General features: G+C 38.9%; 3 protein-coding genes and 1 long non-coding RNA gene across 10 annotated transcripts; all 4 read right to left on the bottom strand.

Moving 5' to 3' along the window:
• Positions 1-37558: 37558 nt before the first annotated feature.
• On the bottom strand, positions 37559-70430 carry LOC102915703 (phospholipid scramblase 1-like). 4 transcript variants are annotated; one of them, XM_016005481.3, is made up of 7 exons: positions 70313-70430; positions 46397-46620; positions 45992-46034; positions 43214-43434; positions 41683-41844; positions 40095-40256; positions 37559-37737 (listed from the first exon to the last, which is right to left on the bottom strand). In XM_016005481.3, exons 2-7 carry the CDS (start codon positions 46448-46450, stop codon positions 37699-37701), a joined length of 681 nt encoding a protein of 226 aa, XP_015860967.1. In that variant the 5' UTR covers positions 46451-46620; positions 70313-70430; the 3' UTR covers positions 37559-37698. The 4 variants fall into 4 exon arrangements, with proteins under 4 accessions (XP_015860967.1, XP_042137367.1, XP_076432939.1 ...); XM_042281433.2 differs by lacking the exon at positions 43214-43434; XM_076576824.1 differs by lacking the exons at positions 43214-43434; positions 45992-46034; positions 70313-70430 and having other exon boundaries at positions 46397-46592.
• Positions 70431-78118: 7688 nt separating this feature from the next.
• LOC143274302 (uncharacterized) lies at positions 78119-82776 on the bottom strand. Its single transcript, XR_013052882.1, has 3 exons — positions 80855-82776; positions 79559-79693; positions 78119-78391 (listed from the first exon to the last, which is right to left on the bottom strand). It is a non-coding gene; the product is annotated as an uncharacterized LOC143274302 (long non-coding RNA).
• Positions 82777-84078: 1302 nt separating this feature from the next.
• LOC102914470 (phospholipid scramblase 2) lies at positions 84079-108314 on the bottom strand. 4 transcript variants are annotated; one of them, XM_076576822.1, is made up of 9 exons: positions 108252-108314; positions 107055-107139; positions 99098-99178; positions 95383-95615; positions 93262-93304; positions 91327-91547; positions 91049-91210; positions 86738-86899; positions 84079-84359 (listed from the first exon to the last, which is right to left on the bottom strand). In XM_076576822.1, exons 3-9 carry the CDS (start codon positions 99168-99170, stop codon positions 84330-84332), a joined length of 924 nt encoding a protein of 307 aa, XP_076432937.1. In that variant the 5' UTR covers positions 99171-99178; positions 107055-107139; positions 108252-108314; the 3' UTR covers positions 84079-84329. The 4 variants fall into 4 exon arrangements, with proteins under 4 accessions (XP_076432937.1, XP_006987009.1, XP_042137365.1 ...); XM_006986947.4 differs by lacking the exon at positions 108252-108314 and adding an exon at positions 107373-107525; XM_042281431.2 differs by lacking the exons at positions 99098-99178; positions 108252-108314 and adding an exon at positions 107373-107525.
• Positions 108315-112237: 3923 nt separating this feature from the next.
• On the bottom strand, positions 112238-135670 carry LOC102914150 (phospholipid scramblase 1). The gene is made up of 9 exons (XM_006986946.4): positions 133629-135670; positions 126632-126657; positions 125108-125188; positions 121983-122248; positions 120285-120327; positions 118647-118867; positions 118369-118530; positions 113438-113599; positions 112238-112464 (listed from the first exon to the last, which is right to left on the bottom strand). The coding sequence occupies exons 2-9, from the start codon at positions 126642-126644 to the stop codon at positions 112408-112410; spliced, it is 1005 nt and encodes a 334-aa protein (XP_006987008.1). The 5' UTR covers positions 126645-126657; positions 133629-135670; the 3' UTR covers positions 112238-112407.
• Between the last annotated feature and the right edge of the window lie 8509 nt (positions 135671-144179).

Raw genomic sequence — 144179 nt, 5'->3', positions numbered from 1 at the left:
AAAAGCAAGAGAATAGAATTCATAAAGAAGACTGAATGGGTCCTTCCTCACATTGTACGACAAAAGCCAATTTCTGGAGCCCTCACATTCTATACTGATGCAAATAAATCAGGGAAAGCAGGATATAAATCAGGAGACTTAAGTAAAGTGGTGCAAAGTCCATATAGCTCTGTACAAAAGGCAGAACTGTATGCCATTCTTATGGTACTGATGGACTTCACAGAACCCCTCAATATAGTCACTGACTCTCAATATGCAGAGAGAGTTGTTTTACATATTGAAACTGCTGAATTTATTCCTGATAATACAGAATTAACTTCATTATTCATACAATTGCAGTAAATCATCAGAAAAAGGGAACATCCTATATATATATAACACATATCAGATCCCATACAGGTCTGCCAGGACCTTTAGCACAAGGTAATGATGAGATTGATCAGTTACTAATAGGTAATGTGCTAGAAGCTTCAGAATGTCATAAGAAACACCATGTAAATAGCAAAGGTTTGAAGAAGGATTTCTCCATCACTTGGCAACAGGCTAAGGATATTGTGAAAAAAATGTCCTACTTGTTCCATCTATAACCAAACTCCATTACCTGCAGGGAGTAATCCAAAAGGTATACAAAGAAATGAAATTTGGCAGATGGATGTGTTTCATTTTGCAGAATTTGGAAGATTAAAGTATGTACATCATACCATTGACACCTATTCAGGATTTCAATGGGCAACTCCTATGAGTTCTGAAAAGGCTGATTTTGTGATTACACACCTATTAGAAGTTATGGCCATCATGGGAATACCTGTACAAATTAAGACATACAATGCCCCAGCATATGTCTCCAATAAAATGAGACAGTTCTTTGCTTATTACAATATAAAGCATGTTACAGGTATACCACACAATCCCACAGGCCAAGCAGTCATAGAGAGATCCAATCGAACTTTAAAGGACATGCTAAATAAACAGCAACAGGTAACAATGACTCCTAAAAATAGACTGCATAGTGCTTTATTAACCTTGAATTTTCTCAATGCTAATGAGAAAGGAACAACAGATGCGGAGAGACATTGGACGACAGACAAAACTCCTGAGCTAAACCAACCAGCTTATTTCAAGGATGTGCTGATCTCAGAATGGAAACCTGGATATGTTCTACTTTGGGGAAGGGGTTTTGCCTTTGTTTCTGCAGGAGAAGAAAAGCTGTGGATACCAACACAATTAATAAAAAATTGATTTGAACAAGAAAAACCCCTTGATGAAGAGAAGTAAAAGATCATCCACCAATGTGACATCTCTACAAGTTGTAAGAAAAATTTAACAATCAAAGGGTGGGATAGGGTTCTGTTTTTGTCTTTCCAGGATAATGGAAATACCCATCTTCCAAAACTCATAAGGCCTTGGATATCTGGATGTTTACAGCAGAAAGGAAGAATCTATTGGTACCAATCTACACATGGTAAAATCTCACTGTCTAACATCTTTCTCTCTATCAATCTAGAAAAGTTGTGGTTCCAATTCAATTATAGCCAATCTGGCTTTGGAGATGGAATTGGCTCACTCCTTCTCTAAACCCAAGCATATTGCTAAAAGAAAAGTTTGAGAGATTCTTCAGTATCGTATCAGAAGAGCCCTCTGGTGTGAGACAGAAGGAAACCAATAAAAAGGGACCATTGTCTTCTAAATTCTAATTCTCTCCATGCTTACTCTTGATTTCTCAGAATCCTTTCTTACATGCTATGTCCTCTTTAAATCCAAACCTCCCATTTTTGATAACAAATAAGTTTTTCCAATAGCAATCTCAGAAGTCTCCAGAAGGAAGATGGGGCCCCAACAACAACAACTCTACCCAATCCAGAATGATGCCATGGTAATCATCATCATACTACACTTCTTGCCAGAATTTCAAACAATCTTACCCATTACTCTAAAACTTGCTGCAGAACCTACAGTTAGTCTAACTGAGATTTAACTCTCTGAGCTTTCTCACAGTACCCAACAGAGATGACATCAGCCCCTAAACGGCAGGAAGCAATTCTAAGAAAATGACGCCCCTTCTCCCTTAGGTTTCATAATTCTCAGGGTTATGGATGACAGTTATAGGGTTGGGGGTAGAAGAAAATATTAACTCAGTATTGTAAAAAAAAGAGGGGGGAGAAGAAATGGAACGGATAGGTATAAGATATGATGGTAAATCATTGTATATACTAGTAAACAAACTTAGTAAAATAGCAACCTTAGATAATTTGCACTGTAATTTGTACTGTTATAGATTCTTATATGTTGATACAAATGTAAACTATTTTTATACTCCTGTTTAAGATAATTCGTATATTGATACAAATACAGAACTATATTTGTTATAATGTACATATACTTCTACTCTTATTTGAAACATTTTTATATTGATACAAATGTAAATTTATATCTGTCATACTTTATATATGTTCTACTTCTGTTTAGGATATTCGGTATATTGATATATATTTAAGATTATTGTCATATTGCATATTGCACTATATATTCCTACCTCTGTTATAAATATCTTGTGTATTGTCACAATTTTGAAGTCATCGTTCTTCACCATACATTTGCTTATAGACTGTTTACCTTATTTATGTGAAGCCTTAGTCCTTAGGTTATTTCGGTAGATAAGATTTATAGATTTATAGTCGCCTATGCCTGTCATCTCTATAGTTACATTAGTTAGGTTATCCAGATTTACAGATACATAGGTCAGATGGGCAGGTAATCTTCAAACACTTCATAGACCTAGAGAATATGGCATTAAATAACTTAGAATTCTGTTGACGTGAGACACAATTGCTCCTGGCTGCACCAATTGATCCCGAGAGAATGTTGGGCTTCTAAGACATTTCCATTTGGAAGTTTGTCTTTTTGGCACAAAATGGCCTACTGGGCAAAGAACTGCCCTTTCCTTGATAGCTGACAGTACAAATGCAATGCTGTCCTTTCTGGACAAGCGGGACACAAGGAAAGCGACCACTGTACTCTGCCACGACGGGGTAAGATGGTCTTTCAGAAATCTTGCTTCTGAAAATGGTCTGTCAGATACTTTAGGCCTGTAGCCAATTAGAATGCACCAACAATGCTGAGAAACATTAGGTGACTGTCCAGGCTGCCAGCTGTCTTGGTCTACTCTTGCAAGATTCCTGAAAGTTGCTTGCATCCATCTGCCATTTCTCAGGTACCATTATGTTCCTTCTCAGGTCTTTGATGGGATTGAAGACTAGCAGTTATAGTTACAACTTAGTATATATAATATCTTAGATAGAACATATTAAGTATTAGATTCAGGTTCTTTAGGATAGGACACCTTTGAATGATCTTTATAACATGCCGTTTACCTATACTCTATACTTCTCTGGATTTTAGTATGTGTTTCTTGCTTGATATTGTTTGCATTGGTTGTAGTTACATCTTATCTAGGTCATTATCCCTCATTATTTCTGGACAATATTTGATAACCATTCCTTTGTATATAGTCTTGTATTAGTTTAGAACCTTCTTATTTAGACAAAAAAGGGGGAGATGTAATAGGTAGCCATTCCAGCTTGGATCTGGAAGTTCCAACCCCCATTGAGACTCTGGCAACTGTCACGCCTACGAGGCGGGGCAAGGGGAGGCACCCGGGGACCCAAGAGCTGGATGGGCCAGAGCTTTCTCTGTGCGCTCTAGGGGCCGGGACGCTGAACGGTGAAGGTGTATTGTGCAGAGCTCCGGAGAACACCACTGGACTGCGTTACATCTTCCCCAGATCCTGCGACCTACCCATTACTTAATTTGTGAGTTATGCCATTAAATAAATATCCTTTTAACTACGTGGAGTGGCCAAAATAATTTCTCCAATAAACATAGAGGAGAATTGAGAGAACAGGAAGGCGGAGGGAGACATTGCCAGCCGCCGCCATGACAAGCAGCATGTGACGATGCTGGTAAGCTACGAGCCACGTGGCAAGGTATAGATTTATGGAAATGGATTAATTTAAGATATAAGAACAATTAGCAAGAAGTCTGGCATGGCCATACAGTTTGTAAGCAATATAAGTCTCTGTTTTTACTTGGTTGGGCCTGATCAGCTGTGGGACTGGTGGGTGAGAGTGATTGTCCTGACTGTGGGCCAGGCAGGAAAACTCTAGCTACACCTTCCTCTGGTCCAGGGATAAGTATCTATGGCTAAAAGGCCAATGTGTGCAAATACTACAGCTGCAGCTACATGTTTATAGCCTGATACTGCTCACCTACATGGACCTCATATGGAGACTAGCTAATTTCTCCCTGTGCTGTACATAATACATAAGCTTAGGTTCTGAGATGCTGTGGTAGTTGATACCACTCCATCAGAATGCTCACATCCCTCCTGACTTCAGTTTTCTGTATATGTGTCTATCTAGACACAGAGCCCTTTCTTCATTTCCTTAATACCTTGGCCAGGTTTCCAGAGCCAAGCTCTGCAGGTCACAGCACAATACTTCAAGGCAAAAAGGACCATCACTCCAGGCCATCAGAGAAGAGGCCTTTGTGTAAACAAAGGTTTTGCTATGTATACTTTTAGATTGTTTCCTTGACTCTCAAGAATAAAGAAAACAATTAGAAGTCCAGGGAGATTTAGTGTAAAGGCAAGTTAATGAGAGCAGTGGGTGATAGGGCTGAACTGCTGGACTGCGCAGATCCATAGAGATAGTGACATCTATCTGGAGATGACTGATGAGATAAAAAGAAGCAAGACACCTACCTCAGATGCAGCTTGAGGAAGATTTCCACAATCCAAATCAGCTAAGGCTCTTCCAGGCAGAGGAGAATGAAAGCCAAGTTCTCATTATCTATGCATGAGATGCCTAGCCAGTGGGATTCTTCAGTCCAACGAGCGTGGCTCTCACTGCATTAGTAACAGGACCATAGGGAGGCACAGTGTGTCTCCTGTGGACTTAACGCTCCATGAAGAAGTTGTCAGGTACTCATGGATGAGACAAAGATGTTTAAGGAGGGTTTCATATGGAGCTGTTGTACAGTCACCACGTTTACAGAGTCCCTGTCAGTTCTAGTCATTTCCTTTATTGAAGTGTTGAGGTTTGTTATGGTTTGTCTCTGAAACTCACTTTAAAACTTGTTTTGAAAGCATGGACTCCAATGTAGCCACATATGGAGTTGGGGCCCTGAATAGTGAATGGGTTATAAGGCTCTAACCTCATCAATGGGTTGCTTGATTGATCAGTTTACAGCTTAGGAACTATTAGGAGGTGGGGACAGGTTGGAGAAAGTAGGTCTTAAGTAGATTTTTCTTGCTTATTTTTTCACAGCAGTAGAAACCTGGTTTCCACAGGGTTGGAAACAATTTCTTCCTTACTCCTGTAATACCAATTGTTTTGATATCCCACAAACCACAAATGTTTCAAATGGCTTCAAGAACAGTTGATTATGGTGATATTTTATTTGTGCTGAAATGTGATTTTATTTGTATGTTAATAAATAAAGTTGCCTGGGGGTCAGAGCTAATAGCAAGCCATAGCAGAAGCTGGGCGGTGGTGACACAAATCTTTAATCCAGATCACATGACAGACAGAAATCTGTGTGTTCAAGGATACAGCCAGCATGGAGACACATGCCTTTAATCTCAATACCAACCATAGAAGACCTGGAGGTCTGTATAGACAGGCAGTGACGAGGAGGTCATGTGGTTGGGTTTACAACCAATGAGAAGACAGAACAGAAAGTCAATAAAAAGACAGATACATAGGAAGTAGGCCTCTTGCTGAGGGGAAGGACAACAGTGGCAGGAAGGGTGAGAAGGCTGTTTTAAGTCTCAGCTCTTACTACTGCTCTGACCTATTGGGCTTTTAACTCTGCATTTGCGTCTGTGTTTCTTATTTAATAATAAGACTGTTGCATCTACAGTGGATCGTTTCCAGAAGGTTTTAATCTGCTACCCAAATCTCTAAGAAGAATCACTATCTAGGGCAACTGAAGTCTAACAAAAGGTGTCCTTTAAACCATTAGATGTGAAAGTCAAATATTACTCCTTGGTGCATAGACTGCAGAATGTAAGTTGTATAAGGAAGCAAGAAAAACATTAACATTATGATATCTCTCCATCTGCGCTCTTCAGTAACAATGAGAATTGTCAATTGGTGGTAACATTTTCAAAGAAGTCTTTCTTCTGAGCAATAGATTACAATAGTCAATATATGCAAATCTTTGCATTAAATAGATGTGCTCTCATCCAGGCTTTGTTGTTCCTTTAGGCAGCATAGGCTCATTAGATAGATTATAATTTTTGAAGTCTTGAGGTTTGCTATGGTTTATCTCTGTCACTTATTTTCAAACCTGTGTTGAAAGCTTAAACCCCAATGTAGCAAGTGTGCAGAGTTGGGGCCCTGAGTGGTAATCAGGTTATGAGGGTTCTAACCTCATCAATGAGTTATTGGTGGATCAGTTCATAGCTTAGGAACTATTAGGATGAGGGTCCTTGAGTGAGGTTGGGTTAAGATGGTGGGATAAGTCCTAGGATTTTTCATACTAGAAATGATCATTGGTTTACAGATCAGTTGCAGATGATGCATTAGTCCCATATCATTTAGTCTTTGTGTTTCTGGGACAAAATGCTTGGCATAAGCATTAAGGGGGTAAGACAGCTCCAGCTGAAGCTAAAACAAAGCAAAAAGGGGGGTGGTATAGATGTAGCATCAGACACCCTACAGCAATCCTAGTGTGTACAAGACTAAAGCAGGGAGACCCTGGGCCAAGGCTAACCTGTGTGCTTTGGAGATCCTATCTCCAAAGAGGGAGGAGGGAGAATATGGTCAGACAAAACTGACCCACAACATCAAGGATGGCCATTAAACAGTAGAAGTTTAAGAGTAAAGGAAGGAGGACAAGACAGGAGGTCAGAGGCTGTGTATTGTCACATTAAATCATGTTCTGAGTATGGCTTGCTGGAGTCACTCACATGGATGTAGCCACAGTCTGTCTCAGTCCCCTTACATATCTGTCACAGGCTCATATTCTGTCTCTACATATCCAGTCAAGTGGGCATAGCTACATAGTCCATCTTTGTGCCATCAATTGTTTGAGCACAGGTACAATCTGTCTACATGGCCTCATATTTTTTTCTCTGGCCACTTGAGTTGGTGCTCTCTAAGGAGGACCAAACCTTTTCAGTGTTCACTTTCTGTGTTGATTTTTGTGGGTTCTGCCCCACAACAGAGCATGTGATTTTGGGTTAGGTGGCCAGTTTTATTACTCCAGATGTCTTTCGGTCTCTAGGTACTGTAAAGATGGAGAGAGCTCCTAGCATGCTTTATAGTTGTGTAGCTTATACTCTACGACCTTTAAGCACTTGCTACTGTTCATCCTTTTTCTGGTGAGTCAGTGAGTCACACACCAGTCTATGGCTCACACCAGATGTCCAACACATGGGACACTGCACAGTTCTGACTCAGTCTCCCCCTCTAGCTAGAGATATTCTTCTGGCTAGGTCTCAGTGTATAGTTCCCTGATATTTATCCTATTTGCCCAGAATGGGCTATGAGGGGAAGGGCCTTTACCTCTGGAGCCTACTGGACACCAACAAAGCAGAGGGGTCTGTTAATAATAGCTTCTTGCCACTGCTCTAGTAGAGTGATGAAAGAGACAATTTTTGTTAAAGCTACATGGCGCAGGAATTCTAGGATTCCCGTCTGGTTGGACTGTAGACCTGGTCAATAGTATATTCAATATTGACAGTGTTTTTAAATCTTTGTTCTGTATTATACTTACTCCCCCACACACATATCTCTCTCCAGCTCAACTCCTCTTTCTAAAGTGCCCTTTCTTTCTTTTCATCTTTGTTGTTTTTATGCCATCCTAGGTGCCAATGTATCTGCAAGACATTCTTGTATACTATGTAAGTGACATATTTAAAAATAAAATGAAGAAAAGCCTAGAAAATAATCATGTAGCTACTGTCCAACAGCTACATTTGCTGTCAGCTAGGTAATTGTAAGTGATTATTGTCAAATGCTATTGGAGAGATTTATGGTAATGGTTGCTTACTTTATCTCACAGTAAGACATTAATTTAGTAAGTTACTTACTCTCTTTTTAGTTAGAACATTAACTAAATCACATTGGGAAAATAAAACCTAGAAGCAGAATCTAATTGGAAACATTGTTTAAGACAAGGAAGCATTCCTGTATCTATTTAGGGTTTCATTATACTTCAGCTTGGTGGGGAGTTTCTTGAAACTCACCTGAAGTGCTGGCAGTTCCAGCTAAAATTCATATTTACCAAAGACACAAGTGGAAGGACGATCATGGAATTTTACTGCTTTCATTTCAATAAACAATGCGTAAAAATTTTTGCTAATTTCAGGGATCCACGAATATAAAAGCCAGTCAAGCTTGTATTCAAATACGCAGGAACCTAGCGGGGGAAGAGAAACACAATTAAACCAATCACAATGCTTCCAGGAAATAGGACATTTAAAAAAAATTGCACAAAAGACTGTGAAAACAGGGTGAGAGAGTAATGTACTCTTCCTAGATGGAGCATAGAGTCTTCAGTGTCATCTCAGCTCTCCCAGACATGGTACTCTAAAGATGATTTTTACATGAGTCAAATCATCTATTAAATAAACTGTGGGAAGTCGCATTGATTCCTGGGATTTGCTCAAGCTGAAGGAGCAGCCATCTAGACAACTACAAAGGGACCTGGAACTCCAGGAGGAGAGTCCTGGGAAGAGAGCAGTTGAGCAGCAAATGAACACACTAGAACTGTTCCACCCAGGAGAGAGAAGAGTGAAGTTGGAAGGGGAAGCTCCTTCACCAAAAATGAAAACAAATGGATCAGGACAAAGAGTGCCTAGGAGCAAGCTTGCTTATTGATTAGGAGAGACTGTACCATAGAAGTTAAAAATAGACTTTGCTGAGAGACGTTGAGGAACTTTTCTAGAAGCAGAAATACTTAAATAATCTTTTTGGTTCAGTGGAAACTAAAAGTGGAATATTTTCTGTTCAAATATCATTAACTTTTCAGGGAGGTAACAGCAGCTGTAATCCAGCGTTCAGGCCCTGTAAAGAACTGAAGGTCCAGGAAGTCAGTCTTGACTTCCCTTTGGGAATATTGCCATTTGCATAATAGCAGCTGAAATCTTTCTCATTTGGTCTAGAATGGTAAACTACAAGCTTTGAGATATGCAGGTCTAAATCACAAATGTGTCAATTATTGCTGGGCAATGGACAAATTCTAAAATTTTCCATTTTCTCTTTGAAATGTGGCCATGCAAGTTAAAGTTTCCATGTAAATTCCATTTTACATAGGAATTCACATGTATGTTTTCTTCTGATGAAGATGCAAATTAATAAAGAATTACATTTTTAAGTATATAGAATATAGAGATTCTAAATGTTGATTTAGTTGAAGGTATCCACATACACATACATGCATACAGTCACATAGACACATGCATACACACATTTAACTTCATGGGTTACTGAGTGACCAGTAACACAGAAGCTTCACCATTAAATGAATTGTTTTAAGATTAGTTGTCTTAAATATTACAATAAAGTTATCTGTGCTGAGATTGCTTTCCATTTAGGACTGAGAATACAGTGCTCAACTGTTATAAAGTCTCTATTTAAAATGTATACTTTTTGGTATTTCACCATTCCTTTTTAATATTCATAAATAATAATTTACACAGTACTTTTATATCTTAAAAGAATGTGATTTACATTTTCATTCTTTCTTTTTTAAATTTATTTTTATTTAAACTTTTTGAGACAATATATTTGGATCATATTCTTTCCCCTCCCCCAGCTCCTCCCAAATCTGACAGAAAATCAGTCTCCTTCACTAGAGTGTCACTGGGAATATCAACCACACTAAAGGACAAGCCCCATGCCCAGGAGTGATTGGCCAACACAAGATAGACTCTGTGTATTTTTGTTATACCTTTCCCCCTTTCTTTCTTTGGAGAACAGCAAAAGTGCTGGTCCTTGATACGGTGCCCCTTGTCTGGGTGGCCTGAGAACCTCATCGACTGTCTCCAAGAACTGGGACTGGCATTCTCCCACATTATTAAAAAAATAGTATTTGGTTTTAAGGGGCTTTCTTCTAAGTAGATCAAAGTTTCCTATTATAAAATTGAGATACTCGTGTACATTGAATGACACAGTATTGAATGATCAATGGGTCATGGGAGAATTCAGAAGGAAAATCCAATAATTATTATAGGTGAATGTACATGAAATGTAATGTACCAGAACCATCGTGATCCTGTAACAATGATTGCCACAGGGAACTGTAGAGGTATTAATTTATAAATGTATGCATATTTTAAAATATCAGAGTGATATCAAGTAGGTGGTTCCTTGATTTACTTCAAGATCTCAGAAAAGCAAGAATAACTCAAAACACAAAACAATATGAAGAATAGAGACAAAAAGAATATATAAGAATAAAATAATTTCTTCAAAAAATAAACATGATTGATAAACCTAGCCAAACTAACAAAATAAAAGATAGGATTCAAATTAATACAACTAGAGATAAAAAGTACATGTAATAGCAGATTCTAGCAAATTCCAGAGGGTTATTAAGGCATACTTTAACAATCTCCATTCCAATAAATTGGAAAAAATCCAGAAGAACTGGATATATTTCTTGGCACATAGGACTTATTAAATTAAGCCAAGAAGTTGTAAATAATTTTAAAAGATATATAACATACAAACAGATTGAAGCAGAAATAAAAAAAAAATGTTAAACTAAAGAGCTCAGGCCAGTTGGAGTCTCTGCTGAATTGTATCAGGCCTTTAAAGGACTAACACAATTGCTTCTGAGATGATTCTTGAAAATTTCAAGGAGACAGTGCTACAAAATCCATTCCATAAGGCAGTATTACCCTGATACCAAAGTTAGATAAGGATGCAGCACAAAAGTATTCATAGGGCAATCTCCCAGATGAACATAGATGCAAAATTTCTCAACAATCCAGGGCAGGGAGAAGAGGATTCATCATGACCAATTTGGTTTCATTCCAGGGATGCAAGGGCATTTTAGTATATACAAATGAAAAAATGTAATATTTTTTCAACAAACAGACTGGAGGTCAGAAAACAAAGGATCGTCTAAGGTGAAGAAAAGGTATTTGACAAAGTTTAATATTTCTTCATGATAAAAAAAATCCCTGAGCAAATTAGGGTAGAAGAAATACGGCCGGGCAGTGGTGGCGCACGCCTTTAATCCCAGCACTCGGGAGGCAGAGCCAGGCGGATCTCTGTGAGTTCGAGGCCAGCCTGGGCTACCAAGTGAGCTCCAGGAAAGGCGCAAAGCTACGCAGAGAAACCCTGTCTCGAAAAACCAAAAAAAAAAAAAAAAAAAAAAAAAAGAAGAAGAAATACAAATCAACACAATAAAGGCTGTATCAAACACACTTACAGCCAACATTATATTAAGTGTGAAAAACAATCAAAATATTTCCACTAAATTAAGGAAGAAGCCAAGGGTATACATTTTCTCCACTCTTACTCAACATAGTGTTCAAGTTTTATCAGCTAGAGCAACAGAATGAAAGAAAGAGAGATGTTAACAGGGAATAAAGAACTTATGTTATCCCTATCTGAAGACAGCATAGCCCTATGTATGGGACCCTAAAAACCTGAAGCTGATAAACATTTTCAGCAAACTGGCAGGATATCATTATCATCACTATCGTCGACAACAAATCAGTAACTTTCACATAACAAACAGGCTGAGAAGTAAATTAGGGAGACAATCTCACCCACAAGAGCTTGAAAACACCTTGAGTAACCACAACCAAGGAAGCACAAAAATTTCTACAGTGGAAATTTTAAAAGACTGAAGAAAATATGAGGAAAGTAGAATATAAGTATTCTGCTTGTGGATTGGCAGAATTAATTTAATGAAAATTACTATATTAGCCAAAATGATCTACAGATGTAGGACAGTCTCCATATAAAGTTCATTGACATTCTTTCCTGAACTAGGCAAATGCTAAGATCATATGGAAACACAAAAGACCCCAAACAAACAAAGCTGTCTTCATCAAAAAGAACAAGGCAGTATCATGACACCTCATCTCAACTTGTACACAAAGCTTTAGTAACAAAAATTGCATATTGTTGGCAGGAATACAGAGGGCCTAGAAATAAAGACACAGCCACAGCCACTTGATTTTTGACAAAGATGTAAAGAAAATATACATTGGAAGATAAAGACAGCTTCTTCCTACCTAGAACAATGAAGAAAGAGATCTATTCCTCATCTTCCATAAAAGTCCATTCAAAATAGATCAAAGACCTTGACATAAGCTGTGAATCTCTGAAACTGCTAGAGGAAGAGTATGGGAGATGTTTCAAGCTATAAACACAGGCAAGAACTTTCTGAAAATGATCCCAATAGCTCAGGAAGTTAAACCAAAAATTGACAAAAAGCACTATATGAGATTTAAAAGTTTCTGCTCAGCAGAGGACGAGACAGTGTAAGGAGGAGAAAATATTTGCTAGCTATATATATGATAGAGAGCATTAACAACTGGAATATATAAAAAACTCAAAATGCTAAATACTAGAAAAGCAAATAGCCAATTGCATAAATGTGAACCACAAATGAACAATAAACAAATGAAAAATGTTCAATACCCTTAACCATGGAGGAATGCATAATAGAACTGCACTTGATATCCCATTTCACTTGCTGTAATGGCTATCAGGCAACTGCCCAGGCCCCAAACCAGGGTTATGGGTTGGCCCACCCCATCTGTGATCTGCTGGGGCACATGAAGGAGCTGATCCTGCAGAACCAAAGCTGCAGATCTCCACAACACAGGGCAACAGCAGGATAAGCAAGAGGAGCTCCAGTGAGGGCCCAGAATCAATAGTGTAGTAGAAAACAGAGGCCTCGAACCAGACCAGTGTTTATCTGCAATGAACACTTGCAAATAAAGATATATGGAAAAAAGGGTTGAGTGTGTGGCTCATTGTGTCACACTACAGCTTCCATGATGATATTTTTTCCTTTTCTTTTTTCTCTTAAATTTTATGGGGGGGGGAGCATTGCAAGGTCAGAGAGTGTATGCAGAGTGATGGGAAATATGTGGGATCGAGATACCTGATGTGAAAGACACAAAGAATAAATAAAAAGAAAGTTTAAAAGTAAGAAAGAAAACAAATGGCAACAGATAACAGTAAGGGTGTAGGGAATATATATATATATATATATGTGTGTGTGTGTGTGTGTGTGTGTGTGTGTGTATGTGTGTGTGTGTATATATATATTCCACTGGTGGGAATGCAAACCAATTAGTCCCTGTGGAAATCAGGAAGGAGGTTCATAGAACTACCGTACTATGCCATTGCAACCTGTGACCCAACTATACCACTCATGTACATACATGAGTGGTAAGGACTCTGAGTCAACATGTCAGAGATGCTTACACATACATGTGGATTGTAACACTCTTCATAACAGCCAAGTTATGGAATCTGCTTCACTGTCAACAGATGAACCAACAAAGAAAATGTGGCACATGTATGCTCTAGGTTTTTTAATCAGATATGAAGAAGAATGAAATTAGGTTGTTTTCAGAAAAATGGATTCAATTGTAGATATCATATTATGTGAAATAATGAACACTCAGAATGATAAATATCAGATATCTTCTCTCATTTGTGGACACTAGATTTTATACAAATTCACAAAATCATAAATACACATGCATATATGTATAAATACACACAGTTATATATAAATAATATACATATATATAATTTATAGGGGAGCAGAAGTAAGCCTGTGAGAAGAAAGACTTGTGGGAACAGGAAAGGGGGGAGGTGAAGGAGGTAAATATATGAAAAGAGCCCATGATGCACTTGAATGAGTGCCTTCATGCACGGCATCGCTGTGGCAATGATTGTATACTAGTTAACGCCCCAGAGAGGAGTAAAAACATGTCCCACTGCGGCGCTAAAGCTGCTGAGCGCCAGTGACTACTGTCGATTGCCTTTGTTGGCAGTGGTTCTTTTTTGTTTTGTTTCATTTTGTTTGTTGTTGTTGTTTTGTTTTGTCTCAATACTCTGGATCCATGTATCCTCATCTGTATTTGCAAAAGCTGCTGTGAGTGCAATAACAGTCTCGACTGAGCCTGATTCCAGAATTCAAATAGACTTTTGAAGATACTAGGAGAGTGTGTAAAATCTTTGCATAGGAGTAGAGGGAAAGTAATTGTGATCACAGGGTAGCCGGTGAGAGAGGGCGGCCGAGATGGGGAGCACACTATTTTGCAGGAGCTAAAATCAGGAGCTTGAGTCCAGTTACCAACTAGACATATAGGAGTTGTTCCAGCTTTGAGTGAACATTTACATTGTTTCCTTGTTCCTTTGGTGGCACAGTCATCGCGTATAAGAAGATTTGGATGCCTTCAAGGTATTGAAAGATCTGTGGGCTGTTGCCTCTTCTGCTCTAGCTAACAAGCAGCTCTGTGAATGAAACCTTCTGGGTGAGCTAGTCCCAGCCTGTCAGTGGACTGCAGACACACGAAGGAGCCAGAACTGGGCAGCAGAATCTTGAGTTGAATATAATAACTAATTACCAAATTAATGTGGTTTATTTTTGAGAAAGTACTATACTAACAATTATAGTGAAATAAAACTTAAAATATATTTAAGGAACATACTTTAAATTCTTAATAAAGATAAATAAAACTCCATGCCAGTAATCACCAACATGCTACTTCTGACTGATTCTTAGGGCCACAGTTCAAGATATGTATAGTCCTAGAATGAAAATTTAAAAAAAAATGCAACTAAGTTTTTTTGATAGTACAAATGGGCACAACTGTCAGATAGATCTCTCAGGTTTGTGCTATAATTATTGTATTTATAAAACCTTAAAAACAGAATTCTGAGAATCAGACCTTCAAGGCTCCAACTTCCAAGGAAATGAGAATGACTGTCTTACTACTCTTAAACATCAAAATAACAATATTAGGTGTAATGGTCCTTAAGGAACAGCCATAATTCACATATACACATACTTTCATAGCATATCCTAATTTAGAAAATTGGGGGAAAGAGAAAAGTTATATTGTTCCTGTCCTAAAAAATATCTAACATTAATATCTGGTTTCAAATTCTTCCTATCCACGGTCACTTGATATTTTTACATTTTTACATTTTGTTATTGTCGCTGCAGGATAAAATAGCCCAAAGGCTCAATCCATTAAAATTCTTTGAATACACTTATTAGGAGTCTTTGTAAGTATGCTTTAATCTGTCTAACACACTATTTTAGAAATGTCCCGGAGCTGGAGAGATAGTCCAGAAACCGAGAACATTGGTTGCCCTTTCAGGGAACTAGAGTTCGAGTCCCAGTATCAACATGGCGCCTCACAAACATTTGTTAACTCCAGTTTCAGGGCATCTGACACCCTCTTTTGACCTCCATAGGCATCAGGCACACACACTGTGCACATGCATACAAGCAGGCAAAATATTCATGGGCATAAAATAAATCTAAATAAATTTTTTTAAAACCTGGTTTAAGTACAAAAATCCAAGCATGGATAGGAGAGGAGGTCATAAAGTCCTGCTTCTAGCTAAGAAATTATTCACAATTGACAGTTTCTGGGAGAGGGAAAGTCAGTTTTCTTCAAGGTTGTGACCTTTTAGAGGCTATCTATGATCCAGTAAGTGGTTTTGAAAAGGAACACATGAAATTGGGAGGGAATAGTGGTGGAGGCTTAGGGAAGAAATTGGGAGGAAGAGGAAAAGGGAGGACTTGATCAAAACACATTATAAGAATATATGAAATGTTCAAAAATAAAAAAAAAATTCCTCTTTAACAACTGCTATCCACAGACAATGCTAGTAGAGGTATGGCCTTTAGAAGGTGATTAGCATATGAGCCTTGACCTTAGTCCCCCTCCAATCGGATGGAGATGGACTCTAAAAATCACCCCCAGTGGACTGACTTAACTTGTCCTTCCTACCCTTTCTGTCATTGTGAAGACCTTGTACTTATTCACTCCAGAGGACATAGTTTTCATGATGCTGCCAGAGAAGTAAACACTGGGCTTCCACTAGAAACTGCCCACTCACTCTGATCTTGCACTTAAAAAAAAAAAAAAAAAAACAGACTCATCACCTTCATCTGTGAACTGTTTGTAAGCGTCTGTCCAGTCAGGACACAGAAATCTCAACATCAGCTAACACAGGAAACGTAAGAAGCATGAGCATGTGATTGTGAGAGGAAAGCATTGTGAAGTTACAAAGAAAAAAATATCAAAGGGTTCAACAAACGAGGGGAGGGGGAGAAAGGAAGAAGGGGAGGGTGAAGGGGGCAGGGCGGAAAGAAAGAGGAGGGCAGACAGAAAGTGGATAATGTGATACTATAAAGGTGGACATTCAGACTTTCCGGAGAGAGTGTGGTAGCATCTGCCAATGATAGAGAAGCTGCCTGAATCACATTCATCTGCACTTGGCAGGAAGACAACACATCTCTGCAATGCAGGCGAACCCTTCTTGAGAGTGGGACTCATTTAGACTTCAGTTTCCACTGTGGGTATGATGCCACACCATATGAGAAGGACTAGAGAAAATCATCCTTTCATGTAAGTGTTGTAGAGATTGTGAGGAATCTGCAGAGACACCAGTAAAGAGGAAGTTCCTCTTGTCCCTGCATCATGGCTGACAAGCTGCGTAGGTTATGGGAGATCCACTCCCACTTTTAGCCCAGGGTACTCTTTAGGAGGGAAAAGTGAGAAATATTTAGATAGAATAATAGAGGGGAGAGAAACAAATACACAGGATACCTTGGAAGGACCCGGATCCTTACCCACTAGCACCTGCTGTCTCTTCTAAAGGTTTTTTTTTTTTACTCTTTTTATTTTATTTTATTTTATTTTATTTTATTTTACAATACTATTCAGTTCTACATAATAGCCACAGATTCCCTTGTTCTCTCCCTTCCTGCCCCCTCCCCTTCCCCCCAGCAGACCTCCCATTCCTACCTCCTCCAGATCAAGGTCTCCCCCGAGGACTGGGATCGACCTGATAGACTCAGTCCAGGCAGGTCCAGTCCCCTCCTCCCAGACCGAGCCAAGCGTCCCTGCATAAGTCCCAGGTTTCAAACAGCTAACTCATGCAACGAGCCTAGGACCTGGTACCACTGCCTAGATGCCTCCAAGGACTGAGGAATCTGGATGCAGACATCCATGGCTAGGCCCCTGGTGGAGCGCTGGGAGTCTAATTAGTGAGAAAGAGGAGGGTTTATATGAGCGAGAGTTGTTGAAACCAAGGTTGGATAAAGCACAGGGCCAAATGGCCAAATGAATGAAAACACATGAACTATGAACCAAAGGCTGAGGGGCCCCCAACTGGATCAGGCCCTCTGAATAGGTGAGACAGTCGATTGGCTTGATCTGTTTGGGAGGCATCTAAAAGGTTTTTTTAAAGGAATGCCACGGGGTAGGGCAAAAGACACCCCCCCCCTTGCTAGATCAAAGCATACCATACATCTAAGTGCAGACTCTTCCAAATACCTGGTAACCATGCATATGGTCAAGCAATCCTCTAATGCAGCCCTGCTGGGTAAAGCAAGCTCAGATCTCACTAGGAAACCTTTGTGGGCCTCCACAGTAGGTGTTTGAGGATTTTCACTGGAGTTCTTCCCTAGTGCTACATCCAGCCTGTAGAGCACCTACCAGCCCATGCAAACCTCCTGACATGGCCAATGTACTTCCCAGATCATTCCTTCCTCATGTCAATCTTCTAGCTGCCCCAACCTGTGCTCATGAAGTTTATTTTCCATTACTCTCCCTGCATGAACACATGGTTAACAACACCCCAGCCACATGCCTGCCACAGTCTATGGCATACTTCTATTAAAAGATGGTCTCCTCTCCTCTGCTTTTCTCTCCTCCTCTCCTCTCATCCCTCTTGTCTTCTTTCCATCACTCTCCTGTTCCCTTTTTGTTGGTGTGCTGTACTCTTTGCTATCCTTTTCTTTATAGCTTCATGATACTTTCCTATTGCAATCTCATGGTTCTTCATAATATCTTTTCTATTTTAGATGACATTGAGATTTCTTGTCCTGACTGCACAGATGTTGGCTCAACAGTTTATAAGATGAAGTAAAACTTCCATCCACACAGAGATATTCCAGAAGAAAAACACTTCAAGGACATGGTGAACTTCAGGTGCTTCTAAGGAACAATGTTGGGATAAAAACAAAGCCTCTGACAAGCAGCAGCAGCCAGCCTAGCCAGAGTTTCTGCAGATGCTAGGTGATGCAAGAATACTAACAAAGAAAGGAGGCCACTGCAAATCGTCCTAACAGTACAGGGAATTCCACCTTTCAAGGCATTTGACAATGCTTATTCTCATTTCTTGAAATCAAGTATCTTTTTAAATGAAAAGAATCAGATAAAGAAAAATTAGAAAATAATTTAAAAGGAATAAAGCAAAGTTTTCTAAGTGCACAGGTGTGTGATGACTCAGCCCTAACAGGCTTGAGGGCCATCAGGCCCAAACCAGTAATAAGATACTCCCTGAGAGCCAACCTGGGTCTGCCTAAGCAACAGCAGCTGAGACATGATCTGAGATGACCTGGACCAATGAGAGGCAGCCATGTCACACCAGCAGATGCATATTCATCAGACCTTCCACCGGGGTGGGGTGGAGGGTATATAAGGCTTGCCTCTTCCTGAATAAACTGAGCTTGTTGTTTTGACATTCTCCCAGAGTCTGTGTCATTGACTCTGTGCCTACTAGGCCCCTCTACCCAAAGGGAACAGCACAGGACCCCAACACACACAGGTAATCGAATAAAAAATGTATACATATGCCTTTAAATGCTTATTATGAGATGTGAAAAAGATTAAAAACCATGATAAAATTTCCATATAATATCCCAGAAAGAGATGTAGAAGAAAGAAATAGTAAAGGAATCACTGAAATTCATGCTGAACAACAACAACAAAAAGTAGAAAATAAATTAAATAAGAACCAATTATCTCTAAGAAACAATAAAATCCATTAAAGCACAAATTCTAGGAATAATAAAGGGTGATTGTTATGTAACTTTAAAATTTATGAACAACAAATGCACCAACAATGTTATACATAAAAACAACAATGTATGTTGAAGTCATTTGTAAATGCAAATTATAAAAAAATGCTTACAAGCCAGGCACTAGTGACACATGCCTTTAATCCCAGCACTCAGGATCCAGGCGGATCTCTGTGAGTGTGAGGCCAGCCTGGTCTACATAGCAAGATCCAGGACAGGCACCAAAGTTACACAGTGAAACCCTGTCTGGAAAAACCAAAAAAAAAAAAAAAAAAAAAAAATACTTACAACTTACATAGAAAACCTCTTATTCTTATCTTTTAAAGGGTCTAGTTTAACACTAAAATCCAGCACACACACACACACACACACACACACATCAAACACAAACACACACTCTTTTGCATACATGCACAAATACACACATGCATACTCATATACTCATCTATATACAGTTACACATATGCACACACACATGCCTACTCATATACATACACACATTCATGCAACCCCCCACATATGCACACTGGCACACACAAATACTTACACACATCTAAACATATACCAGGCATTTGCAAATGTGTATACATTTTAAATACATACATGCATGATAGCATTTGATTTACTTGGCAATTAGTTTTTATATTCAACTGTATATGTAGTTACCTGTGATCATACTATACAGCTGTAGCATTCTTTTAAGTAAATCCATAGTGTTAAATTATATGGCAATGTCATTATTTAACCCTGTAGTTACATATGTTAAGCCTGCATCAGAATAGCCTGTGGGTTTGATCAAGCACAGATTGCCAAAACTCACCACTGGATCTTCTGACTCAGTTGGTCTGTGGTGGGACTTCATGTTTAGGTTTTAGCTCCATGCTTGTGGTTCCTTAAAGTATTAGTAATTACTGTTATTTTTCTGTTTTGGTTTCTTGTGACTACTGTTTACCTCTCTTCCAACTTTTGTGAATCCAAATCTATGTATTTCAAGTGTTTTCTTCGCTTACACTTCAGACCAAGACCACCAAGACAATTGCAGGCTGGGCTCTTTGATTCTCTCAAAATGGTGAGCATATGCAAAGTTCATACACTCCTCATTGTAGGAATACAGTGATGTTTTCTGTTATAAATGTTCAAACCATTTTAGCACAATGAAATGAAAAAGATACATTCTTTTATAACAAACTTAAATTAGAAAAAACATGTACATTAAATGGATTCATAAATGCCTACTATAATCATAGAACCCTAATGTATATGAAAGGCCATCAATGTTTTTTATTTTGATTTATTAAAGTTTCATCTTCATGAAAAATACTTCTTATGTTAAGGTAACAGAAAGATTAAGAGCTGAATTATGAATGACAATTTCTCAGGCTTGGGAATAAAATTGAACTATCTTAACAGTTACCTGTATTCTGTTCCTACTATCAGATTTATAGAATAATCCAGAATTGTTGCTTTTCTAAAATACCTGTATTTGAAGAACTTACATGGGAAACTTACTTCAGGAGCCAGACCTAGGTATCATATCTGAAGGGCAGATATGCTGTCTTTAGGAGTCATCTTAGAGTTTGGATCTTTCTCCTTCCTCATTCACCTTCATTTTGTAACTACCTCTAACCATGTAAGGAATTTCTAGATTTTCTCATAAATTTTTCAAAACTTAGTTTCTCTCAAACACATACACTAATCAGTTTTGACCTAACTACAGAAAAACATTTTGCACATTGAAGAATGAGTATTTCAGTGTATTTAGGTACATGCCTTCCACATCAAAGTTCTGGTGTACTATTAACTGATTTACCTGTTAAGAAAAAGAGGTACCGTGAAGTAATCAGACTAAATTTAAAGAGAATATCAGCACAAAGAAATGGTCACCCACATTTACGATGTTTAAAGTAAATGGTCAATAAGTAATTTGTGTAAGTTTTGTCCCATATCCTTTACAGCATAATAGTCTAAAATAAAACTTTAACAGTTTACCGTATAAATAGACAAATGCAAAATTGTTAGTTTTTCAAAGTTTTATGTTTTAATCTGTTTCTAATATACTCAATGTGAGGGACAACAAATATTTACTAACCATATTTTAGTTAAATGTTATTAGAAATTATTTTGAACTTTGAATAAAAGTGTTTATTGCATAATTTGAAGGGATCAGCTTTTATCAAATTAAAAAGGATTTTTTGGATACACATTCATATTTTAGAAGGGAAAAGATTTCTTTGGCCCACAGTTTTGGAGGTTTCCAACCTTGGTCCATGTTCTTGCGTCTGTGGAGAGGCAAGTACAACCTAGCAGAGTGTGCTTGGTAGAATAAAGCCACTCACCTCAGGGTCAAAAACAAATGAGGAAACAAATGAGTGACTAAGTCTCCTAGTGCCTTGGAAGATGTACCCACAATGGCCTACAGCTCCCACAAGATTCCATCCTCTAAAGGTCCCACCCCTTCCCAAAAGTACCATAGGCTGGGGACATTTCAGGTCCAACTTAGAGAAGTATTATGAATAAAACTGCTGGCAACATTCATGGGCACATTTTTAGGAGGACATGTTTTTGCTAATTTGATTGTTCTAGGAGCAGATAGTTAAAATTTATATTCAATTATGACAAATGAACCATAATCTATTGAGGATATAAACAACTCCTTCCAGAAGGAAGATTTCATTTTTCAGTATTATAAATAAGATCTGGCCAGTGATTACAGACATCACGATTATCTAAGTTAATTATTGATGGTATCTCAGGAAGTTAATATTAATAGCATAAACAGCAGTTCAATCTCATACAACCTGCTGCAGAATAAGACAGTTTCCTAATATCAGTGTCCATCTTTCAGATTTGCATACTAGGCTTCTAATATCCAAGTATGAAAGCAGTATGAAACAGAAATAGCATTTCTAGAGTTAACTTGAGTACATTCTCAAAATCTAGATTTGCAAATAAAAAAATCATAATATTTTAAGTAAATTTCAGTACCTCTATGAAAATGAAAGTTTAAAGTCAAATAAAATATAAAATATTTTGTTAGAGCTCTAATGATTTAGTATTCTGAAAAGAACTAATTTATATTATCACATACCAAATAAGTTCCAAAATACGTTATTACGCCACAACCAAATGTTCCAATTCAAATGGACAGATGGGTGCTGTCCTGGGTACCCACCTCCATTGCATTGTGGGTTGTAGATTATAATTTTAAAAAAACATAATATACATTATGTGAATGCTCTAGAGGGAGATAGATTGAATTGTTTTAAATATTTAGTTTTAAATTTTAACACTACTGAAATAACAGGACTGGAGTTAGGAATAAGTGTAAAAATTTTATTTTCTCTTTATGGTATATCACCTAGGTTCTATTTAAAAATTGTTTTCTGTGGACATATTTATGTTTTACACTTGTATTCTGTACTTGAACTAAAGCCAAAAATGAATCTTAGGACTACAACATGCCCCAGTTAACCCCATCATTACCAGTTAAGTGAATCTTTATCAATATTCCCATGTGACTACTTCAATCTCCATTAATAAAATTGTTTTTCTGTTTCAGAATTATTAAAAAATAGATGAACTCTTTTTCCTCTGTAATCATAAAGGACAGACAGGCTGGCATTTTGCCTAAACAAGGACCAGATGAAACATTTAAAATATTGCTATGGTAAATATTAACCTCCAGTGCCCTTATTCCCATGAATTTATAGCTAATCTCCATGCCAACAAGATGCACTATTGACCCTGACTTAAGATTAATCCTTCTTTGTTTTCTTTGTCTTGTTCAGAATTAGACTGAAGAAATAAACACACAAACCCAGCTTCGAGCTCAACATTTCTGGAGATGATTCTAGCAGTGTCTACGAATATGCTCAAGTTATTACAAAATCTACACTCATCATTTTGGAGACAAATATTGTATGATCAACTCTTATGCATGTTCAAAAATGCAATCAAATAAATATCTAAAAGACAATCATGATTTAAAAAATTACCCCCAAAAGAAATAAACTTGTAAGCTGTAGAATTACTTGGATGCTTACATTACATTATACCTATATTTAAAGTTTTTGCAGAAATGAAAAATGATACTTTCCAAGCGGCCATTTTCTTTTTCACTCTCTCAAGCCATATAAGTGGGTTCTATATTCTCCGTACTCCCATAAGCACTTGGATTGCCTGTATTTGAAGTTTTAATCACCATTGTGGTATAAGTCATAGCTCATAATTTGGACTCATTTTTATGATGACTGGTGCTCTTGAATGTTGTTTCTTATGCCATTGATTGTCTGTACATCTTTGGCTAAGCTCTGCTCAAATGCTTTACCTATTTTTTATTTATGTTGTGCTGTTTTTTTACTGAATTGTCAGGCTTTTCATATATTATAGATAACATGTCCTTATGTGATTTCTAAACATTTTCTCCAATTATTTGCATTGTCTTCTTGCTAGATGACTTGCATTAGAGTACTCGTTTCTAATTTTAATGTAGTAAACCTACTTGTTTGATGTTGTTACTACTGCTGCTTGAGTTTTATGTGTTGTTCATAAGAAACCATCCCCTAATCCAGGATTAATATTTTATTCTTTTTATGTTTAGGAATGTTCCTTATATTCCTGATCTCTCTAAGGCCTTTATCATGAAGGGGTGTTGAATTTTGTCAAAGGCTTTTTCAGCATCTAATGAGATGATCATGGGGTTTTTTCTTTCAGTTTGTTTATATGATGTATCACATGACAGATTTTTGTATGTTGAACCATCCTTGCATCCCTGGGATGAAACCTACTTGGTCGTGATGGATAATTTTTTTGATGTGTTCTTGGATTCGGTTTGCCAATATTTTGTTGAGTATTTTTGCATCAATGTTCATAAGGGTGATTGGTCTGTAATTCTCTTTCTTTGTTGCATCTTTGTGTGGTTTGGGTATCAGAGTAATTGTAGCCTCATAAAAAAGAGTTTGGTAATGTTCCTTCTGTTTCTATTGCGTGGAACAATTTGAAGAGTATTGGAATTAGTTCTTTTTTGAAAGTCTGGTAGAATTCTGCACTGAAATCATCTGGTCCTGGGCTTTTTTTGGTTGTGAGACTTTTGATGACTGTTTCTATTTCTTTAGGGGTTATTGGTCTATTTAAATGGTTTATCTGGTCTTGATTTAATTTTGGTATGTGGTATCTATCCAGAGAATTGTCCATTTCTTCCAGATTTTCCAATTTTGTAGAGTACAAGTTTTTGAAGTATGACCTGATGATTCTCTGGATTTCCTCATTGTCTCTTGTTATGTCTCCCTTTTCATTTCTGATTTTGTTAATTTGGGTGCTCTCTCTTTGCCTTTTGGTTAATTTGGCTAGGGGTTCTCCCATTGTGCTGTAAGCCTGTATTTAAGACCTCCTCCCTCCTTCAATAAACGGCATTTGGCATAAAAAAATAAAAATAAAAATAAATAAATAAAATAAAAAAGAAAGTAGTTCAGTGGAAACTTTTAAAAAGCATAACAAGATGGAGTAGTGGGAAACATTGAAAATTGTATACCATATAAAAATGGTATCTCCCTATCCTACATTTAGAAAAAAAAATCAACTAAAAGACAACAAACACTATTGCCTGGAGACATGGCTCTGTAGTTAAGAGCATTGTAGCTCTTGCAGAAGACCAAGTTTGATTCTCAGCACCCACATGGCAGCTTAAAACTTTCTGTACCCCACTTCCATGGGATCGAGTGACCTCTTCCAGCCTCTGCAGGCACCAGGCACACATGTTGAGCACATACATACATGTAGGCAAAATACTCATACACATAAAATAAATAAATATTTAATAACAAAAATACTATTTTTTACCTCCATTTTGTAAGCTTCCATCAATAAACTCTTTAGTCTGAGGGCAAGAGACAACATGTTACAGTAAAATATGTAGAGTAAGATAAACATGTAATACAGTAAAACAAAAACAGGCTGAGTTTAAAATATTCAAATTTAATGTCAGCCTGAGTTATAGAGCAATACCTAATCTTTAAAAATCAAAACTCTTGGGCTGACAAGATGGCTCAGCAGGTAAAAGTACCTATCACCAAGCCCAATGACCCGAGTTCCATCCTAGGACACATGGTGGAAAGAACAGATTCCCAAAATCTGTCCTCTGATCTTCATATGCACACCATATGCACAACAATAGGGTTCATGCATGAGCACACACACATAAAATGTAATACAATTTAAAAAAAAACAAAACCTCAGCAATATTTTTAAAGTTTAAGTAATTCACTTTCTTTTAAAAGTAAGCTTGCATTTTTTCAGCCATAATTACATAAAAAGTAGTTTAGGATTCTAAATTGATAGGCTTAAATCATAAGTTTTAAGATATTAAAATACTTATACCTACCATATGGAAAAATGTATTATGTTTTCAACTGGATTATCTGCAATATACAAAAATAAATATCTGAAAACAAAATATTTATGGTAAGTATACTCTCAGATAAATCTCTACACAAAAACTTGATGTTTTAAAATCAAAATAACATCTTATCTCTTTATTATAAAAAGGATAAATTATAATCATTATATTTCTATTGATCTTCATGTAAGCGACTCATGTATGTGAGGTCTGTGTATTAACAATTTGACTTTTGTTTGTTTGTTTGTTTTGAGACAGGGTTTATGTGTGTAGTTTTGGTGCCTGTCCTGGATCTTGCTCTGTAGACCATGATGCTGGCCTGGAACTCACAGTGATCCCCCTGGCTCTCCCTCCCAAGTACAGGGATTAAAGGCATACACCACCACTGCCCAGCTAGTTTGACTTTTTTTTTAAACATATTTTATGTTGACTGATGTTTTGCCATGGGTGTTGAGTCCCTGGAACTGAAGTTACAGACAGTTGTGAGCTGCCATGTGGATGCTGGGACTTGAACCTGGGACCTCTGGAAGAGCAGTCAGTGCTCTTTAACCGCTGAGCCAGCCCCCAGTTTGACTTTTTAAGCTGTTCTGTGAGCTCCACTTTCCTGTATATTTTTAATGTGTAAAGCTTTGTAATTTCTTAGAGAATTTCATACATGCATACAGTATATTTAGAGCATATTCATCCCGTCGCTCCATACACCTCCCAAATAGAGACTCCACATCCTCCTCCAAACTTTCCACTTTTTTAAAAAAACCACTTATTTCTTTTTTCCCTTTCATTTTCTTTTCTTTCCTTTTCTCTCTATGTAGCCCTGACTGTCCTGGAACTTTGCCTCCACAGTGCTGGGATTAAAGATGTATACTATGAAAAAAAATTATTCTTACATCTTACTACTGCTATTAGAGTTTCAGTTCTTTGGCTTTTGCGTTTGATCCATTTTAAAAGAATGTCTGTCTATGGTGTGATGCAATCAACCAACTTGACTCCATGTGTAAATGCCCAGTTGTTTCAAAAAAATTGTTGATGACATTTTTTCTCCCCTTGACTTTTTTCCCCTGAATTCTTTAGGAAATCAACTGTTAATAATGTAAACTATATCTTTCACTGATCTGTATGTCTATTTTATGTCAATTCCAGACTATCTTAGTATAATTTTTGAAATGGAAAGGTCTTAGTCCTTTAAATTAAGCTTTTAAAAAAGATTGCATTGTGAGCTAACTTTAAAAAATTTAGTGAAAGAAAGTCTCAATTGAAAATACATGATTATTGCTTCCAAGTTCATCTTTCCAAATAGCTTCTGGTTGCAGGAACTAAGTGTCATGTACAGAATTGCCTTTCCTTGTGGTTTCACTAACACCCAACATTTAACTGGGGTGGCTTACATGTTCAGAGGTTTAGTCCATTATTATCATACTGCAACATGGTGGTGTGCATGCAGACATGATGCTAGAGAAGGACCCGAGAGTCCTACATCTTGACTTGCAGGCAGCAGGAAATGGTCTAAAAAAATGGGCATGGCTTGAGCATATATGAGACCTCAAAGCCTACCTCCACAGTGACACACCTTCTCCAACAAGGCCATACCTATTGCAACAAAGCCATACTTCCTAATAGTGTCCCTCTCTATGAGCTTATGGGCGCCAACTACATTCAAACTACCACATTTTACTCCCTGGCCCACATAAGCTTGTAACAATATCATATTGCAAAACACATTTAGTCCAACTTCAAAAGTCCCCATAGTCTATCACAGTCTCAAGAATGTTTTAAAGTTCGAATTCTCTTCTGAGATTCATGTAATCTCTTAAATGTAATGACCTATAAAATCAAAATCAAAAGCAGATTGCATACTTATGACATACAATGGCACAAGATATACATAACCATTTCAAAATATAGGGAAAGGAGTATAGCAAGGATATACAGGACCAAAGCAATACCTAAAACCAGCTAGGCAAACTTCAAATTCCAAACTCTGAATCTCCACGTCTGATGTGAAAACACTCTTCAGATCACCAACTACTTTTAGCTTTGTTGATTGCAACGCACTCCTATCTCTTGAGCTGGTTCTACTCCCTGTTAGCAGCTTTCCTTTGTAGGTATCCCATGGCTCTAGCATCTCCAGCATCTTGGGGTCTCCAAGGCAATCCAAGCTTCACCTTCAAAACTTCATGCAATGGCTTTTTTAGGCCTCCATTCATGGATACTCCTGACACATGCATGGCCTCAACAGCTTTCCTTAGTCACAGAAGAAAGTTCCATAACACCTTTCTTCTATCCTTGACTCCAAAGCCAGAACTTCATGGCTGAAGGTGATAAGTTCTGCTGCTTGCTGCGTCTGGAACACTGCCCCCTCATTCAATTACATCTTGACCAGCTTTCTTTTTAGCATAATTTCCTTCACTGACTAAGCTTCACTGTCCTGGAACTTGCTCTGTAGACCAGACTGGCCCCACACTCAGAAGTCCACCAATCTCAGCCTTCTGGGTGCTGGCATCAAAGACATATACCACCATACCTGGCTCTAAGCTTTTCTTTAATTTCTTTTCAAATATTGAAAAGTTAGCTGGGTGGGATCTTGCCCTGAAGTCACAACTCCCTTTATTCCATTTCTCAATCTGTTTATCTCCTTGAACACAGGACTTAGCTTCACTCCACTTCGTTATGCTCCTTTTCTCCTCAAATTGTACATGTTGTATTTTTACTTTCTCAGTTTGCTCCTTTTCATTAAAAACTTCATTAGACTGAATACCTGTAACCCATACAACAGAATCTATATAAGGCTGCCTTGAGATTTCCTTAGCCAATGGAACTGATCCAAAACTCTTCACTTTTAGCCTCAGGCAAACTTTTTGGAAAAGAGTAAATAGAGGTCACATTCTTCACTAAAATATCAAAGAAAGATTTCTAAACAATACACTAAGATTCTTCTCCTCTGAATCCTCATGACCCAGGTCCCCATAGTTCATCAGCACCATGATCTTCCATGCTTTTACTTGTATGGCCCATTGAGCAGCACTCAATAAATGCATTCAACTGCTTTTCTACTCCACATCTGCCCCCCCCCAAGGTCCACATTCCTTCCAACAAAAGCATGGTCAGACCTATCACAGCAATACCCCACTTCTGGTACCAGCTTCTGTCTTAGTTTGGTTTTCTGTTCCTGTGAAAAGACACAATGACCACAGTCACTTTTATAAAGGAAAACATTTAATTGGGGGTGGCTTACATTTTCAAAAGTTTAGTCCATTATCATTATGATGTGACATGATGATGTGCAGACAGACATGGTTCAGAAGAAGAAGCTGAGAGTCCTACATCTTGACCTGCAGGAAAGAAATGGTCAGAAACACTGGCCATAGTTTGAGCATATATGAGACGTGAAATCCCCCATAGTGACACACTTCCTCCAACAAGGCCATTCCTATTGCAACAAAGCCTCACCTCCTAGTACTACCACTAGCTATGAGCTTATGAGGGCCAATTACATTTAAACCACTACAATCTTTAAGACATTAAATCAGCTCCTCCAGAACCTCAATTACAAGCTTGGTTTGTTATAATTTTCCAAATACCTATTCCCACCTAACCCAGAAGCACAATGATGGGCTTGTGACCTGCACAGCAACAGGACAGAGCTGCAGACAATGACAACTGGGTGATGTTTTGTAAACTAGCCATTTCAAAGCAGAGTTTAATCAACTGGGTGATGTTGCATGGACTGTCATTCCAAAGCAGAGTTCATTTGCCTGGCTTGGTGTTAGGAGATATCACTTGCTTGGGAAAACAGACCAATTGACAGAATTCAGGTTTTTTTCTTCCAAAAGTTGACTCTGTGAGGTCTACTTAATCTACCATTCTGGAATACAAGGAACAATAAATAACAAGAGTGATGAAAATCAATACTTCTTCTTAAGGGTGTGATTGCTTCAGTGACTTCATCTACATCTGTCACAAGACAGAGCAATGCCTTTCAATATTCAGTATAGCTCTAAATCTTCCTTTTCTTGATTTACACAGATTTTCAAATTTTCAAAACCAAAATGACAAGTACTGACTACATGAACACCATGTATGGTAAAACTGGAGCATCATTTTCATGGATATGCACCTACCTGCCAATTCTACAGTCTAAAGAGGATCCAATAAATCTTTCATCTACTGTTTTACAATGTAACTTATACAACTTTAGGCAAAAAAAAAAACTCATTCACAGTACAAAACTCATTAGTGTTCATTACCTTTCCTGTGCCTTAAATTATTTGCTACCATGGTGCAATTGATTCCTGTTGAAAACTCAATATGCCATGGGTTATACACTTTATAATTATAGTGTGTTAAGAAGAAAATCACTTAGTGTAGTGATATATTGTGTACCCTAATAAACTTTGCATGAAGATCAGAGGATAGAACAAGCCACTAGATTAAACATAGAGACCAGGCAGTGGTGGCACACATTTTTAATCCTAGCACTAAGGACTAAGTTCAAAGCCACCCTGGACTACATGAGATTGACTCAGTCTAGGAGAGAAAACAAAGCAAGACATTTGTGGCACATACTTTTAATCCCAATACTGGGAAGCATACATGCCTTTAATCACAAGAAGTGATGGCTGGGTAGAGAAAGGTCTATAAGGTATGAGGAGACAGGAACCAGAGGCTTTTCAGCAGAAGTGTCCCTTTCAGCTAGAGGCTTTTTCAGCCTTTTCAGCTGAGAAAGCTCATTCAGCTAGAGGCCTATCTGCTGAGGCTTTTTTTCAGGCTGAGAGGTCCTAGAGGTAAGAGGTGGCTTGTTCATTTGTCTCTCTGATCTTTCGGCATTTATCCCAATATCTGGTACTGGATTTTTTTATTAAAAGACCATTTAACATTTGAGTTACAACTTAGTAGATGTAAAGCAAAGGACAACCAGGCTACAATCCAGATCCCTAGAGAAACTAGTAACAAGGAAGACACTAAGAGAGATGCATGGATTGTCCTGAGAAGGGGAAATAGAGGAGATCTTCTGGGTAAATTGGAGGGAGGTCTAATAGGGGAAATGGGAACATGAGGGATAGGGATAGTCCAGTTGGGGGAGGGATCTAGAGGGAGAGCAAAGAGGGAGATGTCTTGATAGAGGGGGCCAGTATGGGGTTGGGGAGAGGCCTGGTGCTCGTGAAGCTCCTGAGGGTCCACAGGGATGACACCAGCTAAAACTCCTGGCGGGTGTGGAGAGGGTGTCTGAACTGACCTTCTGTGGTTAGATTGGTGACTAAACATTGTCATCATAGAATCTTCCTCCAGTGACTGATGGGAACAGATGCAGAGATCCATAGCCAAGCACTGGGCCAAGCTCCCCTAATCCAGTTGAAGAGAGAAAAGAGGGATTGTATGAGCAAGGAGGGTCAAGACCATGATGGAGAAACACACAGAGACAGCTGGCCTAAGCTCCTGGAAGCTCATAGACTCTAAACCAACTGCTAGGGAGCCTGCACGGGACTGACCTAGGCCTTCTGCATGTGGGTGACAGTTTTGTAGCTTGGTCTGTTTTGGGGGCCCCTAGCAGTGGGACCAAGATCTATCCCTAGCTCATGAGCTGACTTTTTGGAACCTGTTCCCTATGGTGGGATGCCACACTTTGCCTTGTTGCAGCAGGGAGGAGCTTGGTCCTGCCTCAACTTAATATGTCATGCTTTGTTGACTCCCATGGGAGGCCTTATCCTATCTAAGGAATAGATGCGAGAAGGGTAGGAAGGAGATGGGGGGAGAGAGCAGGAGGAGAAGAGGGAGGGAAACTGTGGTTGGTATGTAAAATAAACAAAAATAAATAAGTAAAATTAAAAAAAAAAGAAGAAAATCACTAAAATGAGAACATGTTTCTATATGCACATATATCAACACATGGAAGCAAGAGAAAGTTGTTCTCACACCAACTGTTCATTGGTGTGTGTGTGTGTGTGTGTGTGTGTGTGTGTGTGTGTGTGTGTATTATGTGTGACATATGTACTTGTTATTGTGGTATGCATATATATGTGTGCATGTGGATGTGAGTGCACACATGTGTGAGTACGCATGTGGGGACCAGCAGTGAGCATAGGTGTCTTTCCTCAATCACTATTATTTTTTTCAGAATGTGAGCTCTACTTGAAATTGAAGATCACCAATTCATCCAGGCTAGTTTGCCAATGAACTCCAGAATTGAGCTGTCTTCAGATACCCTGCCGATTTTTACTCCTGTAGCAGGAATCTTAAAAGTTCTTATTAATAAAATCAAACCCGAGGCCAGTTATTGGGGTCAATGCTGGTAGATCAGAGAGACAGAACAAGCCACAGCTATCTCACCTTGCCAATTCCTCAGCTGGTCCTGTTTCCTCAGACTGGAAGCTTCTCTGTCCTCATCCCAATGGCTCTCAGCTGAACTGCTGCTTAAAAGCCTGAATGCTTAACCAGCCACATGCTTAAGCAGCCAAAATGCCTCTAGTTTCTGGTCCTCAAGCCTTATATACCTTTCTGCTTTCTACCACCACTCCCTAGGATTAAAGGCTTGCTTCCTGGGATTAAAGGCGTGAGTCACCATGCCTGGCTATTTCCAATGTGGCCTTGAACTCACAGAGATCCCAGATGGATTTCTGCCTCTGGAAGGCTAGGATTAAAGGCGTGTGCTATCACTGCCTAACTAGTGGCTTTTCTGTTCTCTGACCCCAGATAAGTTTATTAAGGTACACAATATTTTGGGGAACACAATACCACCACATACTCCCTCAGAGTTATAAGTGTGAGGAAGAATTTGTGGCTATTTATGTGGTTGTTGGGATCTGAACTCAGGCCCTCATTCTGAGAAAGCAAGTACTTTACCAACTAAGTAATATCTCCAGTGCTAATAAAAATATGAAAAAATGTATTATCTAGTTACCTATGTGTGTGCACTCTTGTGTCACAGTGCAATGTGAAACTCAGATAATGTTCAAAGTTCTCTTCTTCCACTATGTGTGTCCTTAGGATTGAAATCAGGTCATTAGCTTTGGCAGCAGATAACTTTTTTTTCAAGACAAGGCTTCTCTGTGTAGCTTTGTGCCTTTCCTGGAACTCACTCTGTAGCCCAGGTTGGCCTCGAACTCACAGAGATCCACCTGTCTCTGCCTCCCGAGTGCTGAAATTAAAGGCATGCACCACCACCACACACCCAGAAGAAGATAACTTTATTTGCAGTGTCATCTCACTGGACACCCCCCCCCAAAAAAAAAAAAAAAAACCAAAGCTTTTTCAAGGAAAGTAGGATAGAGATCAGGAATGGAGGTAGATTACCAAGAAGATTTTCTGCCCATAATGATCATTTATCATGCATAGGTCCCATATGGGTTAATTCAAAGTTTTTGGAAAACTAACAAATCCAATATTTGTTAAGTAAATTATTTTTAAAAGAATTTCAGATGTCATTTATATAAGTGTTACATAGATGTATGTTACATAATACTTGGATAAGTCTTATGTTTAAACTACATAATGAATATTAATAACTTTGCATATGTGTCAGATTATGTATGTGGATATGGACACATGTATATATACACACAGAGATAAATGAGAAATCAAACAGGATTTGGCAGGAATTGCTTGAGAATTCAGGTCTATCTGTCATCATGAATGGAGCTTGAGCCAGTGAGCTCAGCTCATGCAAATCCTTTGGGAAGAGTCATTTTTCTGTTGTTGTGAGCTAGTAACGTATGGCAACTGAGACTCCCTTTTCTCTGTTTATGAAATCCACATATGGCTGAAACTCTGGGTGAACAGAAAATATGGTTTTCTAATTGAGGAAAGTTATAACTGCTCATAGTCACCAGCAAATATACTTCCATTATAGACAGCCATTGGTTTCTCTTTCCAGGCATCATGTTCTTATTCCATGCAATGAGCATTCAGGAGGTAGGGAAGAAAGGGTCCGGAGCTGAAGGGCATCCCTGACTGCATAGTTTGAGTCCACTCTGCCTGTTTTTAATCAAAAATAGGCCTTTAAATCACTTAGAAAACCCTCCTCATGAAAATTATGCATTCTAGAAATTTTAGAAAGAGCATAAAGAGCATAAAGCTTGCCTAAAATATAGGTTGGGCCCATGCTCTCTCTGGTCATTTTTCACTCTCACATAATTCACAAAAGTCCCTTTGTCTGTTGCATCCCACGTCCTTGAGAGTGCCGGTATCACTCTGTAATATATTCTGCCTGGCCCTGATGCTACAATTTATGTGTCTCATCTGAAATCATTAAATGGAGATCACAAAATCAGGGGGCTAAGATTCTAGAATACATTCATAAAATGTGTACCTTGGGTGCATGTCATAGTTCATCAAGGAAAAGTGTTTTGTTCTGTAAGCCTGACAACCTCAAATTGATCCTTCCAATTCAATAGGGAAGGAGAAGATTGCCCTCCAGATGGACACCCCAGCATGTGTGTATTCACCCCTCACAGCCCTGAAGCAGAGAAAATGCTTTTATGTAAGACAGAAAAGACAGAAGAGATGACCCACACTTGGCCTTTGATCTTACATCAAAACAATATATTGACAAATATTTATTTCAAATAATCTATATATGCCCTTAAAAGCTACTCTCCTGTTTTCATTGGCATTTAACTTAAGCAAACAGTAATTTCATATCCTCATGTAAAGGGGCCTGGATATTTTGAGAACTTATATTTGCAGTATGCATCAGTTTGCCTTGCAAATTTGAAAGATAAATTATTTCAGCGCTTGTGCTGTAAGTCCAGGTTCAAGTAGTAAGGAAACTACAAATCACTCAGGTATTGACCATGTCACAGAGACATTCTCAGCCAAGATGGACACAGGGTTCCTATCAAACCAACTAAAGTGCTTAGGATTAAGGTGAGGCTCTAGGGAACATTAGTAAAATGCTTTCTGATAAAGAAACCCCCAGAAAGGGAGTCCAGTCCATGGATAAAACAGGATCAAGGTAATGCTTAGGCATGCATGGGCACAATACATAAGAAGGCTTCATGCCAGTAGACACTTTGCTGAGAAGTGGGCCATGAATTGGACGCTTCTTGTACAGTAGGATGGTGAAAGCCTATGAGATTGTTGTGAGGGGCTATGCAGTTCTTCAGAAGGAACTCCTATAGTCTTAACAAGTGACTAGAAGGAGGCCTGAAAATTTAGTTCAATTGGTACAGTGTTTGCCCACTTGTAAACAGCCCTCAAATCATTTTTCAACACTGACTAAAGCTGGGTGTAGTAGCACATGCCTAGTATCATGGAAGTTAGGAGGAAGGAGTGGATGGATTGGAAGTTTAAGGTCATCTTTGACTACATAGGGAGATCAGACGATATGAAACCATGCTGAAAAACAAAAAAAGATCCATAGGGTCAACCCAGTTTTTTTTCAGAGGACATGAAACTTCTTTGTAAATGTCTTGGTTTCTGTTTTTGAAGTAGAAGGCACTTGGCCAGCATAAACTGCTCGAGTCTTCACAAAATCCTGGATTGCTCTCTGTATACAGTCTGACCTGCATAGTGATGGCAGCAAGGTGAAGCATCTATTTTAACCCTCTCCATCCTTGTTTGTGATGGTAAGCTAGCTTTCAAACTACAGTGTCAACTCCTGACAGAAATTCTGCCTTCCCACTTCCTTTGCACAGCAACTTACCTCAGTTTCAAAGTCTCCCCTGCACAGTGTAGATCCTGACTATTCACTGATGTGTATGTGAATGTTTTCACTATAACCTTGTGGTGGTTTGAAGGAGAATGGCCTTCACAGGCTCATATATTTGAATGTTTGTTTCTTAGTTGGTTGACTTAGAATGTTGACTGTTTAGGTCAGATTAGGAGGTATGGCCTTGTTGGAGAAAGTGTGGCCTTGTTGGAGGAGGTTTGTCACCAGGAGTGGGCACAGAGGTTTCAAAAGCCCAAGCAAGACCCAGTCTCACACTCTTTGTCTCCTGCTTGTGGATCAGGTGTAAGCTCTCAGGTACTGCTCCAGCACCATGCCTGCCTGTCACCATGCTCCCCTCCAAGACTGTCATGGGTTCACCCCCTGAAACTGTAAACAAGCCCTGGATTAAGTGTTTTCTTTTATAAGTTGCCTTGGTCATGGTGTCTCATCACAGCAATAGAGCAGTAATGAAGACAGACCTTGAATACTATCTGCTGTGGAATGTCATTCTGTATGCTGTGAACTTGTGTTGATAAAGAAAATGCTGATTGGCCAGTAGCCAGGCAGGATAAGCAGACAAGAAGAATTCTGGGAAAAGGAAGGCTGAGTCAGGAGTCACCAGCAAGACACAGAGGAAGCAAGATGTGAAGGCAGAACTGAGAAAAGGTACCAAGCCACATGGCTAAACATAGATAAGAATTATGGGTTAAGCTGGGCGGCAGTGGCGCACGCCTTTAATCCCAGCACTTGGGAGGCAAAGCCAGGCAGATCTCTGTGAGTTCATGGCCAGCCTGGTCTACAGAGAAAGTTCCAGAAAGGCACCGAAACTAGACAGAGAAAACCTGTCTCGAAAAACAACAACAACAACAAAAAAAAAAAAAAAAAACCAAAAACAAACAAAAAAAATTATGGGTTAAATTAAGTGTAAGAGCTAGTCAATAAAAAGCCTGAGATAATGACTAATGGCCAAGCAGTTATAGTTAATATAAGCTTCTGAGTGATTATATTATAAAAGGCTGAGAGATTTGTCCCAGCCGTGGGCCAGGCAGGACACAGGAAAACTTCCAGCTACAACTATCCTAATATTTTCTGCATGTATACCTGCCCACATCTTGAATACACTGATTTTGATGATTCTTGAGGTAGAATAACTTCACCATGTTAACACAACACAAGCAGGACACAGTGCTATTAGAAGGCAAGCTGTAGACCTCCAAGGTAGGCAAGTTTGTGAGCTGTTACTGGCGTATGTTTTGCTATACAAACATGGGCAGTGGGCTGCAGATGATCTTAACTGTATGGCAGAGGGTGGTCAGTCAGAGCTCTGTGGCTGGTTGCCTAAAGATAATTCTAGCCCCACCTTCATCTTTTTTTGTTCAAGCCCAGTGTTGTCTAGAGACCATCAGCCTGTACCAGATTTGTAGCTGAAGGTTTTCCTGTGTCCCACCTGGTGGCCAGTCAGACCCAAGCAAACACACAGAGACTTATATTACTTATAAACTGTATGGCTGTGGCAGGCTTCTTGCTATCTAGTTCTTATATCTTAAATTAACCCATTTCTATAAATCTATATCTTGCCACGTGGCTCATGGCTTGCCGGTATCCTTACATCTTGCTTCTCATGGCAGCGGTGGCGGCGGCTGGCAGCATCTCCTGACTCACCTTTCCATTTCCCAGAATTCTCCTCTCTGCTTATCCTGCCTATACTATACTTCCTGACTGGCTACCAGCCAATCAGCATTTTATTTATCAATCAATCATTGCAACACATTCACAGCATACAGAAAGACACCCCCAGCACAGATTTTACCCTCCCCCACTTCAAGGCCTTCACATTTTTAGGTGCTGGGGGTAAAGAATGGAAGTCAATGCAGCTACACAGGAAGCACTCTCTCCCCCACTCCCTCAAAAGGAATATTAGTGTCTTCCCAGTATTCAGAGTAAATTTGATGCAAATTTGAAGGCACAGAACAGAATTCCCATATCCAAAGTTTCCTTCATTGGCCTGAGCCATTTTTCTGTATTTTGAAATCACTGGTCTTCACAATGAAGCCCTTTTCTCATTATCTACTATGATTTTAAGTTTGGGAATTTGTTCATATTTCAGGGTATGCATTAGATTCTCACAGTCCTTACATAGACCTTAAAACCTTGATACCATTACTAGTTGAAAATTTCACTACTGGCAATTAAGTAAATTGAGACTCAAGGATCAACATATAGAGCTTGGAAGATACAAAGTCAGGTACAGGAACATTCCTCTGTGAGGTGTTTTTTATAGCAGGAACAGGAAAGTTTCTAACTCTTACATTTATTTTCCCAGAGAAAAAAGTCAATATCCACTACAATATATAAAAGCATATGTAAGCTAGTGAGCTAGGAAATAAACTATGATAACTTGAAAGACCAATCACATGACAGTGGAGTTATGTACATCCTAGTTTAATTCAAGGAGAGATGAGTGATTTCAATGAAAGAAATCACTATGTTGCCTTTTATTCTCAATCAGTGTTCCAGCTTCACATATTCTGAGGACTCGTTCATCAATTCATGAATATAATAGTGTTCATTTCTGATTTGGCCTGCTTTCAAAAAACATGAAGTCCTAGACAAGAAGAAAAGTAATAAGTCAGTTTTCAGCAATAAAAGTGAAATTTCAAATTAAGAAATTTCAAATTAAGAAAATTGAGGGCACTCAGGAGTGGGAGGCAGTCGAGTTTTGAGTTTGAAGCCACGATGGTCTACATGGTGAGACCTTTTCTCAAAGCTAAAACAAATAAGACACCAAAGAATAACCAAAGTATAAACCAAGCCAAAGGGAAAAAAAAGAATAACAAAGGAAAATGGTATATATATATATACTACAAATGAGATACTATACATTCATAAGAATGAAACTTTTTCATAAATAAAAAAAATGGATTAACCTGGAAGATAGTATGTTACATGAAATAAGCCAGAGAAGAAAATAAAACATAGCACACTCTCACATGCAGAGTATAAAAATGTTCAACTCATCATTCTAAACAAAGAGAGTAGAATTGTGTACAAATTGTAAACAGAGTAAATATAGAATGTATCCTAAGGATGGATGTTAGGTTGGGGGGAATAAGAGTTGTATCAAAGCTTCTAAATGTTCATTAATGGAGAATAAATCCTAGTGATACACACACAGCACTGTGACTGGAGGTATATCACTTCATTGCATATTCCAAAACTGCTAAAGAGTAGATTTTAAATGTTCATATTGCAAAATAAAGATAATCCTTGAGGTAATGGACATGTCAATTAGTTTGCTTTGATCACCTCACAACATATACTTCTATCAAGATACCATGTGAAACCCCATAAATACATACACATAATATTTGTCTGTTGAAGTAAGTAGAACTGTTGCAAGATTGAAGCTTTAATTAAGGAATTAATTATCACATATCTCAAATTTGCAAAGAATAACATGCTAAATTCTAGTGATTCCTAATCTGGTTTTATAATTACTAACATCTATGTTTGGCTAAACTATTATTTCATTTCCTAGATCTCTGTGACTTTACTCTCATTATTGAAGAGCAAATATTAAAATAATCTCACCTGGGTGTGGAAGCTCATACCTGAAATTTTAGCACTTTGGAGATTCAGGATAGAGGATTGCCATGATACAGAAGGATACTGGGTCTCAAGAAAAAAAATTAACTAAAAGGAAATATGAAATACCTCATGTCTTAGGGTTTCTACTGCTGTGATAAAACATCATGATCTAAAACAACTTGGAGGGGAATAGGTGTTATTTCAGCTTAGCATTTCATATCATATTCCATCAATGAGGAAAGTCAGAGCAGGAACTCAAATATACCAGGGACACATTAGCAGGAGCTAATGCATGAAAGAATACTGCTTACTGTCTTTCTTATTATGGCTTAGTCTGCCCTTTTATAGAACCCATACCACCATCTCAGGGGTGGCACTGTCCCCAGTGTTCTAGGCCCTCCCACATCAATCATCAATCAAGAAAAATGGGCTACAGACTTGACCAGAGGCAAATCTGAAGGAAGTATTTTCTCAGTTGAGTTTCCCTCTTCCAAGATGACTCTAGCCTGTGTCAGGTTGACATAAAATTAACCAGCATCCCATGATATGTTCCTTCAGAGATATATGGAATTCATTAAGCTTATTCATAGCAACAATACCATTGTTGCATAAAAAACAATAGTTTATTTTAGCATTATATGGCAAGTGTTAACATTTCCCTGAATGTCACTTGAGGGTTTGACTAATTTGATAAAAATGATCTGTCCCTGTAACCTTCAACTTTGATGATATGGGAGAATTTTCTGAATACTCAACAAACCTCTGGTTCTGAGCTTGGAACTTAGTATGGGAACTGAAAAAAATCTCAGGGCCACTGCTTTACCCTACATATTTCCTGTAACATGCTAGTTAGATCTAGAGATTTGACTGAATGTATAATGTTGGATGATTACACTTCATTTTATTAGATGAGTTAATCAAATGATATGTTTAGATAAAAATCTTTGTATCCACAACTTTTATTATATATAAGTATTAGTTCTTTGAAGTCTCAATTTAACTTTTTATTTTGAGTCAGAACCTCTCAACATACAACCTTTGTATCTTTGACTTTAATGACAGCATAGAATCTTTGGACAGAAAATGTGTCCCCTGTGAATCCAAACTGTAAGAAAGACCTGAGATCATCTCAGAGCTAGGGCTATACATCATTTCTTCTATAAAACCTGGGAATTAAGAATGTATTCCTCCTTTGTTTAGTTTTCTCTTTCCTATTTTTTTAGAATCTCATACATATATACAATAAAATATGATCATACCCACTTCCTATCTCCCTAACTAAGAAAGCAATCTTTAAGTAAGTAGTTTTCCATGTTATCTCCACATGGTTCTGGGGACTCCACCTGAAGTAATAATCACAAGGAACAGACTTACTATGAGGAAGCAAGCTCCAAGCATCACAGCCTTTATCTTTACATCAAGGTCTATCGGGAACTGGATCCCAAAATTGTCCACATCTGTCAGTAACTCCTTCAGAAAACCAGACCAGCGCTTGGAAATCCTACCAACCACAATTTTTTCATCAAGAGACTTGATCTGAATTGGAAACAAAAGTCAATGAACAAAAGGAGAGACTTAAAAAGTTCTAGAAAACTAATAATAAAACTACTTTCAGGGTTTAAATAAGAGAAAACAAACACTCCATTCAAATTATGCTCTCATGTAACTGAACATTGGAAGAGTTGCTACATAAAATAGGAATTTTGAGCATTATATATGAAAAGTTCACAATGTTTCCCCAGTGTTTTCACTTGTTTCCTGAAAGTAAATTGAATGTCAGCTTAAGTTTCATTAATCTTTCTGGAAATAGAAATAACTTTACACATATCTAGATACTTTCCCATATAGAACTACTTTTACACATACCAGTATATAAAGTCTATATAGGATTATTAAATGCCCTCACACATGCTCAGAACTTTATACACACATGCTTTGTAAGATCTCTTGTAGTGTTTCTGTATTACCTGTGTTTTCTAAAAACTGCCCATGTCTGTGATTAGATTTTAGGGTCATTGAAGGCAAGGCTTCATGTACAGATAACTGGATTCTAGGAGAGGAATGAAAACCTGCATGGTTACCAAGAGCAGTAAGCAATGGGACAGAGTGAACATGGAGACAGCCATTCATGGGCATGGAGAGAGGGTTCTAAAGGCTTATTAGAAAGTGGCAGCCCACTGGGCGGTGGTGGCGCACGCCTTTAATCCCAGCACTCAGGAGGCAGAGCCAGGTGGATCTCTGTGAGTTTGGAGGCCAGCCTGGTCTACAGAGTGAGAAAAAGAAAAGGAAAGAAAAGAAAAGGAAAGAAAAGAAAAAAGTAGTAGCCCTCATTAGCTTTAGAGTATTTTGGCCCCTTCTGTGGAAATGTAGGCCTAATTTTTCTTTTCAGATTTTCTGACTTTTGAAGAGAATCAGAGTCAAAATGACAAAAATTCCCTCAGCTTTAAAAATTCCTCCAGGGAGTAAACGTAGAAACACGTTTTTCAATGTACTAATTTAACAGGGAGATCCCAGTGAAGCATGATTGGACAGTAGGCACCATACCTGCACTACCTTTTTTCTTCTACCTCTTTTTCTTTTATGTATGTGGGTGTTTTGCTTGCATGTAAGTCTATGCAGCACATGCATGCAGTACCTGAGGATTGTTGTATCCTTAAACTATGAGTCCAGACAAACTCTTCTTCCTTCAGATTGTTTCTTAAAATTGTCAGGTATTAGTCATAGCAATGAGAAAAGTAGCCAATACAGAAATTATGCATATTTTTAAGATGGCTGTACCTTTTTCTTTTTTAACAGCATCAGCACGGATCTTTCATTGGACCAGAAAATATTTCTCTGATCATGATATTTCTCTTTTGAAATATTTGTACAAAGAGCTCCCTTTAATACAACTGTAGCTCATTGCAAAATATGTTCTATTTATAAGGAAAGGAAATCCAATAACTATGATCATATTTGTTACCTTAAAATCAATGTTTCCTCCAAGGCTGCATATGATACATGGACCGACAATTTTGAGAACATCCTGCTTCTTCTCATTTTGAACTGTAAACTTTGGAACACATGGGTGCCAGTTCTGAACAACGTAACCTATTGTCACACCAGGAGGAGCTTGGACTTCCATCTACAAATGAAAAAGAAAATTAGTAAATATGTTTATCATCATATTGTCTATTTGTGGCTTCATTTACTAAGAATGACACACAGTACTCCTATCTACAACACCCCTTAATTAGATCAATGTTATTCCTTTTCTTAATTCATGGAGGAGGCAACTGCACTAAAGAAAGATGAATTAACTTGCATCAGATTCCTCAGCTAATACAGAAAAGGGATGAATTGAAGGCTTGACAGGTGGCATGCTTCATTCATATCTCCATTTATTAAAACTGTCAAAATTATTATCAAATTCTTTTTCTTAAACTTGTTTATTAACAGTAGCTTATCTATATGGACAGAACTCTGACCACTGGTGAATTTTCAACTATGAATCCTGATATTGTATAAGGAAAGTAGGCTGAGCACTAGACTCATGGCCCTGCTATTTCTTTACTAGGAGACCATCATGATGCATTACTGTGCTTCTCTGTAAATGATCATTTCTGATGATCAAACCTCATGACCATGTTATACTGGTTCTCAATTATAGCACTGTCCTCATCAAACACACTTTTCCCAGATACTGCTTTGCATGTGAAATTATACCTAGTCTAAATGGTACGGAAAACAAAGTAATTCTTTATAAATAAAACTTTTTTCTCGAAATACAGTATGTATAGTATTGAACTTCAAATAACTTTTTTTGCTTGTTGTCTCTGTTTGAGCACAAGTTAGAGATATTATTTACAGAATCACTAGGGGATGCAGGCAGACATGGTTCTGGGCTAATGAAATCCAGGCAAAGGCTCCTTTCCCTATGAAGTCTCTATGCCATGATATCTGCTCTGAAAGGCACATTTGCAATGATCAGACACATCAGGCAATATGAAACAGACAACTGAACTTTAGCTGAGGACATCTCCATCTGGGGAATGTTTACTACAGAGAACACTACTTGCTGTGTATATTAAAAGAGAAGAAATGAAAAAGACAGGAGATAATTTTTTTCTGTTTGTCCTTCAGTGGAGTGTTCAAATCATCAGATAATCACAAGATGAATACATCTACCCTAACTCTTCTGTGAAAACACTCTATTTCTAGAAAAATATTCCAGGACATCCTTAGACATGCAGCTCCATTAGTTTGGTCCATGCCTGTCATGATCATTTCTGACAAGAGATTTGGCCAAAATGTCTTCCCTTGAACATCACAAACTATTGCTTGAGCTGTAACTCAGCCACTAAGGGAAGATTAGCCAAGGGCACAGGCTTAGACATTTATCTTCCTTCCTATAGTTGAAGGAAGGCCAAAATAATGATCATGGATCATTTTTTAAAATACCAATAACATGACAAAAAAATTCTTGCAAACTGTGTTGGTAAATATTCACAGACCTTCTGGAGGCAGCAGGGACAGAAACAAGAACTACATCTTAGTGGTCGCTTCAAAAGTATAACTTCATGACCTGAGTTATCAAGAATCCTCATAGAGAAAGACCTGCAGTCCCCACAGCAATTGCGTGCACAGCAATTGGACTCTTCGACTGCGTAGTAAACTTTCTGACCAAGCTTGTCCTTGATTTTGTATTTGTTAACAGTTTCAAAACCTAAAATGGCTAAAAGAAAAAAAAAACAGGGAATCATAACCAACAGTACATTAAAATCCTCAACGTATCTTCAGATCATGTAATGTCTAGATAGTCTGGGTCTAGATGATATTCTAGATAACACAAGGAGAGAAAAAAGGGAGGTATATATAGATAATCCAGTCTGAGAGAAGGAAAGACAAAAGAGAAGGAAGAGAGGCTAGTACATAAGAAGAAACTGAGTACCACTGGAGGACATGGAAAACAAAACAGTCATTTTTGATACCTCTGTGGTCTAATTCATGGAGACTGCTGCACAGGACAGGCACAGTGGTGACAGATAGATGGATGAATGTACACTTCTCTAGCATAGTTTCTATGTATTATGGAGAAGCTAAAGAGTGGCTGATGTTTTTTAAATTATGTGAAATAATATGGTAAATCAGTTGGGTTTTCTAAATCACATTTTTTGCATTGTGATTAAGCGATGGGGAGACTTACTCTCCATGCACACATGAAAAATGAGAGAGACTGAAAATGGAAGGTGAATAATAGCATTGCACTGAGCCCAGGGTCCCGTTGAGGACCCTGTAGGTAGGTTCTGGACAAGGGGTAAGTGTAAGAAATGTGCATGGCAACTCAGCTCAGATTTTAGCTGTCACATCACAGTGCTGTGTCATGATACCACAATGCCAAAGGCATCCCAAATGAACTATGCCTTACTGGTGTTCTCTTTAATGCTAAAAGCAAAGAGGTGTCAAATGCAGATTCTCAAATATCATGGGATGATGCTATGCTAGCTATGGGAATATTCTCTCATTTAGAGACAGAAAGAGTAATTAATAGTCAAATTTGCCCATAGAAAAAAATGTCCTTCAGGAATCCTAGCACTAAATGGACTCATTTTTGAGTCTTTGATGAGACTTGAAGAGGCCTTAGATTCAGTCTCTTAAAAAATGGCATGATACCAACACTTGCCACAAATATTTTTGCAAAGATTTTGAAAACTACTTCGAAACTTAAATTTTTTTACTGAGAGAGCATCTATTATTCAAATAGCAGTTCAATTATGCAACTTGGCCTATACTTGTTTTTCTATAAAGTAAGACCAACAGGCTTACCCTGCTTCTAGTTACTCCCAGTTGCTTGAAAAATTAAAACCAACAAAATGAATCTATAGCAGGGCTACAGGTGTAGTTCAGTGGTAGCATAATTGCTTAGTGTGCACAAGTCCCTAGGTTTGAGTCCTAGTAGTGCCAAAGGAAAAAAAACTATAGTTATATCTGCAGCATATATTTACTTTTCAATAAGATGAAAGTACAAATGCTGGTTATAAACAAAGATGCTGAAAATGAGTCCAGAAATCATCTTTTTATATTATTTATAGTATTAAAAATAATTCCATGTGAGAAAATAAGCAAAATTCATAGACGTGTTTTTTTTAATCAAGGACTGAAGAACTAGTGAATGTAGATTAATATTACACAGTGAGTGTATTTGCTGAATAAATAATTTGAATCTTACATATCTAAAATTTAGAAATTAAAGGCTATATAAAATGCAAAATCTGATTTTGGGGCTTAAAATTCTCAGTAATACATACTGTGGAATTGAATATTTGTAAACATTTAATATACAAGATATTATAAAGAGGTAGTGTTTATTTCCTGAGAGAAACTTTTTTAGAAAAACTTAAGCCCAAAATATTTTAATATTTAATAATGTACATTAAAGGCAATTTAAATAAAATAAGACAACCTATGTATTTTAATAAAGTCCAGAAGTGTGCCTCACAATGCATGTTCTCATTTTTTTCCAATGAAAAGGGACTTTGTAGACGGGTGACAATGAATTTAAAAGATGTACTCTAGATTTCAGTTAAGTTTTTTTATCATGCTCTGGTAGATAGAAGGAGACACAGTAGTTCTTACATCTTCCTATGGTCTCCTTCCCCTTGGCAGCCATCATGATTTTCTAGTAGCCTCCTCAGTTCTTTTTTGCAACTGGAGACACTGGACCTATGAAGACATCTGTAGGCACCTGGCCCATGCTCTGCACAGTATTGTCAACACAACAGGGCTCTGTGCTGAGCTAGGAAGTGCTAAGGAGCTCTATAAAACCTGGATTCCATGCTCCAGCAGGGCACTAATAGCAATTTTACAGAGCACCTCCATCCTAATTCCAAAAGAGCATTCACTGGGTGATGTGAACCATTGACGAGGTTCTGTGCAAGCCTCACACTGGTCACAATTTGGCAGACAGCAGCTAAGAAATCAAGTAGGGTGGTAAAATGGTAAAAGTGGGGTGATTTATAGATATGGGAGAAGGGTAACTTTGGGTGTTCTTTGTCAAATTAGTATCTGTATCACGAGGACAGCTGACCATCATAATATTTTCCAAGAGATCCCTAATCTATGTAAATGAAAATTTCTAGATACAATGATTTGTTTGAAGACTAGGACGAAAGACATTGTAAGGAATAAAGTTTGCTATCCTGTGTCATTCAGAATGCGGAATTTGTGGTGCTCAGTATGCCTTTACTTTCATTATCTTTCTAGAAATATGATGAATAAAACAAAATACACACCTTCCACAACCTCAAACTGCTGATGAATCATAATGTGATCTACCTGTTATGGTGAAAAGAAAATTAAGAATTTCAGATGTTTTAGTCAACCAAACTTGGGTTCATGTTTTTATTACTTATAATCAGCTGCCAACTTTTATCAGTATCAAATTATCATAATTGTTTATGTTTAATAAAACCATATTTAACAACTCTTTCATTAAAATATATCTATTGAATTAATTTACTATTAACATGCGGAATTCAAAACAGCGAGTCCCAGACCAGACTATGGCATCGAGTAGCACCCTTTGTCAAAAAACATGTTTACTGTCTCTAACTTTTATGAACCACAGTAATTGCCTATTCATAAGTAAAACTGGAAGTATGGTCTTGTTTATGAACATTTTATTCATTTGAACTTACCTGAATTAAATATTCCAATCCAGGTGGTAACTCAGAGGAGGTGTAGGAATCCATGGGGGTCACAGCAGGTCCACCTGGCTGGTGAGATTCTGGCTGACTTTGGATAATAAAGCTGGACCTTCATCTGCATAGATGGGTGGTGGGACTGGGCAGCCAGCCTGAGGTCCTGAGTCACCAGGATGTCCAGAAGTTCCCGAAACAGGAGCGAGCCAAATAGGTTGTTACTGCACAGAAAAATGGAATAACCAGTTTTTTTGGAATTACCCTAACTACGTATAAGTTGGTATTTCCGACTCTAGTATCTATGAACTTTAAAGTGTGATTGGTATTTTTTTAAAGCTATTTCAACAAAATATATGGGATTTCATATCTTCTGCTATTTTTGAGGATGCTGGCTGTGAATAGAGTCGGCAGACAGCTTTTCCTTCAGCTCCGTAGCTATTTCCCCCAAATTGAAACATTCCCATCTGGAGGAAAAAGGAGAAATCATAAGCTTCAGGAAGTAAACAAATCTCACTGATCAGAGAAAGCTGAAGTGTACAACAGTCAAAGGCCCCTCCCCTAGAGTATAGGCTCAGTTATCAAAGCTTCTGTGGAGAGGAGACCTTCTTGCCATTTGATCCGTCTGCAAGTTATGCTGAGAACTGTAGGGATACACCATTTGTGAGTTATCAATCAACCATGCTGCCATTGCCTAAGAGACATCCATGCTCCTATATGTAACCTTTCACCCACACTCCTGTGGAGATCCTCAAATTGGACTTTGGTATATTAATGGAACCCTATCTTGAGTGAGAAGACATCTGTTCATGCCTCCCTGGAAAAAGTTAACACAACACTCTTACCACTCAACCTTGAATGTAAAATATGTGAGATGAAATCACGAATGACTGGAGTTATTTATATGAGGATTTTGGCATAAGTTCATGGAAAAGGGTGCTAATGAGAAAACCAAAGCAAAAGATGTAAGGTACTATTTCTAGGACCAAAGCATCCTGCGAAAAAAAATAGCGTGGAAATCTAACAATGACTTTTCTTATATGTATAGAACAGGGGAAGGTTTTCCACTGTGGAAATATTTGTCAAGGTCTGGAGTCATTTGTCTATTTTCTACAACTTATGAGAAGGGTGGCACTGAATTGTGGTGAGTAGAAGCCAGGAATGCCACCACTGTCCCAAATGCCCAGAGTGCCTCACTTTAAATAAAGAATTCTCTATTCCAAATATTAAAGTTCAATATGCAGTAATATATATGACTGCAATTAAGTTTCACAGGCTTATTTTAATAGTTCATAGAAGAGCAGTTTTTAGGCTCCATAATGTAATGGCACTGATGGCTGCAGGGAGCCTAATACTCAGAATAGGCAGTGCATTTAAGTCAACACAGATGAGGAAATCCATGTGGCATTCAAAGTAGGGCTTAGCTAAAAGAAAATATATAAGCGCTTCATAAACATAGCTTTTATAGTCAATTCCTTCTAAATAAATGAACATTTACAGATGATCAATGGTGTGGTTGTATTTGTTGCATAGTGAGGAGAAGCAATTATCAAGAAGATAATTTGCACTTAAGCAGCCTACAATTAACTTCCAGGAGAAAGAAAATGTTTCCAAAATGAAGTTTTCAGTCACCAGGAAGCTATTTTAGATAGCTGTAGCCTAGATGGAGGTGGAAATGCCAGGAAGGGAAAAGCTTTGTGAGATGCTAGATGGAGAAACAGTGGAGAAGGGAGGGAAAGAACAAGAGAAACCCCTGATTTGGGATGTGAACTTGGCAGGCTTCCCCAGCAAGATATCCAAAGAATAGACAGCTCTCCAGTAACACAACAGGACACAGTTTACCTCCAGAAGCCCTTTGTAAGGAGTTTTCACTTTTTTCTAAGCTTGCTTGGCAGGCAAGGAGGGACTCTGGAGAGAAGGGTGATTTCATGACACCATTTATACATCAGTGCTGAGCATTCAAATTCTCATTGTGCAAAAATAAATTGAAATGATAGCCTTGAAAAAAATAACAGATATACATGAGCTGGGACAAGTCAATAATTTGATACTATAGAGAGGAGAGGAAAAGAGAACAAAGCAACAGAGAGAAACACTGTTCTAAAGCACAGTTGAGAGAGTTCTGGAGAAGACCCCACATGAGCTCTAGAACTGTATGGTTACATTTTCCATCTAGTCTAGACTTGGGACTGGATCATCATCCGCCTGCCATTTATTGTAAGCTGTTGGCCAGCCCATGATGGTGACACCTCTTTTAAGGAACCTTTGGAGAGTAGATCTAATGGGCAGAAACTCAAGAAGGAGCACCATGAACCTAAACCCCAATTAGCAGTCAAGCCAAAAACTACAGCCTTCACAATCCACACATATAAAGGAAGCTGTTGACTCAGTTCTCAGCATTAGTATTGGGCTCCTGGAATGGATGGTCTACCAGGATAGCAAAAATGGAACTCCACTGTGATTGTGTCTGGAATTCAACTGCAGCAGCCAATTTGAGGTCTGACATGGCTGCACATCCAGATCTGTCAATGAAATACCTGCCTCAAGTTCTCATAATGTTTACCTGTCCTGTTCTCAGGGCCCATTCCCTTTTGCATAGAATTCCCCAGAAGAAAACTGAATGGATTCTAAACAGTGTTCACTTGTCCATGCTTGCTTGTTTGCTTCCTACTTTTTAAACTTTAAACCTTAAGCTACAGGTTAATGAGGAAGAGTAACTTCTGGCAAAACAACTATAGGATAAATTTTCAGTTCTCACCACACACACAAACACACACACACACACACACACACACACACACACACACACACACACACCACTTTCCTATATTTTACATAATTATAACAATTATACATATATATATTTAGAATAAAAATGCACGAGGCTGCACATGATTAAAGTATATGTTATACATGGAAGAAATGGTAATTATGAAATTATTGTCACTATGTACAATATCTCTATGTCAATGAATGAAAACTTTAATAAAAATGATACTAGGCAGTGGTACCAGGTCCTGGGCTCATTGCATGAGTTGGCTGTTTGAAACCTGGGACTTATGCAGGGACGCTTGGCTCAGTCTGGGAGAAGGGGACTGGACCTGCCTGGACTGAGTCTATCAGGTTGATCTCAGTCCTCAGGTGAGGCCTTGCTCTGGAGGAGGTGGGAATGGGGGGTGGGCTGGGGGGAAGGGGAGGGGGGCAGGAAGGGGGAGAACAAGGGAATCTGTGGCTGTTATGTAGAACTCAATAGTATTGTAAAATAAAATAAAATAATAAAAAAAATGATATAAGTTCTGGTGCTAATTGACCTTTAGGTTGCTTCTCAGAGGAAATGAGAATACATAAAATTTTCAAAAAAAAAAAAAAAAGTCAGTAAGCAGCTTTCTTCCTTGCTTTCTGCTTGAATTTACTCTCTGTCTTCCATCAATGATGGGCTGGCATCAGGACACTTAAGGCAAATAGACAGACTCTTTCTTCCCCAAGTTGCTTTTGATCGTGTTGTTTATCACGGCAACAGAAAGCCAACTAGAGTAGTGATAAAGCAGCTACCCAAGTAAAACGGGAAAAGCACTCATCCTTCCCTACAAGTGTGTAAAGTCCTTCAGCGATTCTTATCTACTTGATATGTGATAACCTAAGTACTATGGCATCCAATGAAAATGCTCCAACACTATGATATATAATAAGTGCATCATAAGTTACAAGCTAAGAGGTTAAGAGAGAAAAGAAAGCATATGCACACATACCCCTAACAAAACAAGGAAGAAGTAACTATAGCTTTATAGCATTCCATCATGTGGTCAATACTGATATATGATCAGCAGCTCTCATACTCTTTGAGGGATTCTCAATATTTCCTCTTAAACTTCCTAATCCAGGCCTCTACCATCTGTAGTGATCTAAGATTGTCTTCTAAGTTCCATCTTAGAACTCCCAAGGGCTTTTCCAGACTAAAGCTCTAAAATTCTCTATTTTTTCCCCATAAAACATACCAAAGCATAAAAGCCTAGTCAGGTTCATCACATCAATATGTTATTCTCTAGTAACATTGCCCGTCATAGTTTACTTTTTATGATGCTGTGATAAACAACATGACCAAGAAAAGCGTGTGGAAAAAAGGGGTTGTTTGTTCTACACATCCTGATCACAGACCATCATTGAGGGAAGTCTGGGCCATCACTGAAGTAAAACTCTGGTAGAGGCAGGAAACATGGAGGAGAACTGCTTCCTGACTTACTGTACCTGGCATTCTCTGCTACCTTTCTCATACAGTCCAGGCACACCTGCACAGATGTGGTACCAACCCACAGTGTTTGAATCCTCCCAGCTCTATCAGTAATCAACCAGTCCATCAATCAATAGTAAAAGCTGGACACACATACCCACAGGCCAGTCTAGGAGAGACAATTCTTTTCATTCAAGTCCTATTTTCAGGTGACGTTAGCTTGTATTATGGTGAGAAAAACAAACCTTGCTTTTTTTTTTTTTTAAGTACAGTTAAAAGTTGATGTACGACTCATGGTGGTCAACTTTATGTGTCAACTTAATAATGACCACAGCATACTCAAACCAAACTTCAGTCTGGATGTGTCTAGAAAATATTTCAACTGAGATGAGCATTTGAATCTGTGGACTGAGTAACTAGGTTTCCCCATCCTATGTAGGTAGGCTTTCTCTACTCTTTTGAGAGTGTGAATAGAAGAGAAGAGAAATCACTGTTGCTTTTCTTGGGTTAGAAAATGTGTTCTGATCATAATGTTCCTGGTTCTGGGGCCTGTAGACCCAAAATGGACTCTGTTTCACTGGTTCTTCTGATTCTTGGATTGAATTACACAGTGGAATGCTTTTGATTTCCACTTTGGAATTAACTTTGACTCTTAAACTTTGTGTAAAAACAATTTATAACTTTATATCCTTTTTAAAATTATATTTACTTATTTTTAGTGTAATGTGTGTGTGTGTATGCATGCATATATTGGTGCTTGGGTGTACACACATGTGTGCATGTGTGAATATGTGCACGTACCAAGGGGCATATGTGAATTTCAGAGGAGAGCTTTTGATAATCAGTCTCTCTCTTGAGCATATGTGCCCTAGGGACAAAACCATCTCACCAGCCCAGCCTCATATCTCCAGCTACATATTTCCCACTGCTCTTTTCTCTAGAGGACTCTGACTAATTTAATGGATCTACTCCAAGACATAGCATCACATAGTTGGAGAAATGATTGGATTGTGTTACAGTTGAATTAATTAAACAATCAGACAATGGCATGCCCATTCTTATATTTTTAAAAATGCCAAAAAGACACAGAAGAAGCATCTATACTTTACTAAAAAAAATAACAAATTCATGTTATATAATTTGCCATAAGAGTGATAATTCCTCTAGGGCATACACAGAATTCCACATCACAATTTGATCAGTATATGCGCTCTTCTAACAGCTGAATGAAGTGCTAGGAGAGAGAACCATCACACCCAATATAGATTTAACATTTATGGACACATTTGTTGAAATCATTCCATCAGAAATCACAAATCCCCTTTTGTGGCTGATCTATTTAATCCCCGTGTCCCTTTTCCACAAGGGGGAAGAAGAAACTGTGCAGTTGGTAGACAAAGTTGGCCTCCTAATTCATATTAAGGCAGGAGTTTGAAAGACTGGAAAATCACGGGGATTTGAGAATAAGAAGGAGATGTTCACCGCAGGTTCTGGCTGACACCTCTTTCCAGATGCGACGGTAAAAATTTGAACACAGTTAACAAGTGCTTGCTGCTATCCCCTCCTTCCCAATACTAAACCTAAGGATTGTCTAGGAATATCTCCAGAAACACCCTTGATACAGTATCATGACTAGAGGGGTCTTAGAGAAGAAAGTGTTTATTCTGGTTTAGAATATCCCCAGGTGATACAGTCCCTCCTGGAAGGAATGCAGGAGCAAGAGGCCAATCTGGTGGTGAAGGAGTCACGTGACCACATTCCATTCGCTCACCTGAAGCAGAGAGAGAGGGCTAGTTTGAATTTGAATTTGAATGTTAATGGACTGGACATTGTTAATATATATAGTGGAGTTTTTTGTCTGAATCTGTCAAATGTTAATGAACTAAATATTGTTAATGCAATACTTGACTGTATATATTGTATATACTTATTGGATATAGTTTTTCTTATATTAGATATAACTTTTTATTTTGGATAAAAAGGGGAAATGTGGTGATATTGTGTCCCCCAATATATTGTGTACCCTAACAAACTTATCTGGAGTCAAAAAAAATTCCAAAGCCCACCCCAGCCATGTACTTCCTCCAGCCATATTCTGCCTCCTAAAGATTCCAGAAGCTTCCCAAACAGTCCCACCGGCTAGGTACCAAGTGTTCAAACACATGAACCTATGAAAGATATTTCACATTCAAACCATAACACAAGGTTAATATTTACACACACATAACATAATTATGTGGATTATGCATGCACGTATGCAAAGTCTGTAGGACTATGTCAAGTGACAGAAAATTTAAAAGCCAAAGCACTTCAGTTACCTAGCAATATTGTATTTTCATATTCCAAATTTTGTTTTTACAAATGCTTAGAAAAAAAGTTTTGTTTCTCGGAGTAAAATTTATGTGGACAGAAGAGTAAACTGAAATTCAAGATTTTCAGTCTTACCCACAAAAGATAGTCCTGGCACATGCGCAGCTGAAGCCAGAGGATTATGAGTTCAAGGCTTGTCTCCAATACAAACAGTAAGTCAAATACCTTAAAGAGAGACATTAATAAACTTTGTCTCTAACATAATTCATTGACTACCTTAAAGAGAGGTATCAATTCGGGAAAGTGGGTGAGTTGAGAGGTTTATTTTCACTATGAGTACGTGAATCATCCTCGTTCACTTGATTAGAGATCTGCTCAGTATCAAACAACTTTCTTGTTCTAGACTTTGCTTGTTCTACATCAGTGAGAGAAGGAGCAACAGGGACTAGTGAGAAGACGCAGTGGGTCAGAGAGGCCTCTCCTGACCCCATAGTAAGCCGGTCAGAGAGTTACAGGCTCTGAAGAGCAGCTCTTCCATCTACTGTCTTTGGTTTGCTTGTTAGTTTTGTAAAACATTTATCCAACTAATCCACGATCTACTGTTTTACTCACAGCTGGGTAAAATACTGTAGGAAGCTGTCTGTGACTAGTTCTTTCCACATTTGTGTTGTTTTCTTGAATCTATGATATAGAATTATTTGTTTTGTTTTTGCAGGCAGACTGTCTTACAAGCTACCCCTCATTTCTAGTCCACTCCATCACAGCACTTTTGACATGCATTTTTCAGTGCAGTGTGCTGTGTTGTCATGGTTGTCTACAAGGTTTTCTTTTTACTCTGCCCTTGAACTTGGGCCCTGGATTCCTATGCTTTTTTTTTTTTTTAAGCTAGGGACCAAATTCAATCTAAGGGTGAATATTCAAGGAGGAGGCCTATAAAATACCTTGAGCTCCTCCATTTATCTGTCTTTTACTTGTTTCCAGCATCGTTAAAGAGCTGCTGGGTGTCCTCTCCTGGGCCATTACCTCTATTACGTTAAGCCGGATGCCTACTCCATCACTTCAAAGTCTGGAAACTTTTCTGTGTATTTGAAGCTCCTAATCCATTTGTACTATACTGCTTATTATGCACGCATATGCATGCATGAACTAAGAACTATGCACAAATATATATTTTGTAAGAATTAATTACAATTCACACGAATTGAAAATACTTGACAGTTGTAGAGAATTATACTTTACGACCTATATTTGGGGTGAATGTTACATATACAGAGGGAAGAGTTTCAGTGAATCAACACAATTGTTTTTAAAATATTTCAGACTTGGGGTAGGAGAGATGGCTTCTTGGTTAATAGTTCCTAATGCTCCTGGAGAAGACACACGTGCAATTCCTAGCACCTGCAGAAGGCAGCTCTCAGGTGCCTGTGACTGTGGATGCAAGGGATCACACATCCTCTTTTGGCTTCTTCAGGCACCTCCACTCACATACATTCATGTGTATACACACACACACACACACACACACACACACACACACACACACAACACACACAAGATATTTCAAATGCCACTGTTCTTATAAATCAGTTCTTATAAATGTAAATATGATTTCTGACCACTAGATGGCTCAGTGTAAACTTTAACTCTCCATTTGTACTGGTTTGAACTGGCTCTACCATTCTACCTAAGATTCTTTCACTGTGATCTCATTTCTTTAGCACTGATAACGAAGTATAAAGATATTACAATGAAGACAGAGTGCTTAGTGTATTTCCTGAAACAACAGAAGTATTTGGTGACTGTCATCACTGGCATAATTATTACAGAGAGATGTGCTTAGGGTTTTGTTCTTTTTTTACATCCTTATATTTTTCACCCATGCATATTTTGAAATAAGGTATTTGCTCTACATTAAATCAGATCTTTTCCCCATGGAAAAATTAAATTATATTGTAACACGAATCTTAAAATGGTATTTTAATTTAAAAAACCCATGAGCCTGGTATTGGAGTAAATGCTGAAAGATGAGAGAGACAAAGGAACAAGCCACTGCCATGTCTCACCTTGCCAACTCCACGAATCCTCTGAAATCCTCTGAGTCCTCACCTGAAAGGCTCCAGCAGAAAAAGCCTCTAGCTGAAAGGGACATTTCTACCGAAAAGCCTTTGGTTCCTGTGTACTCACACCTTATATATCTTTCTCCGCCCAGCCATTACTTCCTGGGATTAAAGGCATGTGTGATTCCCAGTACTAGGATTAAAAGTGAGTGTCACTATTGCCTGGCTGTGTTTTCTCTCCTAGATTAAGTCAATCTCATGTAATCCAGGGTGGCTTTGAACTCACAGAGATCCAGACAGATCTCTGTCTCCTGAGTACTAGGATTAAAGGTATGTGCCACCACTGTCTGGCCGTTTCTCTCTTAGCCTGAATCAATCTCATATAATCTAGGTGACTTTGAACTCACGGAGATCCAGATGGATCTCTGCCTCCCGAGTGCTAGGATTAAAGGTGTGTGCCACCGCTGCCTGGCATCTATGTTTAATCTAGTGGCCGGATCTATCCTCTTATCCTCAGGCAAATTTTATTAGGGTACACAATATATCACCCACATGGCATCTTAAGGAATGTGTTTATACCTTTAGAAAGATGCACAAAGGGCATTCACTACCTGGAAATTTTGCTCAGCATCAATTTGAATGATACTACCTCCAATCTTTCTTTTGGGTAAAATCATAGGAATTAGATTTTGCAATGCTTATGTAGTTGTGTTTGCCATAATCTAAAAGATTATGAGATCTGTTTGGTCTTCCCTGATGTTAGGATTCCGTTTAAACACTGCCTCTGCCTTCTGATTTTCTGTCCTCAATGGGTTCATTAGCTCCTCCCACGGTATGATGGGTCCTGCAGTTGAAGTCTAAAAATCAGAAACAACGTTTAGTCAAAAACACTGTGGCGTGGGGGGTGGGGGGGGATTCTAACTAGTCAGGGCTATAGAGAATAATTTGATACTTATAGAACCAAGGAAGGGCTGCAAGCTCCTATTTATAGGCAAAGGTTATACACAGGGCAGAAAGTACATTTTGGGATTTATGGCATTTTGGGCATCTCTGTGTCTTGACTGGAGCTAGCACTCTCCAGGCCCCTCTGAGATGGAGGAGGACCCAGGATTTACTACTTCTGATTACAAGGTGTTAGTTTAAAATGTTTACATAGTCATGGGATCATTTAAATTACCTTCCCCCTGCCTGGGAGAATCAGGGTAAAAAGTCAAAGTGGTTACCAGTCCTAATATACTCAGAAATATGCGTATAGACTACAAGCATCCATTTTTTTCATATTCCTAGGCTCTTCAGTGGAGAGCAGTTATGAGCACTCTCCCCTTTCTCTTACCTATTAGTTTATTTTTATTTTGTACTTTGTCATGTGGTTTAGAATTCAGTGGTTGTAAATGCACTGACATTAAGTCAGAACAATCAAGTTTAGACATTTTCAAATTGCCCCCCCTTTTTTTGAGCCCATATTTACACAGATCCTAATAGGTGCAGCCAGGCTAATAATTTCCTGATCTATTCACTATTACTCAGAATCACATGGGGGTAATAAATTATATTACTCAGCATTAAATACTTCCTGTTTCTGTGGGGTTTATTTCATTTATACCCAGGGAACAGATGTAAATAAATTACCAAACTTAATTTTTTTCTGATTTTTTTGATAATTTTTTATGTACAGTTGGCTTTCAGTGGGAAAATAACTTTTATGTTTATTCATAATCAAGAACTATGAAATGCTTCAGGAAACAATTTATTTTTTTAATCTTTTTTTTTAAGATTTATTTATTTATTATGTATACAGCATGTTTGACTTCAGGCCAGAAGAGGGCACCAGATCTCATTACAGATGGCTGTGAGCTACCATGTGGTTGCTGGGAATTGAACTCACGACCTCTGGAAGAACAACCAGTGCTCTTAACCTCTGAGCCATCTCTCCAGCTCTCAGGAAACAATTTAAAAGGACCACTGGTCTAATGCTTGGAAATATCTATAAACCACCAGTTTGTCAGCACACAGGTATTTGTAACAATACCTAATAATTGATCTTTTTATTTCTGTGGTATTAGTTTCAATGTCTACATTTTCATGTTTAATTTTATTAATTTGAGACTCTTTTTTCACTTATTTTAGTATCCCTTCCAGTTCCTCCCAACTCCATTTTTCTGGATCCTCCCCTTTTCTGTCTCTCATTAGAAAACAAACAGGTTTCTAGGGGATAACAATAGAATAAAATAAGGTAAAACAAAAACTAATGCATGAGAATAGGACAAAACAAACATATAGAAGGAAAAGAGCCCAAGAAAAGGCACAAGAAACAGTTATACACTTGGAGACCCACTTGTTCACACACTCAGGAATTCCATAAAAACACTAAACTAGAAGCCATAATATATGCAAATGACTTATAGGGTAAAAGAGAAAAAGAGATGAGCATATATGTATATATGATATATAATAAAATAGCATATATAATAAAATAAAATATAAAAAAACAAAGAGTTTTTTTTTTTTTAAATAGCCCTGACACAATATTATGGACAAGATAAGACACCATTGAGTTTGTTTTTGTTGGCCATCTACTGCTGGGCATATAGCCAACCCTTAAGAGTAGTTTGTTTCCCTAGTGAGACTCAGTTGTGGAAAAGTAGATTTTCACTTGCAAGTGGCTTTCAACTGGCCATTGCTTCTGGGTTAGTGATGGTGTATGTATCCACTCTGACACTTTCTCTTCTTTTGTCTTGGTGAGTCTGTTGTTAAAGGTTTGCCAGATTTGTTTGTTTTTAAATTTATATTTTATTTTCAGTGTCTATTTCTCATGTTTTTGCTTTTATCTGTTATTTCTTTCCTGTTACTAATTTGGGATTTGATTTATTCTTTGTTATCTAGTTCTTTGAAATGCATTCAATATGTTCTTTATCTGGAATCTTTCTATTTTTGATACAGGAAGTTACAACTATACACCTCCCTCAGTAGGAATTTGCTGTATCCTGTATGTTTTGAAATGTATTTTCATTTATTTGGAGAACTTTTAAACATTAAATTTTTGTATTTTTACGACTAATTGTTCTTTCAAAAATATAGTGTTCAGTTATCATATGTTTGGGTAATTTCAAACTTTTTATTTTATTGTTGATTTCTAGTTTTATGCATTGTGATCAGACGATATCCTGGATGTGTTAAGAAATTTGGTGAATGTCTTAAGTCCTGTTTACGACCTAATATATGCTCTAGCCTAGAGAAAGTTACATATGCTAATGAACATTAGAGCTGCTGGCTGTAATAAGTGACTGTCTTATCTATTTACAGTTAAGTCTAACAATTTCTTTGCTGAAGTGTTCTGATCTGTATATTTATTAAAATAAGATGTAGGGCTTCCTCAATTATATTACACTGGAGTGCATTTCTCCCTTTAGGCTTAATGATGTTATTTTATAAAGTTGGGCACATGCATATTAGATGGACCTAAATTTATATCATTATATCTTCTTGTTGAACTGGTCCATTGAACATTATTTAGTAGTCTTTGTTTTTTCTTGAAGTTTGATCTGAAAGTCTACCTAGAAGTCAAGCATAAATGTAGCTATTTCAGCATTACACTTTCTTAGAATGTCATTTCCCACTCTTGTACTTCCTGTGTGTGGTTTTTCTTACCCAATATGTAATTTTATTGGTTGTTTTAATCTGTTAATCCGGTCTGTGTTTTTTCACTTCGGAATTTACTCTGTTTACAGCCAATGTATTATTTATCTGTAAAAACTTCTAATTATGAAAATACTCTTCTCCCTCCTATTGTTGTCGTATGTAACTTGATGGTTGTGTAGATAACAGTTGATACTTTGTAAACACAAAGTATCTTGTGCATCTTATCTCCGGGTAGGGTAATTCAAGTGCTTTTGGGATGTTATTTAACTTCCTTTTGCTTCTAAATATAGGATGCTCTCATGTATCTGTTCTAAGTTTACTTTGCTAATCATGGGTTCTCAGTTTTTGTTTTGAAAGGCTTTTTTTTTTTAAACCAATTATTGTTGAAGGATACTCTTGCTCAGCATAGTATCCTTATGTGGCATTTATTTTCCTTCAGGATTTATAATACATCTTTAAATTTCCCAAGCCTTTGTGGTCTTTCTGGTATTAATCTAATGGGGATATCGTTGGTGTGACAATGGTTTTTTTGTGTGTTTGAGAACCCTTTCTTTATCTTGTACTTTTGAAAATTTGACTGTTACATGGTGTAATGAAGATCTTTTTCATTCATGTTTTTTGTGGTCCTTCAGGTTTCTTAGCTAAAAATATTTGTGACTTTCTGCCCAAATAAGAATGATTCTGTTATTTCACTGAATAGGATTTAGATGTCCTTAATCTTTAAATCTTTTCTTTCAGAATTCAAAAAAATGAAGACATTTCATTTAATGGTGTGGGTTTGAAGGATCTCTTCAATTCTTTCCTTTTCTCCTTTCTTCTTCCTCTTCCTTTTGGACTCAGTATAAGGTACTTCCATTGCAGTGATAAGGTAAGGTATTACCAGTGTAACCCAGAGAAGAAAGAGTTGCTTTGGGCATCCACCATCATCACAGTGGGAAAGATGGTGGCATCTGGACATGGTGGCTGGAGCAGCAAGCAGAGTGAACTGGGAATGCCATTCAGCCTTTTAAAACTCAACGCTGGGCTTCAGTGACATTCTTCTAAACCTCATAAACCTATCCAAACAGCATCACCAACAGTGCACCAAGTGTTCCAACATCTGAGCCTGTGGGGGACATTCTCACTCAAACCACCAATTGGTCTAGACTATTGTAAAGGATCTGCCTTTAATTTTAGCAGATCCTGCTTCTGCTTAGTGGGGTCTGTTTATCAACACCATTTTGTTCTGTCATACTTTCTATCTCTGCTCAATTTCTCATTCCAATCTGGCACACACTGCCTTCCTAATTGTATTTTACTATCTACCTGTATCTTCTTTAATCAGATTGACTAGTTTCCTACATTCTTTGAAATTCTTTATCACTTTGCCTACATTGAGTTCTTTGTGATGTTGCTGGAGAATCACTGTACTCTTTTGGAGCTATTGTGTCTTCTTGCTTTTCTGTACTTTCTAAGTCCTATCTGGTAGATGGATTATCCCCACCATTTTTTGGGGTAGCATTCTTAGTAACAACTTTCCTCTTGAAGATATGCTTTGAAGTATCAGTTTTTATACAGTGCTGGCATGGCATCCTTTTTTTACCCTCCAAAACTGTGAAAACTGTAGTGCAGTCAGACGTTCTCATTGTCTCTATGGACCATAGAACCCTGGAGATACAGCAGCTCAGGCAACTGAGTGTGGATAAAGGATGACATGTAGCTCACGTCGTGATGACGCCCGTAAAGGGAGGGGTTACAGTAGCTAGATGGGCCAGGATCGGCACAGATAGTGTTGCCAGGACTCTCTTTTATTCTTAATTCTCTGAAGGAGGTCTTTACTTCTCTGCCCATGGAGTGTAAGTGGAAGATTCTTCCTTGTTCTGTCTCCCTGCTTCCTATGTTGTCATGGTTACTACAGTGGACAAGGTGGTAATGACTCAGTTCCTGATTTCCAGTGTTCTTCTGCGGTCATTCCTCTCAAAATACGTCATACATATTACTTTAGGGATCCTTGTGTGGAGGAGAAAGTGAATTTGGGGCATCTATTCAGCCACCGTAAGTCTCTACAACATTATCAATCGTGATTTTGATGTGAATCTCTTGAATATTTATTTTGATATTTATCCTACAGCATTTTTAGTAGTACTGGTACATTTTAAATGAATCACTGATATTGAATTTTCAATACATAATATTTTCAAAAAATATTTCATAGTATATTAAAAATCTTAGTATTATAAATAATTATTTGATCTTTTCTAAACATTAAACAATAATCTGAAATCATCACAGTCTTGTGTCTCCTCTCAAATATGCCTATTTAGTCCTATATTTCTATTCTGTTTATTGTTTAGAACTTTAAATTTTTGAAAAAAATTGATAGAATAAGTATTATCCTTCTTATAATATATTATAATATATAATATATAGTATTATAATGCTTCTGCATTTTATTCTTACCTTTAAAAGGGATGATATATAAGTATGTATGATATTTTCCAGTGAACTTTATTGTGATCTAAAGTTCTTAGAAATATTATCTAGAAGAGAGGTATAAAATTAAAAGATAATGGCCCAGCAGTGGTGACACACACTTTTAATCTCAATACTTGGGAAGCAGAGGCAGGCAGATCTCAGTGAGTTCAAGGCCATCCTGGCGACAAAGTGAGTTCCAGGACAGCCAGGACTGTTGCACAGAGAAATCCTGTCTTGAGAAAAAAAATTAACAGATAACAACCTTCTGAAAGGAAAACATGTTTCTTCTTGCTTTAATTATGAATGGAAAATTCATACTATTTCCAAATACAGGATCTTCAGGGTTTTTTTTTCTCTTGCGATAAATTTTAACTTCATCAGGAATTATTGTGTACTAAGGAAATCAGGGGTAAACAGTGGAATTTTCCTTTTCAACGCAGAATTGCACTTAATTTTTAGAAAGAATATTTATTTCATAAAAAGAATTGATGAGTATTTCTGGAAAATATTGTATGACAAATAAGACATGGTTCCTGATGAAATAAGTCACAAAGCAAGGGTTTAATTTTATTATCAGGTATTTTTGTGTTTTGTTTTAAAACAGCTGTTTTGGAAACAGGGAAAGGGCTTATGAAATACTGATGTGGAGTGCCTCATCCTTGGTGTCACATAATGGAAGGAAGATTAGCTCTGCATCTCCTCATCATTCCATCATTCATACCATTAAATGTATGTGAACCTTGGTCCTGGAGACCTCAAGCTCCATGCTTTGGGAACAACTGCTCACCTGTTAGTTTGTCAGTCTCTCCAATACACTGGCAACAGCCATGCTGTAGTCTATAGTCTCTATATAGCGTGGAACATTTAAACTCCAATAAAAATGTAATTACCACCCCAACACATGTAACTGGTGTTTACAGCCACTTCTAATTAACTCTGTATAGAACTGAAAGTGAAGTCTTCAGGTGCTTTCATAAGATTAGCTGCATTTGCATTGTTTGAGCGCTATCTTGTCTCTTTACATTTTATGTTCACAATTTCCTTCCAACTTAATTGTTCCCTAAAGCTCCAACCCTACCAGATGAGATTAAAAAATGAAACAAATATCAGGAGAACAAATTTAAAATAGCTTGCAGTTTTTCCACACATTTGTACTTTAATTTCCTCCCCATAGTGTGCCTCATCCTTTTATGTCTTCGTGAATTCCTGGTATCTTCCTCCATACTCTCCCTGCTATTCTCTGTTCCACATCTATCTGTCCTGGACACTGAAGCAGGTCTTGCTTGTTTTTTGTCAACTTGACACAAACATAGACATATCTAGGGAGGGAGGGATCTTCATTGAGAAATGTCTTCATCCAGACACCTGTAGGCAAGTCTGTGGGGAATTTCTTGATTAATGACTGGTTTGGGAGGGCTCAGCCCACTATTGGTTCTGCCAGCCCTGGGCAGGTGGGGTTTACAAGAAAGCAAACTGACCAAGTCGGTAAGGAGCATTCCTCTGCAGCTTCTGTTGCATTTATTGTCCTGACTTCCCTTAGGGATAGAGTATGACCTGAGAGCTGCAAAACACCTGAATGATGCCCAAGGAAACATGAACACAAGGCTGATGAAATGACAATGACAATACAGGATTTAAACACTAGACTCAGTAAAGAGGTATAAATACTGAAGTGAACTCCAGTCGAAATGAAGATTGAATTGATAAAACTCAATGGCATAATTAGAAAACTGATGGTAGATCCTTACAAGTAGAATGGATTGAATAAAGGTAGAATATAAGGACTCAAACTTAAATTAGAGGAGTTAGATGGCACAAGAAAGAAAGCATTTAAGTCATAGGAAAGGAACATGTGTGACAAGTAAAAAAACCACAAATATTGAAGTTATAGGCAGAGATGAAGGAGAAGAATTCCAGGTCAATGGACAGAATATATCTATAACAATAACATAGAAGAGAATTTCCCCAAACTAAGGAAAGACCTATTCATTCTGCTACAAGATGCACACAGAACACCAAGTAGACAGGAATATAAACAAAACAAAACTCCCTATTGTACATCATAGTTAAAACATTAAACAGCACAGATAAAGAGTTGAAAGCTTCAAGAAAAAAAAGCATGAACTACATACAAATAAAAATCTTTGAAAATACCAGCTTGTATTCTCACTAGAAACTTTGAAAGTTGGAAGAGCCTGGAGCAATGCACTCCATGTTCTGAAACACAAACGCTGAAAGCCTAGGTTACTACACCTGGGAAAACTGTCGTGACTGACCAAGGGGAAAGAGAATCTTTTCATGATCCACACAGACTAAAGAATACATGCTCACAAAAGCAGCCCCACAGAAAATATCAAAAGCAATACTTTAACTGAGGATAGGAATAAGCATAACAAAAAGACTATGGGAAGAAAATTAATCTGGGCTAGAAAGACGGCTCAAAGGTCAAGAGGACAGGCAGCTTTTCCAGAGGTTCTGGACTCAACTCCCAGTGCCCACATGGTGGCTCACAACCATCTGTAACTGTAGTCCTATGAGATCCAATGCCCCATTCTGGTGTACATGAAGATAAAGGACCCATATATACAAAATACATAAATAAATAAATAAATATGTTTTTTAAAAATTGAAGCTATAATTACTGAAACACAAAGTATAATGAAGAACACAAAGAGCAGAATAAATCAATAAAATGACTAATCAAAATTCACCTTTCAGTAACAACCTTAAGTGTTAATGGCTTCAACTCTTCAATCAAAAGACAGAGGGTGGCTGAATGAGCTAAGAGACAAAAGTCATCTTTTTGTTATGTACAAGACACTCATCTTAAGTTTAAAGACAGGAAGCACATTAAAGTAAATGGGTGAAAAAAAAGTATACAAAGCAAATGAATGATGTAGCAAGCAGGATCACTGTCCTAATAGTTGACAAAATAGACTTCAAACTGAAACTCATCAGAAGAGATAACAAAGGACACTTCAGTCTAATTCAGGGGACAACCAACCAAGAAGACATTACAATTATGAACCAAACTCTGATGCTTAACATTTCTTTTAGAAATTACCACTGAAAATAAGTACACAGATTGATACCAACCCAAAAATAGATGATCTTACTATCCCACTTACTCAGGTAGGCAGCTGATCCGAAAATTTTAATAGAATAATATTAAAATTAAATGTTGCCATACAGCAAATATATCCACCTTATCTACAGAATATTTTACCCAAGCTCCAAGGAATGTACTTTGTATTCAGCATTCCATGGGAAGTTTCTCAATGGAAAATAGACCACATTCTGGGATTAAAAAAAAAACAACAAAGCTTACCAAATTCAGAAAGGTTGAAATAATTCTATGTATCCTATCTGACCATAATTCAATAAAACCTAAAATAAACAGCAAATAAATCTCTAGTAAGTACACAAGCTCATGGAGATTAAACAGTTCATCAGGGAATAATGAATGGGAAAATGACAAAATAAAAATAAATAAAGAAATTTAAAAAGTCCTAGAATTAAATGAAAATGAAGACACAACACAACAAAACCTCTGGAACACATTAACAGTAGTCCTACTAGGGAAATTTATAGCTCTAAGAGCTTCCATTAAAAAAAATCAAAAGGAACATAAATAAATGACTTGAGATACAACTCAAGAATTTGGAAAAACATCAAAAAATTAAATCCAATCCCAGATAATGGCAAGAAAGACTAAAAATCAGAGCAGGAAATACTAAAATAGAAACAAAGAATTGAATACAGAGAATCAATGAATCTAAGAGCTGGTTCCTTGAGAAGTAAAACAATATTTACAGACGTTTGGCTGAACTAACCAAAAAGAAAGAGATGGCCAAATTGACAAATCAGAAATGAATAGGAACCATGACAACAGACACTAAAGAAATTCAGAATATTATAAGGGGATAATTTAAAAACCTGTACTCAACTAAATCAGAAAATCTAAAAGAAATGGAAGAATTTCTAGGTTCATCAAAACCGTCGATGTTAAACAAAGAAGAGCTCAACATCATAGACAGACCCGGAAGAAATGATATTGAAATAGTAATTAAAGGCCTCTGACTGAGAAAAGCCCAGGCTGAGATGGATTCACAGCAGAATTCGACCAGATTTTCACAGAAGACCTACAGCTAATGGTACTTAAATCTTTCAAAAAGAAAAAGAAAGAAAGAACTTCCAAGCCCCTTATATGAAGCCAGTATTATTATAATATCAAAAATAAGTAAAGAAAAAAACAAAAACCCCCTATAGGCCAATATCTCTGATTAACATAGACCCTGTAACAATCAATCCACAACAAAATATTTGGGAAGTGAGTATAGATATATACCAAAATGAACATTCACCATAATCAGGTTAGCTTATCCCAGAGATGTAGGGATGCTAAACATATGTAAATAAACATTGTAATAAATCATACAAATGCATTTATGAACAAAAATCTCATGATTATCACAAGAGATGCAAAAATAGCAAAATCCAACATGTCTTCATGATGAAAATCCTAGAGAAAGCAGGACAAAAGGGAACATACCTCAACATAATGATGGCTACATATGAAAAACTCTCAGCCAACACCATTCTAAATGGAGAGAAACTTGAAGCAATTCTATTAAAATCAGGAGCATGACAGGGCTGTCCACTATTCCTACTCTTTTCCAGAATAGTGATCAAGGCACTCACTGGAGTAATAAGTCAAGAAAAGGAAAGTAAAGGAATACAAATAGGAGAAGGAAGAAATCAAATTAGTCCTACTTACAGATGATATGCTATTACACATGAGAGAGCCAAATAAATTCCATCAGAAAACGTCTAGAAGTGGTCAACAGTTTCAGTATTGGCAGAGTCTCAAAAGCAGTAGCCTTTACATACAGCCAACGCAAGTAAGCTAAGAGAATTCATGGATGCTTTCCTATTGACAATAGCCTAAAATAGCTAGGAATAAGTCTAACGAAAGAGGTGAAAGTGAAAGTGTCAAACCTACAATAAACATGTCACATCTCTGAGGAATGAGACAGATCAGCAATAGAAAACGGAAAATCTCATGAATTAATGCTGTAAAAGAAAAATAACAATTACAGATGCAATGCAATCCCACTCAAAATTCCAACATTGTACACAGAAATAGAAAATAGAAAAAAGTCCCAAAACTCATTTAGAACCACAAAACATTCCCATTAGTCAAAGCAAATCTGAGGAAAGAGAACATTATTGTTGGAGGAATTACCACTCCAAATCTCAAGATATATTACAGTACTATAGAAATAAAACAGTACAATATGTGCTCAAAAGCAGAAATAAAGATCAATGAAACAAAATTGGAACCCCAAACAGTAGAATAATAGTAAAGTAATACACCTAAGTAATGCTGCATGATTTCTGACAAGGATTCCAGAATAATATACTGGAGAAGAAAGCATCTTCAACAAACACAGATACTTGCTGGGAATACTGGATATCCACATGTAGAATAAAATGGAGGCATATCTATCACTCTGCACAAAAATTAATTTCGAATTGATCAAAGACCTCACTGTGAAACCCAAAACACTGAAACTTCAAGAGTAAAACCTAGACATTGCCCTGAAATATACAGGTTAGAAAAAGACATTCTGAATATGACTGCATTTGCCCAAGATTAAAGACCAACAAATAACAAATGAGACCGCATTAAAAAAAATAAAAAGCTTCTACACAACTATGAAAGCAATCAAATGAAGAGTCACAGAGTTGGGGAGAATCTTTGTCAGCTCTGCATCTGACAATGGATTAATGTCCACATTATGTAAAGAACTTTTAAAAAAGTCAAGAAAACAAATGGCCTAATTAAAACATGGCTATGAATTTGAACAAAGAGTTTTCAAAACAAGAAATAAAATGACTAAGAAATATTTCAAAAAATATATATTGTCCTTAGCAATCAGGGAAAGGAAAAGGAAAACAACTTTGAGATTTCATGGTATATCAATTAGAATGGCTAAGATAACAGAACAATGCAGAAAAGGATGTGGGGAAAAGGGAAATCTTTATTCACTATTTTTAGGTTGTAAATTGTTATATTCAGTCTGGAAATCAGTCTGGAAACCAGGGGAGAATTCTCAAAAAAAAAAAAAAAAAAAAAAAAAAAAAAGCTAAAATTAAACTACCACACAAACTAACAAAACTATTCCACAGTGTGTGCCCAAAGGATGAAACATCCTACTCCACAGATACTTGTTCAATGATGACCATTGACATGCTATTCGCATTATCAAGGAAATGTAAATAACATAAATACCCTTCAGCCAGTGAAGAGACAGCAACAATGTGTCACATATAAATCATGGATTACTATTCAACTATAAAGAAAAACAAAATTTGCAGGTAATGGATATAACTAGAAAATATATTGAATGGGGCAACCCAGAATCATTAGTAGTTCCTAGCTCCAAATCTTCAACTGTGATTATATAACCTGATTTCTGCCCTGATCTTTTTTTTTTTCCCTGTCTGCTACAGTTGTATTTGTTTGATGGTGTTTCTTCCAGTGCTTGTTAACAAGCATCAATAAATTATTTATATAAGATCTCTCTGAGAATGTAATGTTGGCATTTAGTGCTTATCTTAGTTACCTTTCTATTACCATAACAAAACACTGTAACTTGAAGCAACTTAAAAGAGAAAGAGCTTATTGGGTGCTTATAGTTTCAGAAGGTGAGTCCATGATCATCATGGCAGAGGAGCACGTTGTAGAACAGTAGCTGGAACTTGGATCTGATCCATAAGCACAAGAGATAACTAGGGATAGCATGGCCTTTTTAAACACCTAAGCCCACCCCAGTGACACAGCTCCTCCAACAAGGCCACACCTCATAATCCTTCCCAAACAGTTCCATTAACTTGGGACCAAGTATTCAAATATGAGCCCATGCAGGCCATTCTCACTCAAACCACCATATTCCTGTTAGGACTTCCTTCCTTGCATCTCATAGATATTGTCTATTCTTTTATATTTAATTCAAGAACTATTTATTTCTTGATTTCTTGAAAGATCTATTCATTACTTAAAGAACAGCGTTAATCACATAATTTTTTCAATTAAAATATTTTTCTGAGTTGTTGGAAAGAATGTGGAATTTACATTATCTCTCAGCCAGAGATACAGTTTTCTTAATTTTGAAGAAAATTCTGACTTTATCCCATGAGATTATTAATAGACTTCTGGGAACTGCTGTTCCTGAAAAATCATTTGTAGTGGGTAGCCATTCCAGCTTTGATCTGGAAGTTCCAACCCCCATTGAGGCTTTGGTAACTGTCACGCCTACAAGGCAGGGCGAAGAGAGGGCCCTGAAAACCCGAGATCCAGATGTGCCCCACTCTCTCTGCTCATGGACCCTGGACGGTGGAGGTAGACTGAGCAGAGTTCTCCAGAGAACACCACCGGACTGCAACGCACCTTCCTCAGACCCTGCAACCTACCTATCCCTTCATTTGTAAGTTATGCCACTAATAAACCTCCCTTTTAACTACGTGGAGTAGCCTTAATAATTTCACCAATAATCATTCACTTCTCACTTATGCTACAGTGTAGAGATAAGCATAACAAACCCTGGCATTTCTAATTTCATCCGTATCTTTACTTTTGGGTAAACTTGTGGAGTTCTGTAGAAAAATATGCTAATTTTCAACACTTATGAACTCTAACCTATTCCATCTTCCTTCAAGACTTACGGTAGAGAGATACTACTATCTCAGGTACTTCATTTTTGGGTTTAGTATTATCTAGCTCTAGATTGTAGAGATGCACCCTGAAAGCATCCTGTCATTGTTCTAAACCTACAACCTCCTTGGATTCTAGGAACATTAGAGCCCTGAGATCCCCCCATGATGACAGGCCTCCTCCTAGGCCCAGTAGGAGTGACAATCACCTGGGAGCCAGCTTGCCCCATTAAAATACTTCATTAGGACCATTTTTCGGAACCAAACCTGAAATAATCATCACCACACCACAGTTTGATCAACACTGCTTAATTATGTACTCTTCTTACTTCCTACCTAATTCTCTTTAATGCTAAAGCTCATAACTATAGGAAAGATGCACTCAGATGTTTAATTTTCCTTTCCAAAGTGTACATTTTACATAAAGTCCCTTCTTGATTCTTCATCATTACTTTTGTTTGCTTTCTTTGGGACCAATGCCTAGAATTTATAGGTTGGAACCCCGAGAATTGGGCCTCGGGCTTAGGTTCTGGGTATATAATCGCACACTTGCTATGTATCTTTTCTCTGAACTTCTTATTCATGTGTAGGTCAATCATTACCCTATTTTTGAAGATTGAAACCTGATCCTAAGATTTCATTAGATTTATATGTGGAACAGCTATGAAATGAACCTACATGTCCAGAGGAAGAAGGTGAAAACAGGAACATTTGACTTAGATCTTTGCATGAGTGTGAATAGTACAGAAAGATAGAGAAAGCATACAAGCCCCTTCAGGGTCATCTGAGTTACATACATATTATTTACATGTCAGAAGTAAAATGATTCTGGAGGCATTTGTTATAATCCAGCTAGGGCATTTAATTCTTTTTATTCTAGACAGAAGCATAAACGCCTGACTCCAAATTAAGAGACTAAATTCCAATGTAGAGGCTTAAGAACTCAAAATCTTAGGCAATGTCTCCAAAAACAACCATCAAGTTATCACCCATATCACACCAGCATCAATGAAGCCTCAACAGAATTTGAATTCTTTTGTCTGAGCACGTTTCTTAGTTCAATAGCCTGCATATATGTCTGCCAAATAGCAAGAAACAAAACTCATAAAGTGATGGATTTATGAAGAAATGATTAAGTACTGAAGAAAGAATCCTCATGCATAGGATTAGTGGTTTTATAAAATAGACATCTGAGAAAGCTTTCCCCTTAAGCTATATGAGGATCCAGGAGAAGTTAGATTATGAGGGAGCAGGGTCTTATTGGACATAAAATCTCAGTCCCCTAATCTTGGGTCCCAAGTCTCCAGACTGTGAGAAGTCATTTTCTATTGTTATAACCCATCCAGATGTGGTCTTGTTATAATGGCCCTAAACAACAACAGCAAAACCCCAGTACAGCTGATGGGAGTTTTACAGGCTGGTTTGAATGAGATCCTAGGCATAAATGTAGCTATAGTCAGTTATGATTGTCAATATTTCAAAGTCTCTGACAGATACATATGAAATGGCTACCTTAGACATCAGTGCAAAGAAGATTGGACCTTCTTCTGGCTCACATTCCAGTCCTTTCAAGTTGCTATTAGGAAGAGTCCAGGATGGGCAGGTCTTAGTAGCTACAACAATTAGCATTCCATTCAGAACCTAGAACCTAACTAGTTCTATGGATACTTGGAGGTGCCCAGGGATATACAGTTAATTTTTCATGATCTTGGAATAATTTACTTTCAAATACTTTAGCAACTTTCTGTCATATCTCTAAGAGGTTTGTGATTGCTAAAGGCATTGTTATTTTTGTAGGACAAACACCATGGAAATGAAATATTTATAGCCCATGGCATAGTTGAAGGGCATTGCATGTTCTCTTCCATTTTAGCAATAATACACAAGGTGATATTATTGAGAAGTATCCTTCTTGGTCACATACGAAAAAGGCAAAGACAGAAAAGAATGTAAATAGAACATTACATTATGGAAAGCAGAGTTTAAGTTGAGGAAATGGTGCAAAACTTTCCCATCTTAGAAAAGGGAAAAGTATTCAAATGTAAGAAAGATGGAATAACCTTGAAACAGGGATTTGAGCATCTCTAGGAACAGTGTGGAGATAGTAGGGTGAGTTACTCTCCTATTATAGTCCTTTTACCAGCCTCTCCTACAGACAATATGACACTCTCTCTAGGGCTTGCCATCTCCTCAGGACCAGGAAAAGGGGTCTGAATACCTATGCAGTGGAAAGAGCATGAAGGGTAACCTCCATATTGCCATAAATACAGTGCAGTGCTTGGAGGGCATTTTGTGCGGGTGGGACAGAGAGGCTCAGCACCCCACAGCATGAAGAATCAGGAAAAACAAACACAATTGCCATTCATGAAGAGAAAGAAGCTAGGCCAAAGCAAACTGCCATTCTGAAAGATGAACTCATCCTGTCCCAAAGGATTCATGTCCCTCAAGTATCTGACTTCTCCATAGAGAAGAGAAGGCTGGCTAAATCTGTCATATACAATCAGTAATCTTCCAAGCATCCTAGGCAGATACACATATTGAACTCTGTCTCTGTGAGCATGAAGGTAGCAAATTAATGTTGTAGAGCTGTGACCTCTTGGTTCCCAGGAGCATGGGCTGTATGTTGCATATAACTGACAGAAATAAATGATGAAAACAAATATGGATTCATTGTACCACTCAAAAATCTAGTATATCCAGATGTTTCTAGTTCACCTACAACTTCCGCTTTAATTTTTTATGGGAGTAAACAAAAATATGGCATAATTCCTGCTTTTACAGAATCATGAAGTTACACAAAATAAAAAAAAAACATGAGAATTATTCAAAATAGCCTACAGTGACCTTTACCATGACATACTTAGTCAGCTTTCAACTTTATTGTCTTTGAAATAAAGCTCCATTCTTCTAGTTATAAATTATATGGTAGTGCACTTTTCTCAGGTTAAGAATTTTGGATACTGAATAGTGTGTTTTATGTTTAAATAAATGAATATCAAGCTGTATTAAAATTATCAGTTCACAATTTAAGACAAAATTTCATTATTCTTCTAAAGATTTAATCTCTGAAATAACATACCACCTATGTCATCAGAGAAATGTTTGTAAGATGTTTTTTTATTATTATTATTATTATTATTATTATTATTATTATTATAGTTATTATGATTAGTTCCTTGGGAGTTTCATACATGTTTAGATCATATTCATCCCTCTTGCTGCAGGAGTCAACCCCTTTTTCCTAACCACCCAATTTTCTGTTCCATTTTTTTTAAATACTGCAACACCAAGCTATGCTACCCATACATTTCTAGATGTGCAGTCTTCCACTGGAGTATAATCAACTTACCAGGGGCTACACTCTCAGATGAAACTACCTTTCCCTCTCTGCAGCAGCCAGTGATTGCCAACAGCTCCATGGGTACACAGTGGAATTGTGGACCCTACTTCCCCCTCCCTGCTGGGATTTGGTCTGGCTTGGGCTTACAAGGTCTTGTGCATGCTGCCACAGCAGCTCTGAGTTTGTGTGTGCAGCCGCCCTGCCTGCTTTGACCCGATGACATTGTGTCCTTGTCGTCAGCCACTGCCCCTGGCTCTTCACTCTTCTCACCTCTCTTCCACTGGGCTTTAAAATACTTAGGATCCTCAGCCAGTAATACTTACGGAGTTACAAAATGACAGCTTAATATACTTTATGTTCTCCTTAAAAGAATGATATTTTTTAAAAGGAATCTCAAGGCAGGCCGTGTTGGCGCACACTTTTAATCCCAGCACTCGGGAGGCAGAGCCAGGTGGCTCTCTGTGAGTTTGAGACCAGCCTGGTCTATGGAGCAAGCTCCAGGACAGGCACCAAAACTACACAGAGAAACCCTGTCTCCAAAACCAAAAAAAAAAAAAAAAAAAAAAAAAAAATACACACACACACACACACATATATATATGTGGGTATATACACATATATATATACATATGAGTGGGTATATATACATATATATTCAGGAAAAAATGAGTCTATTGTGTATGCTTTCAAACCTCTTCCCTTAAAACCACTAGATTCTGTAGCTAACATAAAAGTCCCAAAGTCTTATCAGCATCAGTATTGCATATTGCAGTCAGTATGTTAGAGAATATGGTGAAGTTCGGGGAGCAAACCATGGAGACACATAGTCCTCAGGGCGGGAGATTTATTGGAGGAGGTATTAATACCATAGAGAGGGCAGTAGGGATTTGAAGGGGGACTCAGTCCAACAAGACAAAGCAGGATTCCCAACTTCCTAGTTTCAGAGGGAAGGGGAGGTCCCATGGCATTGGTTGATAGCCTTTAGTAGCTATGATTACAGTCAGGTGGGACTTCAGGCTCACAGCAGGAGTTGCTGCTTGCTCCCTGAAGCAGTCCTCTGCAGGGGAAAGAGATTTCAGGGCGTTGTACAAACCAAGCAAATCCTGGAGAGCAAGCGTTCTTCTATGGCTTCTGCTTCAGTTCCTGCCCTACTTGAGTTCCTGCTGGGATCTCCTTAGTGATGGACTGCTACCTAGAGCTTTAAGCTGAAATAAATAAACCCTTTCCTCCGCAACTTGCTTTTGACTGTGATCTTTATCACAGCAATAGAAATCTAAGACAGGCAATATTATGGTTGCTACCATGCTTTTAAGGTTAACTTTAGTTAATGATTCCTTTTGGAATGTTCACCAGGAAGACAGATAGGCTGGATTCAGCAGAAAATTGTTTACTTGTGAGTCAGAGGTACTTCTTTACTTATTCAAAGAGGAGTCAGTTGTGTATCAGGTTAAATATGTGAACAGTTATAAAGCAAAAGGGACAGAGAATTAAAAGTAAGGTTTTTGTGTACTTGTAACATTGAAAGTCAGAGGAAGGATCAGCTAAGGTAAGCCTTGAGATAAAGAAAACTAGGTTTACCCCAGAGGAAGTCTCTCCTCTCTTAAAGAAGAAGAAATGCCAATGCTTACAAAATTGTCTTAAGTACTTAAATTTTTTCATTAAGCATCTGCTTATAGGGAGTATTTCTTTTTTTTTTTTTTTTTTGTTAGAAGGGAGTATTTCTTGGATTGTGACAACAGCCTGTGCAGGAAACAAAAATCCTTAAGGATCAGTTTATGTTTAGATACCATGACACTGATATGGATATCTGACATGGGGCAACATGGCTAATACTAGACATCCAGGGGACCTCGAGTCGACTAATGATTGCTTAATTGAGCTTACCACTTCAAAATAGTAGAGTCTCTGATGGCACAGTGAGTAAATAGTTGAGAACTTATATCTTGATTTACGAATATGAAGCAGAAAAAGAGATCACAACTCTTTTGAAATCTCAAAATCTCTACCCCTACGCCAGTGACACACCTTCAGTAACACGACCACATTTCCTAATCCTTCTCAAGTAGTTCTACCCTCCAGGAACCAAGTATTCAAACTGAATAACCTGTATATCCGGAGAACTTAGGGTAAATGGTGGTGTCATCTGTTAAGCAATGATTCTTGGAAAAAATACCACTTTTGTGTGTTATTGTAAAAACATGGCTATAAGGTCTGAAATGAGTGATTCTGACTTTTACCAGCCAATGAGTGATGCTCCTTGTGTGCCTACCTGCTGCCTGTGTGCTGGCCTGCATATGTAGCGTGTGTCCACTTGTGGGTGCCTGCCAGGGTCTACCTGCCCTAGTGGTCTGTGTTTTGGTGAATGAAGCATGTCTTATTTGCTAAGACTCCTTCCACTCCCTTCAACTTCCCAGACTCCCATGACCCTACATTGTTCTTGGCATTGGAGAGTGTGGACCTCACACTCTGGCACATAGGTAGGGATGGTAACCTATTTAGGCAGTCTGCAGATGACAGGGCTTGCTTTAGTCTGGGAGGCAGCAGCATGGCTCACTGTCTTCCTGATGGGGTACGATTCTCTGCAAGCACTGGGCATTTAACTCAACTGGCTGTGCCTGTAGTCGCTGAGCCATGAGTCCTAATTAGCGGCAGGTCCAGGACACCAGTCAAAATGAGTTCCAAGAAAAGGTCTTAAATCCACGCATGGCACAGACAGTCCTTTTCACCTTTATTATTCTGCTGTCCTCATATTTACTTTGACTGGGTCTGGAACCTGTCCACAGGAGGAATTTCTTTGTGGGAACTTCACTGCCTTCCCCAATGTCAGCATGTAAAGTGGCATGAATAACGGTGAGAAAGAAGCAAACAGGAATTGGCGGGGATTCTTTCAAATTCAGGTCCCGGGGCACACACTATATGAGTCTATCGGAGTCACAGCTGGAGCCTGAGCCAGCTAGCTCAGTTCGTGCAGTCCCCCGGGAAGATTTTTGTTATTGTTGTGTGTAGTTTTAAATGTTCTTATTGTCTATTGTATTAAACTCTCTGTTTCCTGTCCACTCAAAGCACAGTTAGCCGTAGAACAGGCACAATGCTAAGAAGAAAGGTTATTCGGGGTACTCTCATTGCAAGCCAGCTGAGAGATGTCATCAGGAAATAAACTTAACCATTCTCAGTTTGGTGTCAGGGATGGAACTGTAACAGAATACTGGAGTTTGTGATGCCTATAATCAAACAGCAGTGAGCAGAAACAGGACTCGAATCGTAAGCTGTACTAGTCACAGAGCCAGCAATCTGGTAAAACAGATTAACTACCCTCAAATTCTGCCTCCCTTCTCTTCACCCCTGGTTGCACATTTTAGAAGGAACTGGAACACAGATAGTCAATCATTAAAAGTTTCTTCTTGTCCTGAATCAGGTAGTCAGCCTTGTTTCTGAGATCCATGCTGCTGCTGTTGGGCCTCTGCGGCTGCACGCCCTCCCCCAGGATGGTTTCTCTTACGGTGGGGTACACACATACTGACAAGGTTACTGAGCCTCACCTCACTACTGAGACATCATGCAGGTTAAAGTTGTCTCAGAGCAAGCACGACACTATCAGTTGTGTAAGTATACTGAGATATTTACAGTGCATGTGTGCTTAATACCATGTGAAGTACAAATGTAGAATGTAAAAGTCTCCCTATCCCTGGGAACATTCCTTTAGATATATATGTAATATGGACATAGTTTATTTACCTGGATGAACTGCATTTGGTTAAACCATATTTTAATTTACTTGTGTATAACACTGATAGCCTACATTAATGCTACAAGGGTTGGTCTCACATCAATTCCACTTGTAGCACATAACACTTTAGGTCCCACTTACATTAGTAAGGGCTATAAAAATGAAATTTCTTTGCAAATCATATAAAGCAGTCCTTCTTAAAGTCTACAAGAAGTGTATGTGTCACTCCAATTTCATCTATACATCACTTTCTTCATAGCTTTACATTTTGTGTAAGATTAAAAATGGAGTAGGTGGGCTGGAGAGATGGCTCAGAGGTTAAGAGCATCGACTGCTCTTCCTGAGGTCCTGCGTTCAATTCCCAGCACCCACATGGTGGCTCACAACCATCTGTAATGAGATCTGGCAACCGCTTCTGTATACATAATAAATAAATAAATCTTAAAAAATGGAGTAGGTAATTTTATTTTAATAGTAAAACTGATAACTCTAAAGTCTTATGCTGTCTTCTATAGTTATTTCTTACTGTAATGCAATTAGCTAGTTCATAAACACAAACAATGCTACTATATAAGTATATGGTAACTTGGTACAGTCCTGAAAACAAGTTCTTTCTAGCTAGCAGGACATTGAATGACCTCTGTATTGTGTGGTGGTATTCTAATTGTACTGAAATGTGATTTTGATTGTATGTTAATAAATAAAGTTACCCGGGGGTCAGAGCTATTAGAGCCATAGCAAGAGTGTGGCAGTGGTGGCACACACCTTTAATCCCATAGATCTCTGTGTGTTCAGGGATACAGCCAGCATTGGAGACATATGCCTTTAAGACTTGGAGGGCTGTACATACAGACAGTGACGAGGCAGTCACATGTTTGGGTTTACAACCAATGAGAAGACAGAACAAAATACTATAAAAAGATGGACAGACAGGATATAGCTCTCTTTCGGGAAGCTGGGACACCGCAGGAGGAAGGGTGAGATTTTAGCTCTGAGCTCTGACCTCTCGGCTTTCTCTTTTACATTGGTTCTGTGTTTCTTATTTAATAAGACTGTTGGTTACAGTATTGCTCTTCCCTTTTGGTTGTATCATCCATAGATGAGGGAAAACTCACACACACATACACACAAAAATACTCAGCACTTATTTACAGATGTCAACAGAATGGGAGAGGAAACCTAGAAATATACCGTTCCCCATACCACCCCAAAAATACCATCAACACATGGATGCTGGCAGAAGTAGCATTATAGATCAATGGCAAAGATGGACTCCTATTGAGTCTGAGAAGTTAGCCATTGTATAAAATAAAAGCCAATGTCTACACATATTATATAAAAAGCAAATTAATGACCTACAAGGAAAAAGAAACTTTCAGAGCAAAACACAGGCAAAACAAAACCAACTGCAGATCACTGGATAGTAAGTAGTAATTATGACTATAATTTTCATACTAAAGTGCCATCACAAGTCAGATAAAAATAAAAGATGTACCTGAGAAAATAATTGTAGTATTGTTAACTTATGAGCAATCTGCTAATCAGAAAAGAACTTCTATGAATCAGCAACAATAAAGAAAATCAGCAGAAAAAGTTACTTAATATGTAAAGAGATAGTTCCTACTTCAGTAAACTTGAACATCCAAATAAGTGAAAGCATGTTCAGTGTTACCAGAAATTTCAGAAACGGAATCAAAAGTGAAAGTGAAGCTCCCTACTAAAATGTCACAAAACCAACAATGCAAAGACGTCATGGGCACGGAAGCTGTGGGCTGCTAAGAAGAGGTAAACATGTCATGTCTTCCCAGCACTTCCCCTTTGCATGGTAAACTTTTGTAGCTGAAGTTACCGCCTATAAAAAATTCCCGATTCAGCAGTAAACCTTTTCCATGACTGAATAGCTGTCAGTATCTTCTGGGGGAACATGTTTACTAGTTCCACAAACAGTGTATCTGCTGTAAACACAGGACAGATGCAGAATCTTTTTAATGTGACCATTAATTAGTGATTTTGCCTAAATCAATTCATTTCTTGTTTTTAATCTATTATTTCAGTCCTAATGAATGGATACCACAAATGCATTTATATGAATTAAGTGGATCTATTTTCTTCACAAATAACACAATAGATTATCAAAGTAAGTGAAAGAGAAAGAAAAATAGCAAAATTACTTAAGATAGATAAATATGCTTTGTAGGTATTGTTTTTTTGTTGTTATTGTTGTTTTGGGTATCTGTCTCACAAATAATCTAGGACTCAATTCGACATTTTTTAAGAGAGGGTGTTTACTGATCTGCGGAGCCCAGTCCTAATGGATCCAGCTACAAAACACAGCTCAGGGAATCTGACAAAAGGGGTGCAAAGACTGAAAGAGCCAGACGATCAGAGATCTTGTGTCTTCTTGCAATGCCAGATACTGCACCCACGAGTCTCACCAGTACGACTGCACAAATGGGAGCTGACCGAGGGTGACACCAATGGTCATGCCAAAGTCGGCAAGGAAATGTCCATGGAGGCCTCAACCCTACATAAAGAAATAGAGGCAACTGAGGAAAGCAAGAGGTGATCTTTTCCAGGGAAGGGCACATAAATAGAAGTGACATTATATATACTGAGGTTACATTTAGGAATATATATGCATATACAGATAAATATATACATGCAATAACTAATGTATATACAGATAAATATATACATGTAATAATAACTAAGGCCATAAATTTGAAGGAGAGCAGAGAAGGGTCTATGGAAAGGTTTGGGAGGAAGGAAAGAGGGGAAATTATGCAATTATGATTTCAAAAATAACGAAGAAAGGACAGAGACAGAAAGAGTGAACACATTTAGGAAGTGATGAAGTCATGGGGTTCTGCCTTTAAGAATGGAAACTAATGAGGCCCCATTCTGCCATGGGATATGCAGTGTTTGTCCTGTTACTGGTCTTTCTGCCATGTGAAAAAATATCACAGAGACCCTCTAGGAATCCAAAACAAGGCTCTCACAGAAAAGAGCTCCCCTTTCCCAGCCTCCAGCCATGAGAGTAGATTTTGTGTTTCTGGTTATGAATGAGTCATCTGTTGTCTTGTGACTGCAACTTCACTAATATAACTGAACCCGATGTTGGTGTCCTATTTTCATTTCTGTTGCCGTGATAAAACCCCCTGACCAAAAAAAAAAAAAACAGCTGAGGAAAGAAAGGGTTGTTTTTGTTTTTCAGCTTGCAGTTCCAAAGATAGCCCATCCTTATTGGGGAGTTACAGCAGCAGGAGTCTGAAGCAGCTGGCCATATCTATAGTCAAACGCAGGAAGAAGTAAATGCATGCACGCTCACCTGGTTGCTGGCTGTGCTCAGCTCAGATTTTCTAATCCTCTGCCAAGGGAATGGTGCCACCCACATTGGACTTGGTCTTCCCACAACAACTAATCTAATTAAGACAATTCTTCTTTAAAAACAAAACAAAACAAAACAAACAAACAAATAACAACAACAAAAAAAAACGTGTCCTGACCCCTTTGTGCGTTTCTTTGAGAGAAAGAACAAAAAGTTGGGTGGGTGGGGTGGTGAGGAGGATCTGGGAAGAGTTGGGGAGGGGTAAAGAATATGACCAAAATACATTTTATAGAAAACTTTAAAAATAAAAAAAAAAGATGTAACAGTAATAACAATAAAAGTCAATCTTCTTCACAGACTAACCAAATGTAGACGGTTCCTCATTGGGAACGTCTATCAAGGTGACAATTCAAGCTAGCCTTCCCAGTTGCACTGGGAAAGTCGGTGCTGCTGCAGGGTCCTTTTGGAGCTGCCTGGTAGGTGAGTTGGCACAGTGATCTGGTAAGAATGAAGAGAAGTGGGGAACTGTGGTGAAATTTTTGTTTTGTTTTGTTTTGTTTTGTTTTGTTTTTTTGAGACAGGGTTTCTCTGTGTAGCCTTGTGCATTTCCTGGAACTCACTTTGTCGACCAGGCTGGCCTCGAATTCACAGAGATGCGCCTGCCTCTGCCTCCCAAGTGCTGGGATTAAAGGCATGTGCCACCGCCCAGTGAAATTTTCTTCGTGGTTATAATCACTGTGTTGGGCAAAAATTGAACAGTGAAGGAACATTTGTCTTAAACAAAACTGAGGAACTAGGTATTGGAACCGAGAAAGAAGTTCATCTTCTAACAAAGTAACAAAGAAATGGACTAACTAGTGTTTGTGTATGATGACTTCATAAAAGGCAGACCTTTACCGTCAACACTAAAGTATTTAACAGAGGGGAAAAAATCTCAGCAAAGTATTGAGGTGTAGCATGGCTCTCTTGGATGGATTATTACAAAAGTATGTAAATGAAAAATGTATTAAATACAGGTGGTATAATCAAAAGATAGGCATAACGTAAAGGGGTAGAAATTTATTCACCCTGTAAAAAAAAGTGTGGCACAGAGATTGATCAGCTCTGATAAAGTCACATGCTATTATTCATCAAGACAGCAGGAGAAAGTCTCACTTCAGAGACTGCCAATGCTGCCATTTCTGTTAAAGATTCAATGTACCAAGCCTATGAGAGCAGAACATTGCCAAGAGAGGGGCCTGAGATGCATGTGAAAACTTGGGGCTATTTGTCCACTGTTGCTGCTGGTCTCAGCTCCTACATTCTGACACACTGCTCTTGGAATGCTCTGCATGTGGCTCACGTGAGGCTGGGTGTCCTGGGATGCCACTCCACGTGGCATAGACATAGTTATGAACAATGCTCACATGGTGCTGAATCTGCTGGTGTATATAGTGCACAACTATGGGTTATGGCTACTTTCACTTAGACTCCAAATGAAACATGGGCAGACTAGGGCAATGCCATGAAGTAGAGGTCCTTGTAGAGTGTTGTCACTGGGATGTTGTCCCTTGGGGCTATATAATTGGTACCTAGTCTTTATAAATCACATAGTCTAATACATTCTGTTCTAAGAGTTGGAACTAGAAAGGATAAGAAATCAATTGGGATCCAACTTACTCTGTAAAGTTCAGGTAAGAAGAAATGTCTCTGCATTATTCCTCCAATGACTCGTTTTGCTGGTAATGTGTAATTAAAGTTGAAATGTTTCCTAGCAACTAATTCTCAAGTATGTACACACACACCATAACAAAACACAATTTTATCTCACAAATATGCCACTGTTTGTTCTCTAGCCCTGCCAGACAGAAAAAATTCAATATGTTAATGATACAAACTCATAATCCGCAGTTAAAACCACATTTTCTTTAGTAGAGAAACAGAATTAAGCATTAGTGTTCCAGATCTAGTTGGCTTAGGTAAATTTTTAAACTACTTTTTGGCACAAATAGGGGCATTTAAAATCACACAAACACGGAAAATAGGTTGAAGATTAACTTGAATATGTAACAAGAAACAGAGCAATGAATGTTTCCTAGTGCTCAGCTCACTTTCTCTATTTTACATAGTCCAGGTCATAGTCCTGCCTTGGTCAAGACTAGTCTTTAGACATCTACTAGCATAGTCAAGGGAATCCCATGTAGGCATGCTTAAAGGCTCATCTCCCAAGTGATTCGAAACTCTGTGACACTGACAATTAACATTAAACCATCACAAATGTACCCCTTGTCAACTTGATATGCAAACAAATGACATTTAATCCTTAACCTACAACCTCCTATCTCCATAAATTCATAACCATTTATAATACCTAACACATTATTACACTGAAAATCCCAGTCATTAATAGTTTCAGTACTTTGAAAGCTCACTTTCAGCTCCCATAAAACCAAAAGTAAGTTGCATATTTTCAACATAAAATGGCAGAGTAAACTTTTCTGTTCTTAAAGTGATCATACCAAACAAAACAAAATCCAGCAGAATAAATTACCTATCCTAAAATTTTCATGTCTGGCACCTGGGGCTTAAGGTACAATTAAACTGGACTCCAAAGCGCTTGGGTGGTCTACTCATCTGGCTCTGTTGCCTTCCACACATCTAGCCTGGACTGGCTTCATTCTAGGCCTGTAGCTCTCCATACACATGCCATTTTCCTGACACTTTCAATATTCTGCGTTTTCCACTGGTAACTTTAGCTTAACATTTTCAGCTTCATGACACGCCTACCAAGCCCCCCTTCCAGATATTCCGTCGTCGTTCCACAGTGGTCAGCCTGAGCTGTTTTCCATTACACTCCAATCTTCTATCTTCCATGCCTTCAAAACTATTAGCACATGGATGACACTGCAAAGTCTGGCTCCAAGTTGGAGCCTGCCCTTCCCTTCCTCAGAGTCCATAACTCTATCCGCTTCTGTGTGTTGGCACTGGAAATTTTTTCTTAGGCAGTGGCTTTGGAGAAGACAAGACACCCATCCCCCAAGCTACATTGTCAGTTCAGGCGCTCTCCTTTTCTGAAGTTTTCATTTTCCACAAGTTGGAGCCTTTGATGGGAGGGATCTTGCCCTTGGGTCACCTTTATTACAGTTCCAGTGCAGAGGAAGGGTGTTTATTGTTAATGATGCTAATGTCTTCAACAATTGTAGATGCTTTGTTATTTGTTCTTGAAGAGCCCAGGAATATGTAAAAACAATTGTACACTTGTAGCCTATATGCATATTTTTTAATGTTTTAGGGCAGACAGCCACTTTGACCCTTCATCTTACATTCTCCCAGGCAGGGGAAAGGCAATTTAAATGAACCCATGACTATGTAAATATTTTAAATTAAAACCCTATAATCAGAAGTAGTAAATCCTGGATCCCCCTCTATCTCAGAGGTACCCTGAGAGTGCTAGCTCAAGTCAAGACACTGAGACTCTCAAAATGCCATAAATCTCAAAATGTACTCTCTGCTCTGTGTGCTCTAAAAAGGAGCTTGTAGCCCTTCCTCGGGGCTACAGAATCCAATTATTCTCTATAAACTTGACTGGCTAGAATCGCCCCCACCCCTCCACCCCCCACCCCCCACCCCGCCACCCCCACAGTGTTATTGAATAAATGTTGCTTCTGGTTTGCAGACTTTGGTCTTCTGCTCCGTTAACTGTGAGATTCCAGGAGCCAATGCTCTCTGTTGTTCACAGCTCTAAGTCTGGTTATATGCCTTTCCTCGTGGAACGACATATTTTTTATTTCTTTGTACTGAACTTATTGCTTTCTCTCACAAACAATCTGAATGTTTGTGGTGAGAAATCACAATAGAAACAGTTTCAATAACATCCTGCCTTAGAATGTCCTCTTCCATACAAACCAGGCCATCACTTTTGAATTCAGGTTAATTCAAATTCTCTGAAAATGGTCAAAGTAAAACCAGACTCTTTGTCAGAATAGAACATGAATGGCCTTAGCCCTGTTCTTAAGTGTTCGTGTTGCCCTATGAAACTAGGCCTTAACAGCCCAAATTTTTCACTGCCTTTTGGTCACTGAAACACCCACCAGAATGGCCACTTCAGCTTTGCTAACAGCATTTTTTTATTTTTGTAGCCCTAAATTTCAAACTTTTCCACATTCTTCCCACAACCTAGTCCCAAAGACCTAAGAAGCACATGGTTAAGTTTTATCATAGCCACAGCCCCAAATCTTGGTAAAACACCCTGACGTCATGGTTAGTTTTCATTGTCAACTTGACATAAACTAGAGTGACCTGGGAGACTGAACCTTAGTTGAGGGACAACCAAGATCAAATTGTCCCCTGGCCATAGCCATGATAGGTTCTCACTTAATAATTGAATATAAACGGTAATATCAAACAGTGTACCAATAGTAAAGTTGTAGAAAGAGTGAGTCCTAAAAGTTAGTGTTTCTTGGCAGAAAAACACGTCACTGAAAAGTATTTAAAATTGGTAAGTTAAGGACTTTTCACTATTAAAATCTATAATAGTAGAAATTTTAAAAGGCCATTTAGTGCTATTGCCTAAAGACAGAAGAAAATATACCTTACTTTTTCTTATTTGCACTTTATTGGGTAGTATTTCCCAGCCAACAAAATAGTAACATTTAGAAAAGCTTTCAAAATATATATTTTCAAAATAACAGATTTTTTGTAAGAAATAAACTAATTAGATTTGATAAAAATCAAGTATACTTTTATAACTAACACTAGCAAGGTTTAAACAGAACAAAAAATGAGAAATACATCAGATTATGATTTAACTTACATCTCCATAAAATGTTTTATTTCTAAATATACATTTTCATTTTTATCTTTAATTCAGTGAATAATTTAGATGTGTATAAAGAAGTAAGCCCATGTTTAATTCAGTGAATAATTTAGATGTGTATAAAGAAGTAAGCCCATGTCTATTCCAATTATGTAGAGGATAAACTGTCATTTAGAAAGCAAAACTGTATCCATTATGCCTCATGTGTTATAGCTTAATTCTGAGAAATTTCAATACAGAAAACTACAGCCACCAGTTTCCCAGATACATGGTCTCACTGAGGAGACATCAACGTTTCTGTCTTCTTCGTTGGTCCCCACCACACGGACGGCTTCGTTCCTACTCACAGCCTTCAAAAAACATGTAATCCTAGACAGAAGCAAAACATAGAAATAGTTTTTTCAGAAACGAAGCATGGTCTGTTCTCAGATACTGAAAGCTAAGAGCACTTAATGCCCAATGACATAATGTCATCCAAGATAAACTGAATGTAGTTTGGGTAAATGCTGGAAAGTCTATAAAGAATCATGACCTTTCCCTTCTGAATACAATAGCAATTAGATTCTGTAATTGTATTTATTTCTCCATGTCTGTATCAATTTAATTAACTCCCTCATACTTTCTCTAAATATTTTTCATATTCCCTTTGAAATCTTTCCATCTTTCTTCCTAAGTTGTAACTTTTTTTTTCTGTTAATGATTTAAGTTTACGTTTATTAGTGTTGCGTCTCTACACATGTCTGTGCAAGCAGTGCCCATGGAGGCCTGAAGAGGACGTCAGATCCCCTGGAACTGGACTAATAGGTGGTCCTTAGTTGTCATGTGGTGCTGGAATTCACACTCAGGTCCTCTGGAAGAGTCACCAGTGCTCATCACCTCCTGTTCATTCCCTAACTTCTAGTTTCTCTCAAACATTGCAATGTCTTAATTAACATGAGATCCATGGTCAGCTTTAGACTTTCTGTTGATGTAGCCTTTTCATGCAGAATGAAATAAAGATCAAGCTTTCTGTCTGGCTCAGGAGCAGCAATTCTCCTCTAAACCAACCCATTGTTTCCTTTCTGTAACTATCAAATCTTATGGAATTTATTTCTTTCCCACTTTTTCTGTTCTTTTATTCCACCAACAGTAGTAACTCAGTAGCAATAACACATTTTTATTGATAGAAAATGTGCCTGCATTTACAGACCATGGGGTGGTGTTTCAATATGCACTCATATTGTAGAAAGCTCAATACACATATTTACCATCTCATTTATTATCCATTGCGGGGACACCTGAACATGTGGTGTCTTCTTTGCCATAATGTGCAGAACTTTCTGTTTTTCTATCTATAAAGTCTCTTCCGGAGAAAACAATTGCCATTCCCTTCCAACCCTGTTTCACGTCACCATAAAAACTGAAGATTATGTGCTTCCCCTAAATGCAGGCTCTTTCACATGCCCAGACCCTGATTTAAAATATTTCCCCCACATTAAAGCCAAATTTACTTTCACACATTCTCTTTGTTTACATAAAATGTTGGTTTTATTTAACCTTTTTGCAACAAACAAACCAAGCATAACGCAAATAAAGAACATTAGTGGAAAAACCCTCAGCACCTGCTCATTTGGCTTCAATAATGATTAATATGAGTAAGCTATGTCTACCGGTTACTTCATCATACAACCCCATTCTCCTGTCCACACTATTTAAAAGCAAAAATCTTTTCTCAAACCAGTTCATATTGAAGGGATGCAGATGGGGACAACTGTTTTTATTAAAATACCAGACTAAATCCTCCATACTATCAAATAGCCAGTCACTGTTTATATTTACTTGAATTCTCATGTCTTTTTGATATAGTTTTTCTTGAATTGATGCCCAAACACGACTCACAATAGGTATTATGGTGACATCCTGTTTTATTTTAGCTTTATTTAACTTTGTATCTGTTTGGTGGAAGAACACAGACTGCAGGGCTGCACAAGTCTTGTTTTTCTTTTTCTTGATTGCTTCTCCAAATCAGTGCTTAAGATATCTCATGTTTCAAACCTTGCTACATAATGGAACCAGCTAGAACTCTATCTAGACTAAAAGCCTGGATAAAACTTCAGAGTTGAATTTAGTAGAGTTGTAATCTAGGCAGGGAGAGTTTGAAGTCTCTTAGGTATTTCTACTGTGTAGTTAAGGCTGAGGACTATTGCCTTCTTCCAGTAATGATCAATACTGGCTGCATATTGGAATCCCCTAGGGTATTATGTAAATACTGATCATGAATGTCTGATTTAGTTGAACTGTCCGGATACCTGGGTAATGTATAAATTAATTTCTCTCTTCAATCCATGAATATTCTAGAAATTGAAAGTTAGAGGCATGACTGCATATATAACTTTATTATAATTTATAGTTATATATTAGTTAATAATTTAATGATTGAACATGTACATTTCAATTAGACTTTTTCCAATTAAGTACATATTCAACACTTACACAAATCTCCAATTTTATGTTTTACTAAAATAAAACCTGAAAAACAAGAAACTCTGAATAATAAAATTTGTGTCTTGCCTTGTGACAAGGTATAGATTCCTCAGAGAGAAAACAGTCATCCATATCCGAATTTCAGGATTACATGCAATTAAAGAGCTATAATAAAGCAGAACCTTGTATAACACCCCTTAGTGTAATAATGTCACTTTGGGACACACAATCTGCCCAATCACTATGGAACAATTTCTACCAAGGATTAGCAGGAACAGACTTACTAAGAGGAAACACGCCCCGAGTGTCACAGCCTTCATCTTCACGTCAAGGTCTAGGGGGAACTGGATCCCAAAGTTATCTGAATCTGTGAAGGTCTCTCTCACACACCCAGACCACTGCTTGGAGATCTTGCCAATTCTAGACTGCTCATCAAGAGACTTGATCTACATATGAAAAGAAAAGCGTAAGGGTTTGTAGAAGGCGTATGGCAAGCCGACTTTCAAAACTGGAGTAAAGCTGGGCAAATATTTTATTTAAAATATGTTCAAAAATATTTCTCTTCTTAAATTTCTAGAGGCTATTGAAAAGACAAAAGATGAAACTCTTGTTAGATTATCTGCTTTGAGAAGCACAGCTTTCACACATGTGTAAATAAATGTGGCAGAGGCTCATTGCTACCGAGGGGGCAATGGGCAGTGTGGGGCATGAAGTGCAAAAAGTCAAGAAACACTTAAAGACCAGTTGGTGAGTGGAAGGGACCAACAAGAAGCTCCATGGAAGGCTTCCGGGGCAGAGATGAGGTAGGACTTGATAACAAGTGCTGAGTAAAAAGTACAAGAAGAGAAGCATGTGAAATCAGATTTCCAGTGTGGAAAAGGTTCTGATTTGGGGCTCTGTGGGAGGAAAGCCCAAGGCCCCATTTTGCAGTAGAGTAGGTAGGACACTAACTAAAGCTATTCCATAGAGGGCATGTGGATGCTCACCAAAGTATGTATACAAAGGCATGAGCCAAATGAGGAGGAGGTATGTCCTTTCCAAACATGCAAAAGGCATCAAAGAAGGGAACAGAATCCTTTAAAGCCCTGGCCTCAGACAGGATCCACCAAGTACACATGAGGACATTCAGAGATAGTCAACATCTTGGGGTGGCTGGAGGGAGGTGGTACCTTAAATGTGATTTACTTCTAATATGAATGAAGACACAAATTATTACTTGTAGAATGGTACCTTTACTCCACATCCACACTTTGTGGTCTGTGAAAATTAGGTTTTGTCATTAAGTCTAATTTGATGACAGGGTATGGCAGATGACTTCAGTGTTCACCATGGCTAACTGGCTTGCCCTCATGGGCATCCAGTGAGCAGTATCACTCACTGAGCTGCTGTGGGTACAGCCCTAGGACACACTTTCCTTGAGCAGATGGGAGGTCACCTCCTGGACCAAGTTAGCGCCATCTACATGAGCTTCCATCAATGCACAGATACTCAGCTGACCTAAAAGGCCATGACGTGAACACAGTGACCTTGATTTAAAGTCATGAGCCATTATAGTTGTATCAGATATGACATTATGATGAGCTGGCTTAAAACAAATCCTCTTTTGCAGTATTTTAGTATTTTATTGCAATAGCTGTTTTTAATTTAATTGATTTAATTTAAGCATTTATAGTCAGTCATAAAACCTCATATCATATACATGTTTGAAGTCTGAATTATATGACGGAAGATAAGTGGCAATTTGTCAGCATCATAAACCCAAAACTAAAGATCAACATTTAACTATTTACCAGTGTTTTACAAAGCAGTACCTTAAAATTAACTGAATTTATTTTCAGATGTATATATAGTTTTGCTGGAGGGATGATCAGAAACGTGAATTGTAAATTACAGTCAAAAGTAACCAGAACAAAAGGAATTTTAGCGACATTTAAGAATTTTTTTTAAAAAGAGTGTGTGTGTGTGTGTGTGTACCTGCACACCTAGCATAGGTGGAGGAGTCTGAGACCAACTTGGGGAAGTCATTTTTCTTCTAGCAGGGCTAGTGGTAGAACTCAGATTATCAGACTTGGTAGCGAGTGCCTTGGGCTGCTAAGCCACACCCCCAGAGCCCAGGTAGCATTTTAAACAAGACACCTGAACAAGACAATTTCATCTCTGAATTAATGAACTGGCATAACAATAACTGTTATTGCTCTACTCACAGTTCTAAAGTCATTGTTAGTGGCTCATAAGAACATTTCCCATTTTTAAGACATGAACATTGCCATCACTAACTCTATAGGAAATAGAACAAATGGGCCTTTCTAAGTTCTGTCAAAGACAAAACATAGATATCATCATTCTAAATCTGTCATAAGGAAAGTAACTCATTTAAGGCAATGGGTAATTGAAGGCATCCATGATCATTAAGAATATCACAAAACTTCAGTTTTTTTAAAGCACATGACAGCAAAATTTCCCTTAATAGCATTACTTGATTAAAAAAAGAAAATAAATCTATCATATGTTCTAACTAAATACTTACTACCTTCTCTGACCCTCACACAAGCATAATGTTCTGTATGAATAATTATCATTACAAATGTTCATAAGTGTTTTTATACACATATATCACAGACACATTTTTCTGTTACAGGTATTTTCTTAAAACTCTCAGCTCTGTCCTTAGACATACATCCTGTAAGAGGAGAAATCCACCTTAACACACCCAGATTCTCAGAGTAATTGAGTCCATATGAATGCAGGAAGCTCTGTAAAAATTGAATGAACCTGGAAAGCAGAAACCTTTGAGAGCTCTGGGGTTGGGGTTCCAGGAGTTTCCACAAAGTGACAGCTTTACTCAGCTTTGGAGACTCCTTCCTCTGTGTGGAAATTGAGTCCAGTTTCTCCTCATTTTGATTTTCCAAGAAAAATACATGGATTTTAAAGTTAACAAATTCCCCATCTTTAAATGCTTGCCAGTAAAAATAGAGCAACGAGCCTGGCTAGGACATTTGTTGTAATGTCAGACATATTCAAATTCCAATGGCCTAATTTCCTGCAAGGGTTTATCAGAGCCCAGAGAAGAACTGTGCAATATATATAGAGAGAGAAAGAGAAAGAGCTGCATGGGCCAAGATCCTGCTGGAAGCCTACAGATGCTACTGAGCTCTAGGTATGTGAAACTCTTTCCTATTATTGTATTTCTGTTATAGAGCTTATTTTGTGAGTTGGGAGAACTGAGCTGTTAAAAAAAAAACCTATTAGTGAAACATAAAAAAGATAATAATCTATGAAAAACATTATGGGAATGGGTTATGTCCCTAAAAAGGTCTTCTTTTCTATTATTTCTTGAGGAAGGGAGTTGAACAGTGCCGGGTGGTGAGATGACATCTGTAGAGGTCATGTGGCTGCAGAGGTCACGTGGCGGCTTAGGCTACTGACTGAAGAGTGCTGGACCTCTGCACTGAGGAAGCACAGGAGGAGGCTTCGTGACTGGCCCCGCCGAGGCTGCCGGGAAGGACCTTTGGGAGAGTGTGCAGGAAGATGACTCACATCCAGGCAGGATGGAACAGGACAGCCTGAGGTTAGTTCATACTACTGGGAAGAGGGTGTGTAATTTACAGCTTAAGTCCTGTTTATTTCAGGAATTTTCTATTCCAGATTTTCAAGCCGTAGTTCATTCTGGGTCATGGAAAATTTGGAAAATGAAACACAGAGAAAAGATCATGGCTTCCACTCACCACACTGAAGCTTCATTACATCAGTGGGGTTTTGACAGGAGTTCCAAGTGACAAAATTTGTGTCCCTTCCCAAGAGCTGGTGAGGTTTATAATGCAGACTGAGGGAAGAAAGAAGGGCCCTGGAAATGCCCTAAGTGTCTTGGTTACTCTTAGATTTAAAATGAGTAATACTGTCTTAACAGAAGGAAGAGTCTCTCTCTCTCTCTCTCTCTCTCTCTCTCTCTCTCTCTCTCTCTCTCTCTCTCTCTCTCTCTCTCTCTCTGTGTGTGTGTGTGTGTGTGTGTGTGTATTAATGTATTCATGTTTGTGCATGGTGGGCATGGTATGTATGACAAGGTGAGTACAGAGGTCAGAGGTCAAAGTTAGGTGTCTTTTATCACTGCCCACCTTATTGAGACCAGGTGTCTCTTGCTGAGACAGACTTTTTCCTATTGAGCTGGACTGGCTGGCCAGCAAGCCTTAGGAAGCCTCCCCCTCACACACACCTGAATTGGGAGTAGAGGTGGATACTTGCACACTAAGGTTTTCCTGTGGGTGCTGGGATCCAGGTCCAGGGCCTCATATTTACACAGTCAAGAGTCTAGCCATTCAGTAAATCACTAGCAAAAGCTATAGAATTTTTTAAATGCTGGAATGTTTTCTTTTCCTTCTTATTTATCTGAATTGACCTGTGTTTGCATGACACTGAGGATACTCCACATTAACCTTTAATCAGAGTAATGACCTTTACTATGAAGAATTAAATGACCATTAATTGGATGGACACACATCAACTCACACTATTTAAGTAATGCATTGGGAACATCCTGTAGGAATATATTCTTTTCATGTCAGGAAAGCACATCCTATGAACACTATGATACTTCTTACCTCAAAGTCAATGTCTGTACAGCAGGTGCATGCCACACACGGACCAACAACTTTTAGAACATCCTGCTTCTTCTCGTTTTGAAGAGTCAACTTGGGCAGACAAGGGTGCCAGGTCTGAGTCACATAACCGACCGGCACACCAGGAGGAGCTTGGATTTCTATCTACAAAACCAAGAAGAGTGTGTGTTGAATATAACCATAGCCACACAGTCCAGGTTTAATGCATGCTTGAAAACTCCTGTTGCACTCCTCGGCTGCTGTGGGAACTTCACACTGACCTCCTGGAGGCAGCAGGGGAAGCAACAGCTACTACATCTCAGGGGTCTCTCCAGAGTCATGACTTCTCGGCCCAGATTATCCAGGATCCTCAAGGTGAAAGGTCTTGCTGCTTCACAGCAGTTTCGAGTACAGCAGTCAGTATCTTCCACAGCTAGGTAAACCATCTGCCCAAGGCTGTTCTTGATTTCAAACTTATTATTTGTTTCAAAGCCTGTTAAGACTGAAAACACACAGGGGAAACCACATTCACCACTTTGCTAGGGACAGTGACTCTCTCCTAAGGTAGCAGTGGGAAGGTGTGCCTGAGGCTGCAGGGAACAGTGGGAAACGGGAGACAAGCAGTGCAGAGATGATCTGGACTCAGGACATGGCAATGGGAAAGGAGAAGATTAAGGTAAGAAGGAAAGACATTGTCCATATATGAGACTTCCTAAGGGAGCAAGCTCCATCTCCACCTCCATGGACTATCATAAGGGGGCTTCAGTGTCTGTGGTGGTGGAGTGCTGAGGGAGAAGGAGGGGCTAGGTATGTAGATAAATGCCCAGTCTTCTCATCTGGCAGAGTTTTGCTTTGGTGCTTATGGAGTGACTATGTTTATAGTCTGTGTGTGTATGTGTGTATGGACATACACATACACACACATATACCTCAAACTATTGATCAACATATATACCTTTCCCCATTATTAGAGCAAAAGCAATGAGGAGGATTTTTCTAAAAGCACAGATGTGAAAATGGACAGTGAAGCTAGAAGTGAATCTGAACAGGACATCAGGCCATGAAAACTGGCTGTTATATATTAAGTATGCTGGCCCTACCAAAAATAGTCTATAGGTTCTTTGAAAAGGGGCCATGGGACTATGATAAAAGCAAAATCAGTTCTATCTGTACTTATTTAATTATAACTGACCCTATGACCCTGGACATGTTATAGAAAATCAAACAAATGTCTGGAGATAAAATGATGTAATCTATATCCTTTGAAAAATCGTGAGTCTGTCTTTTTCTAATGAATCCGTATAAATAAAGAAGCAACTTGATTGCCAGTTAGTCTGCAATACTCTCCCCATCATCGTGCCTGACTCACTTCTTTCCTTGTGACACCTTGCCTCTTCTCGGGACCTGTGAATCGCTGGGGCTGGCCCTCCTGCACAGGTGTTTTCTAGATCCCAGCCAACTTTTCAAAATGCCCCACTAGCTAGAAGAGGACACTCATTCATATATCTTTCCTGGATGCCTTCTGGTAGGTGTGGTGATGCACCTAGCTGTATCTTAAGTTATTTTTGCATGGGGCACTGGACCCAAGGAAGCATCTGGAAGCACTCCCTCTGCCCCCTCAGCCCAGGAGCGTTCTGGGAGGAGCAGCCTTGGGAGGGCTGTGCTCAGTCCCTCCGACACCAAACATGTTGCACCTCAGCTAGAAATTCACGGCCCACAATATACAGATTCTACAGACCTCCTCTGTATGTCCAGCAGAAGCTGGGGTTACTAACAAAGACTTTACAAAGGATCATCGCTGTTCCAATTCCTAAGGACCATTCACTCTGGGAACCAAACCATTGCCTGAGGTTCTGCTCAAGCCTCAAGTTGGTCACACACTGGCAGAGAGCGGCTAAGTGCTAGGAGTCAGGTGAAGGGCGAGGCTAGCTTAGTGCAAGCAGAGAAAGAGCACAAGTGTCGATTATTTCCTTTCTAACACAGTGAGATCTCATGGGAACACATGTCTAGCACAGGACATTTTGATCACCCGACTCCTACTTCTCAGAAGTGGACAGGAGATGACATTCATAATTTCTTTACAGTGAAGAGAGATGTCTGTAGCGTCCTAGCTGAACCTTCCACAAAAGAGTGCTGTAGGAGAGGCAACTGGCAGGCCCATAACCGTATAAATGGTTTCTGTTTCTAGAAATACCATCAATACAACGGATACACACCTTCCAGAAGTTCTGTTTGCTGGTGAATCAGAATCTGATCTATCTGTTCCGGAAAAGAGAATGTGCATGGAGTCATCAATCAATTCTTAGAAGGAGCAACAGTTCACACTCTGCATTCTATTTTGTATAGCATTAAATTTTTATATTTTAACACAAATATTTTTAAAGATATATTTATTTTTATGTGTATGAATGTTTTGCCTACATGTATGTGTTCCTTGTATGCAGTACTCGCAAAGACCAGAAGTGGGAGACAGACTCATTGGAACTGGAGCTGAAGATGGTTCTAAGTGGCCATGTGCATGCTGGGAATCAAACCTGGGTCCTCTGCAAGACTGGGAACTGCCCTTAATTTCTGAGCCGTTTCTCCAGACCCGTACCCGTTTGTTTAAATTGTTCATTTCAAAAGCAAGAATTTGTAAGTCAAATAAAGCTGATTTATAATGGAATTCCCATAAATTACAAAATAATGTTCTTGCCAGAAGATGAGATTGAGAATTTATTTATCTATTCAAATAATTTTCTTATAGGAAGCTATCAATTGTAAATGATAATTTTCCTCAATATTTATTTGCCTTGATTAAATTATGTCTATTTTTTTTTTAAAGATCACAATTAGGACTGAAAATTTCTCTTCTTTCCTCTATTTAAATAATCCACTTAGTCCAATTAGTGTTGCCCATGTGTACATAGGTGCGGAGGCATCCACTGGAGGATGGGAAGTCTACCAGTGATCACACCCAAAGAAGAGCGAGTTTCCTTCTCCAGCAGCTATCAAGTGTCCAGAGCTCCTCAGTTAGGGATGAGGACTCAGGATCCCTTCCAGCTTCAGTGGAGGAATTCTGCTTGGCTCATCTCGTTCAGGTCTTTGTAGGTAAACACAGCTGCTGTGAGTTCATGAGTTCAATATTCATACCACATCCAAAAGACAGCATTCCACAGCACCCTTCCTTATTCTCCTACTTCTACATTATCTCTGTCTCCTTCTCTGCAATTTCCCTAGCCGTGTGTGTGTGTGTGTGTGTGTGTGTGTCAATTGATAACGATGTCCCCTTGATGGCTGAGCATTCACAATGACTGAACATTTCCAAGTCTGACATTTGAACACACACAGGACATGTTGGTACCATGTGTGCCAGACAGACTGGAGATGGCTTGGCTATGACAGGGCCCTCTGGCTGTGTTCATAGACTGGGTGAACTTCACAGACCTTTTACCTCACTGACTTTTCACACTTCATATTTTTGCTAAAGCTCATCATCACTGAACTATAGTTCAGCAAAACCCAGACTTTCTTCCCTCACTGGAGACATTTGCAATATTGAATTTTCTAAAGAATAAAGGCAGCCTTTTAGTCTATAAAGCTACATATATGAAAAAAAATTACTTTTTCTGGGCAGTGGTGGTGCATACCTTTAAACCTAGCACTTGGGAGGTAGAGGACAGATCTCATATTCAAGACCAACCTGGTCTACAGAGTGGGTTCCAGGACAGCCAGGGCTACACAGAGAAACCCTGTCTCAAAAAACAAAAACAAAAACAAACAAACAACAAAAAAAAAAAACCCATCAACAACAGAAACAAAGAAAAAAATTAAAAATTGCTCTTTTTTAGGTATCACCTAAAGATAATAATAAATTTTTTTTTAAATATTCTTTTCTCAAATTCCAAGGCTGTAAGTCAGTCTTGGGGTAAAAGGCTTTTGTGCTCATTACCAAAGCCCACATTTAAAAAGTAATCACAATGACTGTTCCTTGGTTTCTGAGCCTCAACAAAGCAGTTAACATCTTTTGATACCAGTTGCCACTTCCAAAAAACAGTGATAATTATCTTGTGCACGCATCACATATTTTCTGTGAGGACTGTACTTGGGACAGTGACTAGAATAATGTACAATAAATACTTCCTGTTGGCTATTATCATAGGCTGAACTCACAGGAAAATAAAATACAATTATCTCATATTTCACTTAGCAAGTGAACTTCCTCTAGGGGAATTATGAGTAACCAGAAGACACAGAGGAAAATGTTATGCTTTGGTGAATTATTCATTTGTTGCCCAAGTCAGTTAGAAACAGAAATATAGTTTTGTCTTTTGTGAGTTCTGAGGGTCTGGATTTACCTGACTTAAGTATTCTAGCCCAGGTGGGCAGTTATGAAGAGGTGGTGGTGCTGGCATCCACTGGGTATTAACAAGGACGATAGTCTGGTTATTTTGAGTAGGAAGCCGGGTTGCATTATAACCTTCACTGCCAGCTGTTAAGACTGTATGGCCAGCCCGAGGCCCTGGGTAACCAGACTGGAGACTTTGGTAGTCAGTTTGGAGTGTGGGGCGTCCAGTATGTTCGGGAAGTCCTGAAATAAGAGCAAAAAAATTTGCAACTTCATAGAGAAAAGGTATCAGTTTATGGAAAAGTATTCTGTAACCTCTTCACTCAATGTTGAAGACTTTTCAATGAAGTGTCTGTGGTTTACACTCGCTTCTAATTATAGGTATGAAGAATAAATAACCAAGTTTATTGTTGTACTATTCATATAAGCCAAGATGTACAATCAGCCTACCAATAGATGATGAAGAAAATTTAACACACACACACAAGTATAGATAGGACATAGCTACAGATATTATGAATCTAAATATGGTTACGAATAATGGTTTATTCAGTCATAAAAAAGCATGAAATTATTTGTAGGAAGATGTATGAATCTAGACATCAGCACATAATGAGACCCAAGCCAGATGCACTGGTGTTTCTGTCACCACGGAGTGACTCTGGATCAAACTGATTTTCTATCTGGTTATTGGATTTTAGACGACTTTTTTTTAATCTGACCTCTGAAATGAACTACAATATGCTTTCTCTCTTTATAGATCCTACTTATGCACCATCCATGTGCACAAACACACACATGCATGCATGCACAGACACAGTTTAGAGTAAGAATGAAGATCACAACAATTTAAAAACTAAATTAGCAGACAAAGTAACACCTTGCATGGTGACATTAACATATCGTATCACCGCCTTAGCTCATAATTCATCTTCCATCACCCTCTTGTGTATCACCCTCTATCTTCCCACTGGGTTCTGACTAGTGGCCCAAGTAGCTGAGTCTGCTTTTGATCTTATACAGACATGTTTTTAAATCTAGAATCCACACACAAAAATAATAAAATAAAATAAAAAGGGATATCTGTTTTTGGAAATTTGGCTTCTCTCTCTCTCTCTCTCTCTCTCTCTCTCTCTTTCTCTATGGCTTTTTGTTGTTGTTATTGTTGTTGTTGTTGTTATTGTTTTGTTTCGGTTTTTTTCCTATTTATTTTTTTAGATGGTTTTACTGTACTGCCTTGGCTGGCAGGTCTTTAACTTGCTATGTAGGCCAAACTCACAGAGATCCATCATCTGTCTCTGCCTCCCAAGTGCTGGGATTACAGGTGTGCACCACCACACCCAGCCTGGTTTGTATCTCTTAATATGGTGCTGTGTAGTTTCATCCATCTTCTACAAATGACATTTCACTCCTCTTTCAGACTGAATAAAACCTGTATGTGTGTGTGTGCATGTTCTTCATTCATCTGTTGATAAGCATCTAGGGTGACACCATGCTTTGGCTATTACAAGTGGTATAATGATAAGAATGGATAAATGTTTACCTGTGGTATGCTGACAGATTCCTTTATGTGATAGTTCCATTTTAATTTTTGGAGGGACCTCTAAAACTATGTTTTTTTTTTTATTGAATGCATTAATTTAACAGAAGTACATAAATCTCTATCCCCCATTCATGACCTTTATTGCTGTTTGTTTCAGGAGGACTGAGAGGGTCCCTGCAGCTGTCACACAGGGACACAAACCATGCCAAAGAGATAAGAATGGTAACCTAGTGCATATTGACTTCATCAACCTGCATCAGACTTCCAGGAGTCTAATAACAGGTGGTTTATTTCCAGTGTATTTAAGCCCAGTATTGTTTTTGAGATATCTGTACACTCGTGAAGATGTATTGCTGTGACTGGTGTTATAAACAGCTGAACGACTGATAGCGAGGCAGGAGAGGTAGATGGGAATTTCGGGTAGTATCAAGCCCCTTGACGAAACCTAGATTAAAAAATATGGGTTAAGGTATGAGAACTAGGTAGGAAAAAAACATAAGCTAAGGCAGAGCTTTTATAGTTAACAGTAAATCTCCTAGGTCATTATTTGTAAGCTGGTGGCCCAAAGAAAAATCCATCTACACAGTACAATTTGGAAATAGTTTCCTGGTGTAATACAACCCCCATTGCACAAGGAAGCATAATTACTTTGAAACTCAACACAGGAAGTTGGTGGTTCTTCCAAGAAGATGGTTTCTAGAGATATATTGCATGTACTACTAGCTTAAGGGCCTACGGAGGGACTGGCCTAGTCTTGGTCAAACAGATAGCTTAGAGGTCATCTGGGCTATTAGTCACTTCTGGTCCTGATTGCGGGAGTCTGGGGGAAGACTCTGGCTATAAGGGTCATTTAGATTATTAGTCACCTCCTGTCCTGGTTGTATGAGCTTGATATGGCCTGGCCCAAGAGATCACAAGGCAGTTAATCATTTCCAGTTCTCAGCTTTTTGGGTAGAAGAACAGGTTTTTCGTCTTTCCTAAACCAAGCTACCTTTTCTAGTATACTCCATGACTGATACTGACTGAATTAACATGTATGCCTACTTTCAATTAGCTATAAGGTTAATTAAACTGTTCTGTGGGCGCCTAGGTTAAATTATGGATAATCTAGGAATTTTCCAAGCACTGTGTCTATGAGAACAGACGTTTTCCACCTAGGCCTCCTCACATTAGAACCACCTGGCTTTTTGGAAATTACCAGCCATTGTTTAGAGGTGTGGTTTAATTGCCCTGTGAATGTTCTCTGTATTAGTATTTTTAAATGAAAATTAATGACAGCCATGGTTGTGAAGTGCTGCCTTAGAGCTCTGGAGCTTAGCCAGCTCCTATTCCTTTAATTGCAAACATCTGGATAAGACCCAAGACCCACAGGGAATTTTCTAAGACAATTACACAGGCCATTCAACTCCCAAGCCAATCTGTTTACTCAGAAAAGAAAACGAAGCGCATGTACCCTTCTGCTCAACCAGAACACCTTTGATATTAATCCCCAGTGTGCTCACTGAGGATCTGGATAGCCTGCGACTGGAAAAGCTGGGTACACCATCAGCACTGGCATTTACGAAAGTCCAGTAATGCTGACAATTGCATTTCCCAGGTCTCTGAAATAGTTTACTTTTTGAAAAGATAAATGAACATCTAGTATATATTATGTGTGACTGAAGAAGGGGACAGTATGTATAAAGGAGTAAAGCCTTCGTATGCGCTACAACATGAAAATGAGGGTTCTATGAAATGGTAGCATTTCTGTGGTAAGCAGTTTCCAGTTTTATGTTTCTGTTATTTTTCATTGAGTACAATTAATTCTAAATACTTCATGGTTCAAAAACACCCGTTAAATCTCCTAAATATCATCACATGAAGCAATTTTCAGCAAAAACATTCAACAAAACATTTACTTACTATCTGTATCAATATTTAATTTATTAACAATATTATATTTCATGAGTAAATATAAATTTGTGTATTGCATTAGTTCTTCATAACGTTTACTGTCCTTTATAAATAAAAAGTATTTATTTCAAAAGCATGTATAGTCTAAAACAAAACAAAAACTAACATTTCTTCAATGGAATTTTAAGAACAACAGTTACTAAAATAAAGACGTAGTCATCACCTCTTTCTCTCTTGGGAACATCAATTGGTTAGTGCTATTTTTTTCTTTCTGCAACAAGTATTTTACCTTGGAATGCTGCTGGTGGATACTGAGGGGCATACCCAGCTGGCAAATGTGTTCCTGGGCGAGGAGCCTCCATGTGTATGCCTGCAGTTCAGAGAGAGGTACATGTTTATCAGCTTAAGTGAGATGTGAGTTGGGAAGGGGGTGGACAGTGCTAAGATGATGTGTGGTGCTGAACTGAAACATGCAAAGTCAAGTCAACACATCAAGTTGTTCCTGTAGCGGAGCCAGCATGGAACAGAATCCCGTTTGCAGCAACTTCTCTTCTAGGTAGCTTGAGGCAGCTCTGGGACTGAGGCTGAATCCCCAGGATTTTTCATATGTGACATAAGAACCAAGATAATTTTAAAAGTACGCGTACATAGGCACTGTAGAAAGTTATAAAACGCCCTGTATGTGGTGATGGTACAGCTAGAAATGTGGATTGCTTTTTAATAACTATTTTCATGAGTTCTTTGAGAATTTCATACAATGTAGTTTTGTTATATTCACTCCAATTCCTCCGTTCACTCCTCCCAGGAGAGTACAAACTGAAGACAATCGTTTATTAAACTATGAATTAAGTGGCTTGTAATCACTACCTTGAGAATTAACTTTAGGGTCCAGATGTCTCAACTGTTAAGAGCACTTGCTGCTTGTTCAGAGGACTCGAGTTCTGATACTAGCATTCACACTGGGCAGTTCACAACTGCCTGAGACTCTGGTTCCAGTGGATCTAACACTCTTGGCCTCTGGGGGTATCTGCACACATAGTCTCACACACACATACACACAGGTAAGAAAACAAAATAAATCTTTAGTATATACCCTTCTGTATTGCCATTTTTATGCTTATCCTGTACCTGCACTGTTGGGGCTGAAGTGTACAAAGTTTCTAAGTTATAGGTAACTGACTTCTGAAAACTATACTATTCAGTTATCGTCAAGTAACATGTAAGATTACCATGTTATCTTCTATATATTGTGGCTTGAATCATCTTACTATATGCACAAAAAAATGTTTCGGCCTACTACATCATAGTCATGTCTCTCTAGTGAGTCATTTACCCATCTCAAAGTATCAATAAATACGAAGGAGCATCTTCTGTATTACTTTTGGTTACACTCTGGGTGACGACGGCTCTGTCATTACAGAAATTGTGATCTAGTAGTCATTATACTTACCTTATTTTCTCTTCCACTTCTTGTTGGGTTACTGACCATAAATTCAAATGTTTGCATTGTTGACTTATAGAAACATGGCCTTAACGTAGAAGGAAACAGTTTGGCTTTTAAACTGATATTTTCTGCATGTAACTCTTCTGTGGACTTTTAAATATCACTCAACTCATTCATTTATGTGTGCTCATGAGAAAGACTAGATTGAAGCCATTCTTCTCATCAAATTATTTCATAACAGCTTCGGCAGTATAGAGTTCATGGCAACCACATAAATTCAGGAAACAAAGAATCTCTTGCCCAAATTCCTTTAATATACCCTAAGTTGTCGCAGATCTCTGAAATACCATGGGCCATTCCATTAGAACCTACTTCTCTGCTGTAGATGAGTGGCCTCGATGCTTACTTAGTTCTCCAATCTGTTAAAGCCCTGCCTGTAAACCTCACTCTCACACTGGGTCTCAGAGCACATCCAAAGGAAACACACTCCAGCTCTGATGGTATCTATGCTGATCTGAAATGACACACTTTAGTGCCCTGTAACAATCCTCACCTTTTGAATGATATAAATTGCACACATAACTAGGACCAGATGGTCTCAGTGAGTCAGGAACTCATAGTCTCTGGGGTTTAGGTAGCAAAGAAAGGATTCTAATTTCAGGACTCCCAAGAGGAATTGATAAAGAGAAATTAAGATAATGGGCAGATGTTCAAATATACCAAAAATATAATAATTACAGGTTAATTTCTGTACCAGTAACATAAAATAACAGGATTATCAATTTATCTTGAAGCTATCACCTTCATTTTACATATATATTCCTATTTGTGCATTATATGCATAATTCTCATTTATGTAGAATTTCTATTTAGGCATATAAACACACACATACATACATATACATGCACATACAACTGCATGTATGTGAAACAAAAGAATTAAATGTGACTTTAGCCAAATGAATCTTTCTAAATTGAAGTGAATCACCATAAAGTTTCAAATATATTAAAGAAACTTCAGTCAACATAAGTTTACATTTTAAAGTCTTTTGTGGAATTTTACATGAAGTCAATGCTGAAGTTGTTAATGAAGATCAACTCCTTGGGGGAAATATGAGGGAGATGGTCTATCTAGCCATCAAGGCTAGGTTGATTTGAGATGCATCAGTTTATTTCAACAAAGACAAAAGAAAAAAATTAAGATCATTTCAGAAAAGCCTTTTGTTCTCCTTAGATGAGAACATTAAAAGTCTTCCGAGGCAAAACTCTTTTGTTAGCATTTGATAGACACACATTTTATGTAAAAATTTCCCGAGAGAAAAAGCAGAGCATTATGACTGATGCTCACTTAAGTCAGTCTTATGAAAATATACAAAAGCGTGAGTCTGAGGGCCTGTTAGAATGGACTAGTTGTTTACAGTTAATCATTTTTTTTAATTTGTTTGACTAGAATAAGCCTTGTGCACATAAAATGTACACAGAAGCATAAAACTATCCCATCTGAAATGCATTCTACCTATACAATATGTCTACCAACACACCTAATACTTAGCTTTCCCAAAGGCTTTCATGGCATTGAATATTTTTGCAATACATCTTCTCTGTTATTGAAATATTGAAACAGGAATTAGATTCTGTAGCATAAAAAAGCAAACAAAACAAAGAATAAAGGACAAAACATTGTGGCAGAAAACAGGTAAACAGATTTAACTTAATAGGGAGAATACTGAAACTATTACAGTGAAACAGTCCTAGAATAGAAGACCTTCTGTTAGCACGTCACAAACAGACAAGCTGACAGGCTCAGCTCAATCAAGGCGTCCTGGAGCTACACACTCAGATCCATGGACTAGTCTTCAGCTATCTGGTTTAGCCTCATCTAGCCAGTTACTCCTTTGGGTTTGACCCTCTTCCCATGCTGGGTTTTTCAGAAAGACTAGAAATTGGTGGCTGGCCCATGATGATTAACAATTTTCTGAAAGCCTTTGAGTCCAGTGAACCAGGGGCAGAAATGGGTAGTGTCACTTATGAACACAACATACTTAAAGTTTCAATCTAGCCCCCACCCTTCCCCTTTTTAAAGATAGCTTTCGTTACTGATGATGCTTGGCTAATGAAGGTTCTGCAAACTTCAACAAATTTTAACAGTAATTTTATGGATTACTACCCATCACTCCCACCTTACCTTCATGTCAGAAAAGCACCAAAGTATATCTAAAGGTAAATCATAAATGATTTCTACAGGGAGGTATAGGCAAGTTTTCCTTATTTTATATTAAAAATTTTTAATTATTTTTTTATTTTCAGTTCAGTTAACAGTTGAATTAGGATTATAATTTTTGGACTTTATTGATGTGAGATGTCTTTCCGTACTCTGTGAGTATATGTTGTTCCCCCTGGTTAATAAATAAAGCAACTTTGGTCTATGGCAAGATAAGATAGAGGTAGGCGTGGAGAAGAAGGGTGGAGTCTGGCAGATGCCATTCAGCTGCAGAAGGAGCAACATGCCTGCAGACCAGTAATGCCACAGCCACATAGGCAATACTTAAGATTAACAGAAATGGGTTAATTTAAGTTGTAAGAGCTAGTTAGTAATCAGCCTGAGCAATAGGCCAGTTTGTAATTAATATCAAGCCTCTGAACAATTATTTTATAAGCAGCTGTGGGACCAGGTTGGACGCAGAAAAGCATCTGGCTACACTTTATATCTGTATATATGAGGTGGAAATACTTCTTTTCTAGTTTAAAAATATCTCAGCTTATGTTTAGCTATGTTAAGGTGAGAAGTCTATTCCAAGTTAGAAACTTGAGAACAGGCTGGAAGGATGGGAATCTGTAAACTGTGTGTCAGGTGGATCTTAAGTAGTTGGTGGTCTCTGCCTTCTGTGCACCAATGAGAATAAGCAGTGTTTACTCTTCCACTGTGAGAATCACTCACTCTTCACACAGAATGGACTCTAAAGTATGCCCATTAGTTCATGCTCCTCTTCCCTTCTTCCTATGCGTCTTCGCATGTAAGTTACTGAGGGAGAGAACCTATCATGAAAGCACAGCAATACATGTCTTCACTGTACTGCAGCTTTTAAATGCAGCAGTAACACAACATCACAAGCATTAAAAATGGAACGCCAGGAGTTGTGCTTCCAAGTTCTAGGTGCTTTTGTAAGTGTTATCTGTACATGGGCCAATTAAAATGAGCAACTCTGTGCCTGATGAATAAAGCCAGAGACTCAGTCAAGGCTTGCTTTGTGTTCCCTCTTGTGTGCTACTATAACGATCTTTTGATTTTTCTCCATCTTTTTTGGGGGGCAGGGTTCAAGACAGGGATTTCCTGTGTAGCCCTGGCTGTCCTGGAACTCCTTCTGTAGACCAGGCTGACCTCAAACTCAGAGATCCACCTGCTCTGTCTCCCAAGTGCTGGGATTAAAGGCCTGTGACACCACGGCCTGGCAGTTTTCTCCGTCTTTATGGGCCGATTCTCAGGCATGTCACTGGGGTTTGAAAACCGCTAAGTATACATCTGGCTTAATTAACTGGTTAATATTTATGTTACCATTATAAAATACCTCCCAAGGAAGAAAAAGAATTGCAAAAAACTTTAGGAAAAGAAGAAATATCCATGACGTATTCCTGAATTTTCTGGTAGAATTATCCTGCACCGGAATCATCATAGCACCGGAACAGGATTTTAGGCACAATGTGATGATCACACACATCTTCTGAACCATGGAAGATGTTCAGAAGCTGAGGCATCATTTTGTTAAAAACCATAAGGCTATACTCATGTTCTGAGCTACTGCATAATTTCTACACTCTCCCAGCAAGGAGAGGGAGAAGGCTGTGGGGGTTGTGACTTGTCTCCACAATTCATGGTTTGGTAAAGCTTTTCAACCCATGACCCAGAAATCAAGAGATTCTTTTACAGCTTCCAAAAAAAATATTTCTGAAATATCACAAAACCATCATGCCAATCAAATAAGTAAAAAGTAGGTTTCGGTTACTTAATGAGAAATTACTAGCTAAGTATCTACAAACAAAATTTCCCATCCCAAGTGATTCAAGATAAACCAGTTTACATGATTAGGGCCCAAAGTTTGTAACCCATTACAGCTTACTTTGCCAACACCCTCTTCTGTTCCGGAGGCCATCGCCAGAATGCTAAGTCTCTAATGTCCCACCAGTAAGTGAAAATGAGACACTATATTGAGGGAACGAGGAGACAGTAGGTCAGAGATTAAGGCAAAATTAATGAAAATAAGTTGCAAGTCAAATAATGTTCATGCACTCCTGGCAATGTTTGTAGATACAGTTTGTGCATTTGAAAGGTTAATATCTAAAAAGACACACACTTGAGCTGTTCAAATGTGGTTTGGGTGACTGTCCTATGGAGCCAGAATAGTTGTGTTTGCTCAAATTTGGGCTAGAAGATGCCTTGGGAACATGGTACAAGCTAGAAGTGCTGTAATGGAGAAATCTGGCTAAATGCAATGTATGCTTTAAAAAAGTAAAACTTTCTAACACAATCCACTTTCACATTCTAAGATGAAGCAAATATGCTTAGGAACAATTGTAGATAGCATCTTAGAGACTTTTATTCATAAACTTTGAATGTAGGTTATATATCAGCCAGGACAAATGGGCACACACATGCAGTTACACAAACATTTCCTATTTAAGTATTTAAATATTTATATAATAAAAGCCAACTCTCACTCAGTCCTTTATGAAGTGGTAGCATCTATTCTAACAACTTATATTTTAAGTCGATTGTTGTTTTTGCTCTCTTGGAGGGGGGGCTGCCACTGGGTTCCCAAATACATCATACTCGGAGGCTTATTCTCAATTAAAAATGCTTGGCCTTAGCTTGTTTCTTGCCGGCTTTTCTTAACTTTAAATTCTCCTGTCCATCTTTTGCCTCTGGGCTTTTACCTTTCTCTGTTTTTGTATACTTTTCTTTCTTACCCTGTTGCTGGCTGTGTAGCTGGGTGGCTGGCCCCTGGGTGGCTGGCCCCTGGGTCTTCCTCCTTCTCTGGCTACTTCCTTCTACCCCTCCTCCCAGATTTCTCTTTCTATTAATTCTTTCTGCCTGCCAGCCCCACCTATCCTTTTCTCCTGCCTCGCTATTGTCTGTTCAGCTCTTTATTAGCCCATCAGGTGTGTTAGACAGGCACAGTAACACAGCTTCACCGAGTTAAACAAATGCAATATAAACAAAAGGAACACACCTTAAAATAATATTCCACAACAACTGGTGTAAAATCAGTTTAATCCTTTAGGTCTGCTGTACTAGTTCCACAATTTCTACAACAAGCTGACAGGGGTATACCTGAAGAAATTCAGGGTCTGGAGATAGGAAGCAGTGGAGAGAGGGTCACATTGAGAAAGCCTGAGTGGAAAGCTAGTGAGCTAATCCACCCACTCCTTTCTACCTCTGTGCATTTCCTGTGCATCTGGCATTCTAGACTGCCAAGCACAGTGTGGGTTCCATTAATATTTACTGTTCAATAGCTAGCGGGATTTGTGACTTGTTCCTCTGATACACCTCCATGCTGGCCTTGATTCAGAGTTCCACTGAACTGTGAAGCAGTATTACTAAATTGAACTGGGGCCTGATGGGATCTTTTCAAGCAGGATGTGGTATCGGTTTGTGGTATGTGCTAGGCATGAAGAGAAAAATGAGCAGAAAAAAGCCATCTACTACTTCCTAGGCATTATTTATGACATATGAACATCTGTATCTTGGCATCTTGTATCACAAATGGCATGTGGAATGTCTGAAAAAACCCTGTACAAACCGTATACTCTGGCCGGGTTAATGGCAAGCAGAGCAGGAGGTAGAAGCAGTCACCAGACCAGAATTGATATATTTAAGAAGTTTAATAACATCTGCTTCAAGAGAGACAGAAGCAAGTAGATTCTCACAGAGAATGACCCTCCTGAGAGGGAATGGGTGTCTGAAACAGATAAGAACAGTTAGGGGGTGGTGGCAGTGGCGCAGGAGGAGACAGAGAGAGGCAGGCGGATCTCTGAGGTCAAGGCCAGCCTGGGCTACAGAGTGAGTTTTAGGACAGCTAGGACTGTTTCACAGAGAAACCCTGTCTTGAGAAAAAAAAAAAGTTACTTGGTGTTAACATGCTCGCTCTGTGCGTTTCAACTGTGCGTACTCCATCATCTTGTTAAGTAATATGTTTTATAGCACTAACTGTCCTTCTTGAGGGTGGCCCTTGGAGGTGAGCTGTCTGGGCCATTAGAAGTTAATCTCTAATGTTTGTGTGTGCTCTCACAAGTACCAGGTCCTGCTACTAGTAGTCAAGGACTAATTCTAATTATTCGGGTTGAGGGGAGTGTTTTTATTTTGGCCTTTTGTCTCTACAGTTAAGATTTTTTACAAATGTAGACAGATGTCAGGACAAGGCTGATGACCTCCATTGTGACAGGGCCCTTCCCCGAATTAAACATGAAATCTTATTTACAACCTAAAGACCGAAATGGAAAGACAAAAGACCCCTCTAAAGACACGCTAGAGAATGGGAGAACTGTCTCCTTGCTAAAAGGCGCATGAAAAATAACCCTAAACCCCTACCCACCTGCGGGCAGACCTTACTGAGCTACGTTTTTACCTCGCCAGCCAGAGCCTCTTCCTTGCCCCTATGCCCACCTCCATTTTCCAGCCGTCTAGGACACTTTTCCCAACTTCCAGCCCACATCTCCACCCTCAGAGTCCTCTTTCTAGGGCTTCTGTGTTTTCTGTGTCCTGCGAGGGCCACAGATCCTCTTGAGACAGCCAGGGCAGCTGGCTTACCGTTGTTGAGCAGCGAATCCTGGAACCAGCACTGGCTCTGCTCTCCAGACCCCTCTGTGAAAAGGACAGGTGCCACACGCCGCCACTACAGTTAGGGAGGGAGAAGAGCACCGTCAAGTGACCTCGTGGCTCAGGTTTCCTTTCCAGAGTTTTGCGTTTTGCATATAAAAAGATTTCAATCCCTTCCGGAGGGGTACGCCCCCCGCACCCAAGGTGAAGCCCAGCCAAACAGCGAGCTGAGCTCTCGGCCCTTCCTGCCCGCCCCCACCCCCCGCCCCCCCCCAGCTCCAAACTCATGGGAATTTCCTTTACTCTGACCTCCACGGCATTCTTCAGACTCTGGGACTCAAGAATGTTTTCGTTTCTTTTTTGTTTAGATTTGCTCTTCTTGGGTTGTTTGTTTGGGGATGGGAGAGTCTGAGGATTTATGCCGATGGTCCTCAAATCCCCTACTACTCCTACAGAATACTGGTAGGCGCCACCATGACCAGCCAGTGCTATTTTTCTTTATGGTGTTTTTGTCAAAATCATGAGACAGCTGTTGTTCACATCCGGATAAATAGCTTTCTCTGAGATAAGAGTCTCCTCATGACTTGCCCTGGGTCTGGAGTCGCTCAGAGATTCGCCATGACCATGAATAAATTTTAATAAGAGGAGGATTTGTTAAATACTGGCCCTGGCTACTCCTGGCAACAGGTCTGCAGCTTCTAATCATAATCAGCCCAGGGCTTTTAAAGTCCAGAGCCACAAGATTAAATGTATTTTGTCTCCTTGTAGGCAGAGTCTAATTTTAACATATATGTCTTGCAGTTGTCCTAGTCTTTGAGCAGAGTAGGCAAGTCTGATTCCAAGAGCAGAAAATAGCAGTTGGTGTTATTTTTAGGTCTCAAACACAGGACAAAAGTTTAACTAACATATCAAAGCAGATGCTGGCCACCAGGTTCTCTCTTCTGCCCTCAGGGTATGGATGGCATACCCAGCCCACAACCCTAAAACTTCTCCAGCCGGGGAGCCCAGCTGCCCTTCCCACAACTGCCCCTTCCTATATAATCCAACCGTTTTGGTTAGCTGGCTTTTTTTTTTTTTTTTTTTTTTTTGGTGTTCTACCTTTTACCCTTTTGGCCAGTTTCTTAGCCCAGACTGCCCCTCCTGGTTGGCAGCCCCTTTACCCTCCCCGTCCCCCTCAGTCCCCCTCACCTGGCCCAGCTCTTTCTAGCCCTGTTGGATATGGCCTCTGCCAGATGTCTCTGCCTCTGGCTTATGCTCTCCCTCTTAGCTACAATAAACCTTCTTCAACATACCTAGGAACAGTCATGACCTTTCTTTTTCATTTCTCTTTTTATTTACCTATGACCTACTATCTTGCTAGAACACCAAATTTTACAAGATCAGTCCACTTAAGAACAGTCTTCAACATCTGCAGGGGTGTGTGTGTTGGGGGGGGGGGGGCTGCTAGGGTACAGCCGGTACAAGCCAGGTACTTAACCTTATGAGGCATTTTCTTTTTTTTTTTTTTTTTTAACTTCTTCAGTCTTTCAACCATAGTAAGTCTAAACTTAGTTAGCCATCACAGACCTTATTTCCTAAGTCTGTTTTTCTTTTACACAAAGTAATTGTGGCCTGTTTTTTCCTATCTCCCTTCACTCCGCCCCACAAAATGACTACAGAATTCTTTTAGCTTCTTAACAAATAAAAATTCTGGAGAGGGACTAGTAGTTAGAATCCCTGATAGGCAGACAGAGAGGGAACAAGGCCATGGCTGCAAAATAAAGGTGGCAAACTTCCAAAGGGCTTTTTTCTTCCTCACATTCCTGACCCAAGGCAAAAACCTGGCAACCTAAAAAAGGGGCCTGGTGGCCTTTGTCTTTTATTGTGAGAGCCAAAGTTACATTTTAAGTTTTAATTACTGCACCTTAGAGATCCATGAAACAAAAATACCTCTGATCTGCAAGCCCCTTGCCCAGGGACAGCTGGTTCCTGAAGTGCTGGAGACGATTGTTTATGGGAGAGAACAAACCACGTTTCTACTTCCCTAAACAAGTTTGTTTGACCCTTCTGTACTGACTGTGCTTGATTGCACGTGGGCAGGAGGTTCACGGGCAGGAAGTACGTCAGGATGTATGCTTGCCCCTGATTCGACCTGATGGGAAATACTTAAGCCGCTGCAAACCGTAACTTTGGGTCATTTTTCTGGAAAACCAGAGATGGACCAGGCCAGAGCCCATCTACCCAGCCACTATTTAATTAAAGCTTGCTTCGAATTTGGCTTTAAATTGTGGTGGTGGATGATGAGCTTAACACTGTCCCTAGGCCCCCTGCTGATGAATTTGCTCACCAAGTTCCAGGGTTCTACAGGACTTGTTTACACAGCCCCATGGGCCAATCAGTCCTGTCTTTCTTCAAACTGACAAACCCTAAATTATGGGGGAGGGGGGGAAGCAGCCCCTGGGAGTGGATTTTTGGCTTCCTGAGCACCCCACCCCGCTCGCATTTTGGTAGGTCTTTTCCTCCCCGTGTCTGCCTCCACCTGTGTTTTCTGAAAGGACCAAGCAGATGCCATCACAGGCTGCTCAGTCTTCTCTCAGACACCAGGCCTCAATTTCAGTTCCCTGAGACTGAGCAAGCAGTTTCTGAGAGGGTCATGAACCAAATCAATTCACCACTGATGCCCCTGCTAGCAGGGACAGGAAGATAGGATGCACCAAGCCTGGGCCACTGGGCTAGCCCCTGGAGTCAGCATGTGCTAGGCCAGCAAGCCTCCATGGCAGCTGAAGGACAAAGCCTGGGACTTGTCCAGACCTGCCCCAAAAAAGACAACTGTAACACCCAACTAACCCTAGCCAATTAAAAGTTACTAACTTTTGATTGCCACTCGCATAAACCAATCCTGAGTCTGTTTCTATATAGTCTGTAGACCTCAAGACCACCCCTTACTTTGCTCTCTATAAAAATCCTGCCCCTTGCTACTCAAGTCTCTCCTGCTCTGCTGCTGCATCCGAGGGACAGAGAGGCCCAGGTTAACTCACAACAGTAAAAAAAAAACAAAAACAAAACAAAAAAAAACTCTTTGCTTTTGCATCAGAGTTGGTCTCTTGATGGTCTTTGGGGGACTCTGGATACAACATTTTCCTCACTCCCAATAACAGCCTTTCTTCACATGCTGATTCTGCCTGCTGTGTTTGAGCTTTCTCCTTGGCTACCTGTCAAGCTTGGGATTTTTCCTGCCTGTTCTTCAACGGGCATAGGAAATAAACCCCATCAAGACCTCTAGACTATAACACTGGTCTGTAGCCATGGGACAGATGTTACTCCTTCAAGAGTAAGTTGTGCCCTTCACTAGACTGATAGACTACGTTTCATTTGAAAAAAAAGAAAGCCATAGCCAAGGATATAGTGAACTGGTAGAAGCCCTGGGTTTCACCTTCAACATCTCAGAGGTGAGGAAAACTTTAAACTAGGGTGTAATGAAACTGTGCAACTAGATCACTCTGTGGGTAGGGAAAAGAAGCTTTATTTAAGTATTGAACTGCTGTATCTGTCTCGGGGTGATTAAAACAGCAAATGGCAGAAAGAGCCTTGCCAGTTTGAAGACAGGAATAGTAGCAGGGGGAGGTATGAGCCCCAGAACTGGCTGGGAGTTAGAGCAGGGCAGAGGGGCAAGGGAATCCTAACAGTCTAGAAACTGGATGGGGACTTTGATCACTTGCAGGCTCCTTTGGGTTAATCAGGAACTGCATGACCATTGAGGGGGTGGATAAGGGAAGTAATCAAGTGATTGCTTTTCCGGTCAAGCAAAATGCTTGCCTGTCACAAGATTTCTAAGGAATGGGCCTTTAGGTTTTTGAGTATCCACTAGCAAGCACTACTGCTGTTTACCTGGTCAGAGTCCAGCCATAGCTGAGTCCAGACTGTCATTTAGAACATTGCCAACAGCACTGCCATTTGGGGTGGTGGGGAGCACTTTGGACCTAACATAAACAAGCTAAAAACAGATCTGTAAATTTTTATTTGGGGTCTTTGACTGTTGTTGTAGTCAATAATTGTTGAGGTTTATATATGTTCCATTTACTTAACATCTGAGCAGTAAACAATTATTCTAGAAATATTAGAATACAGGAGCTAAACAGTTCATGAGAAAATAGTTTCAACACTGTGCCAATGTAAAATTTTTGAGTCCTTAAAATGAGTCTTCCTTTGGCAAAAACCCTGTGACTTCCTTTTGTTTGGCTGGAAACTCCATGTCGGCCGCACTCGTCCCTCTCCAAACCCTGCCCCCTCAGAAAGACTCCCAAAAGTCCAGGCTCCTCCCCTGAAGCTCAAGAGACTGTCTACAGGGTATTTAAACCCATGCCTCCAGACCTGCCAGGTGGTTTCTCTCTCCCCCACCACCCACCAGCCTCACCTCTGGGCAGCTGGAAAGTTACCCTAGAGCGCTTGGCCCAATAAACCTGGTCTTTTTAATTTGGCTTACTCTGGCTTACTGCATCAGTGGAGAAACCTACTATAGGGGTGGGGGGCAGGTAATCAAAAAACCTATCACCTTTATTCACTGGAAGCCACTTAAAAGTTGCCAATAACAGTTTTATCAGGTGGGGTATGCTGGCACAAGCCTTTAATCCCAGCACTCAGGAGGCAGAGGCAGGAGAATCTCTGTGAGTTCAAAGAGCCTGATCTATATAGCAAATTCCAGGCTAGCCAGGGTACATCATGAGACCTTGTCCCCCAAAGCACATATATGTATGTATATACATATACATGGTATTATTATATTATAATACATTATTATGTTATAAATGTATTATTGGTATGAAAAGTATAGAAGCAGATTTACATAACTATACTGATTTTCTAAAGGGAGAAAGAAAGCATACTTACTGTTTTCTTACTAATGACTATGTTGAGTAGTAGTTAACCCTAAGGTAAAGGAAACGGGAACATTTTTTAAAGGTTTTTAAATGGATAGTATTTATAAAAACATCAGGTCTTTTGCGTAAGTTATAATTACATTTAATATGTAATTTCATATTAAATTACAATAACATTTAAATTTTTATAAAATGAAAAATGAATCAAAGATTGTGAGCCGAAGCATTTTTCTTTGACAAGCTCATTTCTATGTGTAAAAATGCACTAATTCACAGTGAACACTTTAAGAATGTATAAAACCAAATATATGACAGAAGTATAGAAAATAAATTATAATTTGAAAGCACAATTGTACAACGGGAGGTATAGGCATCATAGGTTAATTGATACAGTTATTTCAGAAAAGACAAAAAGCCATGTATGTTCCTTTTAGATAGTATCCATCAGAATGTAGTCCTTCAATCTCTTGAGGAATCTCAAGAAACTTCTACCATACTCCTGCTCTTTGTTCCTCGTTTCCAGTTTTTTCAAAAAACATGAAATCCTGAATAAAACAAAAAGAAAAGTTTTCAGCAACAAAACAGAACAATCCTCACATACAAAGGCAAGTTTTAAAAACTAAACAGCACCAGAACAATGGGAAAATAGAGCTCCGCAAGCTCCGCCTTCCCTCCCCATTTTAATAGTAATCAATTCACCCCTTCTCCCCGACTATCGCCGTCATCAATTCTCGAGATACCATGTTTACATATCCCCCTTGAAATCTTTTTTTATCTTGTTTCCTTTACTCCTGCTAGTCCTTTCTAGAAACGGACTGCCTCTAGTAACAAGAGTTCCAGGTTCTGCTTCTGACTTGGTCTGATGCAGCCTTCTTAGTCAGAAAGCGTAACAGTTGGAGTTCACTGGCCCTTGGTCGGCAGCTCTCTTCTGAGCAGGCTTATTGTCTCCCCAGACCGTATTGCCCTTTGAAAGTCTAACCTGACATTTCCTCTATGATTTCTATCAAATCGTAGAGACTTTCTTGGATCTCTCTTATTTTCGTGCTCCCCTTCTATCGATTTGCTAATCTCTTGGCTTGAACAATTGCACAGCCACTTCCTTTCAAACCAGTTATCACAGTCATCAGGATTTATCTTTGTAAAGTTGGATTTCCAACAACTTTGCCTAATTTTAAATGAGCAGGTTAATTAAATTCTTCATGATCTAGTCTGTGCCTAAAAAACCGCTATCTTCCCCAAAGCACCAATTTTGTGTCGTAGAATAACTGAAAGCCCCAAGACCTTTGTCTCATGGGTGGACATAGTCTCTTCCATCAACTTGTACTAGACTGTGTCCAGTGTCATGTTAAAAGGAATCAGACCAATTTGAACTGTGAGTACTGATATAAAAACATGTTCATTTTATAAGCCATTCTGGAATACTGGAATAAGTCAATCCAAAATACACAATTTGGTGAATGATTTCAGAATGACACTAAGAAAACCACTGATAAAGAGGATTAGCAGGAACAGACTTACTATGAGGAAACATGCTCCAAGCATCACAGCCTTCATCTTCACATCAAGGTCTAGGGGAAACTGGATCCCAAAGTTATCTGCATCTGTGAAGGCCTCTCTCACAAAACCAGACCACTGCTTGGAAATTTTGCCAACTACAGATCCTTCATCTAGAGATTTGAGCTGCATAACAAAAATAAAGTCATAAACATTTCCCAAAACTAAATGTCAAGCATACTTTCAAATTTGCAATTCAATGAAACAAATATTGCATTAGATTTTATAAACTAGTAAGCACCCGTAGATTTAGGTAGGTCCCTAGAACTATTAATTGTAGACTGACAAAACTAACATTTTCTGGTTCCTGCTGAGACAGACAATATAAATTTTGACACTTAAGGCAAAAAAAATTTCAATGGAAAAAAATTTTTTAATACTTCACTGATATACTTTCTAGAACCATTGGGAAAATAATAATTGCAACTACTGCTCAAATGCTGCTTTAAGAAACTTAGCTTTCTTGTAGTCTGACATTTAAATGTGGTAGAGGCTCACTGCTACCCATGTGTGGTGGGCAGTAGGGGCTCATGGAATGCAAAAGTCAAGAAAGACCAGCTGGTGAGTGGAAGGAACCAATAAGAAGCTCCATGGAAGGCTCCTGGGGCAGAGATGGGGTAGGACTTGATAACAAATGCAGAGTAAAAAATATGAGAAGAGAAGCATGTAAAATCAGATTGCCAATGTGAAAAAGGTTCTGATTTGGGGCTCTGTGGAAGGAAAGTCCAAGGCCCCAATTTACAGTAGAACAGATAGGGCACTAACTAAAGCCACTCCATAGAGGGCACGTGGATGCTCACCAAAGTATGTATACATAGGCATGAAGCAAATGAAGAGGAGGTATGTCCTTTCCAAACCTGCAAAAGGCATCAGAGGAGGGAACAGCCTCCTTTAAAGCCCGGGCCTCTGACAGGATCCACCAAGTTCACATGGGGACATTCAGAGGTAGACAACATCTTGGTGTGGCTGGAGGAGGATGGTACCTTAACTGTGTTTATGTTTACTTCTAATATGAATGAAGTCACAAATTATTGCTCGTTGAATAGTACCTTTACTCCACACCCACACCAGGCATAGTACATTTTGTGGTCCTTGAGAATTAGGTTTTGTTATACATCTAATTTGATGACAGGGATGGCAGATGACTTGAGTGTTGACCATGGCTAACTGGCTTCGCCTGGATGTGCATCCAATGAGTAGTATCACCTACTGAGCAGCTGTGGGTACAGTCCTAGTGCTGGTGGCCATGTCAGAGGAACAGCAGGTGGCAATTGAAGTTCAAGGTGTCAGCCACTAGGAGCCAACTCCCTGATAGGTGAATCTCAAATAGAAAAAGCTCTGAGACCACGGACTGCAGAATGTTTTTTTCTTCTGCTGTGCCTTTACATGTTTGCTGCTGCCATCTTTCTCTGGTATCTGGCATGGTGTGAATGGGTGTGGGGATATCCCCACTGCCTGTAATGTAGTGTTTATCTCATGGAAACATCCTGTTCTACTGGGCATTTTCACCTGTAGATCATTATGAAGATGATTTCTTCCTAAGCTGTACTGTCTAATTGATACTAATAATAATAATGTTAGTTTAAATAGAGTTTTGATGATAAAAAAAAATTGAAACAAGGAAGTGTCACATAGCTAGAAAACATGAGTTTCTATTGAGGAGCCATACAGACTGCGGCTTAGCTTAATGATTAAGAAAAACAGTTGAGTCCCAGTAGCCCAGCTAGCTTAAACTCTTTTAACCTTAATGTTGGGAGATGTGTTCACAGGTTTAGGAGTGCATCACAGCTGAAACAAAGCTTTGAAAATAACTTAAACCTAAGATGTTTTTGTCAAATAGCTTTGAGGTGAACAACCCAAGAAGATAGTCTAAAGTTTTAGAAAAGCACATAGTTGAGTGAACTCATTAAGGTCAGGGGACAAGACAAAGCAGCCCAATTATCATTAGCTGATGTGCCTTTCTTGCTAGGATGGGTTGATAACCAACAGGGATGACCAATTCCTTATACCCGTTTCTGCCCTCAATCTCCTGATATAAAAAACTATTGATGATTGGATATATACCCTAAAGATTTAAAGTAGAGCTAATTGATACTTTTTTTTAAAGGATTTTTTAACTGCCTTTAAAAAAAAAAAAAAAGGTTGATTGATTTATTTATTATGTATACAATGTTCTGCCCGCATGTATTCCTGCAGGCCAGAAGAGGGCACCAGATCTCATTACAGATTGTAGTGAGCCACCATGTGGTTGCTGGGAATTGAACAAAGGACCACTGGACGAGTGGGCAATGCTCTTAATCTCTGAGCCATCTCTCCAGCCCCTGACTGATACTTTTTCATGTATAAAAGTTTATATTTGTGATTCCTGATAAGATTACCTTTCAAGATAAGTAATAAAGTGATTGGTCCTTTCTTTGTAACCACAAAACGCAGCCTGCCAGTAAAAGAATATCTTACTTGTTTATACTCTGTTAATCAAGTTGCTTGGGTATGAATGTATGTGGGTTCTTGGGATAATTTGTTTTTCATCTATAATATGTAAAATGTTTAATCATATTAAGGGATGTGGAAAACATGCTTTTTTTTTTTTTACTTGTATTCATTGTAATCATTCACTTGAAAAACAGAATATAACCACATTATGATTTTTATATTGCCTGAAAATTTTTGCTGGGGTATATAAGCTGTAAGGGAAAGAATAGAGTTAAAATGGGTTAGAAAGAAAACATCAAGAATAAGAGAGAAGGGAAACATCAAGAAAATTGAAGTTGAAGGAAAACATCAAAAAGACAGAAAGAACATTTCTGGATAGAGATAAGAAAAGAGAATATAGAACACAGAATGAAGAACACAGAAGAATAAAGGAAATCATCGAGAGAGAGTAGCTTTTCCCCTTACCCCCTCAGATAAAAAAGTATTATTAGTATGTGCTGACTCCATAGATTCCCTTTGAGCCCTGTGCTGCTGGAGGCTGGTCCCCCAGGCAATGAAATATGGTGTCTGAAATCCTAGGACCCACTTTCCTTGAGCAGATGGGAGGTCACTTCCTGGTCTAAGTTAGGACCATCTACCTGAGCTCCCATCAATACACAGAAACTCAGCTGACCTAAAGGTCATGCATGATGTGAACGTAGTGATGTTGACATGAAATCAAGGACGATTATAGTTGCATCATTTTGATAAGCTGGCTTAAAACAAATCCTCTTTTGTAATATTTTAGTATTTTATAGGCAATAGCTGTCACTTAAGCATTTATAGTCAGTCATAAAGGGCCACATAAACCAAGACTGATACTGATAAAGGACTGGAGATGCAAACAGTACTTAGCAAAGTGCAAAATGGTTTACTGTTCATACAATTCCTGTTACAGTGTTTATTGTATAAATCAAGAAAACTAAACATTTTTAAAAAGACGTCAGTAAAATAGAAAAATATGATAATACCCTATGATGAAAGTTATGGGAATGCGTGTCTCTCTCAAAAATCTTATTTTCTATTAACCCTTCCCTTGACGAAGTGAGTTGAACAGTGCTAGGGAGTGAGGTGAAGGCTGAAGAGGTTATGTGGCTGGTTTTGGCTAATAGTTACTCAACCTGTGGGCCATGACCCCTATGGAGGTCCAACAACCCTTTCGCAGGGGTCACATATCAGATATTTATATTATGATTCAAAACAGGAGCAAAATTACAGTTAAGAAGTAGCAACACGAGGAACTGCATTAAAGGGTCGCAGCATTCAAAAGGTTGAAAACCATTGGGCTAATGCATAAAGGCTTCTTGGTCATCCAGTGATAGAGCAGAAGAGCGGGTTTCCTGACTGACGTTTAAGATGCTTCGTGTAGGACCTTGTGGAGGGTGTGCAGGAAGATGGCTCACATCCAGTCAGGATGGAGCAGGACAGCCTCAGGTTAGTTCACACTACTGGAAATAGGGTGTAATTTACATCTTATAGAGTATTACTTCTGGAACCTTCCATTTTATATTATCAGAGCCATTGTTGACTATGGGTAATGGAACCTGTGAAAAGTAAAACCTCATCTAAGATGAGACATTTAAACTAATCATATTGAAACTGTCCTTAGTAAGGTATATTAGTTTGCATTTGGATCCTCAGCATTCATGTAAGAAGGTGACATATAGGCAAATGACTGTGTCCCACCTCCTCCAGGGGAAATATAGATTGACATCTTGGTCAGAATTCTAAATATCAAAAGTGCAGACTTTCCCTAGAACAGCTGGAGCTTGTAATGCAGAACAACGGAAGAAGGAAGAAAGGGTCCGGGAAACCCACTTTAGAGGCTTGGTTACTCTTCTAATTTAAATCGTGTAATACAAAGTATAACCAGTTAGTATGTATGTGTGTATACTGTGTGTATGTAGGTGTTTATGTCTGAAAACATCAGTATGCATTTGTGTGGAAGCCAAGTCTGTGGACATATGGTTGACTGCCCTCAACCTTACTTTTGAGACTGTGTCTCTGAACTCCTAATGCAGTTAGGTAGCAAGTCCCAGACAGTCATTTGTCTCTATCTCCTCAGTGCGGGAACATAGGCATTTGCTTCTACGTCATGCTTTTTACATGGATGCTGGAGATCCAAATGCAGATTACTATACCTGTACAGCAAGCACTTTGTCAACCAAGCTATCTCCTCACCAAAATATACAAATGTTTTAAGTGCTAGATTTTTTTTTAACTTTTCTTTCTCTTTTTTCCCCACTACAGACCTCTGCTTTTTATCTACACTGACCTTTAATCAGAGTAATTGTTAATCATTAACCAGATGAGCACACATCAGTTCAAACTATTTAGGCCATGCATTAGCGACATCCTATAGGAGTAGTATATTCTTTTCATGTCAGCAAAGCACATCCTATGAACACTATGATACTTCTTACCTCAAAGTCAATGTCTGAACAGCAGCTGCACACAACACAAGGACCAACAACTTTTAGAACATCCTGCCTCTTCTCGTTTTGGAGAGTGAACTTCGGCAGACAAGGGTGCCAGGTCTGAGTCACATAACCGACTGGCACACCAGGAGGAGCTTGGATTTCTATCTACAAAAGCAAGAAGATTGCATGTTGAATGTAACCAGAGCCACACAGTCCAGGTTTAATGCATGCTTGAAAACTCCTGTTGCACTCCTCGGCTGCTGTAGGAACTTCACACTGACCTCCTGGAGGCAACAGGGGAAGCAACAGCTACTACATCTCAGGGGTCTCTCCAGAGTCATGACTTCTCGGCCCAGATTATCCAGGATCCTCAAGGTGAAAGGTCTTGCTGCTCCACAGCAGTTTCGAGTACAGCAGTCAGTATCTTCCACTGCAAAGTAAACTCTCTGCCCAAGGCTGTTCTTGATTTCATATTTGTTATTCGTTTCAAAGCCTGTTAAGACTGAAAACACACAGGGGAAACCACATTCACCACTTTGTTAGGAACAGTGACTCTCTCCTAAGGTAGCAGTGGGAAGGTGTGCCTGAGACTGCAGGGAACAGTGGGAAATGGGAGACAAGCAGTGCAGAGATGATCTGGACTCAGGACAGGGCAGTGGGAAAGGAGAAGAAGATGAAGGTAAGAAGGAAAGGCGTCGTCCGTATGTGAGACTTCCTAAGGGAGCAAGCTCCATCTCCACCTCCATGGACTATCACGAGGGGGCTTCAGTGTCTGTGGTGGTGGAGTTCTGAGGGAGAAGGAGGGGCTAGGTGTGTGGATAAATGCCCAGTCTTCTCATCTGGCAGAGTTTTGCTTTAGAGCTTACAGAGTGATTGTTATGTTTATAGTCTGTGAATTGAATCAGTGTGAGTGTGTGTGTGTGTGTGTGTGTGTGTGTGTGTGTGTGTGTGTGTGTGTGTGTGCACGCATGCAGTGCCTTTTCCCCACCATTTGAGCAAAAGCAATGAGAAGGATTTTTCTAAAAGCACAGATGTGAATAAGGAGAATGAAAATGGAAGTGAATCCGAACAGGACATTGGGCCAGGGAAGCCATGTTTAGCTCAGAAATAAACAATTCAAAGTGGAAGGGAGGTTTTAGACAAGGGCAATAGTGCTTAGCAGCCATATCTTCAATTCACAGCCTACAAGGGTTATGACCAACAGAGGGGTGCTAAGTCCTCCCACCCAGAGAGTTTCAAATACTTGTTATATTGACTCTCACGCTGGGATCTTCTATTTAAGGTTCAGCCAGGAAGACAGAATAAATATCGTTCCTTGTTCACAGCCCTCTGATACTAGGGTTATGGTTCATCAAAAGTCTGCCCCAAACCATGAATAATTATTTAAAATTTGCCGAAGCTCAAAATACCCTATGCCATCTATGTGTAAGGACTTTTGGTTATCTGGAGATGTTCTTTGTCATGATGAACTCATTGACGTGCCTTTGGTGAGTCTTGAGACAGTCCCTGAGCTCAGCCTTCATGGGAACTTCTTTCAACACTTGGCTGTCACTCAACTGATTTTTAGCAGACAATTATTATCCAATTTATTTCTCTTTTAATATTTTTAACCTCAGAAATCTTGAGCTTGGTCATGAAATTTAAAAACATTTTATAGCCTCTAATTTTCCGTCCAAGTGCTGGGATTAAAGGCATGCGCCACCACCGCCCGGCACACTACAGTATTTTAAAGCTTATATATCCAAGAGGAACTGTATTAAAGGATTGCAGCATTAGGAAGGACCACCGCAAGAGAGCTGTCTGTAGCCTCCTGGCTGAACCTCCCACAGAATAGTGCTGTAGGAGAGGCAACTGGCAGGCCCTTAACAGTATGAACTGCCCCTGTTTCTAGAAATACCATCATTACAATGGATACACACCTTCCAGAAGTTCAATTTGCTGATGAATCAGAATCTGATCTATCTGTTATAGAAAAAAGAGAATACTTGAAGTAATCAACATTTCATATTCATATTGCTTTCTACTTATAAGATAATATCTTTACATTTGCAAACATTTGTGGAAATTATTTACTATAAGATAACATTTTGGTCAAATAAATCTGATTTACAACAAGTCCCAGTATGTGTAAAACATCATTCTTTCTAAAAGTTTCTCAAGGAATATTCATTAACACTTCAATCAATTTATTAAAGCATCTGTTCTACCAGATAAAAAAATAACATGTGTGATCAGTGACATCATTTGTAGTATGGGTAGATTTTTCCTGATACATATAGGATCCTAATTTTATAAAATCTGTTTTGAAGTTATTTTATGATCAAATAATTGATAAGACTTACACTTTTGAGTAACCTGTGGAAAATTAAGTGGTTAGTACAGAGTATCCACAGAGATGCTGGATTGACTGAGAACTGGATGGTTATCTCAAGGCTATCTGCTTATGTTTATCAATTGAACATATTTATTGCTCCTATTTCACCTAATTTCCTTTATCAAATAAAGGCTAAAAGTCATACTGCTGTATTGTAGAATATTTGATCACACTGTGAACCCTGAGTTTATGTTTGTGTTAATTAAATAAAATAAACCTTGGGTCAGAAGGCCAAGTCAGCAACCAGTTGACAGAAAGTAATCATAGAGAGTCACAGAGTGTCTGGCTGGGTTCTTTTGTTTTGGCAGAGTGGAAGGATGCTCTCTTTTGGAGATGCCAGCAGAGAGAGACGGTCAGCTAGTTTAGTTGCTGCCCAACTTCTCTGAGCTAGCAGGTTTTCACCCCAGCCTTTTTGAGTCTTACTGATAAACAGAACAATAGAGATTTAATTAAAAGCTTTATTTGGCAGCAGCAACAGAGCCAGTGCCCGCGGGAACAGAATTCCTGCCAGGCTGCAGCCTGAGAGGTCGGGCCAGCGCCAGAGAAGCAAGCAGGCCAGTAATTGCGGAACCATATTTGTTGGCTAAAACAGCAGTAGATTAAAGTACAGCCTCTGCACTGTTGAAAAAACAACACAGCTGTAACTCGTTATCAAGTAGTTCGGCATATGCATGGCGTTTTTTATCTGTAGGATTTAAAAAACTGTACCATTCAAGGGATACATGCAAGAGCATAGGTGAGTTTTATTGGTGGTAAAAATATGAGTCATATCATGAGGGCGTGAATTGGTGTCAACATAAAAGAACACCGAGTTCAGTCCCAAAGTCCAGATTAGAAGGCCAGGCCCACTGTCGTGGACAAGGTATATAATTTTTTTGCACCATGTTGTCTTCTTCTGAGAATCATGATGATTATAACATCTGTATAGCAGAGATTTTCCTATAATGATTCAGTGAAAAGAAAAAAAATACATCATGAACTGAGTAGGAAAATGAATTCAAAACAGTGCTTAATAACCATTGTCTAGGTAAATTCAAAATTACAGAAAACATAAACACTTTGCACACTAATATTCTCCTTAAAAAGTGAATCGAACCTAGCAGAATTAGAAGTATCTAGTAGTAGAAAATGTTATTTTTCTATTTTAGACTTTTATGAATTTTTTGGGGGGTCTGGTACTCCAGCTTAAAAACTTAAAGCACGCATTTGTTCATTCATGAGTAGTTCATGCATTTACACTTGCCTGAGTTAAGTACTCCAACCCAGGTGGACAGTTCAGTGGAGGAGGCGGTGCTGGCATCCATGGGGTCCCTCCAGGCCCACCTGGATGATTGTACGCTGGCTGATTTTGGACAGGAAAGCCACTTGGGCCAGCACCTGCGTAGCCTCCTGGTGGGACTGGGAAGCCAGCTTGAGGCCCTGCATAGGGACCCTGGGGCCCTGGGTAAGGACCCTGGGGTCCTTGGTAGCCATACTGGGGTGTGGGGAAGCCATTCTGTTCTGGAGGTCCTGAAATGAAAGCAAGTGAAGTAAATCATAATTTCACAGAAAAACCAGTTCACTAGAAGTAGCCCAATCATCTATAAACTGAGTTATCCCCTCAGAAATCCTATAGGATTTATATGAAGCTGTAACTTTTATCTGACAGGAAATAGGTTCTAATAACTGGGAATGGGGAAGAAAACAATCTCTGTCCTAAAGATACGACAGTCTGAACAGAGGATAATTCTGTGATTTCAGAAAGCAGCATACCCTATGTATAGAGACCCAGGAAAGAGTTTTCTCCATCTCCTAAAGGAAGAACTGGGAATATATGGACCATTTCCAGAACCCCTGAACTGGGAAGGAGGATGGTGCTGTGATCTGGTGGGTGGAATCCAGGAGTGTTACTAAATAAACATCATCCAGCAAAGATGATAAATTCCATGGAAAAAAAGGACTGTTTAACTTAAATATTATCATGTCACTGCTGAGAAATCCTAGTATGTAGTTAAAGACAAATCATTCTTTGTAGTACATTCCAGCTACTTCTTTGCCAGGAGTTTTAATTCAGTGTATTCCTCTGAAGTTCTTTTTGTCCACTGAAAAAATAGATCTCCATCCTTATGATTATAAATTTAAATCTTACTATGTAGTTCCATCTAAGCTCTAGAAAATACAGTTGATTAGCCAAAGAATATAACAAAAGCTAGGAGAAAATTTTTTTTATTATTATTTTATGTATATGGGGGGTTTTCCCGTATATATGTTTGTGTACCATGTACATGTGTGGTGCCTGTGGCAGTCAGAAGAGGGCATCAGATTCCCTCAGGTTGGACTTACAGACCATTGTGAACCACCATATGGGTGCTGGGAATCAAACCAAGGTCCTCTGTAAGAGACTACTATATCAACTCTCCAGGCCCAAGCAAACTTTTCAATAATTAACAGAAAACAGGACTGAATTAATACAAGTATGCTACATAGTCTCCAATGAGGAACGATTACAGTGAGCTTCCTAAGTCTATCTACAGACTAGCTACTACATAGAAATGGAATATATATTCAAAGGATTATATGCATCTATGATTTCACACTTAGAATCCACAGTTGATAAATAAAACACTTCTGACAAAAATCCATGTCTCATTCAAAAACAAGGCTTAGAAAAATTACTATACCTCACAATGCTCCTTAATTGCCTTCATAATTTCTGACTATAATGGCAAAGGATCATCAAGGAGAAATTTATGGCAGGCTGTCATGTAGAATTCAGGGGTACAAAAAGAACTGACTCAAGAGGCTTACAGTCAGCTTTCCATCCATTAACAAACAAAAACGTGCATTGATGTGAAGGAATCTGTGAACAGGATGGTGGCACAGGAGGTGGTTGCTTTCTGTAGATTACTTTACCCTGATCCATAGCCATGAGAAGGAAAGGGCTCTCTATGTGAAGGACTGATGAGATGTGGTTAAAGTGGAATGAAAGAGTACACCAAGGCCCTCACCAGGAGAAAAGAGGGAGACACACGTGCCTACTCTAAGTTAACTATGAGGCAGACCAAACCATTCTCTAACTCTCTGGCTCACATTTTACATTTGCTGGAAATTCTCCCAACATCGTATTTTGGGAATTCAACAGAGGTTCTCAAGCCTGGTCTCATAGTAAAAGAACCTGGTAATTCAGAAATTACCAGTCCCTGAAATCACAGGTCTACTAATGTCCTTGTTCTGCTACATCTAAGTTGCTCTTAAGTGAAGGCATGGCTGCCAACGACTACGTGAGGACCATGAAACTTAGCCGGACCGTATTCTTTAATTATAAACATCTGATAAAGATCTGGGCTCCACAGAGCAGTATCTATGACAATCTGTTTGCTCAGCAAAGAGAACAGACTGCATAAACCCTTCTTCCCAATCAGAGCACTATGATAGTAACCTTCAGGTTGTTTTTTGAAGACGTGGATAGCCTGCTACTGGAAAATCTGGATAAACCATCTACTTTGGCATTTGCAAAGGTTGGATAATGCTGACAACTCCTTTTGCTACATGGAAATCTTTCCATTATTTTATGCATTGGTTCAAAATGAGACATAAGATTTGTATCCCTAGTATATAATGATATGATTCATCTAATTTTCTGAGACACGAAAAACAAGAATCATCATAATTAAACCATTAACATATTTTTTCTGTTCTATTTTAGTAATGGGGATTGAATTTGTGTTCTCTACACATACAAGGCAAGCATTCTACAAATTTGCTTCATCCTGGCCTTATTTGTGTTTTTTATCTTGCATCAGGCTTTCAATAAATGCTTGAATTTACCATCTACCTGCTTTATCTTACTACGTTCTGGGATTACAGACCTGCATCTTTAAGCCTGGTTAAGAATAAAGCTGTCCATCATCCATGTCGCAAAGCAATAACAAGAACCCTAAGTAGCTTCCAGTGTTAAGGAGCCTTTGCACTAATTCATGACTTCACTGAACACAATTAATGCCCAGTCCTGTATGACTCAAAAACACCCATGGAAAACTGTCCTAATTCTTGTGACATGATCACAGTCTTCACAACAGATGAGCAGTCTATAAAATTAACTCTTAAAAGTGTGTTTAAGTGAAACACTGTTGCTCAATACAAACATGCTCCAGATTTTACAGCTTTTCTTTATAAATAACCCTTACTGGCCCTCTATAAAAAATATTCCTATGGAAAACACATGGGACAAAAGAAAATAAAAAAGAGCGAAGCTGCCAAAATTCCTTTCATATAATTTCTTGAAAAAGAATTACTAAGATAAAGACATGTGTGCCCCACCCCTTCTTTCTCTCCCTTCCGAATTTCAAATGATTAGTGTTACTTTTCCTTCTGCAACAAGTATTTTACCTTGGAAGGCTCCCGGTGGATACTGAGGGCCATACCCAGCTGGCAAGTGTGTTCCTGGGTGAGGGGCCTCTGTTTGCATGCCTGCAGTTCAGGGAGAGAGGTACATGCATGTCAGCTTAAATGAGATGTGCATCGGGAAGAGCAGCACACAGTGCCAAGACGGTGTGCCATGTAGAACTGAAACAGCCTTGAGTTCATGGCCTGGAAAAGAGCTGACCTGAAGGAGACTTTTGATTCAATCACACTACGAAAACTGATTCATATGGTTGAAAGAATGGCATGTATTTTATGTTTTTGGAATTTAACATAAGTAGCTTAGAAAAATCATAGACCTATGAGATAACTATCACTAAAGGATATTTAATTTTATTTATATATATACATATAGATATGTATATATTTTATATAAACTTAATCATGTACATGCACATTTTATTTCTTTTTAGGCACAAATGTACCTATATGCATGTAACTATTTGAATATAATGATTAAAAAAGTGACTTGCCCATGGTCAAATGAATTTCTCTAAGCTGAATGAGCTTGTAGCATATAAAACAGCACAAACCTACACAAATTCATATTTCAATGGCTTTAATTTTGTTTTATGAAAATTTGTGTTGAGACGAAAGTCATTAAGAAGACTAAGTGGTATGGCCTGAAAGTTGTCAAATATACTCGTCAAAGCTAGATTATCATAAGATATGGATAATTTTGACAATCTCAACAAAGATGAAAGAAAGAAAAAAATACATTTCTGAGAAAATAATTTGACTAGTAATATTTTCCAAGATATGTAATGTTTTTCTTCTCAGAACCTAAATTTTAATAAGGCAAAATATTTTACTGTAGACTTAATATATGTTTTACTTAGAACTTTTCTGAGAGGGAAAAAAGAATAGAAACAACCTGATCAATATTATGAAATTCTAAATGATGTGAATGTTATAAAACACACATCATCAAAGTGTACATCTGAACACTTTTCATAATGAACGATAACAAAAAATGTTATTCTTTGATTAGTATGACTAGAATAATCATTATGTATATAAATTGTGCCCAAAAGCCCAGAAAATAAGACATAGTATGCTCTACCCAACATACATATCTGTACGCCTAACATATACCTTTCTCTGCGGCTTTCTTTTTTTTTCTTTTTTTTTTTTTTTCCGAGACAGGGTTTCTCTGTGTAGCTTTGCGCCTTTCCTAGAGCTCACTTGGTAGCCCAGTCTGGCCTCGAACTCACAGAGATCCGCCTGGCTCTGCCTCCCGAGTGCTGGGATTAAAGGCGTGCGCCACCACCGCCCAGCCTCTGTGGCTTTCTTGTTACTAATTATATGGTATCATTGACATTTGTGTCTATCTTTTCTATGCTAGAATACTGAATAAGACAGTGAGGATAATAGCATAACAGTGAATCAAAAAAGCAATTTCAAGAACTGAATGAAACATTACAATCAAGTAATGCCTTATCAGATGATATTATAAAGCAGAAACCTAAATATTCGACATGAATTACTTACTTTGCTTCTCCATGATTTAAACCACTCTGAAAAAAGAATAAAATATCTGGCATTAGTGCATTATTTACAGATTTATAAGAGTGATGTGACTGCTCCAAGGTGCTCAGGAGTTACCTAGGCACAGGTCCGGTTAGTCTTCCAAATTTGTCTAGTCTAGCCTGATCTACTTACTCAAACTTTTGGGTTTGATCCTCATCCACATACTCTCATTCTTAGTAAAATTTCAGAAGTTTTCAGCTGGTCATGATGGTGAACACATTTCTAAGAGTCTTTGGAAACAGGATCCAAGAGGGAACACTGAAATATCCTTCAACTGGCAGTAGAACTAAATGGGCGGCCTTCACAACCTGCACTTCTAAAAGAAGCATGCGGTCATATATGAATCTCTGAGCTCAGCTGTAGGGATGGTCCAGCAAGGGATCAGAAGTGAATTTCCAGGGCATAGGACTGGAGTCTGAAATCCAGGATCTATGGACTGTCCTACCCAACTCGAGTCTGAGAAGGTTTGATATTCTGTTCTGTGGATTAAAAGTTGCTTCTTACTAGGGAATATGATTAAGGTTCTAACGGTAACAGCATTCTTGACAATCCGAGTGACTCTGCATCTAACTACTGCGGAAGCATGCATTACAACAAAAATTTTTACTCGGTACTGTTCCCAGTAATTGGACCCCATCTTAGCTTTTTCCACTACTATCCAGGTACCACATATTGTGCTCTACATGGCAACTCACTCGGTGTCTACTGGCTACAACTGAAGCATAGCAGATGAAAGTTCCGTTACAAAACTTTGGATCCTCCTGAATTCAGTTGGCGCCTCCTCTTCTCTGGCACACTCCAGTGTTGGCTGTCCTTTTACTAACTCCCTCTACTGTGCAGTTCTGAGCAACAAAGCATCCAGTCGATGTGACTACAGAAGTAATTAAATCCAGTATTCTCAAGAAGCAAATGCCATCTTCTACTTCATTTCAAAATCGTTTGTCACTGGCAGTTTTAAGTAAAAAATTTCCTATCTTAATGAAATACTTATTTCTAGGTACTATCACCCCAATTTTAAGTACTTTGTATGCAAGAAGTTCAGCAATGATCAAGTAAATCTCAATAGGTTTACTCTAAAATAAATCTAAAAAGTTATTTGTGTTATTCATTAAATTTCTGCATTTACTTCAAACAAAAGGAACGTGACTTTGTATTAACTGACCAGTAACCAGTTCCAGTGGCTCTCATCAATCCTTAAGGGCAGAAATACAAATACATATTTTTCCCTAATTAATCCATAGGGCTAATAATAAACTAATAAGCATTTGTAATTACAGTAGAATATAAGGTAATGTAGGGCCATGTTAATCTTTCATAGTCTATTATATGAACACACACACACACACACACACACATATATATATATATATATATATATATTTAAAACATGAAATGAAATCCACACAGAATGCCATGACCATCTATCTCAACATCAAATTTTCATTATGAAAGGTTATGCATTGAAAGGAATATCAGTTTTTATAAAATATTAAATTAAAAGACAGACAAATCTTGGAGTAGAAATAGGTAATATTCTTTATTTAATATGTGAGTTAAATGTATTCTAAGTTTTCACCTGCATTATTTATATTTTTAAGAATTACTTATTCTTGTTGTCTGTGTTTGAGTGGTTTTGCTTGCATGTATGTGTGTGCGCCGTGTGTGCCTGATGCCTGAGGAGGCCAGTAGAGGGCTGTGGATCCTTTGGAACTGGAGTTACTGACAGCTGTGAGGCACCATGTAGGTGCTGGGACCCAGACTTGGACCTCTGCAAGATCACAAAATACTATTATATTATTATTATATTGAGCCTATGACCTCAAGTAAACAAAAACGTTAAGGGACTGCATCCTTTATGTTTCTTAAATTTTGTAAACAGAGCCCAGAACTGGGGAAAAAACCCTTTCATAGTTTTGATTTCAAATATAAAATGAGAAGAGATCCCTTTCCCTAAATCATCTAATGTTCAAGATAAACCAACTCAACATCTCAAGCTTTGAACTAACAATTTAATTAAAACTTTTTTTTTCACTGTGTGGGGTCTGCATGCAGGTGGACATGCATATTTGCATGTGTGTATGTATATTTGCATATATATGTACATTTGCATGCGTACATGTATGTTTGCCTGTGTGTAGACAGGAACTGTAGTTTGAAGGGCTGAAACTGACCCTGGTATCTTCCTCAATTGCACTTCACCTTATTTACTGAGGCAGGTTTTTCCCTGAACCTAGAGCTTGCCAACTCCCGCTAGTCTATCTAGTCAGCTTGACTATGGGATCTTTGTTTAAAAATATTTCTTCTCAAAATGTGGTTGTTTTGGTCTAAAAATTTCTGTGAAACCGGAAATGAAGGGCATGCCAGAGAGAGGGGAATTCCTAAGCCATGTCAGGTGGACCTTAAGAGTGTGGTGGTGTAAAGTTCTGTCTGCATAAGGTAACTAACTGAGAAGACACTGGATTCCTTTGTCTTGGGAGCTAGAGAACATTTCCTCCTTGCACAGAAATCCCCAAATAGTATTTGTTTGTCTCTCTTTGATGTTTTCTTATTATTTTATTTAGTAATTTTGAGGCTTTATCTATGATTGTGAGGAGAGGCACTTATTAAAAGAAAAAACCTGTAGAATAAAATGTGGGTTCTTATTCACCTGGGATGTTAACATCATCTCAAGATTTAAAATTGTATGTGTGGGCTCTAGAGTAAAATATTACGTTGCCACTAAGCCTGTCCACGTGTCACTTAAAATCAGCCGCATGTGTCTAATGAATGAAGGCATCTGCATGTGGGCTGCCCACCCGGACTGCTCTCCTTAGCTGTAGAAATGATCCTCTGCCTTCACTTTGGCAGAGCTCTGTCAGCACACCTTTGAAAATAACTTCAATGTGTTCCTCGTTGAGGCATGCCACTCATTATTTCAACCTGATGACTTTTACATAGTGTTTTCTGTTCTTGTTTTTTTTAAAGTTTCAGAAAGTTTTCATGAAAAAAGAAAAAATATTTATGATGTACCCAAAGGGGGGAAAGTATGTAATAAACTCACATATAGATTGCACCAGGGAGTTGCCATTTCCTCAGAACAAATAAAGAACTTTAAGAAATATCCTGATTAGTGAGTTCTTCTTTGCAACTATATTACGTGACACATTTATAGGAAATTGTGGCACCATATACATATTAATATACATAAAGTATATATAAATACAATTATATATAATTTTTGTTTTGTTATTATAATAGCAAATCCGTTTCTTTTCTGGGGTTTCTTTTTTAATTAATAATTTTAATTAAGAAAGTTTTTTTTTTCAACTGTGTGTGAGGTATGCATGCATGTGGATATGTTTGCATGTGTGTAGATATGGACTGTAGTTGAGAGGGCCAAAGTTGACATCTGGAGTCTTCTTTGATTGCAGTTCACCTTGTTTACTGAACCGGGACTTTCACTAAGCCTGGAGCTGGCCAATTCCAGCTGGCCTATCTAGTCAGCCTGACTATAGGAGCCACGCTCTCTGCTTCCTGAAAGCTGGGACTGTAGGCAGTGGCCACACCTGCTGGGCCGATATGTCGATTCTGCCGACCCACCTGCAAGCCTTGTGCTCGCACAAATGCCTTAATCTACTGAGCCATCTCCTCCTCAGTTCTTTTCCGGGTTCTTTTTCATAATTGTAAAACATTCCCACCTGGGACAGGGAGAAACCACGAGGGACCAAGATTACATTTTCACAATCCATACATGGTACAGAAAACACCTGTCTCTTGGGATCTTGAAATTTCTGTTGCTTTTAAAAGCACTTTGGAATATTATAACATTAGCCATGTCTATAAAATAAGTACAAATGAGATTGGGGTTGTTTAACTAGAATTTACTTGTAAAATGTGTAAGAATAAATGCCTCTCCTTAAATTATCCACTGTAGGAGATAAACCAGCTCACATTTTCTTCACAGCCTAAATGTCAATATATACCCTGACAAGATTCAGCAACACCGGACTGCTTTAAAACGATTATTAGAATCTCAAAGTCCTGAGCAATTGAATGAGATATCACGGTGAGTAAAGAAAAAAAAATAGTAGTAGTCCAAGAAGTAAGGCAAAACTGCAGTAAGTCACATAGCAAATCATTTTCAAGTACTTTTGGCAATGTTTTAGTTAGTCATAAACCAAATGATTTTCAAGTACTTTTTAGTTAAATTTTTTGGTAGGCTTTGTGCATTTGGAAAGATTTGGTAAACATTTAACATGAACATATTTCATCTGTTAAATTGTGGAAATGGTGATAGTCAAACAAAGGCAGATAAATATGCACATATATTTCCACAAATGGGTACTTCAAGGTATTGGTGAGCGTCTGGGGACAGGGCACCCTGACTGTAAACTTGTACAAGAAGTACATTGCTTACAAATGCAATGTCCCTTGTAATAGGAAGTTTCTCTCTCAAAATCTACATCTCTGTTTCATGCTCATAAAAAGGAAGCAAGCTTAAACTCTGAATGAACATAAATTATACACGAACCAGAAACTACTGAAGGTGTAGTGGTCAAGTGTTCACAAGAACAAAAAGTAAGTTTAAGGAAGCAGACATACGTCTCGAAACCCAGTTATGCTTACTAGGTTCCTGTATGATTTCAAAACGCCCTTCTGGGAAGCTCTTTCATTAATATGTGGTATTTTTTTGCTTGCTAATAAATGGCACACCTAAGCCCAAGGACCTAAAGCTGTTGTTGGATGACACTCACTAACTGGCTGAATTAACATGGTTCCTTCTCACATCTTCATATTCTTGCCTTTGGTTCACTGAAAAAGAAAAAACAAACAACCAAAAAAAAAAAAAAAACAACCTTCCAACTTTCATTGAAATTGGTTAGCAAATGTTTTAAAAGGGATCTGTGTTATGTAAGACAGCAAAGCCTCAGGTTCGAGTTTATTCTTGTGATCAGTAGTTCAATGGCGAGGTAAGCTTCTTTCCAAGAATTTAATTTGCAAATGAACAGAACCCTTTGTTGACACACATTAATTAGAGAGCTGGTTCAGTTGAGTCCTACTTATTTAACACTGTACTACAAGAATGTGTTGTGTACACAGAGGCATATATACTTATATAAAAACTTCCTGAAGAAATATTCACTTTGTGAGTATCCTGTGGTTTCAAGCGGTTATTCAGAGTCTATACTGTCTATACTATACATATAGTATATATACTGTCTATACTATATAGAGACAGTATAAAGTCTACATGTCTATACTGTAGACGGCGCAAAACTCTATACAAACCCTTCACCAGTAAACCGAGAGACCCAGGACTGATAAGAAAACTAAGTATATTGTGTAGAACACTGAAAATGCTGAGTGAAAATGATGGGCACGGATTTACACGGGAGGAGTGGCAGTGCCCTCAAGATAGATAAAAGTCACATTCAAAAAAAAGTATCTATCATCAGCCAGGCCACAGAGTTAGGGGTGTGGGTGTGTGCAGGGAGCATCACAGACAGGTGGGGAGACACAAGCAGAAATCCTGAAGCTAGAATCTCACTTCATTCAGGGGAATGAACAAGGTGTCAATTACACAGCGGAGGGGGGACAGGTATTTGGAGGTGATGACCAGAGGGGCGCAGGAGACAGCCACGCAGGCAGTGTCTCCACCTTGCTGGAAACTCCTTCAAGGAGCCGGATGCTAGCTGCCCAGATGCAGGGACTCTATCTGGCTTACCACCCCCTCTCTCCTTGTGTTTGTTCATTATTCAAAGTGGCCCTGTTGTGGTAGGTGCCTGGGTAGAAAGCTCTGTTGTTAGGAAAATTCAAAAAGGAAAAAAGCCCCAATTTGCCTAGGGCTTTTCATTACGCTTCACTTGCACTTAACCATTTAGCTTCTATTGCTAAGCCGGAAGAAAGTATAATTGTTTGTCTTGGAACTGGGAGGTGATCATAGCCAATTTCCAGGAATAAGATGACAGAAATCAATCCACACAGGAACCAGGGGGAGAGCTGCGGGTGTGGGGGACTTTGTCAAGTTCTTGATAGAGTGAAAACTGATTTTCACTTGGTTCTTTCTTGCAACTTATATTAACTGATGCCAAAGTGACTGAACTCTTTTGCTGTTGCTGTTTCGTTTATTTTGTTTTTCTCGAGACAGGGTTTCTCTTGTGTAACCCTGGCTATCCTAGAACTTGCTCTGTAGACCAGGATGGCCTGGAACTCAGAGATAAGATTTCGTCACAAGTGATGGGATTTTAAAAAGTGACTCATTTTTTTTTTTTTTAAGTCTTGTACTAGTTAACAATTTCAGAGAATATCCATGAAGAAACTGGGTCCGAATTCAAGGCTATGCTGTAACAGAAGCCTGAATCCGGAGCTAGTGGTCTTCTCCACTCTGACCTTTACCCCCTTTGTATTCCCACCTTTGTTATTCTAGAATGCTACTCATGGCTTGGGTTCTAGTCAGAATCCACAGGAACACGGGTTAAAGAGCTCCCAGGCTCTTTGAAGGACTGACTCTTCAATTTTTTTTCCCCCTTCCCTTCCCTTCCTGCAATGGGAACCAAACTTGGACTGCCGATTTGACAACAGTGCTGCTGCTGAGCTACAAGTGAGCCCAGCTTCTGGCCCAGATTCAGGGCTGCTCAGCAGTGGGCTAAGCTGAAGACGGTCCTGTGGGGACTTTCAGGGAAATGACACCAGTTTGGTTTTCTGAGCAATGGTGGGGACAGCACGGCCTCCGGCTGAATTCTTTCTCCACTTCCGGGGTCACTACCCCAGGTCTTTCGGCTACTTTCCCCAGTCTCCGGTCACTTCCCCCAGTCTCCAGACCATAACCTTTGCCGCCAGGCCAAAGGGTCCCTAGTCCTTGCTCCTGCTCAGCCCCCCTCCACACACCCTCACCTCCCGCTCCGCATCCTTGTACCCTGCTCCGATGCGCGCACAGATCACGAGCTCTGTCCTGGGTGGCACAGAATGCTGGGCTCACCTGAGGCTCCTTTTGCTTAGCAGCCGGGGGGGAGCTGAAGTCAGAGATGTGGACGGCGGGTCCTGGTAGTCCTGAGTCCCAAGCCCTGGCTAGCGGCGCCGCTGTAAGCACAGCTTTCCCAGAAGCCTCGCAAAGGGACTCCGAGTGACGCCGGACAGCAGCCGGCACTCCAGCTGTGCTCTGAAGCCAGGCAGTCCACCTTCCCGCCCCGCCTACCGAGCAGCTCTCCGACTGGTTGGTGCAAAAAGGAAGTGGGATTTTGATGGCCTTGGAAAGAAAGTTCACTTATCACCTGGGGAGTGGCCTCCTTCCTCTAGGAGCTTTTTTACATTACCGGATTTCAAGCTCTTCAGCTGTTGGGAGGAGGATGTCAAAAGTTACTTTCCTGCTTTGCATATTTTCCTAAATGATAAAATGGGTTACCACATTTGTTCCATCATCCCCCTGATTGCACTCTCAAGTTTTGCTGAAATCTTTCCCTAGGAGCATTTTTCTCGTCCTTTCAAAAGCCATGTGGCTTTTACAATCGTTTGGTGCCTTTTGGTGTAAGGAGTGTTACTTTCTTTCTATAGAAAATTACTGTCCTTAACTTGAAAACATTCAGGTTGGGTTTTGAACTGTTGCTTGCTCACAGGAAAATCAGCATCTGCTTTTGTATAGTACAACGGTGCTTGTCAAATTACAGCCTGAGATTGTACAGCCTGAGAAGAATCGCCAGGCTAAACTATCTTTGGTCATGCTTTTAAAGTTTCTGATTTAGTATGCCTGGTGTGGAACATTTTCTAGGAACTTTCCCTAGGACGTGGAAGGTATTTTTTCCCACCTCACGTTTTATGAATCATTTGGTGTTCTTTGAGGAGCTGTGTTGATGTAACGATGATGGAAGAGGGTTACAGGTGAAATTTGATTAGTGAGCTCATTCTTCTTTCCCTGTGATTGGTGCATTTCTAAGTATATTCAACTAAAAGAAAATCTGGAAATCATCTTGGAAAGGGCCAACTACTTCTTTATGCATATGTTTATCTGGACACACATAATCGTGTGTATAGGATATATTGTTCTTTCATAGAAAGCAATGATACAAGGAATTTCCATGTTACTGTGAGCCATAAGAGAGCAAGTCTTGACAAATGTGAGGCTCTCATGAAAAGACCCTGAGAGCATGGCACAGCAGTGCTTGACAAATGGACCCTGAACTTACATAGCTCAAGGTGGTCTGTGACTTGAACTGGCTTGCTGCTATGAACTCAGGATATTTATCATTATTCTTTACTTGATTTCATACTCCGGCCAAACAAGGGTTTTTACTACAGTCCCCTTCTGCATAAAAGGGTTCATTTTATTTAATGTTAAAATATGGTTATAGTTATTTGTGAGGGTTTTTTTTTTTTAAGCTTAAGCAGTTGAAGTTTCTTTATAGGTAAAGCTTATGGCACTGAAAACATTAGTACAGTCTAAGAGTCTTGTTATTACCCGAGTCTGTTGTATTTGCCAGGCTAACTTCTGTTACCAGTAGCTCCAAGACTGTCCTTGCCACAGGGGAATAGGGGAGACAGAGTCTCCTGGGAAGTAGCTGCAGGGTAGTGACTCACTTCAGGTTTGTTTCCCCTCCTAATGTCCCTGTGGCTCAGGTCCACCTAAGGTTTCTACTTGGAAAAACTAACCTTAGCAAATGATTTCAATGTTGTATCACTAGCGCCAATCCGTTATGAATGACAGGAGGTCAAAAATGAAGCATTGAACGGGTAACCACTGAATGGGCATGTCTCTGTCTGCAGCTATGTGTGGTAACCTAGCAGTATCCTAAGACCCAGACTCTGTACTCTTTCATATACAGCTTTCCAGGTTGTTTGAGGCTTTAACATATGGTTTATTCACAAAAGAAGAGGAGGGACTTAGCCATATACAGAGGTTCAAGCAATGAATTGATAACACATATCACTTCTATTCTTGGAGTTAGGTTAAAGGGTTACATAAATTGCAAGAAAAGCTTGGAAATGCAGTGTGGAGTCTTCCCAGAAAGAGAAAGAAGAGAGTTTCCTATTGAGAAAAAAAAAATTAAAAAAAAATTTTTTAAATTGTACCATCGTCTGGGAATTTCCACTAAAACTAAAACAAAAACACCTCTTAAATAAATGAGCAAGCAAGCATTTAAGCATATGTATCTATAAATCTTAAGTCTTTTTACTTAAGAAAACCATTTCCTGAAGTTTGTAATAAAAATATAATTCCAAATGAACCACATACTTAGTCCAATGCTTTTCAGGTCCTATTGCAAAATGGAAGTTTGACATTTTAAAATAATAATGTATAGAAGTGCATCAAGATTATCTAGACATTTATTACAACAAAATCATAGATATTATACAAAGAAGTTATTCATGAAGCAAGAAGAGTAATGACAGCTTTCTGTAATAGATGGCTCAACTAAGTTTTAATGGAAAAAGTGGGAAGTAGCCATGAGCAGAAGGCCCTACTAATTTGTGAAGAAAGGCAGTGGTGTATTTCAAGAAAACAAATACACACAGCTTCAGCAGAAGGAATGGTGTTGACAGAGATTCCTCAGCTTGCAACAGAGACCCAAACTGGTGTTCCCTCTTCTAAGAGAACATAATTGTTACCCAGCAGTGGTTATTTGCCCTAGAAATATATTTCCCTGTCTCCAGCTGTGATTGAAATAGTATCACTGTCATCTAAGAAACAGAAACAAATCTGTTACTTCCAAGCCTGGAATCTAGAAAGTAGATGTGCCTTGGTGGTCCCATTGTCTTTCCATTATCTTATTGCAGAAGGTAAGACATGTTATAGCAAAGCAGAAGGGTCTCTCCATTCTAAAATACCCTCTCATAATCCCTCTAATTCAACGCTAAGATCTGCTCACCAGTCATAAAAATCCCACCTTGCTAACCATGTGGAAATATGCTACAGCTGCTAGCATTATCTAATTTAACCATGGAGGGGTTGAGAGGGAGTTATAGGGTCTAAGGTCTTGTAAAGAAGACACTTGATTTTATCATGGAAGGTGGAGGATGGTGTGATCTAATATTAAGGACACAGGAGACGCTATTAAGTTCTTGTTTATAAAGAATGTTTACGTGAAGAGTGATTTTTTTTTTTTTAGGACTAGAGAAGCAAACAGAGGGGAGATTATTTTATTGACATTTCAAGACCAAAACAGTGTGATGATGATACTTAGTAAAATTTGAAAGAAGAGGAGTGGCCGAATGTGAATATAATCAAAACATATTATATGCATGTATGAAACTGTCACAATGAAAATTTATCTTGTAAAGATATTATACACTGATAAAGAAAAATAAGCGGTTCCTGGTGATGAGATAAATTCTGAGAGGGAAAGGAAAATTGTCACAGGGATGTTCCTACCTTAACCAATTGACCATGCTCCAATTCCGAAAGCATCACAAAGGAGATTTGGGCCAGAGCTAGATGGACTGAATTTGTGATCTTGTAGGATGTCAAAATGAGGACAACTTTGTTCTTAAGATACTCTGGTCACAGTTTTTTGGAGTGAGTAACTGAGCACTTGACTCAGAAATTGAGCCCACCTAGCCGACTATTCAGTACTCTAAAATGTTACAGCAGGGGTGCAGGGTGGAGTATTGGAACAGGGACACACTCATCCTTAAAGACTATGGATCCTTTACTTCTTCCTGTAAGAGGGAAGGTGTGAACAGAGAAGGGTGTGGAAAGGAGAAAAGCTTGTTTTTATGAGACTCAATGAGGAAGTGATCTGCTATGACACTCTAAGCTTGAAGGAAATAAGAGGAGTGTTTGCGGATCTGAAGGGGCTAAGCTTTGCTCCTAAGGTAACAGTATCTCATTACTTAAGCCACACCTAATAACAATGGAAGAGGCCCACAGGTATCTCAGTACTGACCACAATGTCTACTTGATTGTGCTCTCCACCTCTCAGGGGGAGGTACAACTACATAGGGGAAGAGAAGGAACAATCAGAGATCACGCTTTGTCATTCTATGCCGTAACTAAACCCTGTGACTGGATACCATGAGTGTGAAGTAGAACCTCCTCACGTAGTTTCTACCCAAGGGCTCCTTTTTTTTTTTCTCTTTCTTCCAGGCAGTACATTCCATGGAAGATAGTCATTAAGTGTGGTGAGAGAAGTGGGTTGCTTCATCTGTTTGCTATGGGGCAGACAGGGGCGACATTTTTGTGCCTGCGGGAGCCTATTGTGATTTTATCACACACACCCGGGGCTTAGGTGTTTACTTTGCACACGCCCTTTAGCATTCACTCAAAATGCAAATCAACAAAAGCAAATAAAAGGAACTTCAGGCCCAAGGAGTCCTACTTATTTAAAAAAAAAAAAAAAATGGCTAAATGGCTACCTGAAATACAATTATCATTAGGTTTAGAGAAAAATAAGAAATTCTAAGAATGAACAAGAGGTTTTTACAGATTTCCTCAACATTCTATTCATAGCTGCCAGCAACTCTAAAAATAAGGCCACAATCTTAATTGGAATGGCAAAATGGAGTCTGTATTTCAGCTGTTTAGAGAATAAAAGAGAAAAACATGAAATATAGACGATGACTCAGAAAATGTAAATACTATTGTTGCTAATCAAGTTTACTTAAAAGCAATCAGCATTCGTAAGGCCATTAGCCACAATTATATATCAACACCTCTCAAAGGAAGAGAGAGGGGGGAGGGAGGGAAGGAGGGAGGGAGGGGAGAGAGAGAGAGAGAGAGAGAGAGAGAGAGAGAGAGAGAGAGAGAGAGAGAGAGAGAGAGAGAGAGAGAGAGAGATACTTTACGTCCACCAAGTGAAAGAGAGTTCAGTTGAATGCGGAAGCCAGAGGACTTTGGATCCCATGGAATTGGAACTACAGGTGATTGTAAGCTGCGGGATGTGGGTGCTTGTAACCAAACCCGGGTCATCTGCAAGGGCAGTACGTGCTTCTAAATGTTGCGCTGGAATCTCCAGCTCACCCCTGCTTGATCCGGGAAGCCCCATTCCTCCCTCTTCAAACTCCGCCCTCTCAGAGAATCTCTAACGAAGCAAAGCCGACCAAAGCCCAGTTCCTCTTTCTGGGTGGCTGCAGCGGCTCCTCCCCTGAACTTGTCAGCAGCCCAGTCCCCTCCTAAAGTGTTATAATTTGGCACAAACCCAGTTTGTGGAGGACACACTACCATCCCTCACCCACAGGGTATTTTAACTCCATTCTTTAGTTTGGCCATGTGATTTCTTCTGCCCCTTCCCCGACCTCGGTCTCTGGGGGCTCGAGAACTCACCCAAGAGTTGTTTTGCTCAAAATAAACTTTTTCTTTTACTTTGTCAATTCTGCTTGATCTGGCCTACTGCAAAACCTATTATCGGGGTACAGAAAAACCTATTACTAATCTCTGAGCCATCTTTCTCAAGCCCAAGCTTTTATATTGGGAACATAAACCTTCCTGAGAACATCATAAATCAAACAAGAATATAGACATCTTGTTAAAGTTCTAGGGCAACTTTGGGTCTTCTACCAGCAGGTTGCAAATTTAGGTATAAGACATATTCTTCACGGTTCTCCAGAAAATCGTACTCACTAGGATATATGCATTTCTACAGAGAGGATGCAATGTAAGTGGGTATCATCCTGTGACTATGGAGACCGTGAAGTTTTATATTTTGCCCACTATAGTCTGGAGGCCCCAGAAAAAAACAATGGGTTAGTCCAATCCAGGGTTTAAGCCTGGAGAATCCACTGAGACAACAGTATGGCCCCCCAGATGGAGCCCCAAAACCCGAGAACCTAGTTAGCCTGAACAGTGGCTTTGTCTTGCCCTGTGTTCTGTTCAGGCCAACTTTCACTTGTGCCCCACTTCGGTAATGAAGAGTCTTAAATCCTGTGCTGGGTACAATTCCAGTTCTTCAGTTAAACAGTTCAGCAAGCTGATATAGGGTGAATTGAGATGCCCTAAATACTGGCTAATTCTTCAACTCATTGGACTTGGGACTAAGCAGCCCAGTTAAGCAATTCCGCAGTTCCTCCAGTGGTCTTGGCTTGAGTACACCAGAATTCTAGCTAGGGAAACCTCTTCATCTTAGAAATTCCAAGCAAAGAAATCCATCCAGCATAAGGGCAACCTTTAGGAAGGGGAGGAGCCCCAGATCTGTCAGGTAGAAAAAACAGCATCAGAGCTCAAAATTAATCAAACCGCAGAGAACTCTGTAAGGGAGGCTCAGGTCTGATTCCAGATTGGAAGAGTTTGCATCAAACTAGGATATACTGGGGATTATCTGCTTTTGTCTCTGAAAATATTAATTACTGGGTAGAAAAGGATGCCTGAGTGTCTAAAGTCATGTTACTATCCTTAGTGTCGCTAGCAAAGATAAGACACGTCCTTTTATGTAAAGCTTAAATTCTTTTTTTTTAGAGAGAAAACTAATTGAAGCCCTGCTGTCCACTTGTCAGAAAAATTGTAGCTATTGTCACATCAATAAAAATATTAAATGAATATAGTTTAGTGTTCCCACATACCAATCAATCAATAACTTATCCCTCTATTATTAGATAGAGAAATTGTGTGCTTAAGATTATTTTCAAATATAACCAGATGGTTTCAGCGCAGAATTCTACCAGATCTTCAAAGAAGAGTTAATACCAGTACTCTCTAAATTGTTCCACATAATAGAAACAGAAGGAACATTACTAAACTCCTTCTATGAGGCTACAATTACCCTGATTCCTAAACCAAACAAGGATACAACAAAGAAAGAGAACTACAGACCGATCTCCCTCGTGAACATTGATGCAAAAATACTCAATAAAATACTGGCAAACAGACTCCAAGAACACATCAGAACAATTATCCACCATGATCAAGTAGGCTTCATCCCAGGGATGCAAGCATGGTTCAACATACGAAAGTCCATCAATGTAATACACTATATAAACAAACTCAAAGAAAAAAACCACATGATCATCTCACTAGCTGCAGAAAAGGCATTTGACAAAATCCAACACCCCTTCATGATAAAAGTCTTGGAGCGATCAGGAATACAGGGAACATACCTAAACATAATAAAGGCAATTTACAGCAAGCCAACAGCCAACATCAAAATAAATGGACAGAAACTCAAAGCAATTCCACTAAAATCAGGAACGAGGCAAGGCTGTCCACTCTCCCCATACTTATTCAATATAGTACTTGAAGTTCTAGCCAGAGCAATAAGACAACATAAAGAGATTAAGGGGATACAAATTGGAAAGGAAGAAGTCAAGCTTTCCCTATTTGCAGATGACATGATAGTATACTTGAGTGACCCCAAAGATTCCACCCAGGAACTGATAAAGCTTATAAATACCTTCAGCAACATAGCAGGATACAAGATCAACAAAAAAATTAGTAGCCCTCCTATATACAATGGACAAAGAAGCTGAGATGGCAATCAGAGATACATCACCCTTTACAATAGCCACAAATGACATAAAATACCTTGGGGTAACACTAACCAAGCAAGTGAAGGACCTATATGACAAGAACTTTAAGTCCCTGAAAAAAGAAATTGAAGAAGATGTCAGAAAATGGAAAGATCTCCCATGCTCATGGATAGGCAGGACCAACATAGTAAAAATGGAAATTTTACCAAAAGCAATCTACAGGTTCAATGCAATCCCCATCAAAATACCAACACAATTCTTCACAGACCTGGAAAGAATAATACTCAACTTCATATGGAAAAACAAAAAACCCAGGATAGCCAAAAGAATCCTGTACAATAAAACAACCTCTGGAGGCATCACAATCCCTGACTTCAAGCTCTACTATAGAGCTACCGTAATAAAAACAGCTTGGTATTGGCATAAAAACTGACATGTGGACCAATGGAATCGAATTGAAGACCCTGACATTAACCCACACACCTATGAACATATAATTTTTGACAAAGAAGCCAAAAGTGTACAATGGAAAAAAGAAAGCATCTTCAACAAATGGTGCTGGCATAACTGGATATCAACATGTAGAAGGCTGCAAATAGATCCATATCTGTCACCGTGCACAAAACTTAAGTCCAAGTGGATCAAGGACCTCAACATAAATCCAGCTACTCTGAACCTGCTAGAAGAGAAAGTAGGAAGTAGTCTTGAATGCATTGGCATAGGAGATCACTTCCTAAATATAACACCAGTAGCACAGACACAGAGAAACAATCAATCAATGGGACCTCTTGAAACTAAGAAGCTTTTGTAGAGCAAAGAAACGGTCAACAAGGCAAAGCGACAGCCTACAGAATGGGAAAAGATCTTCACCAACCCCACATGTGACAGAGGACTGATATCCAGAATATATAAGGAACTCAAGAAATTAGACATCAAAACGACCAACAGTCCAATTGAGAAATGGGCTTTAGACCTAAACAGAGAATTCTCAACAGAGGAAACTCAAATGGCTGAAAGACATTTAAGGAATTGCTCAACATCCCTAATCATCAGGGAAATGCAAATCAAAACAACTCTGAGATATCACCTTACGCCTGTTAGAATGGCTAAGATCAAAAACACTGAAGACACTTTATGCTGGAGAGGATGTGGAACTAAGGGAACTCTCCTCCACTGCTGGTGGGAATGCAAGCTTGTACAACCACTTTGGAAATCAATATGGCGCTTTCTTAGAAAATTGGGAATCAATCTCCCCCAAGATCCAGCTATACCACTCTTGGGCATATACCTAAGAAATGCTCAATCATACCACAAGAGCATTTACTCAGCTATGTTCATATCAGCATTGTTTGTAATAGCCAAAACCTGGAAACAACCTAGATGCCCTTCAACTGAAGAATGGATAAATAAATTGTGGCACATATACACAATGGAATACTACTCAGCAGAGAAAAACAATGGCATCATGAGGTTTGCAGGCAAATGGATGGATCTAGAAAAAATCATCCTGAGTGAAAGACAAATATGGTATGTACTCACTCATAGGAAGATGCTAGATGTGGAACAAGGATGACTGGACTGCTACTCACATCACCAGTGAGGCTACCTGGAAAACAGGACCCCAAGAAAGACACGGAGAAATGGATGAGATCTACATGAACAGCTTGCACATGAGTGGGAGCAATGAAGGGTGAGGGTCGAGGGAAAGAGAGCGGGAGATCCCAGCTGGATCAAGAACAGAGAGGGAGAACAAGGAATAGGAGACCATGGTAAATGAGAAAAGGAAGAAACAAAGAGCTAAAGAGGCCCACAGAAATCCACAAAGATACCCCCACAAAAGACTGCTGGCAATGGTCGAGAGACAGCCAGGACTGACCTACTCTGATGATGGGATGGCCAAACACCCTAATAGTTGTGCCAGAAACCCCATCCAAGGACTGAGGAATCTGGATGCAGACATCCATGGCTAGGCCCCAGGTGGAGCCCTGGGAGTCTAATTAGTGAGAAAGAGGAGGGTTTATATGAGCAAGAATTGTTGAAACCAAGGTTGGATAAAGCACAGGGACAAATAGCCAAACAAATGGAAACACATGGACTATGAACCAAAGGCTGAGGGGCCCCCAACTGGATCAGGCCCTCTGAATAGGTGAGACAGTCGATTGGCTTGATCTGTTTGGGAGGCATCTAGGCAGTGGTACCAGGTCCTGGGCTCGTTGCATGAGTTAGTTGTTTGAAATCTGGGACTTATGCAGGGACGCTTGGCTCAATCTGGGAGGAGGGGACTGGACCTGCCTGGACTGAGTCTATCAGGTCGATCCCAGTCCTCGGGGAAGACCTTGATCTGGAGGAGGTGGGAATGGGGGGTGGGCTGGGGGGAAGGGGAGGGGGGCAGGAAGGGAGAGAACAAGGGAATCTGTGGCTATTATGTAGAACTGAATAGTATTGTAAAATAAAATTTAAAAAAAAAAAGAAAAAAAAAGAAAAAAAAGATTATTTTCAAATAAAAGATTCATATTCATAGTCTAATATTACTAATCCTATTTTACACTGAATGATAAATGTGAACTTTCTGTTTGCATTTTCCATTCTAAAACCAAATTTAGAGATTTTTGTATTGGAGTAAAATTTTCTTCGAAAATATTTGGGATATATTTGAATGTTGAAAATTTGCAGGGCTTAGCGTGTCTCTCGCCTGCATTCTCGTGCAGTGCCTGTGAATGTTAAGCAGGCCTCTTCTGCTCAGCTGCACCCACAGCCCAGATGTTGTTCTTGTTTGTTTTCTTTTCTTTTTAGTGAAAAGTCTTTAAAATATTCTAAATTGGTGCTACTTTATTAAATGAAAGTCGGTCTATTTTGCATTTATGTCTAAACTTTCCAAAGCGTCACTAGAGATAGGCCACCTTGAGCCCATTAGTTTTAACAGATGAAATGTCTGAACACCTGTTAGTCAGGTTGTGTGGAGGCTGCTTAGGCATCTGTCCTCTTCAGGGTCTTGACAAGATCAGAGACACAGCAGATGTTCCCCCTGGACAGCCCTGAGCACTGTTTCTATCTCTTCTTCCACTACGGCCTTTGACCATGTTTAAATTTGGTTCAAAAATGACATGAGTTGGACATAGAATCTGTTGAATGTAAGCATCTA

Source organism: Peromyscus maniculatus, chromosome 7 (assembly GCF_049852395.1).
Source record: "Peromyscus maniculatus bairdii isolate BWxNUB_F1_BW_parent chromosome 7, HU_Pman_BW_mat_3.1, whole genome shotgun sequence".
NCBI lineage: Eukaryota > Metazoa > Chordata > Mammalia > Rodentia > Cricetidae > Peromyscus > Peromyscus maniculatus.
This window is presented reverse-complemented; position numbering and strand designations above follow the sequence as displayed.

Excerpts from the sequence above, each read along its gene's own strand:
- LOC102914470 (XM_076576822.1), bottom strand. The coding sequence starts at position 99,170 with ATGGAGGCTCCTCGCCCAGGAACACATTTGCCAGCTGGGTATGCCCCT. Across the intron at positions 95,616-99,097 it reads TCCACCAGCAGCATTCCAAG|GACTTCCCGAACATACTGGA; the intron begins GTAAAATACTTG and ends CTCTTATTTCAG. Across the intron at positions 93,305-95,382 it reads GGCTAGAATACTTAAGTCAG|ATAGATCAGATTCTGATTCA; the intron begins GTAAATCCAGAC and ends TTTCCGGAACAG.
- LOC102914150 (XM_006986946.4), bottom strand. Across the intron at positions 120,328-121,982 it reads GGTTGGAGTACTTAACTCAG|ATAGATCAGATTCTGATTCA; the intron begins GCAAGTGTAAAT and ends TTTCTATAACAG. Across the intron at positions 113,600-118,368 it reads GTTCAGACATTGACTTTGAG|CTCAAATCTCTAGATGAAGG; the intron begins GTAAGAAGTATC and ends TTTGTTATGCAG.
- LOC102915703 (XM_016005481.3), bottom strand. The coding sequence starts at position 46,450 with ATGGATTCCTACACCTCCTCTGAGTTACCACCTGGATTGGAATATTTA. Across the intron at positions 40,257-41,682 it reads GAGGAAACATTGATTTTAAG|ATCAAGTCTCTTGATGAAAA; the intron begins GTAACAAATATG and ends TTTCCAATTCAG. Across the intron at positions 37,738-40,094 it reads TTGGAGCTTGCTTCCTCATA|GACTTCATGTTTTTTGAAAG; the intron begins GTAAGTCTGTTC and ends CTTCTTGTCTAG.